This window comes from Lupinus angustifolius, chromosome LG11 (assembly GCF_001865875.1).
Source record: "Lupinus angustifolius cultivar Tanjil chromosome LG11, LupAngTanjil_v1.0, whole genome shotgun sequence".
NCBI lineage: Eukaryota > Viridiplantae > Streptophyta > Magnoliopsida > Fabales > Fabaceae > Lupinus > Lupinus angustifolius.
Genome location: NC_032019.1, coordinates 18,959,371 through 19,103,549, shown reverse-complemented (window position 1 = coordinate 19,103,549; position 144,179 = coordinate 18,959,371). Strand labels below are relative to the sequence as shown.

General features: G+C 33.8%; 10 protein-coding genes, 4 long non-coding RNA genes and 2 pseudogenes across 21 annotated transcripts in view; 6 read left to right on the top strand and 10 right to left on the bottom strand.

Moving 5' to 3' along the window:
* LOC109360540 lies at positions 2,793 to 4,170 on the bottom strand. The gene is made up of 2 exons (XR_002109182.1): positions 4,082 to 4,170; positions 2,793 to 3,957 (listed from the first exon to the last, which is right to left on the bottom strand). It is a non-coding gene; the product is annotated as an uncharacterized LOC109360540 (long non-coding RNA).
* Positions 4,672 to 6,178, top strand: LOC109360539. The gene is made up of 2 exons (XR_002109181.1): positions 4,672 to 5,006; positions 5,985 to 6,178. It is a non-coding gene; the product is annotated as an uncharacterized LOC109360539 (long non-coding RNA).
* LOC109359343 (shugoshin-1-like) lies at positions 7,764 to 10,687 on the bottom strand. 2 transcript variants are annotated; one of them, XM_019603967.1, is made up of 13 exons: positions 10,554 to 10,687; positions 10,208 to 10,395; positions 9,870 to 9,907; positions 9,641 to 9,749; positions 9,492 to 9,515; positions 9,323 to 9,391; positions 9,193 to 9,240; positions 9,007 to 9,097; positions 8,865 to 8,919; positions 8,576 to 8,753; positions 8,446 to 8,504; positions 8,024 to 8,334; positions 7,764 to 7,780 (listed from the first exon to the last, which is right to left on the bottom strand). In XM_019603967.1, the coding sequence occupies exons 1-12, from the start codon at positions 10,558 to 10,560 to the stop codon at positions 8,040 to 8,042; spliced, it is 1,161 nt and encodes a 386-aa protein (XP_019459512.1). In that variant the 5' UTR covers positions 10,561 to 10,687; the 3' UTR covers positions 7,764 to 7,780; positions 8,024 to 8,039. The 2 variants fall into 2 exon arrangements, with proteins under 2 accessions (XP_019459512.1, XP_019459513.1); XM_019603968.1 differs by having other exon boundaries at positions 8,446 to 8,503; positions 8,581 to 8,753.
* On the bottom strand, positions 12,913 to 19,816 carry LOC109361194 (tryptophan--tRNA ligase, cytoplasmic). Of its 2 annotated transcripts, none has more exons than XM_019606565.1 (12): positions 19,693 to 19,816; positions 18,966 to 19,225; positions 18,737 to 18,856; positions 18,189 to 18,374; positions 17,919 to 18,036; positions 16,892 to 16,978; positions 15,654 to 15,746; positions 15,148 to 15,228; positions 14,571 to 14,642; positions 14,152 to 14,220; positions 13,925 to 14,035; positions 12,913 to 13,210 (listed from the first exon to the last, which is right to left on the bottom strand). In XM_019606565.1, the coding sequence occupies exons 2-12, from the start codon at positions 19,205 to 19,207 to the stop codon at positions 13,160 to 13,162; spliced, it is 1,230 nt and encodes a 409-aa protein (XP_019462110.1). In that variant the 5' UTR covers positions 19,208 to 19,225; positions 19,693 to 19,816; the 3' UTR covers positions 12,913 to 13,159. The 2 variants fall into 2 exon arrangements, with proteins under 2 accessions (XP_019462110.1, XP_019462109.1); XM_019606564.1 differs by having other exon boundaries at positions 18,966 to 19,252; positions 19,693 to 19,813.
* On the bottom strand, positions 23,597 to 36,389 carry LOC109361272. Its single transcript, XR_002109283.1, has 3 exons — positions 36,281 to 36,389; positions 23,986 to 23,990; positions 23,597 to 23,606 (listed from the first exon to the last, which is right to left on the bottom strand). It is a non-coding gene; the product is annotated as an uncharacterized LOC109361272 (long non-coding RNA).
* LOC109361271 lies at positions 27,335 to 44,956 on the top strand. The gene is made up of 4 exons (XR_002109282.1): positions 27,335 to 27,346; positions 29,027 to 29,034; positions 29,889 to 29,893; positions 44,858 to 44,956. It is a non-coding gene; the product is annotated as an uncharacterized LOC109361271 (long non-coding RNA).
* On the top strand, positions 32,510 to 35,734 carry LOC109361269 (protein SMAX1-LIKE 3-like). Of its 3 annotated transcripts, XM_019606670.1 has the most exons (4): positions 32,510 to 33,497; positions 33,804 to 33,893; positions 34,038 to 34,263; positions 34,367 to 35,734. In XM_019606670.1, exons 1-4 carry the CDS (start codon positions 32,683 to 32,685, stop codon positions 35,468 to 35,470), a joined length of 2,235 nt encoding a protein of 744 aa, XP_019462215.1. In that variant the 5' UTR covers positions 32,510 to 32,682; the 3' UTR covers positions 35,471 to 35,734. The 3 variants fall into 3 exon arrangements, with proteins under 3 accessions (XP_019462215.1, XP_019462213.1, XP_019462214.1); XM_019606668.1 differs by having other exon boundaries at positions 32,516 to 33,893; XM_019606669.1 differs by having other exon boundaries at positions 32,517 to 33,893; positions 34,370 to 35,734.
* Positions 44,658 to 51,625, bottom strand: LOC109361270. Its single transcript, XM_019606671.1, has 7 exons — positions 51,471 to 51,625; positions 51,273 to 51,366; positions 51,112 to 51,195; positions 50,666 to 50,705; positions 45,526 to 45,594; positions 45,288 to 45,397; positions 44,658 to 44,985 (listed from the first exon to the last, which is right to left on the bottom strand). The coding sequence occupies exons 1-7, from the start codon at positions 51,472 to 51,474 to the stop codon at positions 44,850 to 44,852; spliced, it is 537 nt and encodes a 178-aa protein (XP_019462216.1). The 5' UTR covers positions 51,475 to 51,625; the 3' UTR covers positions 44,658 to 44,849.
* On the bottom strand, positions 53,477 to 62,398 carry LOC109360639 (exocyst complex component EXO70A1-like). Of its 2 annotated transcripts, none has more exons than XM_019605673.1 (13): positions 62,092 to 62,398; positions 61,854 to 61,949; positions 61,105 to 61,310; positions 60,252 to 60,509; positions 59,171 to 59,309; positions 58,875 to 59,087; positions 57,545 to 57,750; positions 56,262 to 56,459; positions 56,066 to 56,165; positions 54,575 to 54,690; positions 54,333 to 54,479; positions 53,726 to 53,857; positions 53,477 to 53,618 (listed from the first exon to the last, which is right to left on the bottom strand). In XM_019605673.1, exons 1-12 carry the CDS (start codon positions 62,254 to 62,256, stop codon positions 53,740 to 53,742), a joined length of 1,962 nt encoding a protein of 653 aa, XP_019461218.1. In that variant the 5' UTR covers positions 62,257 to 62,398; the 3' UTR covers positions 53,477 to 53,618; positions 53,726 to 53,739. The 2 variants fall into 2 exon arrangements, with proteins under 2 accessions (XP_019461218.1, XP_019461217.1); XM_019605672.1 differs by having other exon boundaries at positions 53,477 to 53,615; positions 53,724 to 53,857; positions 62,092 to 62,397.
* On the bottom strand, positions 64,319 to 66,920 carry LOC109360640. 3 transcript variants are annotated; one of them, XR_002109197.1, is made up of 2 exons: positions 65,246 to 66,920; positions 64,319 to 64,658 (listed from the first exon to the last, which is right to left on the bottom strand). XR_002109197.1 is itself a non-coding variant. In XM_019605674.1 (1 exon), the coding sequence occupies exon 1, from the start codon at positions 66,781 to 66,783 to the stop codon at positions 65,317 to 65,319; it is 1,467 nt and encodes a 488-aa protein (XP_019461219.1). In that variant the 5' UTR covers positions 66,784 to 66,920; the 3' UTR covers positions 65,120 to 65,316. The 3 variants fall into 3 exon arrangements, 1 of the variants encoding a protein (XP_019461219.1); XR_002109198.1 differs by lacking the exon at positions 64,319 to 64,658 and adding an exon at positions 64,783 to 65,069; XM_019605674.1 differs by lacking the exon at positions 64,319 to 64,658 and having other exon boundaries at positions 65,120 to 66,920.
* On the top strand, positions 69,254 to 75,143 carry LOC109359261 (annotated as a pseudogene).
* On the bottom strand, positions 93,621 to 95,143 carry LOC109360248 (cucumber peeling cupredoxin-like). The gene is made up of 2 exons (XM_019604976.1): positions 94,888 to 95,143; positions 93,621 to 94,096 (listed from the first exon to the last, which is right to left on the bottom strand). The coding sequence occupies exons 1-2, from the start codon at positions 95,072 to 95,074 to the stop codon at positions 93,621 to 93,623; spliced, it is 663 nt and encodes a 220-aa protein (XP_019460521.1). The 5' UTR covers positions 95,075 to 95,143.
* LOC109360154 lies at positions 96,551 to 97,844 on the bottom strand (annotated as a pseudogene).
* LOC109359801 (RNA-directed DNA polymerase homolog) lies at positions 109,633 to 110,145 on the bottom strand. Its single transcript, XM_019604498.1, has one exon. The coding sequence runs from the start codon at positions 110,143 to 110,145 to the stop codon at positions 109,633 to 109,635; it is 513 nt and encodes a 170-aa protein (XP_019460043.1).
* LOC109361308 (3-oxo-5-alpha-steroid 4-dehydrogenase 2) lies at positions 130,856 to 132,850 on the top strand. Its single transcript, XM_019606748.1, has 2 exons — positions 130,856 to 131,254; positions 132,306 to 132,850. The coding sequence occupies exons 1-2, from the start codon at positions 130,928 to 130,930 to the stop codon at positions 132,774 to 132,776; spliced, it is 798 nt and encodes a 265-aa protein (XP_019462293.1). The 5' UTR covers positions 130,856 to 130,927; the 3' UTR covers positions 132,777 to 132,850.
* LOC109359331 overlaps positions 143,393 to 144,179 on the top strand; it is a 4,851-nt gene continuing 4,064 nt past the window's right edge. The window contains exons 1-2 of the mRNA XM_019603951.1: positions 143,393 to 143,491; positions 144,147 to 144,179. The exon at positions 144,147 to 144,179 is cut by the window's right edge and continues 231 nt beyond it. The gene's annotated coding sequence lies outside the window, so the exon portion shown is untranslated. The remainder of the gene's footprint in view (positions 143,492 to 144,146) is intronic.

The window sequence follows — 144,179 nt, the reverse complement described above, 5'->3', positions numbered from 1 at the left end:
CATGTAGCAAAAAACTTTTTATCTATATTCACCCATAATTACTATATGCTCTTTTTATCTATATTCACCCATCATTCCTATATGTCCGTAAAAATAAAGTAAAGTAATTCTGAAATAACTGATAGTTCTAACTTCTAAGCGGGTACAGATTTAGATAACTTCTTGCAACACCTGATAGTTTAGTGTGTTGGGAAGTGAGTCACACCCCTACTTTATTATCTCAGAAATAATTTAAATATTTATTGGATTATTTTTTTTTATTGTTAATTAGTTTTGAGATGAAATTTTAGACTCAAAATTTAACTTTTTTTTTGTTGTTATGGGTTAAGGTAATCATTCGTCTGATCCAACAAATTTCTACGAATGAGAATGTTGGAAGTAAATCTTACCTTATCTCACTCATTCTCTTGCATATGATTTAAATACTTTGTACATTCTCTTACGTATAATAATGTACAAAGTATACGTACTTGTTAGTTGTTACATCTGTTTTCCAACTCACGTTATTGGTGAAAATAATAGCAAATGGAATTCAAAGACAAAAAAGTGCAGTAATATAGCAAGTAACATTTTGAACACCTTGGGAAGTCTGCACATACATTTTGAACATTTGCAAACAAGTAACAACTCCATAGTTCACAATCCTTACATTATCCATCCCTTAAACAAAAGATCCATGAAATATTTAATAAAAGCAAAATAGGCAGTGGAAAGAAACCAGATTAATGAGATTATGCAGTAATTCCTAGGTCCAAAAAAATTATATTGGACTGAATGATCTCCGTACAAAATGTGATTAAAAATTAAAAAAATATAAAATCATTCAAGGTGCATTAAAAATGTGACTAAAAATTAAAAAATATATTGGACTCTGAAAAATATGAAATTTAGCAATGTAATCTATCTAACTAATATGAAAGTTATAATTTTTAATTTCACTAACTTGTTGACTGAAAGAAAAAACTAAAATATGTCTAATAAGTTATGAACAATACCCTATTGTCTAACATTATCTAACATTAAAGTTAAAAGCAATTTTGTATTGTTCAATATGTTAACGCTTAAGATTAGCCTTTTATTTTTGTTAAATAATATTACCTCTAGCCTTTTTTGTAGGAATTTTTTAAATTTTGATTTTAGACCTTTTTATACGATTTTGTTCTCGTTTTCTAATTGAGATTAATATCTTTGCAATGATAGTTTAATTTTTTTACATGGTTAATATTATCAATCAACTATTTTTATTTAACTTATGAGTCATTAACACAATGATTAATATATTAACAATGTAAAAATTCTTACATTGTTAGTATATAGACTATTTCCCTTTCTAATTATGATTCTATTACTATAATACTCATTAAATAACATAAAATGTAAAAAGAAAATATGTGAAACATAATAATGAAGGTAATTTTAGAAACATTTATCTATTAATTTAAAGTACTTAATTATCATAGAATATTAAAAATTTTGTTATAAGAAAGAATTAATATTTAAAGTGGATACTTAGATTGGGTAAGGATCTCCTTTGAAAAAAGATGCAAACATGCAGGTGACAACTTTTTATCTCTCTTGCGCCATGTCTCTCTCTGAATTACTAAGATGGTAATGGCAACAACATCAACACTAAGTTCATGAAACATAACCCTTTATACTATTTTTGCATTACCTTGTGATATTCCAGCTAATCAACTTTTGCTTTTCCCTTTTTCCAAAAATGGTGGAATCTTCTTTTTCAATGTATCATCCGTTTGGGTAAGAATGCCACTCAGTTAATCAATCTATCAACCATCAATAATGCCCATGTTGATTTTAGAAATTTTTTTTAGAGTTTAAAATCTATGTATCAATAATGTAAAGTTTTTTATATTATTAATACATTATTTACTATTAATTTATTAATTTATGTTATTTTTGTTTGAAAGTCAATAATAATTATCAATGGTGGATAATTTAATGACAGTATAAAAAACACTTACACTGTCAGAATAATATTCTATTAAATCATTTGTTTTATATGATTTGGTTCGAATTGAGATTAATAGCTATATAGTACTACTGTTAGTATATATTTACCATTGGTATATATTATTTTCATTTATATCATATTTACTCATTAATTAACATAAAATGGTAAAAGAAAATATGTGAATCATAATAACGAATGTAGTTTTATAAACACATACATATTTTTTGAAATAAATAATACTAATTAAAGATTTAATATGTATCCTAAAAATGTAACTATTTTTTATATTGTCGATACATCATTTAATATTTATATATTAATCATTATTAACATGTCAAATAAAAGTAATATAAATTAATAGTAAATAATGTGTTATAAATATTAAAAACTTTATACTTACAAACTTATTAATTAAAATATGTAATTTTCATAAGAATATTCAAAATGTTATACTAAAGAATTAATATTTAAAATGGATACTTAGATCGGATGAAGATATGCTATTTCATACGGTGTTTTAAATTATGTTCTAGACTAACAAAAAAATATGATATATGAATTGAAAAAATTAAATGTTGATTTTTTTTACTTTAATATCATAGCTTCAGAATAACATGATTTAGATACAAGATATACTTTGAGAATTAATTTTTTTGGTACATAGACAAGATACAGTTCGAGAATTAGCTATGTTATAGTTGAGTTACATTAGAACTCATTATCTCTCTCTTGTGCCCTGTCTCTGTCTGAATTACTAGGATAGTGAAGACAACAAAAACAACACTAAGTTCATGAACTTCACCTTTATGCTCTTTTTGCATTTCACTATTGTATTCTAGTAACGTGCCCGTCAATTCTACTTTTGCTTTTCCCTTTTTCCATAAATGTTGGAATCTTCTTTTTCAATGTATCATCCATTTGGAGAAGAGAGACACTCGGTTAAGCAATCCATCATCCCTCAATGTTGCCCCTCTTGTTGTATAAATGTACATCTCAGAGGGGTTTCAAGTTCTATACTCCACACATTTAATCTTAGAGGGATTTCAATGTTCTTCTCTGTTCTGCCCCACTTTCTAGTTTCTCCTTTATGTTTAATCTATGTTTGAATAGTATTACTGGGTAGATAGTGTGATAGTTATTAGAACTGTATCACAAATCTTATCTCTATGTTATCTATTTATAAGGTATTAGTCTAGTATACTAAGGTCTTATTAAATTTCTAAGATGATCCAAAGGTTAATGATTCGATTTCTGAAAGCGATACTTGTTGTAAGGGGTAAATATGCACTCCGAAAGGGATTAATTCCTTATCGGTGGGATGAGAGGATATCCTTAATAATACCAAAAAAATCTTATCTTTGTAATAGATTGGTACCCCTCATGGGAGGTAGCATGGCATACTCAAATGTGAACCCCTCCTTTAGTCTCCTCCTGTGTGCTTTTCTCTCCTCGCTAGTGTTCTTCATGCTAGTTTCTGCGGCTCCCACATCTCTAACGCTGAAAAGAGCATTTATCCTATTTTTGCATTCCATAGTGATATTCCAGCAATTCAACTACTTTTGCTTTTCCTTCCAAAAATGGTGGCATTTTATTTTTTCAAAGGATCATCCATTTGGGGAAGGAAACCATCGGGTTAAGCAAATTTGTTGTATAAATAGACATTTCAAGTTCTTCACTCTACACAATTAATCTCAGAACTCAGAAGAATTTGAAGGTTATTTTCTGCTTTCCCTCCCTTTCTTGTTTCTCCTTTATGTTTAATCTATGTTTGTTTCTCCTTTGTATAACAACTCTTGTCTCTGTAACAGATTGATACTCCTCTAAGAAGAAGCATGGCAATGGCATACTCAACTGTTAACCCCTCCTTTGCATCAATGCTGGCTGTTTTTCTATCCTTGTTGGTATTCTTCATGCTAGTTTCTGCTGCTCCCACCTCTCTAACGCTGAAACGTTCATTTCCCAACCATGGAATGGAGCTTAGTAAGCTTAGAGAAATGGACATGAAAAGCCATCGAAGAATGTCACAATCCCATATTGTCAGCCTCCTGGTTCACGGAACCTCAGATCCTATTCAAGCTGGGTAACGAATTCTGTTTATGCTCAGTAAACTTAGGGAGATGGACATGCAAAGGCATCGAAGAATGCTACTGTCTAGTGTTGTCAACCTCCCTATTCAGGGAACCATTGATCCTACTCAAATGGGTAATTAATACTCTTTATACTCTTTTACTTTACTTTTAAGTTATTTTTTCTTAATGACATGTATTTGTTGAACATAATCAATGAAGGATCTTGCACTAAAAATGTTCTGGATAATTCTGCCATTTTTTTGAATAAAGAAAAATCAACAATTCTATGGAGTAAAATAAGAATTTGCCAATAGAAAAAGATTTTGATATCATTATGAATCAATCAAAACTTTTCTAAACTGTATTTAAAGACTTTTGCGTATGATTGAAATTCAACTAAAAATAGTTAAATCTTAAAACTCATTTAAAAGTACTATTCTTATTTATTTTGTTAGTGTTCATGTTATCTCTTCTTTAAGATTATGATACTTACAATAATACATCTTTTCTGGCCGACATTATATTGAAAGACAAAACTGTTGTCTATGATTTTGTTAATCAACAAATTGGATGGACTAACTATAACTATAAGTTTCACCTACACTACTATATGAGCTAAGATTATCAAGTATTATTATATCAAATATTTGGGTTATCTTTAATTTTCTATAACTTAGTTTTGACATGTTGAATTTAAATTTATTGATATAGGTTTATTGCCAATTAATATCTCTCCATCAAATGGAAAAGACAGAAGTGAAAAGGGAGAAACTTTACATGATAGACCTCAAAAGTCGGCAATAACAATGATCTTGACTTTCTTGAAGCACATGATGCTGATATTGATATAGTTATTAGGCATTAAATAATTGTTAATACTATTATAAACTAGTATTTATATTTCTAGGATGTTCTAAGTTGTATGATGTTGCCTCTTGTATGACTATCAATGAAGAAATGAATAAGTTATTTTATCCATCGAAGAATGTCACAATCCCATATTGTCAGCCTCCTGGTTCACGGAACCTCAGATCCTATTCAAGCTGGGTAACGAATTCTGTTTATGCTCAGTAAACTTAGGGAGATGGACATGCAAAGGCATCGAAGAATGCTACTGTCTAGTGTTGTCAACCTCCCTATTCAGGGAACCATTGATCCTACTCAAATGGGTAATTAATACTCTTTATACTCTTTTACTTTACTTTTAAGTTATTTTTTCTTAATGACATGTATTTGTTGAACATAATCAATGAAGGATCTTGCACTAAAAATGTTCTGGATAATTCTGCCATTTTTTTGAATAAAGAAAAATCAACAATTCTATGGAGTAAAATAAGAATTTGCCAATAGAAAAAGATTTTGATATCATTATGAATCAATCAAAACTTTTCTAAACTGTATTTAAAGACTTTTGCGTATGATTGAAATTCAACTAAAAATAGTTAAATCTTAAAACTCATTTAAAAGTACTATTCTTATTTATTTTGTTAGTGTTCATGTTATCTCTTCTTTAAGATTATGATACTTACAATAATACATCTTTTCTGGCCGACATTATATTGAAAGACAAAACTGTTGTCTATGATTTTGTTAATCAACAAATTGGATGGACTAACTATAACTATAAGTTTCACCTACACTACTATATGAGCTAAGATTATCAAGTATTATTATATCAAATATTTGGGTTATCTTTAATTTTCTATAACTTAGTTTTGACATGTTGAATTTAAATTTATTGATATAGGTTTATTGCCAATTAATATCTCTCCATCAAATGGAAAAGACAGAAGTGAAAAGGGAGAAACTTTACATGATAGACCTCAAAAGTCGGCAATAACAATGATCTTGACTTTCTTGAAGCACATGATGCTGATATTGATATAGTTATTAGGCATTAAATAATTGTTAATACTATTATAAACTAGTATTTATATTTCTAGGATGTTCTAAGTTGTATGATGTTGCCTCTTGTATGACTATCAATGAAGAAATGAATAAGTTATTTTATTAGGGTTCTTATTTCTTGGTAGGAGCATTTTTGCTTCCTATTGTTGTAGAGTTGCTTTGTATTTATGCATGAAGTGTAGATTCTTTTGCCATTGAAATGTAAGTAAGAAATTTGTGTTAGGTTCTTCATTGAAGGCTTTAATGTTGAAAACTTGTACCTTGATCACAGTTAAATAAAATATGTAGAGCATACTTTGTACTGGGACATATGATTTTTCTTGTTTGTGTTGTGGATTCTAAATCACTCATATGCAAACTGATGTAGTTATTCTGATTTCAAATAGTTGTGTATGGGAAGATTTCTCTATATTTTGGAAAAGATCTTATTCTAATTCTCAATCTAGAATGTGATTCTTCTTTTAATTCATAATGCGCAAAAATATATAAGTACTGGGGATTAAGCAAAAAATATGTCAAGTGCTATGAAAGTTGAAGAACTGAAAATTGTAGGTGTCAAATGTAAACATGAATTTTACTGACAGTGAAACTAATAAATGTAATTGGCTAGGATTAGGAACAATAAATTGGATGAATCTTAACCTGAGCAATGTTAATAAACAAAAAGTATTATGTGTAGGGAAAAGTGAATTCTAGGAAACGTAAAGAAATGATAAACTTGCATATCTGCTAGAGCCTAAATTTATTAAGAACAGAATATCAAGATGGAGATGGATAGAATTAACTTGAAATACACTAGAAGTCACATAGGGATAGTGAGATACACATCGTATTTAATAGCATTTGCACAAAAAAGAGAGTAACTAGGGTAAAAAATATCTAACTGAACTGAATAAGATGTGAGATTATAAAATTTTCAGTATAGTTAATGTATTTAGTTTAGATCTTAATACAATTTATGGGGTTGTGATAAGTGAGTTTATAAACTGAAAAAATAAATCAACCCATATTTTTTAACATGTTACCTTTTGCTTCTTTTGTCGTATGTTTTTTTATAAACTAAACTTGTCTTCCCATCTGTTTTCACAACGTGCTATCTCAAATTATAAAAGTATTCCAAAATTCATTAAAAAAGGTATTAGTTGAAGTAATTTTTTTCTAGATATGGTCAACCAAATAGAAGAACAAACTAGAGAGGAGTAGATGATTGGTTTACATTCAGCAAAAAAGCTTCAGTACCATCATGATTTAGATATATTTTTGGCATTCTAGCAAATAAAAGACATGTTTTATAATAAAAAATATTTCCAAGTTCAGGTCCATAAAATCTAATTTTGTAAATTAATTGTATTTTCTTTAGACCAATTACCACAATTTGACATAAAGAGCAACACAAAGTGAGGGACACTAGTTGTGTTAGTTAGGTAAATTATATAAACTTCACTTAAAGTACACAGTGCCAACTAATTCACACACAACAAACACAGTGCTGGGTGCATCTTTTGCAGTTTAATTTACAGATAAAAATTTAATTGTGATTTTTAAAATTAGAAAGATTATGTTATACAATTATTAGATATATCAAGCAAGATCAACATAATTCCATTTTTGATACAACATGTAACACCTTTACCTTATTAAATAAAATAATCATTCTCTAGTGAAAGTTTCAAGTTTATATTTGACAACTAAAACATGGAAGAACCAATGTTTTTTGGTTCAAACATAGCTACAACAGCAACCAGACCTTTGCAAATTGCAATCAATATAAGGGTTTGTTCCCAAGTAGGCTGCATTTTTTATATCCGCCTAACAATGAAGTGAAGACCACCCAAAAATATAAGATTATGTTAGTAAGCTAATCAAATGATATCATATAAAGGATTAAAGGTGACAATAGAAATTCCATTAGTTTTCTACTATGCATAGCTCTAAACAAGAAACTATTAAAGAAATCAATAGAACCCTATAGCCATGCAATGCACTATGGAGTATGGCATTAAAAAGTAGGACATGCTTCAAGCTTCCAGCCATTTTTCTCTATAAAATTTATGATAGTTCAGTGAGAAAGAACCTTATATAAAATTGGCTTAAGCAGGTCTGCGCATCTTCACGTTAAGCGGAACTTCCTTGTAAGATTGAATCTTTACAACTGATTGACGCACTGGTCTTCCAACAGATGATCTTCGAATTTCCCAAGGATCAGACTTACAGGCATTGTTTACTTCTCCAGAAGTTAAACTCGATGTTGTTGGACCACTTTTTTCCGACATATCATCACATAAATGGGAGATAGCAAATTTTGCATCATCTATCTTAAAGGAGTCTTCAGTTGGTTCTAGGTTCTCAGGTTTGAACCTGGCAGATTGCCTTCTAAAACTATGTCTGTAAATAGTTCACAAAGACATAACAGGCTTTTAATTCTCTTAACTGCTTACAGTTTTCCAATACAAATATTCAAATCCAGTCAGAAAGTATAGGTATATAAGAGCATACCTTTTCTTTTCTATATTCTTTTTGGCACGGACTTGTTCACTGTTAGTGGGTCCTGAAGCTGCATGCAGACAATATGTTTAAAGGATTGATAACAATGAGAAAATAACAAAAAGAGATTAAGTTGTGTAGCATTACATTCAGTATCTTCTCTGGCTTCTTCATGAACTCTGGATGGAAATGATGTTTGTTCAATTTCATTTGCCAAACATTCTTGCGGATGCATGACATTATATCTGATTTCATCTACTTCAAAGAATTCTTCTGCTGGACTTGGTTTTTCAGCTTTCGATTGCCTTCTCAAAGAATATCTGTTTGCATATTAAGGGAGATATATAAGCCGCCTTGTTCCTAAGTAGCCCAGATCACAACTTCATAGTTCAGACATCAGTCCAGTCTAATCAGTAAATTCAAACTCATACCTCTGGTTATCAACCATTCCTGTGGATTTGACGTGTTTGACAGCAGGTGCAGAAGCTGCATGAGAGAAATTTATTTAAAGATATCTACACTAAGTTTGTGTGCATAAATACAGACATAAAATAGGTTCAGTACACTAATTACATTGAGATTTGGACACTCTCTTCCTTTTTGTGTGGCAAGGATTATCCCCCATGTCATCTTCATCTGGCTGTTTTCTCTGAGATGCTCCTACCTAACAGTAGTTCAGAAGAGGGGAAATTGTCACAGTGTGCTAGGAGTGAAGACCAACTAGCGGAAGAAACTTACAAGGGAAATCTTAAAAAGTACCTCATTTGCATCAATTACATGCTTCAATTTTTCTGTGTGCTCTTTAGCCTAGCAAAAGAAAATTATATATAATTAAGCCTTTCTGACTTTCTCATTGTAATTCATCAGCTTGGAGTTGAGTTAAACTGACCATCAATTCTAATTTCATAGCTTTGAGTATGCCATTTTTTATTACTAGTTCATATTGAAGTTCCCTCAGCTGGATTGGCAAAAATTCAATGTCACTTAATACAACATAAAATAAAAAATGAAAGCAGAAATCTAACATATGCACCAAAGCTTAACAATTCAAGACTTACCCTCTGTCGACTTGAATTAAGTTCCTTCATTGCACAAACAGATTAAAGCAACATACGTCAGCCATTGCAGGATTAACTTTTAAAACACAAAATTATTTACCAAATCAACAAGAGTAAAAAATTTGACCATTAAAACATTTGGACAGTACCGCCAGCATTCGACTATTTGTCAGGGCAAGTTCCGAATTTTGCTTCTGCAGTTTCTGAAATTTGGTTTGAGACTTTTGCAGCTCTGCTTTACATGATTCTATAACCACACTGTCAACAAAAGTTGAAGAAACTCCAGTACATGAAAACTAATTCCAACATAATAACATTGGGCTAGATGAGCACATGAAGAAGACAGAAAAATAGACCAAAAATTACAAAAAGGATTACTTTCTATTAGCTAGAAGCTGCATCAACAGTGCATTTTCCTGCAAAACAATCAACCCATACAGCATTAAACTAATGCGAAAAATAAATAGAAATTGCGAGATGCCAATATATAATGGGAAATTACACTATCCCCGAGGTTTAACTTAACTACACTCATACTCCTCCTATTTCAAAAGCTACACTCAAACACTCCTTTAGAGTAAGATTAGTGTAATTTCAATTATGTCTACACACAAGATGTAGGCTCAATGGTAACTCAATTTCAAGAAAGATGTCGAGTGCAATTAAGTCAATTCGAAAGCAAAATTAACATAGTTTTCCATAAACCGATAATATACCTTGAGAAGCTGATCAGTAGAGATGTCGGCATTCGCAGAAAGAGTTGCAAATTTCTGCTTCGATTGTTGATTTAACGGCGACTTTTGCTGCTGCTCCTTTATGTTGTTGGTTATGTTAGTTAGCATTTTCTTATGAGAAATTCCAACGGAATCTCGATTCATAGTTTTTCCTCTCTTTGATTCATCACCTGCAGCTTCGAACCAATTAAAATCAGATTTGAATATAGAAATGGAGGTTTGTTCAGTTAGTAATTGAATCTAGTGAAGGAACGTAATTATCAAAACCCTAACCCTATGACATAGCTATAGATAGAAAACGAAGAAGAGAGAAGAATTGTAGCATTACCTTCCATGATTTATTTCTCTTTCAATTCTTTCTCTGATCCAAATCCAAGGGAGGGAGAGAGGGAAACTCAAAAAACGGGATTACGATACACAAATAAGAACCAACGGCTTTCCGAACCTAATTCCAAACCTCTTTTAAACCTCCGCATCTCAGCTTCGTTTCGTTTTTATATATCAAGAATATTTTAACAGTTATAGAAAATAATTTTATATATCTATTTAAATAAAAGTAATATACCATAACTAATAAAAAAATTTGTTTATTTTTACTAGTATATCTACAACCATTTCGGCCTACATTATTATTGTATGATACTAAATATTTAATTTTTATATATTTTATTTTAGAATATTAGAATGGTTTTAAATATTTGGTGGTAGTTGAGGGATTGAATGTCCTTATAAAGCGTTGTTGCTATTTGTTGGATACAATTTTGAGCTATGGTGTGTCATATATATCTTTGTTGCAATATGAGATGATACTATGGTGGAGGCAAAGAGGAGAGTGATTTAGGGATTAAGGATTTGAATTGTTTGTACTTATCTCTTTTATCCAAATGAAGATGACGATTATTTATAGAAACATAGACATTATGTGCAAGAGTTCTTCGTGTTAGATATGATAGCTTTGATAATGCTCAATTGACAGTGAGGAGGGATTCATTTTTTGCAAATAGTTCTATGGGGTGGATATGAGCACTAGTTTTTTCCTTCTTATGTGACTAAGAAGGTTGGTTTGTGAAAGTAATGCTTTGTTTGGGAGGAAGTGTGGTGGGGTGTTCAATCATTTAAGGATATTTTTCCCTCTGTTTATGTTATATTTATGGATAAATATAAGTTTATATATGATTGTGGGTCTTGGTTAAAGGAGCTCTTCAATTGGGAAAGAGATTCCATGCATGAGTTTTTTATTCTATCGCATGATATAGTTCTTACTAAAGGAAGAGTGGATGCTTAGAGATGGACGGTTGTGGAATGTTCTCAACAAAGTCTTCATATTCTTGATTGTTGTCAAATCTTTAAATTAGTTCTTTGCAAATTAATAAAGGAGAGACTATCAGACTAATATTCAAGCATTTGTAGAATGTTAAAGCTCCAACAAAATTATTGGTTTTTAATTTATAGCAGTTTTTTTGTTTTTTGAGTATATTAACTACAAAATATAATCTTGTGAAAAACCAATTTTGATGTGTTCCTTTTGTGACATTGAGCCAAAAAGTGTTGGCCATGTGTTTTATAGTTGTAGCCGGTCAATGATTATTTGAAATTTAGTGGCAATGTGGATTGGTGTTCGGTTCATAAATATAGTGTCTCCCATTGAAATTTTCATAAATACCATATGTCTCTTTCAAAATAAAAAACAACGCAGATTTGGGATGATGACTTGATTCTCGGTAATTTGGTCATTATGGTTGGCTCGAAATACTTATAATTTTAGGAATGAATGAGAACTTTGGTATGTTGCATGTGTTGGATTTAATTAAAGTTTTCACTTCTATGGTTCAATAGTGTAGGGAATTTGATATTTCTTTGGCAGATTGATATATGAATTGGCCTCCTTGTGATATGTGTTTGTTGATCCTTTGGGTGACTTAATTGGTATGATTATGTATAACAGAGTAGCTTTTTGTTAGAGCAAAAGTCAAACTGTTTTTTCTTAGGCAGAGTTGTTTCTGGTGACAGTGAAGTAATAATGGATATGAGGTATAGGGTATAGACATTGATATAATTTAGAATTTATCTTAAAATCAAGTGATATTAAGTGGAATATATACATGTGTTAATATGTATGTGGTACTAGGAGAATTGATGCAAGTAGTATAAGACTTCTTCTAACATAGCTAATGGAGATACGTTTCATTTATTGATATTTCATGCAAATATGACTATAATTTCATTGCCAAAAACTTCAGTGTTAAGACACGGTAACAACTTGGCAATTGAATCAAGTCAAAGCCTCTTTTTATCACATAAATAAAACTCCCCTCACAACAGAATTTGTTAAAGTGAATTACATCAACACTCCTTTGCTAAGGTTTAACCTTATCATAAGGGGATTTTAAGCACTAGAATCCTTCAAAAGAATGTAAAATAATATATATATATATATATATATATATATAGAGGTCAGTTTGGAGTTTGGTGCTTTTAGGCAATGAGACCAGCATGTATTGGTCCTACCATGTAAAAAGATGAATCTAGGAAACTATACAAGTAATTCAAGAGAGGCTGAGATCAAAGAAACTTAATCAACATTATGCTTACTTATATAATGTCTCAAATACACCCATTTCTGCAGCACTTAGATTGTTTCACAACAAATGAGAGTAAACTTGAATACAAGTAGGAAATATTCACTCAAAATTTACCACTGCAGTTCTAATTGCCAAACATAAATTCATTGTATAATCCATTATGGCTCCACATTAAGAATCCAATGAGCAATTAATACAAGAAAACCATTCTTCAAATAAGCAGATATTGTCTATAATGACAGAATTGCAGTACAGAAAATGTCAACATAAAACTGATTTTTAAATTAAACGAATCAAATCCTGTTACAGTCATAATTTGAGGGGGGGGGGAATAGTTTATAAGATGACTCCTTCAGGCAAACATGTGGGGAAGTGGTCTAACAGCCATAAATGCATCCACCATCTGAAAGTAATTTAGGAAAAAGCTGTTAACTTTTGCACAATATATATAAATAAATTCAAACTTCAACTAAGCTAATTTTAAAGATGTTCAAACTCCACACCAATAGAACTCTTAAAAAAGACATTATCTAAACTCAACAACACTAGCCGAGCTGAAAAGGAAAGTGTTAAAACACTTTAATTGCCTAATTGGTACATCAAACACTAATTTATTTCAGATTTAAGGGAAATGAACATGAGTATGAGACAACTTTTCTTCACCATTCCAATTCCCACCATTGAAGAGCTAAAAACTACTGAGCTTAGGACCTTGTTAGTCGAAAACAATTGAAAGGAAATCTAACTTATAAGGAAAGAATATATATGCAAAAAGAGCAGTTCAGTGTACTTAGGTCCTATTACTGTAGAGTCCAGGGAGGGACAAATCTAACAAAAGCATAATAAGAACTTAATTATTTTTCAATTCTTCAGAAAAACCAAAAGTCACTCTGTAATAATTACATACTTATTTGTCTCCCGACATGTATTCAATAAACAATAATTGTTAATCAACTAGCAAGAAATCCCTACATTAAGGTTTATCTAAGCTGTACCAGTGCTTCTTAATCATGTAACTAACAATTAGGACCTCAATTCAGTGGGATCATGTTATTTATTTACTTCAGTTTACGACATGAACATCTATGCTAAACAATGCGTAGTGGAGAATGCAAACCTCATCAGTCACAGAAGCCCGAGCCCTACGATGTCTCTCCACTAGTTCTGTCAAGACTTCGACTAGGCGCTGCTTCACCTCACCGGTTAGCATGCGTCCAGCTCCATATTCCTGAGAGAATGACACAACCAGCTTGAGAAGAAACTAGACAAGCCTTCTTGTGCTTCTTATAAAAGCAATTTCGGATATCCAGACTTTCAATTTAAAAAGATAAAAAAAAGACTGACCTTCTTAATGTGTTCAAGTTCAACATCATCGTCCAGGAAAAAAGAAAGGTATTTGATTGGTATATCTACCTGGATAATGATAAAAGATGTGAATATTCTTAAACTACTAGAACTAGAGATAATGGGTGAAGAGCATCAAAGAAAGAAAAATGAATAGATTGGGGAAATAGCGGATAAAATAATGAGTAATTACATATCTATGGTGTATATTGTAATTGACTTAAATAAGAAATAAAAATATGAAGGATTAAACAGCCAAAATTAGGGCTAGGTGACAACTCTAGTAAGCATAATCCTCAGCATACGCTTTCAGATGAAAATGACACATGAAATATAGGTTTGGCCCCACATAGTATGTGTATATGTGAACTTACACATAATACTCATCAAAATAAAAGCAATAAGAAGAAACTCCTTACCTCAAGATTTGCCCCTAATTGCCGATGTTTCTCTACAGAATCTTGCCCACCAGAGAATGCATACCTGTTTACCTGCAGATACCCACGCACATCAGAGTTTGTAATAATTTCATGCCTCTCAACTTCCTCCCTGTATATATAATCCTCTTCTAACCCTACACCCATGACTCTTCTTTCTCTCTCATTGCCACATTAGCATTCTGTTTTGCTCCACATTCTTATTTTATCCCAATTGCATGGGTGAACTGATGACTGATCCACTGCTTCCCTTCCTACACTTCTCCATGTATATCCCACTACCAAGAGGTCTAAAAGTCATCAAAAATACATTCAAATTTCAAGACATAGTGAGGGGCACCCTTTTATATCTTCCATATACACAGAATCGTTGGTGTTAATCAGTACAACACCCATGATTCCATAACAAAAAAGCAATTTTCTTAAAAACAAAAGTGCTTAGTAAAGATATTGTATGACTAAATTTTGTGACGGAGAAAGTATTTCTACAGAATTAAATATAATTAATGCAAACACAATAAAAACACATTTTATAAAATGTGTGATTCCATAGACAAACCTTAGTCTTAATTTCTTTTGCAGAATCAGTCACGTATATTGCAGAATTGGGATCACTGGCAGACATTTTTCCATTCTCTCCCTGCAAGTATTCAAATTTCAATTTAGTTTTGCACAAACATTGTGCAAGGATTAAGACCTACATAAAAATTTCAAATCCTAGATATTACATTCAGTTTGTTATAGAATGCAGAGCTCTGTATTTGTGCACTCCTCTGATGAGATTTAAACAATGATTGGACGTCTCTTACAATCTTGGTACATTCATTATTAACTCAAATATTTACAATATATACTACTGTAAAATGCAGTGGTTTGAACTTCGAATAAGAAAATAATTTTGCCTCTGCGATCAAGTTTATGAATTCTAGTAGACATGCACACACAAAAATGGCAGAAACATATATGCAAACAGACGGATTTCAACATATATACACAAACATGTAGAAATTAGCAGCAGTGATGAATTCAATAAGACGGTGTTGTTTTACTACAACACCAGAATACCTGCAATGCTGGGAAAAATGATGACTCAATCAAGGCAGGCTTGTGATATCCTATCCGAGGAGCAACATCTCGCGTCATTCTAAAATAAGGGTCCTGAACATTAAATAAAACTATTATAGAAGTGGTGAATTTGAAAATGCACATACATCGTGGACTCTATTTAAGACCAACAACAATAGCATGAGGTTCATATAGAAGCTATAAGAACAAAATGAAAGGATATATTAAGATCGAGTAAAGAGTTATTATTTAAACGGCATGAAAGACGTATTTCAGGCAGTTGATAATACAAAGACAAAGTGAAGCACTAGGAAACCTTATCTTCTCCATTAATAGTGTATCGTCTTCTCTAGTCCAATTCAAAAAAGAATAGAAAGAAACAGAGTAGTCACAATACAAAATACAAGAACAAATGAAAAAGAACTAAACTTGTAAATTGTAATATTCAGCATCCTAGAATGGTTTTTATATCTCTAACACCCTAACACGAGCCTTTTGGGTTTGGAGCATGGGTATTACTCATACATGTGTTCGTGACATGGATGAAACTCTTGACACTTTGGTCATAGAGATTTTGATACCATTTGAATGACTCAACTCAAAGACCAACTCTCCTAAAAGCTTAAGCTGTTAAGTATAGGCCCAATAATGGTTTTATATATCTAATATATGACATAATGTCTATCACGTATTTATTAATATATAATTCAGCATAAGATGTTAGGGATGCCTGATAAGTATGAGTTAAGGCAACCACCTGATCAAATATTCACAAATTTGGCCTTAGAATAGTTTTTTCAAGGCCAATTTCGAATACAAACACACCCAAAACTGATATCTATGATTAAGAACATGTCTATCAGATTCAGCACATTGCATCTACAAATGAAACGACGAATCAAGAAACAAAGCGTTTCATGACTTCTTCATGTGAAAGCTTTGGTGATATAACACATCATTTGTTATCCACACAGTATATGACCAAAATGATAATACAGAATCCAGATGGTACGAAGAGCAGAACATTTTATGTGTTTTTATGACTTTCCTTTTCCTTTCCATATGTGTGTGTCAGAAGTAGAAAACTTTAAAAATGATTACTTAAATGATTCATGAAAAGCATAGCAAGAAGTTAAAACACACAGTAATCAGATATTTCCAGTAAGTGTCATACCAGTTAATATTAAAATGAAATCAAATAGAAAACTAACTAGAAAAGGCTAAAAAAACCAACAGACCTGGTCGATTGCACAAGGAATCAAACAACGGAGATTCTCTTTGCCTGAAAATAGATGAGGAAATGAACTGGGAAATGATGGAACTGCCTGCATAAACAAATGAAGTGCATGCAATCATTTCCATATATAAGCTTCCAAGTATACATCAAAATAATCAAATGAATAGGAAAATGTTTTGTCGATCAGAATTCCGAACTTGAACTGCAATCTTGAACAATAGATGAAGTTTATATAAATGAGGATGTGACCATGGATGAGTGGGGCTGGCATACAAAGGTGGATAAGATAGGAATGATATAATTAGGGAGAAGATTTGAGTAGCTCCTAAAGAGTAAAATCTGGTGGAATAGTTTACATACATACCACTCATACACATAAGTATGTATGTTAGGTTCTGATGACAATAACGTAAGAGTTCAGTTATGCCACTAAATAATTTTTTCTAAGAAAAATAATCCACAAGATCCACAGTGGTATTAAAGTTTTCATCGTGTAAATCATAACTATAAACTTTCAGGTTAACGAAAGTTATGTTATTCTTTTATATACTTCAGTAAAATTCAATATAATACAATATTTAAATATATCAAATAACTTAAACAGCATATATATAGTTTAAGTGCACCAAGTTTGATAATGGTGTCAATGAATCCTAATCCATTTATACCGTGAGAATCAACAATTAAGACAAGGTTAGAAACTCCAGATATTCATTGCAAAAATTTTAAACAGTACAAAATTTGAACACCGAGATCTTTTACAGTTAAAAAATATTATTCAGTTTAGCACAGCTGCACAGGCAGCACTGCTAAGTGCTTAACCGGACAAGAATTGTCAACCATGATGCATAGCTGAATGAGATTGATGTCTAATGAGAGATTGCACTTAAATGCAACTTTCTACAACCTTAACAAAACATTCTCAAGATATTATTATCAATTCTTTAAAAGCCCAAACTCCGGCAAACAAAGATCATAACATAGAAATACACAAAGGCACATTCTAAATGGGCAGAAATGGGTCATACCTGTACTGGTGGAAAACTAACTTTTCCGATATGATCTTCACCGGTGAAACCAAAAATGCCAACAGCCTGATTATAGGTCACACGCTTTGCAACATTTACCATATTCCGGTAGAAGGCACTGGAAAGGACAATTCAAGTCAAAGGACAAAAGTTTCGACAAAACATTGAAACTTTGGCTAATCAAGGATTTCATTTTTATTAAACATCTAAAAAACTGAAAAGCATTACTTGATGTAAATTCAGGCAAACCTGCATTTACATTTGACTCACCCGCCAACATAATCAAAATCTGAAAAGATAAATGTTTTAGAAACGTCAAAACCACAAGCAATGATGTCTTTTGCGTTTTCTCTAGCTAGTCTTCGGCTTTCCTCTATGGTGAGATTTTTCCACAAGAACTTCTCATCATCGGTAAGTTGTATAACCAGTGGAACCTTAAATGCATCTTGCAAGTACCTACATGCCATTTTCCATTGTGTCAAGATCTGCGGCAATAAAGCATGTCTGGTTTTGACTATTTATTAGGGAAAATTGCTTTTATTTTTCAAAAACCCGTGTAGTAAGATTTTGTTTATAAGTTGTTTTAAGCACAAAATTAGCTAACGAAACAAATATCACTCATCTTCATTTACACAGGTCACACAATAATTTGAATATCTGAGGAGTAAGATACTGATTCATAAATTTATGTTTCTCTTTAAGCATAGTTTGTTAGACACTAGCAATTGCATACACTACCTTAAATGCATCTTGTTAAACAACATTGATTTTTGGCCTCATTTTGACTTGCTTGAACCTGTAGGATGAGAAATACTTACTTAGTAAACATGAATGGGATCAAATGCCCCAAATGCAAAGCTTCTGAAGATGGTCCTCGCCCAGTATACAAGTAAAACTTATCACCTCGTTCATATGCATCCAAAATGTCATTGAAATCGCTGTCTCCAATTGTGAACAAAAGATTAACACAAAAACAAATAAGCATAGCACATTCATTAAGAAACTACCAGAGTGAAACGAAAAAAAAAATTAAACAGAAAGTGATACCGGTGAGCGAAAAACACGCCACGACGGAGGAAGACATGGGCCGGACGGGAAGTGAGGCGCTCAACCCTTTCAACCAGAGACTGATCAAGCCTTTGGCAGCCAAATCGATCAATGAGCTTGTCATAATCAATTTTGCCTCCATCTTTGGCTGACACTTCCCATGGATTCACTATCTGCTCCTCTTCTTCTCCTCCTGCTTTAGCTCCAACTTCTCTCTCCTCCTTAATTTCCACTGCTGCCATTATTACTCCTTTTCCTCTCTAGCCGCAGCAATCAATGCTAGTTATCTATCATTTATGCAAAAATTTCAAATATTAAGGTTGTTCAGAGTTGAAAAAGAAAGTGATTCTACAAAGAAGATTGAGAGCCAAAAAATATGGCTTCTAAAAAAAGCTGAGTTTGAGGCTTTTTTCAGCACCTCGAACAAATGCACAAATGTCAGAAGCGATTTTTTAATCAAAATAATCACTCTCTTTGTGAAAAAACAAACAAACGGGCCCTTAACTGAAGAGAAATCTGCATATCATTTTCAAGATGAAAAAATATTCTTTTTCAAAAGCAAAGAACATCGTAGTGGAATAAAATCTACTCCTTGCACTATAAAAAATACTGGGTTTTGATCCATTTTAATTTTCCAATCACAAGTATAATTCCCTACATAATTTGTAAACACGCAAAAAGAAGAAAAACCCAATGAAGCAGAAACAGTGAAACTTCAGTAAGGTACCTTGGCGGAGGTTAGGGTTCCGCCGCCACTGGCGCCGATGTGAAAAGGTGTGTGAGGTGTCTATCTCGATTTTGCACTATGCAAAATCAATTTTCTTTTATCTTATTTTACCTGTTACAAGTGTGTGAGAGGAAAATGAGGTAATGTTTACTCTGAACATTTTATATCAATATTATGTTAAATAATTAGGCATAAAAAATATGACTGATAATATAATATAAAGTAAAAATTTATACACAATAATATATTATTAATCTCATTTGTATTATGTTTATATAAAAGTTAAATAGTGTTAAAATATGAAGAGGGAATAATATAATAATAATATAAAATTTATTCTATTATCAACTTATACATTTTTTCTCTAGATAATTATATTATAATGGCCCTCTTAAAGCTTACATTGTCCACGGAACAGACAAAAAAAATATATGGAGTGAATGACTTTTATATAATTATATTATTTATATTTAATTATTATTTATTTTTTGAAAAAATAATTTAAGTAAGAGGTATATAATATATTAATTGTATATAAATCTTTATATTGATAATGCACAATCTTAAATTAATCTCTAATTTATATAATTTTGATATTATTTTTTACATTTAATAAAAAATGTTGTCAATTATTCGAAAAGAAGAAACATGGGATGTGATCTTAATTTCAATTATTATTAAATATTTCGATTTCAATTATCACCTCACAAAAAGAGGGGAAATTATTAAAAATTAAATTCAATTATATTAACAAGATTGTCAGCATTTTTTCTTAAAAGAATCGATTCTAATAATAGGTGAAAACTCAAGCAATTAATTCCAAATATGCTGAGAATCAATTCATTTATATTATATTCAAAAGGTTAAAATTTGAATTACGTAATTAATTACAAAAATATAAAAATTGATTTCCTTGATATAAAGGATAAACTTCTATACTTAATGAACTTCAAACAATAATGTCTCTTGGAAACTCTATAAATAGGACCTTAGGTGAACAAATTTCACCAACACAACTTATTAAATTCATTTCCTCTCTTGTCGAACAGCCAAATCTTCTCTTTTGTCACTATGCTTGTGTACCTTGCCTCTCTCTCTCTCTATTTTCTTTATTTTATTGTTTGGGCTTTCCTTATAATCAAGCCAATTCCTCCTTGTGGAAATTGGAGTCTGATATTTCTGTAGTTTAGTTTGTTTTTCCCTTTTTAGAAACTTTTGTATAAAAGGGAATTCTTCATTCCTCTTGAATCAATCAATGAAATTCAGTGCATTATTTTCTCTAAGAATGTCTTCTCTTTCCATGGCTTCCGCTTTCTCAAGATGGTATCAGAGCTAAGGCTATCATTTATCTCCCACCACTTCTTCTCTTTGTGACTACCTCCTCTCTGCACTATTTCTCCTTCTCTTCTCAACTATGGCAAACCAAACCAATTCCTTTGATCCACATGTGCACCCTTATTTTCTTCATTCCAATGAAAACCCTGCAGTGGTTCTCGTCACTCCGCTACTCAATGAAAAGAACTGTCAATCTTGGTCTAGAAGCATGAAGTTGGTACTAGAGTCCAAGAACAAACTCGATTTCATCACCAAAGGCATACCACAACCACCTCCCAATGATCCCCTTAATGGTTCTTGGAAATGATGCAATACCATGGTGTTGTTCTGGATTCAACATTCCATTGAAGAGCCGATTGTCAAATCTATCTTCTGGATGAATGATACCAGTGATGTTTGGAAGGATCTGCAAGAAAGGTTAGCTCAAACAGATATATTTAGAATTGCTCAATTAATTGAAGAATTCTACCATTTTAATCAAGGTAATTGTGATATCTCAGATTTCTATATTGAATTGAAAACACTATGGGAGGAAATAGAGACTTATAGACCCATTAGAGACTACAAATGCATCACAACCTACTCGTGTGGCCTTATTGAATCTGTCAAAGGATATCGAGAACAAGATTATACAATTCGGTTTTTGAATGGTTTAAATGAACAATATGCTCATGTGAAATCTCAAATAATGCTCATTGAACCCTTACCCAACATTAGTAAAACGTTATCCTTAATAATGCAATAAGAAAGATATTTGACCAACTCAACTAGTCCCTCCATTGAGATGGATACCAAGATTCTTGATGTAAATTCTCAACAATAACAAGTTCAGCAATCTGTTGCCTCTAGGAACACTGCCAATACATCCTATAACCTTAGAGTCAGGGGGGGTCAAGTTTCAGAGGCAGGGGGTCAAGTTTCAGAGGCAGGGGAGACAAGTATACCAATTCAGGAAGAGGACAAGGAACCAAATTTTGTACCTTCTGTGAAAGGACAAATCACACCATAGAGACATATTTCCTTAAGCATCGTTACCCTCAATGATATCAATCCAATATATCTAGGAGAATGGCTAACCACATTGTAGGTTTCTCCCTTGACCATGAGAATAGTAGCACTTCCTCTCTTAATCAATCCAACCAAAATACTCAAACCTTCTCCAGAACCTTCATTGATGAACAATTTCAAGGAATTCTCAACCTTTTGCAGGCATGGTCCAAATCATGTTGTGAACTCTACTACAAATACTGCTCCTCCAGGTATTTGTGATACAAAGTGGCTCCTCGACACAAGAGCTACAGATCACATAACACATGATCTACACAGATTTAGCACGCATAAACTCATTACTCCTATAAATGTCACCTTACCTAATGGTGATAGAGTTTGCACAAATATCTCAGGCACAGTTACACTAACCAACAACCTTATTCTACATAATGTTCTTTATGTTCCAAAATTTCATGTCAATCTCATATTTGTACATAAACTCATTACTAATCTACAATGTCATCTTACCTTTTCTCTAAACCAATATGTTATTGTGCAGAACCTTTCCAGGAAGATGATTGGTTCGGCTAAATTGCTTCAAGGCCTTTATGTGCTTGATCTTGATCACAACAGTTATGTTAGACATAGGAATTTTATTTTTCATAGCACTGTAACAGAACCTGCACATATTTCCTTATGGCATAAGATATTAGGACATGCATCTCCAACTGTTTTGATGCTACTTTGTAAACAATATAGTACTTTACCTCTTTACAATAAAATTTCCTCTCCTTGTGATATCTGCCATATTCCTAAGCAAAGAAAGCTACCATTTTCCCTTAGCACAACACATACTACTAAACCTTTTACTCTTCTTCTTGCAGACATAAGAGGGCATTATTCCACCCCCTTAATGTTTGGACATAAGTACTTCCTCACCTTAGTGGATGACTCTACCAGATATACTTGGGTTATCTTCATGAAAAATAAGGCTGAAACTAGATCACATCTAATTAACTTCCTAGATTACATTGATACTCAATTCAATACCAAACTCAAGTTCTTGAGAACTGATAATGATCTTGAATTTTTTATGCATGGTTTCCTTGCTTCAAATGGAATCATCCATCAAGGAACCTATGTTGAGACCCCAACATAATGACATTGTTGAGAGAAAAACATCAGCACCTCTTAAATGTAGCAAGATCCTTATTTTTTCAATCACATCTACCTCCTAAGTTGTGGAACTTTTCTATTCAGCATGCCACCCACATTATAAATAGACTACCAAGACCTCTCCTAAAAAATAAAAGTCCTTTTGAATGCTTGTTCTCTGATTTACCTTCCATCTCACACCTTAAAGTGTTTGGTTGCCTAGCTTTTGTAAATACTATATTTGCACATAGAATAAAGTTTGATCATAGAGCTCAAAAGTCTGTTTTTCTTAGGTATAAAAATGGCACAAATGGCTATATTTTGTATAACTTAAAAACTCATGATATATTCTTATCTCAAAATATTATTTTTAATGAAGATAATTTTTCCTTCCTCAATTCATACACTAAGACCTCTATAAACACATAAAATGTCTCCTGTTGTGTGCCATTACCTTCTTATACCATTCCAACAACAGAACATGATGACCCTCTTCTCCTTCCTACTATATCAAAAACTTCACAACACATACCCCAAACCTCACCTCAAAACCTTCCTACCATTACTAGACAATCCCTTAGACCTACGAGCCCCCCTCTCACCTTTAAGATTATGACCTTGCCATAACTTCTAATTGTGACAATATTTCTTCTTCAGTTACTACTTACCCTTTATATTTTGTTCTTTCTTACAAGAACTGCTCTCCTACACACATTGCCATTTGTCTTTCCATCACCACACAACAATAACCCAAGTCTTATGCTCAAGCCTCCGAAATTCCATGCTAGCAAGAAGCAATGACCAAAGATCTACAAGCCCTGATCTTCAATGACATTTGGTTCATTGTCACTCTCCCTCGAAATAAGCAACCAATAGGCTACAGATGGATCTACAAAACTAAGTTTCATGCTTGATGGCTCCCTTGAAAGACACAAAGCCAGACTTGTAGCTAAATGATACACACAATTGGAGGGCATTGACTACTTTGATACTTTTTCTCCTATGGTCAAAATCACCACAGTTAGAGTTGTTCTTGCTCTAGCTGCTGTAAAGTCTTGGTTTTTGGAACAATTGGACATCAACAATGTCTTTCTCCATGAGGACTTACATGAGGAAGTCTACATAGTTCCTCCTCCTGGTTTATCTCTGCCTCAACCCAACTTGGTGTGCAAACTACATAAATCCCTATATGGCTTAAAGAAAGCAAGCAAGCAAGGAGTGACACACCATATTATCCAACAAACTTATCTCTCTATGCTTTTCTCATTCAGAGGCAGAGCAAGCCTTGTTCATCAAAGGGGCTTCCACATCCTTCATAGTCATTCATGTCTATGTGGATGACCTCATATTAACAAGCAATGATCACAATCAGATTCAACAAGTCAAAACATCACTCCATTAGGAATTCAAGATCAAAGACTTGGGCCATCTTCGCTTCTTCTTTGGCCTTGAAATATCTAGAACCAAAGAAGGCATACACATGAACTAGAGGAAGTACACTCTCTCATTACTAGAGGACTCAGGTTGTCTTGGTTCCAAACCTGCCAAGATACCATTTGATCCTTCCATCAAGCTACGAGCCAACCAAGGCACTCCTTTCTCTTATCCTTTATGTTACAAACGTCTAGTTGGTCGACTAATCTACTTGACAATCATTAGATTAGATGTGTCTTTTGTAGTACAACAATTAAGTCTTTTCATGGCCAAACCTATGGATTCCCATTATAAGGCAACTATAAGGGTCCTTCATTATCTCAAAAGTTCCCTTGCTCAAGGACTCTTCTTTTCCATTGCATCAACATTGAAACTCACTGGTTTTTCAGACTCTGATTGGGCCTGTTGCTTGGACACATGAAAGTTTATCATAGGGTTTTGTGTCTTCCTTGGAAACTCTTTCATCTCTTGGAAGACAAAAAGCACAATACTGTGAGTCGTTCTCCTCATAGGCCGAATACAGGGTCCTTGACAGCCTTGTTTGTGAGATTTAGTGGCTACAATACCTATTTAATGATCTACACCTCCCTCTTACCACTCCTACTTTTGTCTTTTGTGATAATAGATCTGCAATTTACCTAGCTCACAACCTTGTGTTCCATGAGTGTACAAAACATATAGAGATCGATTGTCACGTTGTTCGTGAAAAGATCAAGATGGGTCTCATCCACTTGCTTTCTATTTCTTCCTCTCAAAAATTGATAGACGTTTTTACAAAGCCTATGCACTCTACCTCCTTTCGTGGCTTCATTTCCAAGTTAAGACTCATGGATATCCATAGTCCAACTTGAGGGGGATGTTAAATTCATTTCCTCTCTTGCCAAACAGCCAAGTCTTCTCTCTTTTTACTATGCTTGTGTACCTTGCCTTGCCACTCTCTCTGACTATTTTCTTTATTTCATTGTTTGGGCTTTCCTTGTAATCAAGCCCAATTCCTCTTTATGGAAATCTGGGTCTATTATTTTTGTTAGGTAGTTTAGTTTGTTTTTTCCCTTTTAGAAACTCTTGTATAAAAGGGAATTCTTCATTCCTCTTGAATCAATCAATGAAATTCAGTGCATTATTTTCTCTAAGAATCTCTTCACTTTCCATGACTTCCTCTTTCTGAAGACAACTCAATCTTCTAGTAAACTCTATTGAATAATATGCTCATCTAATCCTAAAATCTTGATGATTCAATAATTGTCTTGAGCCTTCATCTAAATATTAATTGTTTATTTTAGAACCTAAACTTGCATATTCGTAAGTCTTATTATCTGAGATAGTGCATAATTTGAATGGAGATGTTGAAATATAGGATGATTGGCTTCCCAACATGATAATTGATAAAATGTAATATATATACACTAATAATATCAAGATTTATATACAGTCAATGTATCATTTATCCTTCATTTGGATACTTTATTTGAAAAGTCAACAGTAGCTGAGAATGAATGATGAATGATACAATAAAAGTGTAAAAAACTCTTACATTACCATTATATGTATCTTTTTCTTTAATTGATAACCAAGTTTAAAGATATGTGGTAGTAGGAGCTTCCTGTGACAAGATGTTATCTGGTATTTGGAAGTTCTCTCCTTGTTAGATCCTTGAGACCCTTTATAGTGACCTGCTTATTTAGTTTGGTGTTATTCCTTTGTAATTAAAATAAGTTGCATATTCATACTACTATGAGTGCATTATTAGTGATTAGTCTTTTCAAGGCTTGATAGCTTTCACTGGTCTTGCGGAAATGAAGTTGAGGCATTGTGAAGCTCAAACATCTTGTATGAGACGTGTGTTAAATGCTTGCATCAAACACTATAGTGGAAGAAAGTTTGTTGTCCAAAATTTGGGGACTAGACATAGCTTTCCAATGGAAAGTGATAGGCATGCCCAAGTTCCTATTATTTATATGTTGTATCATTTTTGTTTATATGATCACTACCTATAACTATAACGTATATTATTGAAAGGAATTTGGAAAAAACTAATAAGGAAAAGGCCTTTCATTTTCTCATGTATGTTCAATCAAATATATGAGTAGGGATACTCACCATTACTGCAGAGAGAAAAGTGATCTTTTTACACTTAGTTTTAGGATAAAAGTATCATTGCAAGTGTAAATAAAAGGATATAATTGTCTTTTTATCATACTTTTTATTATGTTTTGTACAGCACTTCCAAACTGGAGAGGAGTCTCACTCCAAATACATAGGTTGTGGAGTTTTAGAATGTTCAATAATGAATACCTGCAAAAATGTCATTTTCTTGATCATAAAGTTATTTTTACTCTTGTTCAATAATCATATTTTTCATTCTATTTAAATGAAACTTTCTCATTCAACATTTTTATATAATGTTGTCCCTCTACAATTTTGTCAGCCTCAAGAAACAAAAGCACATGAATATAATAAAGAAACAATAAGTCAATAACTAATAATGTTTCATATTTTCACTTGTTTATGCTATGTCTTGATGATAGCTCTCTTGTTACAATGTAATAATTTGGAGTGCCCCTATAGAGCATTAGCACGCTTACTAGTTAAAAACTGGTCTAAGTGGTGCAAGTTGGCCGGAACAACCAACTTGATCACCACTTTGTTTCTAGCTATATAAATAACTTACTTATCTTATTTAACTCAGCTAATATCATATTATCTTAATAGAATTTTAAAGTTTGAAGAATCCTAATATGTTTATGCAATTTATAGAAAGTGGGTAAGAGATCATCAAAAACTTTTATGAAAGCTTTGTTCAAACATGTATATTTGATAGATTTCTTTGTTGTGACCATTTGTTTTGAATGGTCAATCTGAAATATTTTTCCATTTGAAATAAAAGGTTCAACTTAGAGTGTCTTCATTGTTTTGAGAGTTTAGGGTTTGGAAAGGATATTTTGGGATTGAGTTGATTAAAGATGAAATTAACAGGTTTGTGAAAGAAAATAAGAAAAAAGAAAACATAAGGAATGAAAGTTTGAGGAAAGAAAAGCAGTGGAAAGTTAAATGATTTTTTAGTTGTTTGGTATAAAGAAAAAATAGAGGAAAGAAAATATATGATAATACAAAATGACATAAATATTCATAATTAAAGAGATACAAACATTAACATACAAATTTTCACTTTTTTAGAATTAAATATTTCTATAAATAATTATATAAAAATATATTCATATTAAAATTAATTAATTAAAATATTATTTATACAAATTTCAAGGTCACTTAATGGGTAAGATTATAATTTTACATTGATGGTTGTTTTCTCATCACTTTCTCTATGCTACAATGGAAAATGGGTCTTCTCCATTACTTGGAGGTAGGGCTGGAAACGAGCCAAACCGAGTCGAACCAGAGTTCAGCTCAATAAGGATTGGTTCAGTTCGAAACTCGACTCGAGTTCGATAGGAGTTATTTTTTTAGCTTGAGTTCGACTCGGTTAAAGTTCGCGAACTGTTCGGTTCAGTTCAAATAGTTCATTTGGACAACTCAAATAATTAATTAAATTTTGAAAAATAATGCAAAATGTTATATATATATATATATATATATAAATATAAATATAAATATAAATATAATCTTGTTTATATATATAATAACCATAAATATAAAAAATATGTTCGGGTCATAATAAATATAAAAATTATTTATATATATATAAATATATCGAACTAGCTCATGAATCTAACGAGTCGAACTATATCCAACTCAATTTCGGCTCGTTTATTTAACGAGCTCAATTTCCAGCTCAAGTTTGGCTCATTTGGTTCATGAACCAAGTTTATCAAGCTAAATAACGAATCGAGTTTCGAACGAATACCGAGTTTGTTCAATTCATTGTCAGCCATACTTGGAGGATCCAGTACCATATAAAATTATGACATGTGGACTTGAGAAAAAATTGATGGTTTAAATTTTAAAAAAAATTTAGTCAAAAAATTATTATAAATGATGAAATAAATTTGGGCATCACATTCTAGTACTAGAGAGGATTTCAGCCCACTACAATGGGGTGGAAAAGTTTTTGTGGGGACCACACAATATTTTTCTTTTCATCCTACTTTTTTTTGTAAACCAAAGAAGGGAAAATACATAAATTCATCCACTTTCTCTCATCTCCTTTTCTTTCCTTCACTTTTCACCTCAACCAAACATATGCTAAATATATCCAACGGTTAAAAGTAGTGCTAGGCAGAATAAGAAAATATTTTTTTACCTTATTAAAAAGACAATGATATTTGTAGTTTTTCAAAACCCATATTGGAAAACAACGGAAAATTTATGTGGATAGTGTAGTTAAACTATATTATCACACGTTTGGTATATGTTTCAAAATATTTACGGAAGTAGTGTGGTTTTTAGAGAACTCGTGGATGAGATCCACGAGTTTGGGGAAGTCATGGACCAGAAATGCGACTTCCCTGACACATTCTCTCTCCTCCATGGAAGTCGTGTTTCCCATCCACGAGTTCCACTTTTTTAGAACTCGTCTATCTAAACATGGGTGTTGAATCATGAACCTCTAGGTTACCATGCAGACTAAAAATCACTAGGCTATAGTGTATTTTTGTTATTAACATACAATGAAAATCGTGTTTAGGGTACACGACTTCTAAAAAAGTGGAACTCGTGGATGGGAAACACAACTTCCATGGAGGAGAGAGAATGTGTCAGAGAAGTCACATTCTTGGTACACGACTTCCCCGAACTCGTGGATCTCATCCACGAATTCCCTAAAAACTATATTAATTCCGTAAATATTTTGAAACATATATCAAATATATGATAGTGTAGTTTGACTACACTATCCATGTAAATTTTCCCAAAAATAACAAAAAAATGGCACATGTGTCTTTAATATGACATGTTAGCATGTTTGGTAACAGAATAACAATAACATATAGACTAACTGATTCAACAAGAAGAAATTTAGGGATTAAGTTGATAATTAAAAGTTTTTAGGGGATACATTCGTGCACGTAGAAAACCTGAGGATTTAAATGAGTGTTTACTCTATATATATTACCTAGTTAGGAGAAATTGATGCAAACTGCAACATCTAAACCTTGACATGTGATCCTCTAGACCCTTGTTAGTGAGTGTATTACCCTTTAAGTTTAAATGATTTTGGTTGTATTTTATTCCCCTAGATGAGCCTATCACGACTCAAACTCATAACCTTAGGGACTTATAATCACAGATTCCATTGAGTCACTATCATTAAGCTAGAAGTCTATAAGGTCATGTGTTTGAGTCACAAGAGAGTACCTTTAGTGCAATAAAATATTGAGGTGAAAATTTAAGCTTAAATGGTGATATACTAATTAAATTTATGAGTGTAGAGAGGTTGAGTGTCAAGACTATGAAGTTACATTCAAAAACACATTTTTAATATAACACCCCAACCTTGATATGCGATGCATTTAGGCTCATAAATTTTCTCAACATGTCACTCTTTAAGCTTAAATATATGTGCAATATTTTATTCCCAAAAAGGAGTAGTGACTCAAATTCATGACCTAAAAAACTTATAATCATATATTCTATTGTCATACACATATATAAATAATACTTGGTGGAAATAAACATTACAATATATGATTGGAAATTTGTTTTTAATCACCTAAGTATCAAATCTTATCGAAGAGCTCTAACTCAACTAGTTATCTATACAAGTATATAAACTCACAAGTTATGATTATAAATTAGTCTTACTCAACATAAGACTATTTTTCTTTAGTAAACATTTTATTTTCCACAAAATAATTCACATTTTTTCCTATCTTATTTTATATTATTGACTCATTAACATAAAAATAAATGAGTTTTGTTGACCATTACCTTTAGAGTAATGAATAAGAAATGTTGAAATCAACAAAATTTGGAACATAAAAGATCAAGGCATCATTTATATCTTATTTTGCTAAATATCAAGGCATCAAATTTGATTATCTAATTAATATAATTATATAATATACACATGATATTATAAAAATAAATTATAATCATAGGTGGGATGAGGAGCCATGAGGCCAACATCACACTCCTCACTCAAAGCCCAAATTACCTTCCAAAAGATACTTTTCCATCTCCATCCTCACAAGCAAAATTTCTCATCCATGATACCCTTAAGGATGTTTTTTTGGAGTTAAAGAGCGAAAAGGAAAAAGACAAATCAATGAGCAAGAAAATAAAGGAAGAGAAATATAAAGAATACAAATTAAGTTAAACATTTCCCGTATTTCGGAGTGTGAAATCTAGATTGAAAGAAAATGAAAGGTTAACTAAAGTAATAATAATATAAAAATAATGTTTTACCCCATTAAAAATCTAAAATTTAATCGACAATGAAAAATGAATAAGAATGTAATTATAAATTTTGCTAAAAACATTTTAAGTATTAGAGGGCTACAAAAAATCTTCAATTTTTCTCTCTCTTTAGCCAATTTGTAAAACACTTTCTAAAGCTATCATTCATTTTCTCCTCTCCGAAATAAGATTTTACGTGAACTAATATCACATGTCCCAAACCAATCATATCACACCAAATAATATAAAAATGTTATTATTTATTTTTTATTCATCTTTTTAAGTAGATATCAACTTTCAGTTGGTTCGGAACACGATGAGAGTAAAAATGCGGACAACTAATCCCCATTCACTTAATAATATAGAATAAACCTTATGGTAGATGGAAAACTACCTCTTACTATTGCACGTATAACCAAAGTTCCCATCCGATTTCACTAGTCACTACCAGAGTTAGGAATCTTTGTTAAATTGCAAAACTTCCAAATTATTGAGATATGTTTTTGGTTTGGTTGTTTACTTAAGAAAGCCAACTTTTTGGAATGAATTATAAGAGAGGCAAAGTGACATATTTTAACAACATTGGTTTTCATGCAATCTGTTTTATTTGGAGTATGTGATTCATTCATTATTCCATCAATCATTCAATGCATTATTATTACTATTATTATTCCCTCCTCTTCTTGATAAAAGCAAAAGTTCACTATCATAGTACTTTCCTGTCCATTCAAACAGACAGAGAGTCCTCTCTCTCTTTTTCATCAGGTCCTAGTTGTTGGCCCAATACCCTCATTTTATCCACTTTCTCTTTTTCTTACTTTCTTTTTCTTTCTCTTTTTTCTAACATCAAGTTTTCAGCTTATTCTTAACAAAAGTGATTATTCCATTCTAAGCGTTTAAAGCTTGTTGCTTTCCTATAAGTATTATGTTAAAAAATTAATATTATAGCCCCATCACTGTGATGCATATATTTCAGCTTCAAAAATATTTATTCTATAACGGCTTTGCACATAATTTTATTAAAATTCTTATAAATAAGACTAATCTATTTGATAAAAAGTACGTAGTTCAAAGTTTTAAATATAATCTCAAATTTGTTATCTTAATATATGAAAGTCCATATATATGAAAAAAGTTTTGTTGGTACAAAAATAAAATCACTGAGAGGACACATTTGGAGAAAAAAATATTCTTCAACCTTTTCTTTTTTGAAAAAAGGAAAAGAAAAATAATGAGAAAAAAATGATTATGAAACCCTCTTTACCCAAAAAGTATACTATCCTATTATACAAATAATGGTGTTGTTTGAGAGACTAAGTTATAGAGCTAGAACTTAGAAGTTACATAATTATAAGATAATATATGTGTAAATGAGAGTATGAAACATTACTCAATATTGAACATAGCTTTTGATAATCCACAAACCTTTACATCTTTAAGAGAGAAAGAGTGAGAGAGAAAAAGTTGAACATCACAGGCAATCAACTTTATTATAAAAAGCCAAAATTTCCCTCACTAACAAGAAAGGCACAAAATCTGTCATGCAGTCATTGCTCTTAGTGTCCCAAACAAAGTATAAAACAACATAGCTCCTAAGTTATTAGTAGCTTTTGTTTTGCACTACCCAAAACTCTTTTAAGTGTAGTATAACCCTTCTTAGTTCTTACTATACACTATATATCTCTCTTTGTAGTAGAGAATAAGCACTTAAGTAGAGAAGTCATAATGAGAGGAGGTGTTTGTAGTATACAGCTTCAGGCTCTAACACCAGAAGCTGTAACTGTTGTTAAACAAGCTGTTAATCTTGCAACAAGAAGGGGTCATTCACAAGTGACTCCTCTTCATGTTGCTAGTGCCATGCTTGCAAATTCAACAGGACTTTTGAAAAAAGCTTGTCTTCAATGCCATTCTCACCCTCTTCAATGCAAGGCTCTTGAGCTTTGCTTCAATGTTGCACTCAACCGTTTACCAGCTTCAACTTCAAGTCCTCTTTTAGGAACTCAATATTCAACTACCCCTTCTCTTTCCAATGCCTTGGTTGCAGCCTTCAAAAGAGCTCAGGCTCACCAAAGGCGCGGAACGATCGAAAACCAGCACCAGCACCAGCAGCATATTTTGGCCTTGAAAATTGAGTTGGAACAGCTTATAATCTCAATCCTTGATGATCCTAGTGTTAGTAGGGTCATGAGAGAAGCTAGTTTCTCTAGTACCCTTGTTAAAACCAGGGTTGAACATTCTGTTTCAATTGAAGAATGCTCACAAAAACTCCACTCCAAAGATATTAGCTCCACCACTAAGCCTCAACTAGCTCTGTGTGGTAGTATAAGTAATGTGTCACAATCTAGACCCTATGGTCAAGTTGGGGCCTCATTCATGAACCCTATAGATCATGTTAACAATGAGGATGTGACTAGTGTGTTGAGTGAATTGGTGAATAGAAGAAATATTGTTATTGTAGGTGAGAGTTTGTCAAATGCTGAGGGAGTAGCTATGAGAGTGATGGAAAAGTTTGAGGTAGGAAATGTTCCTGAAGAGTTGAGGTATGTGAAATTTGTGAGTCTTCCTCTTATGTACTTTAGAAACATTAGCAAAGTAGAAGTTGAACAGAAACTTGAGGAAGTTAGGACCTTAGTGAAAAGCTATGTAGGAAGAGGGGTTATTCTTTATTTGGGTGATCTAAAATGGTTGCTAGAGTTTTGGTCTAGTCATTGTGAGCAAAGAACAAAGTACTATTGTTCTGTGGAGCATATGGTCATGGAACTTAAAAAATTGGTGAGTGGAAGTGGTGAGAGTAATAGATTGTGGCTTATTGGGATTTCATCTTTTAAAACATACATGAAGTACAAAATATGTCACCCTTCTCTAGAAAGTCTTTGGGAGCTTCATCATTTCACAGTTCCTGTTACAAGCCTGAGCTTAAGTTTGAATCTTGATAGGTAATTCTTTATTCTTCTATATTTACATATTCATCATTTTCTTGTTTCAAATGTTGTGTTTTTTAGTCCCTTTTAAGATTTTTCTCTTTTCTTTTCTTATTGAGTACTTTGTTGTAAACTTTTTCTTGTTTCACATTGTTTTAGTGATTTCCAAGCTAAGGAGAGAAGCAAGGAAATTTTCAAGGATGTGTTATTTGAAGATAGAGCAAGAATCAGAAAGAATCTAACTTGCTGCAAGGATTGCTCACAAAACTTTGAAAAAGAAGCTCAGAGCATAGCTAATAGTATAAGCAAGAAAGTGAGTACTACAAAGTTGCCAACATGGCTCCAAAATTGTAAGCAAGAGAGAAGTCACATAATGGAAGATCAGGTTTGTATGATTGTGTTATAATAGTCACATTTAGTTCATAAAAAAAGGATATATGTGCAAAAAATTTGAACAACTTCTGAATTTTTTATTACTATTTCTGAAGCAGGAAAATGCAAGGCTTGAGGAAATTTGCAAGAAATGGAACTCATTTTGCAATTTAGTACACAGAAACCATTCTATTATTGAGAAACCAGTTTTGTTTGCTTTATCATGTCCTTCATCTCCAACTTCTATTTCCTCACATGAAAGAAAGTTTAACTTGCATCATAGCCACCTAAATTGGCCTATCATTTCTGAACCAAAAAAGTCACCAAAAGAATGTCACTTATTCACTGAAACTTGTGATGATGATAGCAACTTGATAATGTTCATGCCAGAAACCAATGTACCTAAACCAGATCTTTTGTCAAATCCAAACTCTAGCCCCAACTCAGCATCTTCAAGTGAAATAGCAGAAGGTTTAGAAAGCACTGAAATGTTCAAGGAACTAAGTGCTAAGAATCTTAATATTCTATGTGATGCCTTGGAGCAAAAGGTACCACAACATAAAGAAATCATTCCAGATATTGCAAGCACTATTCTTTGTTGTAGATCAGGAATGAAAAAAGTTGATAAGCACTTAATGAGGAGAGAAGATAGACAAGAAACTTGGTTGTTCTTTTTAGGTACAAATTCTCAAGCCAAGGAGAATATCTCAAAGGAGTTAGCTAAAGTTGTTTTTGGCTCTTATAGTAACTTTATCACAATTGGTATGAGCAATTTGTCTTCACTAGGAGCTGATTATTCCACTGAAGAAGAATCATGCAAAAGAAAGAGGCCAAGATATGAGTTAGGAAGCACTTATCTTCAAAGGTTTGGTGAGGCAGTGAATGAGAATCCTCATAGGGTGTTCTTCATGGAAGATTTAGACCAAGTTGATTACTTTTCTCAAAAGGGTGTTGAGAAAGCAATTGAATGTGGAAGTTTATCACTTTCTAGTAGTGAATCTTTTCCTCTCAAGGATGCTATTGTTGTTTTTAGCTGTGAAAGCTTTACTTCAGTTTCAAGAAAATCATTAGCTGCTGAAAATGAAGGGAAAGAAAATTTGGAAGAGAAAATTCCAAGTCTCTCTTTGGATTTGAATATAGCCATTGAAGATGATGTTGCTTTAAGTGGAGAAAATGGTATACTAGAGTTAGTTGATAAGAAATTTAATTTTAACATATAGAAATGTGATAGGAAGGGAGAAAAAAATCTTGTTAAATTTAAGTGTTACTCTATGTTTTTTTTGTTTCCATTTTTTTTTTGTTTTTTAGCTACATTTGGTGGGGGAGAAAAAATATGAGTGCAAAATTACTAGGTATATATATAGCTTGAAATGAAATTTTCAAGCTTTGATGGAGATGGTATAGTTTAGGGATGAATCTATGTTATCTTAATGTACTACAATCTTTTAGCATGTAATTGGAAGTGATGTTCTGACTAAGTAATATATATCATGTGTTTAATTTCTGGCTTTCAATTCAAGAAAGTTTCTTCATCTTGTATATTGTCTTCACTCTTCAAGATTAAACTTGATCTAATTAATAGAACAATAATGCTTCATCACTTGTGTCATTATCATAATTTTGCTAAAAATGGTATCTTATGTAAGCAAAGTCCTCAAAATATAAATATTGATGGTTGGCTGAGTAGTGTGTATGGTGCAAAGAACCCTCATTAGCTAACTCAGTCATAATGTGTATGTTCTTGTTTCAAATAGATAAGAAATATGTGAATATGACAATGTGTAATTATAAGCAAGTTGTATAATCATTAAACTTTTTATTTTGCTAATCTTTGTTACTAGTTTCTTATGTATAATCAAAAGGTCATGTTTTGTGGTTCTTAGCTACTTGTGGAATAAAAGAAGAAGAAAAGATATATACATTAACGGTGTAAGAATTTTTTTACACTATCGTTGTATCATCTACTATTTATTCTTAATTATTATTGACTATAAAATAAAAGTAATTCAAATAAATGATTGATGATAAACCCTCTTTTTTATAATTTTTTTATTGATCAGTAACAATAATGCTACTAATTTTCAATTTGATATAGACAATATAATACTCTTGAATTCCTTAAGAAATAGTTATTTTTTTCTTCATTTTTTTCCAAAAAAATCAATTATTATTAATTAATCAAATTAAAATAGGTATAAAAAAGACTTAGGTATACAACAATACTCAGATTTATATAGTTACAAAAAATTGTAAAAGACTAAAAAATATGCTATTTTGTTAATTCATTTTTTTATTTAATGGATACGTACATAAATCTTTATATTAACTAAAAACAATTTTTGAAAATTATGTACATTCCATGATTTTGTTGGGAGTAACGCAAATCTTAATGTACCTATTGTGGAAGATTATTCATAAATGAAAGGGAAAATTTACAAAAACACGTTAAACTTGATTGTTTTGCAAGTAAATATCATAAATTATTTTTTCTTTTTAATTACCCCTTAAACTTTAACTATTAGTAAAATTGGTCCTTACATACATGCTATTCAAATTACTAACACTGAAATTGGAATTAACACATTAGATGATGTAAGAGTAATGAAACCATAATGATATCAAAGTACCTCAATGATAAAAATATAACGAAATATTTAATAAAAGCTATCTATTTGAAAATACTTGTAGGTTCATTCAATTATTATGCAAATATCATATCATCTAATAATCTTCCATGACCATAAGATTAAAATATACAAACCGAATAGAAAATGGTAGTTTATTATTCTTCAGCTTTTTCAACACAAACATTATATATGGTGCAGTAGACACTTTAGCATTGAGTCCCGGGTGAATTGTAGCTTTCCAACGTGGGTCTGCCAAAGCAAACAAAGCAAAGGCAACAATGCCTAAACGCACAATAGTCACATAGATACGGGCCATAATGAAAAGAAACACGTTTTTTTTAGAGTGGACATTATCCTGGGATACATATCACATAATATTTCCTTGTATTATATACAATATAAGTAATTATATTCTATCTTATATGTAATATGGAAGTTAATAATAAATATATTAAATGTAATTTAAAATTTTATATACATAGAGACCAATTTCCCTAATAATTAAAGTTTAATGAATAATTAAGAAGAAAAATAGTTTACAATGTCTACTTACAAAACACATAAAGTTTAAGGAGTTTTTAGAACTTTTCCTTAAATGAAATTGAAAGATATTGAGCATAGTTTAAAGTTGTAACAATAGTACGATATCCTCCTGATATAGAATGGTATGAATGTCATGCTTCTCTGTGTAACCTGTTCTGTTTCAGAAACACAAGCCCAACTATATTAAATTTGCTTTTATGATAAAAATAGAAAATAATATTTTTCAATCAAATCTAGATGATTATAAAAGTTAAAATGATATATATCATTTATAAATTAATTATTAATAAATAAAATTTAAATGTTATATTTTTTTCATGATAATTCATATGATGATATTATTTTGCAATCAAAAAATAATTGCATCACATATTGAAACTTGAAAGTGATCTACACATGTTTACCTTCTTTTGGCTTTATTTTCCATCATTTTCTTTAATCCTTTAATTTATTATTAGTTTTTGTACCTCTAGTTTTGAGGGTTGAGCTTATTAGTAAGATTGTATATATTTATTATTCTTAGATTTTATTATATGAGAGTTATTTTTTTAATATAATAAATATGCATTAAAATGTGGTAAATTTTTTTTTTATTAAACATTATTCATCATCTATGTATTATTTTTTAACATATAAATATATAAGACATGGAAAACTCTATTCGTCTCCTACATTTTTAGCTATATCTAAATTTGCCACGGTTTTTTTATCTCAGGTATGGGTAATATATTAATAAAAGAAATATTATATTGTAAAAAATATATAAGAGTAAGAAAACTTGGACCTAAACACTTATGTGATTTTTTACTTCATTGCTTTGAAGTGCGTTATTCCTAACAGTTGGCGTTGGCCATAGTTTAAATTTAGCTAACCAAGGAACTCTTTATTATAAATAATATATTTTTAGCTCCCTATCACTTAACTACTATCAAGGGTATATACACAAGTAGTTGCAAATTTAGATAAAATTTAAAAAAAAATGTATGTGATAAGACTATATGAGTTTTATACATATCATTATATTTTTATCATTTATATTTAACTACTATGATTATTCAATAAAAATAATCCAAATGATATAATATATGTATAAATCTTTATACACCAGTATATATAAATATTAGAGTAAATTATACTTATACCTCCTAAGTTTTAATGAAATTATATTAAACATTCTTCTCTTTTCTACATCTACACAAAACTCTTAGATTTTATACATTCATTACACTGCTTACTTCTGCATAAGAAATAAAAGTAATCTTTTAAACAAAAAATATGATGAATACAATTAAGTTAAACAAAACATGATATATTGTGGAGACAAATACAAATAATATATTAGTTAATACTTCTTCATTATTTTTTGTTACAAAATACATCAACAATTCTAAAGAGATATTGTTTAAATCGCTCTTGTATTGTATCGTAACGAACCAAAAATAATAAAGATGTATAACTCATATATTATTTGGATTTGTCTCCACAATATACCATGTTTTGTTTAACTTAATTGCATTTATCAAATTTTTTGTTTAAAAGATTACACTTATTTTTCGTGCAGTGGTGATTAGTGTAACGAATGTATAAAAAAGAGGGGTCCGTTAGGTGTAAAAAATGAGGGGTAGTTTATTTAATTTCACTAAAACTTAGGAGTATCAATGTAATTTACTCTAAATATTATAGTTTAAAATTTATTGGTGACAGAGTAGTTTACAAAAGATAAAAATAAAATAAAAAACTAAAAAAAAGATAAAAGTGTATACAAGGGAACATTAAACTTCTTGCAAATTAGTTTTATCAAAATATGAAATAAGACTTTAAAGGTCTTGTAAAGGTTAATGATGGAATTTATTCATAACTTAAACATTCTACAAAGAAGAATCAAGTTGTCAAAAGCTTTTCATTTCAAAATTGTTCTATCATGAACAGAATAAGTTCAATAGCAACGTCAGGAATCAAAGTTATTAATAGAGTTTTTTTTACACTGTCAGCACATTATTCACTATTGATTTGTATTATTTTTGTCTATAAGAGTCGATGATAGTTAACAAATCAATGATGAACGATTTGTTAATATCAGAACTAAAAAGTTTCTTGAAATCACTTTAAAGTGACCAAAGTAAAATTATATGTATCATTTAATGGATCAAAATTTGAAAATCATAATACACTTTTGCAAATGTTACGGATAAATTACAAATTACCCAAATATCAAGAGAGTAAACTAGCTTTTATTAAAATTACGTTTTGTTGTTTATTTTTTAAACTTTTGTAATATAAGATGGGGTGTATAAACCCAAAAGTTAATAGTTTCTTTCATGTAAATTGTCTATATTTAAAATATAATTAAAAGCTTTGTGAGACATAAAACATGAATTTTGAGTACAATATAATATTTCCACCCTTCTATAAAAAACCTCCCCCTATAAAAATTGATTAAAAAAGTAAGAACTCAAAATTTGTGGTACATTGTTAGATGTAAGTAAGGTGTTGATACTGGCCTATCAGAATAAAACATGTCTTTTCTTGAGCTTTCTTTAAAACATTATTAGCTCAAAAAATGGATTATTCTTATTCCTTTTTCCTTTGTTTTTTTCTTTTCCTTAAAAGAGATTAAAAGAGAAAGTTATTGTAACCAAACTTAACTTGCTAAAATCTGCTAGCTAGGAAAGTAACAAAGGCTTTTTAAAGATAGGAATAAGTTGATCTTTCATGCTTTAATAGAGACAAAGAAGGGGACTAAAAATCAATTGACCTTTCTTTAGCGATAAATTTTCAGTGAATTAATCCAAATTCATGTGCCTTCCCTAGCATACAAGAAACCTAATGTCCTTTAATTCCAAAAAAAGATTGAGTTACTTCTCTTTTCAATGTTGTAGGGTCTCAAATCTTAGATGACTCTCAAAGATAATAGCACTAATAGAAATCATTTTCTTCACTCTTTTTTATGCTTATGAAATAAAACATTTTCTTCACTGTTAATGGGACACATAACTTTTTATTTAACTAAATCACGACCAATGCTAGAACTACTTGAAACTAATCGATTTCTTTGTTGGTGAAACGAAATAAATCATTTTACTCAATCATGATGATATTTTTAATTTTTTATTCAAATACATTCAAATAATTAACCCCTTCTACACACATTCAATGCAAAATATAAAATTTGAGGATCTCATAAATATATTTTATGGTTTTAAAACCTTTTATTTTCTTTAATCTTTTTAACATTTTACTCGCAAATATACCTTTAATATAACTACAACCATGTTTTAAATTGTAAAAAATGTGAACTTAATTATAGTGACAATAAAATAACAAAGAGTTTTAAATCATAATATTGTGATTATAATTATAATTATGGGTGTAATGTTTTTGGTTTCCCATAGGTATTATCGTACTGGAAACAATCCTGTCCGAGCCGAGAACATCCACAGGTATGTGGGACTAACTCTCCCAGCGGGTATTTTTTATATCCACGAGACTCAAACCCGAGACATTGCTTAAGGAGAATCAAACATGTATCACTTGAATTTTTGATTTAATCTAAAACACTATTCCAACCTTCTCATTCTTGATAGATAGGTTTCAAGGGAAATAGATTTAAAAGTAGATGATAAAGAATTGGTGTGAGGAGATAACTTCTCTCTTTATACCAATTAGGCAATGACACATGATTATTTTTATCTATTTTTAAAACAAATAAGAAAGCAAAAAGTAAAACAACACAAGTATCTATTAATGAGTGGATATAATGAGATAATTTCTCTCCTCACAGCAGGACATACTTTATTCACTTAAATGGATATTCTTATTTTATTCCACCTATAAGAAAGAAGGCAGTAAGCTAAGTTATTATGGATCAGAAATCAATTCTCATGCAATCCACTATGTTATTGTCATCAATAATTATAATTATAAATATATTTTTATAAAACGTGCACCATTGCAGGCTATTGTCAATTGTCACAATATAAGGGAAAAGTCCTCGAGTACTGTACCCATTAGAGCAATATGATTATGATATCACACAAATCCCTTTCTCAATTTGCAAATCTTACCTTTATAGTTTCTTAACATATGTTAAATCATTTCCATACACCTTTAATTTGTCCTCATCTTCATTAATTTATACTAAACTAGAGAGGTATGAAATGAAACAAATATATTAACATCTTATGAAATTCTAGGTGATAATGATCTTTTTCTCTATGGTGCTATGCCTATTTTATATATATTAATATTCTGTCATTATTATAATGATTCACATTATAAGGTTGCATTCTTGAAGAGGGACAAAAGTACTGAATTAATCCCACCAATCACATACAAAAGCTTTTAGACTAAAGCTTAATTTTTGTTGTGGACTATCATAATATTTCTCACGCTCACCCTCTAAAGGAACTAATATCTTTTGGATACACAATTATATCTTCTAATAAATATCGTTCATAATTAAATATTTGATTTTTTGTCATCTGAAAATTTAGTGAGGCTTTATACTATTAGATCAACACCTTCTTGGTGACTAAAACTTAATTTATAGGATCAATTGAGCAAGTTGATCAAAGTTGGAAAATAATGTGTATCAAATGTTGTCATATGAAGCAACAATTAAATTAGGCTATCGCTGCTGTTTCATAAAATATTATAAATATATAATAAGGTTCTTGAATCAAGGAATTATAATGCAAATTAAATACGCTATCTGTAATGGGCTAATATAGTTAAGTGGAGTTGCTTTAAAAAAATTTAGGTTATGGTTAATATAGAAATAAGTTGAGAGGGGAGAAAATAAAATTCGCACTGTTTCAATCGTGTATCCCATGGGTCATCTTTAAGGATAAAATCAACTCATATTTTAACAGTAACAACTAATTTCACGTATGAAATTAAATCATGGAATTATTTGTACCGTTTATCTCTAGAAAAGTTTACACGGGTTCAATATAAACATTTTATTCAACGAAAAATCTTTCATGGTTTTAACATGTGAAATAACTCAAAAATGATAGTATATGATAATTACTGAATTGTATTTTTTTTGGAAACAGAAAATTCAATGAGATCAATAAAGGTTGTATTATTATTATTTAGGTAGGAAAAGTTTTTTTGACAGGGTCATGGTGAAGAAGAGAAATTACATTTTATAACTCGTAACTCTAGCAATCAAAATTAGTTCAGCTCAAAATTTTTAAAACAAATTTGATTTTGAAAATACCAACCACCCAAACAGGACCTATGTTAAATACAATATTAATTTACTAATTTTTGCGTTGTTAATTTGCAACTTATCAATAGGACAGATCCCTAAGCCCAAAAGGTTCTTTAGATGTTGAACCAGTCGTTTCCACCACTTTAAAATCTAACAAACATGATCTATGAATCATTACATAAGAAAAAAAAGTTAAAGTTAAAGAGAATTTGATGAAAAGCATGACCCCACTAATTGTATTTTTTTTAAGGGGTCATTAAGCCTCTAAAGCATTCAAAATTTTCATACTTTCCAAAGGCAATGCAACTTTTCTACTTTACTTTGAATATTGCATTTCTTTGTCACCCTAGACAACCCATATTACTCCACACTATTGATGCAATAGTGGCATATGAGATTGGCATGAAGACAAAGTTTCCACACCATAGCTTTTGCAGTCTTTAGGAAAGAAAAAAAAACAATAAAGTTTTGATGCATGTATACCCTTTATACTTAGAAGACTACCCTTTATAAGGTTCTCTCTTCTTTCTATTGCAAGTGATTTTTTTTGCATGAAAGTAAGGGACTTGTTGGATCTAAAACTCCCAATAATCAGTTTATAATTGTGGGATCTTTTATATGGCAGAGTGACCTTGGATCCTTCAACTAGCTAAGGACAAATATTAATGGATCCATTAAATTTGTTAGTGGGGGGAATGTTGTGCAGGAACAATAGTATCTCTTTTAAAGGCATTGGAGATGACTAGTCAAAAAGGGTGTGGATGCCATGAAAGTTAACTAGGTTGTGAGGAAAAAGTTAAGCATGATATGATAGGATATGCTACTTACAAAGATTTTTTTGGACCTTTAATATTGAACTTGTATTCATCATCCATTCAATTATAGTACACAAGGTAGTTGTTTCAATCTAAGTGATTGATTGAATTGAAAGATGTAGTAGTATCTTATTAATGAGGGTTTTGCTAACCATTGTTGTGGTAAACTTCATGCCCACATTTAACTAACCCCATGGTACAACTCAACGGTTCAAATGGACCAATTTCATATGTATGACAAGATCGAGTTTATCTGTTTTCATCCGGTTTAAAATTTCAACACCTCTTATAAAAAGTGAATAAGATATCTCCTTATATCATGAGATTATTTATCTCCTTCAGCTAGTAAAAATATAACATGTGTACTATTTGTTTTATTTTAGAAATGTTTTTATAGAAAGTGTTTTAATAAGACATGTTATAATTTTAATGGCAGCAAGGAGTAACTTATTTCCTTATACCTAGAAATACTTTATTCCTTTATAAATATAACATAATAATGATTAAAAATCATTTTCTTAAAACTCAATCCATTTTAAAAATTTTAATCCCTGCTCAAACAACCATATATGTAATTTTCAATGAGCACATTTTCTGTCTCACAATTTGTGTAACTCTATATGCTATGAGTTGTGATTGACCATAAAAAGTACTTAATAATTAAAATTTTAACTTAAATATTTTTTTTAACCAAACATAAATCATGATACACAATGTGGAGTCAGTCACTAACTGAATAACTCACTAGTGGAGGCTGATCATAACCAAATAATGAACACTACTGTCTAGGCCCAGTTAACCCAATAAGATAAGCCCAAAAGCTTATCTTTTAGCTATATAAGATCATTCATTCTCCAAAGCTAATATTCCATCATATCTTGATCTCTGGGAGAACTGAACAAACACAAACAATGTACACAACTAACTGGTGACCAATCCATAACACAACTAACATAACCACCATTGTGGTTATGTTATTTACCAAATTAGTGAAAATTGCGGAAAAATATGACCATAATTGCAGTTGGAGACTGCAATTACACATTCAGAGTGCAATTTAAAACAATGTTCCTGAAATCAGTTTTTGTTGCCATACATAGTTATTCTTGGAAATACTGATTTCAACAGATGAGTAACTCACACGTAGAAACAGAAGAATAAAGATAGTAATATTATGCATATTTGAATTATGAATACACTAAGAAGTAAACACACTTTATCTAGATATGCAACTACAAGTTCTGCAAATTGCTACATACAAAAAATTAAGCATTCTAGTATTCACTAAAGGCACAATAAACGTGGTAACTATAGACTTGATAAGAATGTCAAGTAAAAATATCTATCATATACAGAACCATGTATAAATCTCAATATTTTGACTGAATTTTTGTAGTCACATAGTTGGGTCCTTACCAAACCTCATAAATACATGTGTTGCCAGCATTGAACCACGACGAGTCATTTCTGCAACTCGACCAAGTAGTGGCACCTTTACTGTTTCTCTATTCGAAATTGGCTTTCTGTCCCACCTATTTGTTTAAAGAGTTATTGAAGAAACATTTACTTTTTCGTACATAGAAGAAATATTTACTTGAGGCATAAGGAGTTTATAAAAAATATGCTGTCACAGATCATGTCTGATATGCTGTCACGTATCAATGAAAATATGTTATACCAATTAAAATTTGTAAAGATTCATCATTATTGTTGTTTTTGCTTTATTATTATTAGTCCGATGCAACTTATAAGACAAGATCTTAGGCATAAGATCTCTATTCCAAGAAATTAGTGTTACTATTGAAAGAAACAATGTATTTTAATTTGTACATACCAGTCCTCATGGCGAATAATTTTGCCTTCCTCAACATACAACTTGATTAGTGACACCATATCTATGTCCTTTCCTAAGAATTTATAGTGTTGCTTACTGTCAATTAATATCTGCATGCATGCAAAATTATCCATGAATTTGAATATTCTAGTAGGAGGTGAAGAAAGCACTTGTAGTATGAGAAGAACAAAAGATAGAAATGGTATATACAGCATTAAGTGATAGTAGATTTACCAACCTCTCCTTGTCCTGGTGAAACCATATTTTCTTGGATACTGTATTCCACAATCTTTGATTCACTAAATACCTGAGGCAAATGGAGAAAATAAGGAAGTTATAATTTGCTTAACCTTCAGGGAAAAAAAGAGTGGAACAAGATAAAGCATAAATTTTATCTAATATTAGACAAGTCATCATAGAAATAAGTAATTTGCAAACATTAAACCCTTTATCAACTTATAAAATTATTTGGAAAAGGTTGATACAAGAGTAGAAAACTAAAATATAATTCAAATCATTTGGAAATTTGTTGCACCATTGAAAACTATGATGACATTTTCCTGAAGGATTAAGTTGGATATGCAAACTCCTTGTAAGTTAAATTTTAGTCCAAAGGGGTGCAACTGTTAATGAAATTAAAATGATTTAATGAGTGTTTGGTGTAATGCTCAAAAAGAAACCGTGCATCATATGTGTATTTGTGCCACTTCTCATATTTAGTATGGCAGCAGAAGGCACTAGAGATATCTCATTGAGAATGCAAGATGGCAAGTAAACCTTAATAACTGATGTGATGCTGGTACCTAATATGAAAACAAACCTTATCAGTATAGGCCAACTATATGAAAAGGGATTAAGTATGGAACTGTATAATGGATGTATGGAGATCTATTTTTTTTTATCAGCAATATATTATATTAAAAAAGAAAGCATTAGGAAAATAAGTGGTGCTCCTATCCACAACAACATTACATATGCCAATTCAAACAATTTGAAGGGCTCCACACCCAATCCATGAACGAGAAAGGGAATGGAGAAAATCGAGTAGAGAGAATGTTCCAAGAGTGAAGTTGAATAGCAAAAGTTACCTCGTGGAGATGACAAGGGGAATGATAAAAAATAGCCTTATTTCTTGCCAACCAAAGAGACCAAAAAGTGACAAACCAGATAGACATCTACTGATTATGATATGGTTTTCCTAACCGCAAATAATATCAATGAGATAGGAAGTTATTCCAAAGAAAGTCCGAACCAAGAGAAAATAGTTTGCCACACAACATAAGCGAAGGAGCAGGAGAAGAACAAATGATCAATAGATTCTTCCACCATTCCACAAAAAACGCATCCTTTTTAAGCTTCATCTCTCAGAACACCTCTCCTAACTAGATTTAGCCGGGTTGGAACACCATCTACGGATAACCTCCAAACAAAACATCTCAATTTTAGAGGAACATTGGAGCCCCATACTTTTTTATAAAACCAAGTATCGAAGCTATTATCCTTATTCAGCGGGACATTGTAAGCACTTCTAACCGAATAAGTACCACCTTTTTCATGCACCCAAAGCCACCCATCAGCACTATCCTGCAAGATCCTGACATCATTTAGAGAATTAAGAAGGGTATCGACTTCTTTTTCCCAAGAGAATAAAAGTCTACGTCATTCCAGCTTCCAGCACCAATGGAGTTGTTGAAAGAAGGAACATGACAATTATGAATATGGTTAGGTGTATGTGCAAGTGCAAGGGGCTACCTCACTACCTATGGGGTGAATCAGTCTCTACAGCTACCTATGTGCTAAATAGATGTCCAACTTAGATCCTCAATGACCAAGTTCCTGAAGAAGTTTGGACAAGAAGGCCATTAGTGAAGCATCTGAGGGTATTTGGCTCAATGTATTATAAGCACATACCATATTAGATTAGAAGAAAATTGGATGATAAAAGTGAACTAATGATCTTTGTTGGATATCATCCAATATGATCATACAAGCTTTTGAATCCTACGACAAATCAAGTTGTGTTTAGCAGAGACGTTCACTTTGAGGAAATGAGTTCTTAGACTGACCTTCTCAAAAGAATTGAGCAGAAGAAGACAATTCCTCTAATCCCAACACTAGATGAACATGAAGTCCTAGATGAAGTTAATTCAACTCCAAGAGCAATTGCTACTGATGCTGCAACTAGACCTACAAGAATAAGACAACCACCAATGAGGCTCAGTGAGTATGAACTATTTCCTGATGATGCAATCACCAATGAAGGTGGTCTAATCCATCTGGCACTCATGAGAGAAACTGAACCAATCACATTCCAAGAAGCTATGGAGGAAGATGTTTGGTTCAGTGCAATGCAGGAGGAACTTATGGCTATTGAAAAAAAATGATACTTGGGAAGTAGCCAATCTGCAAGAAGGAAAGCTACCCATACTAGTAAAATGGGTATATAAGGTTAAGCTAAGACTAGATGGAAACATCTCAAAGTATAAGGCAAGACTAGCTGCTAAGGGTTTCATGCAAAATTAAGGATTTGACTACACATATGTTTTTGTACCTATAGCAAGATTTGTGACAATAAGGCTAATTGTGGCCTTAGCAAACTGGTTTGGGTGGAAACTATGGTAACTTGATGTCAAGAGTGCCTTCCTTAATGAACCCCTTGAGGAAGAAGTTTACATAACACAACCCCCTGGTTTTGATATAACTGAAGATGGAACCAAGTGTTGGGTATTCCAAGTATGAATGAAGAAATCCCACATTGGGCAAAAATGGATGAGTTAAAGAGCATATAAGTGGATGGATCCATAGACCTAATGCCTTAAGGTTTTGGGTCAAGATGTGGTGTCAAGTCCACTTATATGCTTCTTTCACTTAACCCATGGAGGAATGTTGTATCCCATGGTTGAAGATTTCCCAACAAGTTGTATCAGAGCTGATGGTTCGACGGCTCAACAGAGTATTGAAACGACAAGTGGTCGGTAGATCCATGTGGGATCCTTGTGTCAAAAGTCTTCCTGGCGATAGGTCAAGGCGGCGTGTTCCATTGATGAAAGGATAAGCCAATGGTGGTGCAAGTGGGTAAAGAGCTGAGATCTAGTGTATCCAATACTCGAATGGGAATTCACACTTGAGGAGGAGATGTTGGGTATTCCAAGTGTGAATGAAGAAATCCCACATTGGGCAAAAATGGATGAGTTAAAGAGCATATAAGTGGATGGACCCATAGACCTAATGCCTTAAGGTTTTGGGTCAAGATGTGGTGTCAAGTCCACTTATATGCTTTTTTCACTTAACCCATAGAGGAATGTTGTATCTCATGGATGAAGATTTCCCAACAAGTGGTATCAGAGCCGATGGTTCGACGGCTCAACAGAGTATTGAAGCGACAAGTGGTCGGTAGATCCATGTGGGATCCTTGTGTCAAAAGTCTTCATGACGAGAGGTCAAGGCGGCGTGTTCTGTTGATGAAAGGATAAGTCAACAGTGGTGCAAGTGGGTAAAGAGCTGAGCTCTAGTGTATCCAATACTCGAATGGGAATTCACACTTGAGGAGGAGATGTTGGGTATCCCAAGTGTGAATGAAGAAATTTCACATTGGGCAAAAATGGATGAGTTAAAGAGCATATAAGTGGATGAACCCATAGACCTAATGCCTTAAGGTTTTGGGTCAAGATGTGGTGTCATGTCCACTTATATGCTTCTTTCACTTAACCCATAGAGGAATGTTGTATCCCATGCATGAAGATTTCACAACACCAAGATGCTGAGATTAAATAAGGCTCTCTATGGTCTGAAACAAGCTCCAAGAGCTTGGAACAAAAAGATTGACTTCTTTATGAAATTCATTGGCTTCATGCAAAGTGGAGCATGGAGTTTATCTGAACTTAACAACTTCAGGAGAAACAATTATACTTTGTTTATATATGGATGACTTGGTCATCACAGGACGTTGTGAAGGTGAGATCTTGAAGTTAAAAGGATAGCTTAAATCTAGGTTTGAGATGACATACTTAGATGAATTTGCTTACTTTATGGGATTAGAGTTTTTGAAAACTAAGAGAGGAATAGTAATGTATCAAGGAAAGTATATTGTAGATGTGTTGAAAAGATTTCATATGACTGATTATAAACCAGCAGCAGTGCCAGTTGAAGGAAAGCTGGGATCAAATGATGCAGAAACAAAAAATCCAACCGACTCAACTCTCTATAGACAAATTGTAGGTTGTCTTAGGTTTATTTGCCATAGTAGACTTGAGATAAGCTATAGTGTAGAAGTGATTAGCAGACATATGGCCAATCCAAAGCAATCACATATGATTGCAACCAAGAGGATAATGAGATACTTAAAACGAACTCTGCATTATGGCATTCTGTTTCCCAATCAGAAAGTGAAAATTGAATCGTGTTTTGTTGGCTACTCAGACTCAGATTGGTGTGGTGATAAAGGATAGAAAGAGCACTTCTGAGTATGTGTTCTCCATTTTTGGTGCCCCTATATCTTGGAGTTCTAAGAAACAAGATGTGGTGGCTCTCTATACTTGTGAGGTTGAATACATTGCAGCCTACAATGCAGCATGCAAGGCTTGTGGCTAACATCCTTGATATCGGAATTGAAGTGTGGTGAAATTGGAAAGTTTGAGCTAAGAGTTTACAACAAATCAGCTATAAACTTGATCAAGAATTTGGTTAGTCTGGGAAGATGCAAACACATTGAGACAAAGTTTCCTTTTCTAAGAGATCAGGTTGAAAAGGAGAAGGTGAAGCTGGTTCATTGTGCTACAGAAAACCAAATTGCAGATGTCTTGACAAAAGGCTTGAAGTTTGAGAGATTCAAAAAGTTAAGAAATATGTTGAATGTTTTTAGTTTTAAATAGAATAGAAGATTCTTAGTTGTGTTGTGTATTTGTTGCATTGTAACTCTTTGATTAAAGAAGGGTATTGAAAGGTTAATCAAATAGTTAGGATGATAGTTAAGAGTTTCTATTATTGTTAGATGATTAATGTTAGTTAACCAAAAATAAAAACTTGCATAAATGGGCTTATATGGTGGCTAAATGAATGTAATTCTGAATAAAAAGTTCACATGCATTCTCCAATCAATCTTCAGTGATTTATCTTCTAGCTTCTCTCTAATTCTTTACTCTCATTCATTTCCTTTTTCACTAATTGTTCTAACATATCATCCATTTATATTTTATAAAGGTCTAAGAATCATTAACTCACATTAATAGTTAACAATTAATATATTTTTATAAAGGTTGAAGAGTCTTAAACTTTCATTTTATGAATTTTTATATGTATGGCCTCATAATTTAATCTTTTGGTCCATCACTTAGACCAAGCAAGAATCAAAATAATGATGAAGATGAAGTAAGGAATACCTTGGAAATAGAATAGAAAGCTGATTTTATCTGCTTCATCCTGCAGTATCAATACGTTAAATTTGATAAGAAAAAATGCCCATATATTAAGTATATAATTCTTAATAGTGACTTTGCTTAAAAGAATAGTACAGAAGATCCAAGTGCTATTGCATATTAATAGGGTATTAACCCACTCCATTAATTAATAATCATAAAACCCTGGGTTTAGTGTTAGGAAGTAAAAATGAGAATAATAATAATAGGAATATGATGAATGAATACAAGATCACATCTATTGTCTTACTTTTTGTACCACTTCATATACTATTATTTCTAATTAGTTTGAAAAAAATTATTTAAATTAAAAATACTATAATTAAATATTTTTCTGACCAATTATTTCTCCTGACACATAGAATGATATAAAGGAGTGAGCCAACAAATTTATACCCATGAACACATACCCATGTGCGGACATAAGTGGATCTTCAAAGGAAGCACGTGGGGCATAGATTTCAAAGTCGTTAGATGTTGCACATGATCCATACCTGAAACAAATACAACAATTATCATTAGTCATTAATATATCATGTCATTACAAAATAACATAAGATATGGTTCCTACAAACGTAGAAGTTGAGGAAGTATGTGATCAACAAAACGCTTGTTTGAACCCGAAATGTCGCTTGCTTCTTTATAACATGACTCATTTGTGCTCCCTTTTCAAATAAAGAAAGTAGTTATAGTTATTTAGAACAAATTAAATCACCAAAGTAATGGAAAAATATTTGAAGTTTAAAGGAAAGAAGGATGATTTACGTACCCATTACAATTTTGAGAGAATTGAAAAAGAAAGTGAGAAATTGAATTGAGGTGAAAGAAGAACAAGGGAAGAGAATCACAGGTAGTAGTAGTAATAGGCCAGTCAAATAGCATAATGTATATAGTCTTGGCACGCCTCTTGTTTCAATACTTTTCTCCCACAAGGTTGTTGAGACAAATCTACTAGAGTTTGGTCAAACTTCATAAATCATTCCACAATGGGATATGACTTTCTTAAAATAAGTTTGACAATTATTATAGGCCCTTTAATAAATATCTCAACTCATTAAAGTTTGACAATTATTTGGTGCTCAACAAATAAGTATTCTGTGTTCAACAAATAACTATGATGAGAAATTTGCATTATCTTATCATGATAATTTCTAACTCAACTTTACTCATATAATACAAAATACACTAAATGAATATAATAGAATAATACTAACATTTATATTTATATGTGTGTGGTTAATTAAAAGTTGATATGACATATGAATCTATTATTATGTCTCTCCTATTATGTCCATCAAACGAATTTTGGTAAAGTCAAAATCGCTATGATTGAATAGAAATTAAACTTAAAATAGAATTTCAAAAATCTAACCTCATTTTTAAGAATAGTATAGAAGAGCAAAGTGCTATTGCACATGAATAGCGTATTGTAACAAACTATAAGTACGTGGGAGTGGAAATAAAAGTAATGAAGAAGCATAACAATCAAGCATGCCATGTTAGACCAACAATAAAAGAGAAAGTTTTTATGTAACAATCAAATAAAATACGATGCATAAGTATAGCCAATATTATTAAGAAAAAGAAAATATTGTGAACTAGATAATTTTCTTTCTACTCTATTATTTTGTTCCATGCATAGGGCCATCCTATATTTGATTATTAGAGGTTGGGTTTTGATTGCAAGAAGAAAATGTAGAAAACATGTACAATAAATTCCAATAATATTCCAAGCCCGAACAAATGCAAATGCAAATGCAAGCCAGTGTATGAATAAATTTAATAGAAATAAGTATACAAGAGGTGGCCGAAGAGATATCCACTTAGTAGTTTAGGGAGGATAAATATATAGTCTTACCCACAAGTAGAGATATTGTTTTCAGAATTTGAACATGTGACATTATGATTACTAAACAACAATATTCCGAATTCTTTACACTACCACAAGTTGAAATAAGTATTTATTAATTGAAGTATACAAGGAAGTAGTTATTAATTGATGTGTTCCATTATAACTAGTTTATCGTACAAGAAACTTATCACAATATTTAAATGGTTCTTTACACTAGATTTTTCATACAGAGGCTATGATATACAGATTCATGGAAAGTTCTTATTCATCATTTTCATATTTTGATTCAGAGGCTGAAAGAGAAACTCAAAATGACAAGGTGGAATGAAGGCACTACCTTATCATTTTTCTTTGCATGTGCACACACTAACCATTAAGAGTTCAATATTTGTACATAGTCTTTCAATTACTTTTAGTCTAAAGTTAATTATTAACACAAGAATGGTAAATAACACTCCAACAATGTAATTATGACTACATATACTATTTTCTCTATCCATAATCATATCATATAAAGAAAATAACAACACCTTAAAAACAATAACAAAGAAGAAGCCCAAAATCACATTGCATTTTTTATTAACATGTAATAGTGGTAAAGTAACTGGTAAATAAGTTAGCATAGTTAAAATTGTAATTAAAACATAAATAATGTTACAAAAAGATAAATTTTGTTTAAATAGAGATTTATAAAACAACCACTCATTCCATTATTGAAATATTTTGATAAACAAATAACACACTCCTGCTTGAAATTTGATGGGAGGGTATTACACCAATCCCTTTGTTATACATGGATTGGACCCAAAGACTAGTAAAGTCTCACATAATTACAATCTAAAAATCAATGCTCTAATAAAACTTAGATCCTATCATCACACATACATATATATATATATATATATATATATATATATATACGCTTTGAGGGACTATAATCTCACAAAATCAAATGAACTATACATGCAATCTAAAGAAACATACACATTCATCCTCTCATTAAATTTGTGGCAATATCCAATAATATTGGAATGGGAACTCCTTTTCATTTTCCTTGAGTCTCTACAAAAAGGTAGGAAGGTAGCTTCAGCCACAAAATACAACCTGATGAATTATTATCACTGAAGTTATAAAAGAAACAACCATTATGCAAAATATAAACAAGCCTACCTTAGAAGCGATTCGTTTAACGCTTGGTTTCGTTCGTGTTTTTTCCTTCGAAAAATTCACCCAACATTCGATCTAGATCTTCCCCTGTGTATTTAATGTACTTCTGAGCACTTTTTCCACTCTCCACTAGAGACCTGTTACATAGCATCTTTCAGTTATACATCCTAGTGAAATATTAAGCAGATGAAAACCACAAGGCATCAAATGCAAAATACTAACCACTGAGTTGTTTAGAGTGAATCAGTAATCATATAATTCAATGCACATAAATTAAAGCCTTACATTTTCAACCATTCATGTTTTACAAAACAAACTTTAACTCACTTGAACCGTTTGAAGAATTAAAAACAGTCGCATTGTTAAAGTTAGTGGATCGAAGTTCAGTGACACGACTTCAAGGGGGTAGAGTATAATTTACCCGAAATTTTAAGAGGGATAGAAAATATACATTACACTTTTTAAAATTTAAATTATTTATAATGTTTTTCGGCTTGATTTGATATTATTTGTCTCAGGCGAGAAAGATATTATTTCACATACATGATACTTACTACAATATAGATAGCAATGATGTAATTATGTTTGCAGTTAATTAAAGTGAGAGCACACCCGAAGCGTTTTACGAATGATCTATAGGCAGGCAGCAAGACTTCAGCAACCGCAAGCCTGAGAGACTCTCGCAATTCGCTGTCAGGAACTGTCCATTGAGATTGTTTCTGATGGAGTTCCTCAAACATAATATTGAATGTCTTAAACCTGAGAGCACAATACAAATTAACATGTAAAAATATAGACAAAAGAAAACACATTCCCTCAAAGAAAGTCCATAAAGAAGCATGCCGAAAGAATACCGGTCTTTAACAACTGCTCTTGAAGCACCACTGCTACTGCCAGATCCACCATCACCAGCAGTACCGCTCCCACCACCTGATGAGGTAAGGCCCTGGATAGATAAACACTGAAGAATCTGCCGAGGGAAAGAATCAAAATTCAACAATGGTGCAGTAGCTTCTTCAATATTTAAAATCAATTAAGGAGATGAATTGATAAGCACTGGTATCTATAAATAGGGAAAATTAAGAAGAAAATAGAATGAATATTGCCCCTAACACAGAATCAACGAGATTCTGTTAGGGTTCTATGAATTTTATTGAGAATAGAGAGAATTACAATGAAGAAGATGAATAGAACACTTCTAGGATTCCACAACCCTAATCCTTCTCTGATTTCCTAAATCAGAATGGTTATTTCTTAACTGCCTGACTATCCAGCCCACACTTTCCATTTATAGACTTCCTAACTGAATTAACTACCTAGGGGTAAAGAAGGGATTTTGCTATTTACTTAGCCAAACTTTCCTCTTCCCTCTCCTATACACATTTTTAATCATAGGCCTATTCTTTCTATTCCTATCATGAATTATGAGGTTACTTCAAGAAAAGTGAAATATGAGATGACAATCTCAATTCATTATAACAAAAATGGCTCTGAAAATTAGGAAATTCAATCTAAATTCAAATAAATTGAAAATAAACGAGCTTAAGTCCAGTTTTATACAGCATTTAGTTCCATGAAGGAAGACATTACTTCTAGACAGTGAAAGTTTCTGGAGAAGAGAAATACAGTGGCTCTTACTGTATTGTCATACACATACAACAAAAACAAGAAAATATCAACAATGTGGGAAGGCTTCCAATCACTTTTCCTGAAAATACTAGTCCCTAGACATAAAAGAGAAGCTCGCTTGCTCGAAGAACATTTCAAGACACGGAATCACCCACATAAAAACCCCTCTCTTTCTCATGCCTGCAACAAATCTCTAGGCTAACCAAATTATTTCTAATCCAGCCAACACAAGTAACTTTCTTAGTCCTCTAAGCCATAGATATAGGTTGAGGATTCAGAAAAGGGTCAACACACTTGGCATAGACTAGTTTTAAATGTGATGATCTGTTTAAAAAACAATAAACAGAAAATAGGATATCATAAAATAAAAAGCATTAATAAATTTTAATGTGAGTACAAATAGAACATTAACATCAAACAACATCAGGAAATTTAAAATCAATCTACTCAACTGCCAGCCTATACTACAACTAAAAAAGGAAGGCCCAATGTACAAGGCTCCCACTTCGTGGGATCTGGGGAGGGTAGATGTACGCAGCCTTACCTTCGCAACCGAAGAAGCTGTTTCCAGAATTTGAACTCATGACCACTATGCAACAACCTTACTGTTGTGTCAATCTCACCCTCTACTACTACTACTATTAACACAAAAATATTCAAGTAACAGCTAAAAAAGAAGCAAGATATAGCTATCACTTGGGTCAAAAGAACAACACCTTTGCCCAAGCATTTCTTTTGTATTGATTTGCATGCTGCTGAACAATCCTCCTATGTCTCTGTACCCAATCATCTCCCAGCAAATCCTTGGCTTCAGACCTAAATAGAAGAGGATTAGGAGAAAAAACATTGAATCGGCAGAGAATACAACTTTGATTCAAAGAAGTCAGTAACCAATGAACGTATATGACATACCTCCGAACTGATCTAACAATGTAATGAATATTGTTCATGAGAAAAAGATGTGTCAACGCGAGGTCTTTATACTGCTTTGATTTCCCATCTAAATTTGTTTGCAAAGCTTGCATTATGCGCATTGTTAGAGACGCTAGCTGTGGAGAATCCTCTGTACCTTCAAATTCTTGGAAAAGTTGCTTCAAGGTGGACCGGTAGCTGCAATGATTTAAAGAATTCTGATCAGGTCAAATATTTAAAGATCGATGATGAAGATCCCGGAAAAATTCACACAAATAAAGGAAAGTACATAAGCCTAAAGATTACCATTAAGTAGGAGAGAAAACGTAAAGTTTAATGATATTTGAAGGTACATAAGCTTTTGTACCTTCAAATATAAAATATAAAATAGAAGTACACAAATACACATACTCACAATTAATAACTGACTATTTATAACTACTTTCTCATTAATATAAAAGTACGAAACAGTATTGGATTGCACAATTCCCTCAAAAATTAATTTGATATGGCAAATAAAATTCAGTTCAAAATACTTTGAATTCAATTTTTTCAAGACAAACATCAACAAGATGGTTCACTAAAGATCTGGCAAGTTCAAAAACAACATATTTGTAAAGATCCAGGCATGCTGCATAACCGTCACAATTACAATCAATCTCATTTACAATCTGATGCAGTAGTCTGGTGCTATGAAGATATAAAATAATAGTATACATTACCGGAAACCAGGTATCCTGCATATGCAAGGTCAAAACTTCTCCAAAACTATACTAAGACACATTTTTTATATCATCAATTTACTATTTCAGCAGGCTAGTTAAATATTACTTTTACAGAAAATCATCTCCAAGACAATTGTTTTACTACTAGCGCAGCATGTCCCACAATAAAAGGGAATGTGGAATGCCTAGCTCTATTATTTTGGTGCTGGGCGGATTAAGTCCATAACTATGTTTTTCAGCATAATTATCCTTGAAATAAAGTATAAAATAATACCAGCAGTTTAGTATTCACATCAGTATAATTATGTATACTAGTGTAGTACTGCTAGTAAAAGCGAATCCCACTAATACAGCACGATCAACTGAAGAATTTAGCAAAATAAGTGAAAGAAATAAATTTGAACTGTAAAGCAAATATTAAACAGTTCTAGTGATGTAAGAAAATGAATAAATAATGACTGACATCTTAGTCATCGGTGAACACAACAAAGAAAGCTGGAAATAATTTGATGACACGCATGGAAAATTGAGATCAGAAGACAATACTGGCAAACTTACTCAAATAAAAACTTCACATAGTTAATGACATAGCTTGTCAAAGGATGGACAGTTCCATCGGTTACTGCAGTCTTCGTAGCATCTTTCTCAACTGCTTCTTCAAAATCTCCAAAGGTCTCTTGGGCTGTTTGTGCAAGTTGTTTTGTCAAACCGATTGCAGCTTCTCTTATTTCTGTGCAAGCTTTGCCTTTAAAGAGTGTTTCGATCTGCAAATTATTAGGCGAAATAGTTTAATAACATGATTATAACACCATTGCAATGTGCCTTGTATTTTGGTTTAGTACAATACAGCCACCAAAACCTACTCTTTGTCATGAATGTCAAATATATCACATCTTGTCGAAATAGCATCATCAGTAAAATGGCTAATGTACAATTCTATCAGTCAGAGTTTGAATGTAAAAACTATTGGAGACAAAACTAACAGACCATTCTAATAAGAGAACTATTGTGCTTTAATTGATATGTTAGAGATATAATAACTATTTCATGTGCTCTCACTCTTCGCCTTACAACTTAAGCTTTTGGGAGAGTTTGTTCATGACATCAGAGCCACTATGACCAAGTGGTCTAATGCTCAATCCTTTGTTGCCCCCATTTTTCTGAATAAAAAGTTGAATTCCAAACATGGTAAAGATAGACTTACACATTGCCCATGCTTCAAGCCTAAGGGTTCTTGTGTGAGGAAATGTATTAGAGATAATAATAATAATAGTCATTCATATGGCTTCACTTAACAGCTTAAGTTTATGATTATAAAATAGCCTTCAATCTCCATAGATCCGAAGCACCAACCAAAGGCTTCATATAGTCACCAAATACCTTTTCCTCACATGTTTAGAAATTTTCTCTATCCAAATCATTTGTATCTCCTTAAAAATAAAAGTGACAATTTTATAATTTCAAATTTTTACTTTGATAATTTCAAGATATAAAAGAACGAAAATATGTGGGTGGCCCAACATTGTGTTATACTTTGATACCATATTAAATTATTTGGGTCTAACTCCACCTCAAAAGCTAGGTCATCAGGGGAGGATTGCCGAAGTTATTGTAAATGACTCTAGGTACATTCTCAACCGATGTGGGACTTCGGCACTTAAAAAAACCTAATTAAATTGCAGGCCAGTCAAACAATTTAAAAGAAAATCATTTACAAGTGAGCAATTCAAGGAAAAGTCAATGACATGATATAGGCAATAAAATGGCTGATATATAAGGAAAATCATGATTAGTTGAAGGAAAAAAAGAATCACAAACTGACCCACCAAGATTTATGAAAGCAATGAACAAGACAGTTAGTAGCAAGATTTATGGTCAAAAGCCATACCTCTGAATGAAGCTCTTGCATTATTTCATACATGTCCAATAGCACAAATAACTTTTCCGGGGATCTCTTGCTTTTGGCAATTGCTTCTCCAAAACTAAGTAGCATAGAAACACTGTTTGTTGTAACCTCAGCAAAACACTGTTCACTGAGAGAACCAAATCCTTCAAATATTTCATCACAAACTTTCTTTTCACCAGCAAACAACAATTTCACCTGATCATGTATAATTACATGTTTGAATGAAAATTTTAGAATAAAAAATGGAGAAACCATCATCAATTCTACAATCTTCTTACAGCTATACGCATGAAATGAATCCAGTTTCCAATTTTAGCTTCCAAAACCTCCCACTGAAGCTTTTGAACATCGTCTTTGTTGAGTTTTTCCACCCCAAGCTTTTGGAGGCTTTCTTCTAATACGTTAGAACGAGTGTCTCTACAAAATAATAATGATGATAAACACGTATAAAGCACTTTCTTAAGAGATAAGCAAGGCAGCATATTCTAAAAAAATGTTGGATATATATGCATAGGTCTTTACTTAGATAAGAAATGTGGTTTCTTGTCTAGCTGACTGCCATTTCCATTCCTCCTAAAAAGCAATCAAATAAATTACAACTACCAACACGGGACAGGTAAGACATGCCATAGGAAAGAACAAAGCTTTGCACATCACATTTATCTCTAGACCCCAAACAGTCAATGATGATGTGTGACACAAGCAAACCAGCTAGGTTGCGATCTAAAAGCAAAGAGCCATATATTTGTATTTGCTAGCAATGCTTGCCCCAAAAATCTCGAGAACAGTGAGAATGCTACTCTGAAACAAATTTTCGAACTCCAACCTAATTTGAGTTAGACACATAAGAAGAGGATGGACTAAATATGGTTGGCCTCCTTCAGTGTGGCTGAATGTTTTTCTGGTTTTGAATTTTCTTTCCATCTTTTTCTTTGCATCTAGTCCACACCTATATTTATACTAGAGATAACAGTATCAAATTGTATAGCTCAAATCAATCAGTTCTAAATTTAGCTTGCCAAAGACCAACTCTCTCAAATGAAAACAATATTTGAAATCTCCATTAATTTTTAGCTGTTAGGCCCATGATCAATTGTATATTTCTAATAGAGCTTATATCAAGGCTTGATAAACAAGCAATCACTTGGAACAAATACCCAATTAATGACCCTTGATTTTGGGGATGACACTTCTGTATTTCACAAGACTTTTTTGAACAGTTTCATATACTCTTGAACGTGATAGGATTTTTAATGGTAAAATTTTGATTTTCATGCTCAGTAATTTTACAATACTAAAATATAGAGTTCTACAGCAAGGCATTTTCGCCTTTTCACTATAATAGTCAACTAGCATTACCTGTATATTTTGAGTAACTGTTGTCGATGACCAGCATCAATCATTTGCTGAGCTAAATTATGTAGCAGTGGCAAAACCCTTGGTGGTATAAGAGCAGGTGGTGTATATACAACATCATCAACAATATTGTTATGTGCCTCAGAATGGTGATTAGAATGATTCTTGTCACTAGGATCATGCTCATGGGCAGGCGACCCCGATGCAGGTCGCATTGAGTTTGGAAGGCAATCAAAGAGGCGCTCAGGTTCCACTGCTTTGCTGAAATCGCACAGAATAAAAGATGGTTTCATGGTAACAAGAATAGAAACAATCACAAGTTCGCTAAATAGCCATATTGACAACAGCATAGGCAGAATGTCAAAGATGCTTCACGGAAACCATTATTCTTTAACACAGAAAAGCATATCACCAAATAATTAAGATATTTTGATGATAAATGTTAACGAGGAAACCATCATGGCTCTACAAACCTAAGAACCACGGACAAATCATAAAACTTACGATAGTCATAAAGTACAAAAGTTACTAGAAGAACAAATGACCCAAAGAAGAATATAAAAAAAGTTGGGGATACAGGAAGATGCCAGCATCACACTTCAAAATGTGTGGGACTCGGAAGGTCTTTTGAAGAAAAAAATGACGTGAAACATATCCAATTGTGTCAAATGTTCATAGCAAGAAGTTGGAGGTACCAAATATTACAAAGGCTGCTGCTTTTGTTTAGCATCAAAGATTGATTTATCAGATGAAATGTCATTTTCTTAACTATCTACCCATCAACGGTAAGAGTTCCAACAAGAAAACGAACTTTTGCTCAAACATGTCAAAAAAACATTAGTGAAAAATTACAAACCTGTAAGATGATAATAGCTGCTTAAATTCATCTTCTAACTTAGAAATAGCTTTAGCTAACAAATTATTGGCATGGTTGATGACACCATCACTACTCTTAAAACCCTTGATACTGCCAAAAAACTGAATGTTGCTTCTCAGCTTAGCAATTGCTTGAAGATAGTTTTCCAAGTCTTCATGTGGCCCTTTAAGTATTTTTGCCTCTGCCTGTGCATTGGATCAATAAGAACATACAACAACAACCACAACCAAGCTTTTACCCCCAATAAGAACATAAATCAGTTTAATTAAAAAAAGATTATAAGAAATATATGATAAAAGTAGGATACATCTGTACCACACATCTTACAACAATACAAAGAGAAAAAAGAAAAGTCCTGAAATAGTCTTCCATTAAATCAATTTCAAAATTACAAAGTTTAGCAGAACAAAATCACTGGGTGCACATGACAAAGATGTCTGGATTTTATCAACGTCTCGTAGATTTCTGAGTGTTGAACTTTTCCCCAGAATTTTTACATACCTTTGATGGATGCAAAAGGGTCTCTGTATCTCTAAGGTTGTGGTTCCTTACTTAAGGTGGTGAGCTTTTCACTAATCAAAACATTTTTATTATTATTTTTGTTGCTTCAAGACACCTAACAGCTTTGCTTTAGGTAAACAATAAATCCATTACCTGAATAAGCAATACAAAAAGAGCATAGCTAGTTCATAGTTCATAGTTCAAACCATGGTGAGAACAAAACCAACCTGGCGAAATTGATCAAAGTGAGCCAATATAACCTCTGCAGCCTTCAGAGTCTTATCAATATTCTCATGAGCTTTCCTAATAGAATGAGTCCTAATCTGAAAACCCAAATAACAAAATAACCATTATTTCAACTAAACAGCCACAAATCCACAAAAACACCTTCAGATCCCAAAAATTTGATTTCAACCCAAGTCAAAGACAAGTCAATCCCATAAAACCTGAAAGACTAGATGATACCTGAGTAGGGCGCATGGCGGTTTCAAGAGTGGAGAGACGGTGGTCAAAGGAACCAAGAATGGAAACAACGTTGTCTGTGATGGTTTGGCTCTTTTGAAGAGACTCTCTCATCTTTGCAGCTTTATCACTCAACAAATCATCACCACCAGACACTGCAATTCTCATGTTGTTGTGAAATGTTTTGAAGCACAAGAGAGAGAGAGAGAGAGATTATTGTTGTTGGAGTTTCTTAATTGGATTGGTGAGTACTTTAGTAGCTGTGTGTGATGTTAGAATGGTCCCACTGTGATACTTTGGATTTGGAACAACACTGGTTTCCTTTTAGAGAATGTCTCTGTCTTCCACTATTACAATATAATTTTATGTTTTTTTATAAGAGTTTGATTTTAGTGGAAGAGATAGACATGTTTGGAAGAACCTCTTTTAAATTATTCTCTTATAAACACGTAATAGATGTTTAAACTTTAAAGATGTACAAGTTGATAGTCATTACAAGTTTTTTTTACTTATTTCTATAAAATTATTTTTTTGTACTAGAGTATGTATGGTTAAAGAACTACAGTTGTTCTTCCTAAGAAATGTTGTTTATAGGAATCGAACTATTGACATTTTGATTATTATTCTGATAATATAGTAAGACCTTACACCACTACCAACACATTGTTAGTATTTCTATAAAATTATTATAGTGACCTTGAAATAAGTTGAAATATAAGAAGATCATAAGCTATCATGTGATAATTTCATGTATATATCTCTTGTTTTTTTAAGTTAATAATAATGTATTAATATTAGTGTATATATTTATTTTTCCTCATGTATCATTAGTATGTTGAAAATTGAAGATAATTTCATGGTTAAAATCTGATCATCTGAAAACCAAAGTAAAAGTCTTTGAACATGATTTTTCATAAGAATGATTTTTCCAATGAAGAACGAAGAAAAATGGCGACCACCTCCGAAGCATTTAATTTACATTTTTATTTTCTATTATTATACAAGAATTGAGAAGAAAATTCTTGCGGGCTTGCGCGCGTCAATCACACACACTACTAAACCTTTATTCTCTCTAATTTTTATTGTCTTCTGTTAATCTGTTATGCACATTACTTGTTCAAATTTTCATTGTTTATCCATGTTTTTCCTACGTCATTTTTATAATAATAATATTAAGCAATTATCATACTTCAAAAAATAGTAACAAGTGTTTATAGTGTAACCCGGAATAATTTCCAATTTCAGAAGGACCCACACATATAACTTAACCCCATAATAATTCCAATTTCAGAAGGACCCACACATATAACTTAACCCCATAATAATTCCAATTTCAGAAGGACCCGCACATATAACTTAACCCCATAATAATTTCCTATCTAGTAATAAGAAACCAACTACAATAATTATTCTTTAAGTTTATGCACATATAACTTAACCCCATAATAATTTCCTATCTAGTAATAAGAAACCAACTACAATAATTATTCTTTAAGTTTATTCTTAATAGAATAAGAATATATTTATTCTGTTATTCATTATATCATTCTTATTTCTTGATTTTTGTTCTTAAATAAGAATAATTTATTGTTGTTTTTAGCCAAGGAAAAGTGATAAGTAATATAAATGTTGTGTGAAAAAATTAGATGTTGTGAAACTCAAATAAAAATAATATTTGTCATCCTGGATAAAAAATATATGTTGTTCTTATTCCATAAAAAATTGTATTAAATTATAAAATAATATATGAAACCAAATGTGGATGTATTGTTTAAGAGAATGATTACACTATTTATGAGAAGTGTGAAACTGAGCTATGAGAAGGTCAACAACAACTACTAAGACAAGAAGGTTATGATCCCGAACAAGAGAGACGGTGAACAACACAACACAAAATGTAAGGGAGGGATGACTAGGGATGAGTAAGTGGCATGAAGTGAGAGAAATGGAGGGTAAAACGACATTCAAATTGTTAAGAGGAGGAGAGTGAGACAACATAATGACTAGGGATTTTGCTCAGAAAGATATATTATTTTTTTAGTACTGCCAAGAGTATCCTCTCATCTTTAGGTTAAAAATTAATTCTTTTGAAATGTATGATTATGTCTTCTAACAAGTATCACTCCCAATAATCAAACATTTGATAAAGAGAGGTTGAAACGATAATACTAGAACAAAAATGAAAGTTTCTTATTCGTGAATGTATTAAGTATTCATGATAAAATAGAAGAGATAGAACGATTCAGTTTAAGTTGATTCGAAAATTAAAATCTGTGAACTGAACCAAACTAGCTCGTTTTCACACAATTTCAAACAAACCCACTAAAGCCAATTTGAACCGTTAATTCCGATTTGGTTGGTTTCGATTTCATCAAATTAACCGTATCCGCTTACACCGCTACAAAATCAATTCCTATGAAGTCTACAATTTGAGTCTTAATCACTACCATCTTTGGGCGATGCCTTTGGAAGTAGCTAAGTTAATGAACCCTCGGTCACACCTCTAAGACTTTAACTTGGTCTAGCCACTTGACCAACACTTGCATCAACCCTGTCACCAACACTTAAACCTGACAAAAAGATTACATAGTAATGATCAAGTAAACTCATAAACCCCTTTTACAATCATATTGAACCAAATTTCCTACAACCAATGCAATCACGAGATCATGAACTGGAGTCTCTCACGCAAGATAAGAGTACACAAAGAAGCAACATAAATGGCCAAAGATGGTAAGAGAACTATGCACAATTTCAAGAATTTAGGGAGAGCTTATTGCATTTTGAAATTTTAAAGGATGAAAGTGAACATATAACAAAGTTTAAAGATGAAATTTGAAATTTTCTCTATTGAAAATAAACATTCTTGTCTAAAAACTAATGTCTACCATGGGTTTTGACTACTTTGTATACTTCTGATAATTTAGGGGTCTTGTTATTCCCTTATATCCCGGTCAAAATGGCCATTGAACAGCAAAGTACTGCTTCAAAAAGATAAATTTTTTGCATGAGAAACATTTTTTGTGTTCTACCATGAATGGATATGCGTTTTAACAAAATTTCTCCGAAATAAAATGAATTAATAATTGAACAAATTACTTCCCAATGGTTATGTTGTGCCTAAATCAATTGCAGGTGTACAATATATTCCACTTACAAGCTCAATCTCCTTATGAGTCAAGCACAACATATGTTTGGAGGAGAAAGAGAGCCAGAGACTTTTACTCCTCAATGCACTAGTATGTTTTGTATGTGATCCATGACGATGTCGGCCACAATCTCAGGTGAGAACCTTGTTACCATATCCTTCCTTGCTTTTCTACCTTTGGCCTTAGCCACATCCAAATTTTTAACCACCTGCCTCATAAGAACCTGAAGTTTATACTCACAAGGTTCAGCCCAAAGATGTCCCTTGAATGGCCCTTCCATCACTTCACTCATTCTATCCACGGGTAGCAAATAGCTATTATCCTCTGTCAAATATTCAGTTGGTCCCGACCAATTGGTAGCAATTACTGGCAATGACATTGACATGGCTTCCACTATAGGTCTCCCCCATCCTTCGCCTCTAGTAGGGAGAACAAAAGCATCGGCGGCTTTGTAAACTCTTGGAAACTCACTTTGTGCTATGTGAGTGTCAATAACATAAACTGCAGCCCAACCATTAACTGGTTCTCTTAAATCGGAATTCTCCACAAAATCCAATATTTTGTTCCCAAAATTCCTGTCAGTGTGATATGGATTTGTTAACAAGTACAAAGCAACCTTATCATCCTTTGAAAATTCCTTCAAATAAGATCTTAACAACACATCCCAGCCTTTCCTATACTCCCACTTGAAGATACTCAAAAACACAAAACTCTCGTTCACAGCACTCAAACCTAGAACCAGTTTCGCTCTAGAAGCAAGATCCAACGGCTTGTACTTATCGGGATCAAAGAACTTAACATCAATAGGCTGAACAATCTTCACCACCTTGGAAGGATCAACACCACTTTCCACAAATGTAGACACATGAAACTCTGTAGGAACCCAAACATAATCCATTCGATTGCATCGCTCGACATGTTCAGCATTCACTCGATCAGTCTCAAACATAGTCCTACCAATCACAAACTTGAAATTATGGTAAACAGATGGTGGGCATGGAAAGGTTTCGAAAAGTGGAGGGTACCAAGCACCAGGTTCACTATGACACACAACAATGGTCTCATTCATCCTACACTTTGTTTGGTACAAATCTCTGGCCAAGTTCTTCATATCTTGTGGCAAACCAACCCAAAAATCCAAAGACTCTTGATCACCATGGTGTTCAATTGCTAACCTAAAAGGATGCATTTTTCTATTGTGTCTATTATGAAGGGCTAAAATATAAGACCAACCTTCTGAACTATACCCACCACCTGAAAGAAAAGGGGCCATCCATAACACACAATGGGGGGACACAGAAAGTTCTGATTTTGGGGGTGAAATCAAAGACCCAATTGCTTGAAAAAGGGTTTGTGATAATGTGAGAGAGTATTTCAAGTAGTGGACTTTGAAATAGTTAGTTCCTGTGAAAAACCCTAATGAGATTGCAACAAATAGAACCAATAAGGAGAGTGAGTAAAATTTGAATTTTGATTTGGTGGGTTGGGTTGTTGGTGGTGGTATTGGATTTGGAACATGTTGCATGTTTGATTCAGACAAATTCATAGTATGATTCTAGAGAGAGAGAGAAATGAGACAAGTGAGGACAAATCTAGAGGGAGAATGTAAATGACAAACCTGCTAGGGTAACCAAAGAAGCATATTCTGGAAACCCAGATAAAAAATGAGACATGATTAATTAGTAATTAGTGTTGCACTGTGACTGTTAAACCAGATTTGTTAGAAAAATGATAAATCATCTTGCGATTCTTCCAATAAATTCATATAAATCGTTTTAGGCATAAGAAGAGAAAAAGTGAAAAGTAAGATGTGTTATAAAATAATATTTTATTTAATGGGTGGCTTGTGTTATTAATTTTCTCATGATTAAAGTGATTATGGGATGTCCATTAAAATTACACACAATAATGCAAAAAATTAAATAATTTAAGATCCAATAAATTAATCTACCCACAACATCAGTTTTAGCAAAATTATACAAACTACTCTTCATTTTTATAATGATCACCCTGCACGAAAATTAAGTATAATCTTTTAAATAAAAATGTGATAAATGCAATTTAGTTAAACAAAACATGATATATTGTAGTGATAAGTCCAAATAATATATAAGTCAATACATCATTATTATTTTTGGTTCGTTATGATATATTATAAAAGCGATTTAAATAATATTTCTTTAGAATTGTTGATGCATTTTGTAACCAAAATAATAAAGAATCATTATTTGTATATTATTTGGATTTGTCTCCATAATATACCACATTTTGTTTAACTTAATTATATTTATCACATTTTTTGTTTAAAAGAATACACTTATTTTGTCATGCAGGGGTGATCAGTGTAACGAAAGTATAAAAATGATGGAGATTTGTGTGAATGTAGAAAAGTGAGGGATGATTTATATAATTTCACTGTAGGGGTGATCAGTATAACGAAAGTATAAAAATAATGTCAGTATAATTTACTCTTTAACCTTTTATGTCTCAAGTTCAATGGGAAAATCAAAATTTAATATTTAATAATTAAAATTAGGAAAATTTTTACAAAACCTCTTAAACTTTATGTCTTTTGTAAATAGACATTGTAAACTATTTTTTCTTTATAATTACTCTTTAAACTTATGGGTGAATTTGGTTCATACATACATACAATTTTAAATTATTAACGATAAAAATAAAATTAACACATTATATGATATAAGGTTCAATTTAAGTCATATTAATGCAAGGCCTTACAGAGTGCAGTTGCGTAAGTTTTTCCTAAATCTCTACATTTGTTAGGTGCAAGGCCTTGCAAAGTCTCATTTGATTCATTGATTGGTAGGAGAGTTCGACCAAGTGCCTGATGACAATAACTTTCATGAAGCTATTATCACTTACTATAATCTAGCTGATGTATACATCCCCATACTATATAGGATTTTGTTTCTCATTACTTAGGTGCTGGCATGTTTACTTTTTTGGTTCCAAAATTTCAGGGTTGGCATAATCTAGTTTATGACATGGGGAGCATAGAAGAAACAGGGGAATGAGTTAATCTATTAGAGGTATATCTAGTGCTCCATCCTGATTTCTGTAGTGAAATTCTTGCATTCTACTCTGCAAGAAGAAAAACTAACCTCATGTAAACTAGTAACAATCAATCTTGTACCATCTAATGTGTTAATTTAATTTTTATTGATAGTAATTTAAAATTGTATATATGTAGAGAACAATTTTACCTATAGTTAAAGTTTAATGAGTAATTAAGGAAAAAATAGTTTACAATATCTACTTACAAAAAATATAAAGTTTAATAAGGTTTGTCAACTTTTCCCTTAAAATTGTAATGTAAGCCAACAACTCACCCTTTCGTACAAGAAAGTCAACAAGCAAAGCAAATATTTTAGGTTAGTGAACAGATTTCTTATGCCTTATTCGCACAATAACTATAAGTAGATGGACCTGGTAAACTTAACCCAAATTATAAATGATACTTGGTAAGTTATTTTTATTTTCATATGAGATCTTGAGGATAGTAGAATACATTTGAGAGATCCTTAGCTTATAATGATATGACATAAAATATGATTAATATAGTTAATCAAATAGTAAGTGCAACCATTTAAGTAACACTACTTACTTACTAATAGATCTATTACTTATTATAGAAGCCAATATTTATTCAATCACATTATGATTTACTTCATATACAAATATACAATCTATTTCACATTGTCAAAAATGTATTGAGTTTATATAAATTAAAATTTTCATTTTAACCAACGAAAAAAATGGTAAATGGAGTGAAACAATTGTCAAATAGCATTATATGATCCCCTCATAAGTGAAATCACTTGCCTTTTGTCTTGAAATTCTTTCAATGTAAGTCAACTATTGCCACAATTTTCAAACCACTTTTATATGAAGCATTTATGTTTATCGAACTTCTTTTTGCGAGGATATATATATTTTTTTAATATAACAATAATCAAATCTCTCGTTGATTGAGATTGATTTTAACCCTCAAAAAATAGGGTAAACATAAATTAGTCCTCGCTACCTTTTTCTTCTTCTCCTTTCTATTCAAAGGTTGCATAATAAAAAGCTGAAGCTTCCCCTGAGCATCGAATAAGGAAGAAAAGATGAAGAGTGTATTCGGTGGTAAGAAGAACAATGATCTTCCTCCTTCCATTCAAGATGCCTCCAACAATGTAACTTCTTACAATTTTCACTTCTCTTCACTCATACACACCCTTTTAACTTTATCATCTAAACCCTATTTTTTTGTACATTATGTCTTTCATTGTGTTGCTCTTCCATAATTCACTGAGAAATGAAAAATCTCATCTTGCTATTCTAACAATCTTAATTAAAAATTGGGTGGTCAACTACACATGGCTCTCAAATACCGGGGTTTGTACTAACAAAGTGTTGGTGTAGAGGTGTAAGGCCTCACTAGATCCTCAGGATGACCAAAAGGTCAAGATTTGATTCCTTTGTGATACTTGTTGGAAGGTGCAACCACGCACCTTGAAAGGAATACCCTAAATTCTAAGAATTTAAATGTGGGTCAAAATAGTATTTCTTGTGACAGGTTTTTGGGACACATTAGTTCCTAGTGTGGAAGCATTTGAGATTCTTAGGGAATGCGTGATTTGTGAAAGTTTCCTAGTTTCATTAATAATTACAACTATGTTTATTTTATTTTATTGTGAGTGAGCCTCCACGCTCAACCTCCTTCACCCTATTATCAAACCACCTTATAACTCCCATTTTTTTGTTGTGACTGGAAGGCACAACCTTCTGCTCTTCCTTCTTTACGACCTTCTTCTTCACCATCAGATCACCTTATAACTCCTAATTACAACTATGTTACTTTGTTTTCATCTATTCAAGCAACATTCTAAACTAGGGACACACTTTCTTAGGAACAAATTTATATAAGGGTGTTGTTTAATGACCATGAGATCATAGATTTAAATTCTGGAAATATCCTCTCCGCTTGCGAGGTAAGGGTAGATACATCTATCCTCCATAGACCCCAGACCTCACTGGGTGGGAGCTTCATGTGCGTCGTCTTTTTACTTTTTTTATACTCATTTCATCTTCATGTATTTAGTCAATTAATCCTGAGTGTTTAAGCACTTTGATTTTTGGTCATATGAACTAGCTATTTGGTGAAGTATAACTGTTATATATTTTTTCCAGATTACTAAACGAGGTGATACTGTGGAAGAGAAGATTAAGAAGCTTCATGCTGAACTTAATAGATATAAAGAACAGATCAAGAAAACAAGACCTGGTCCTGCTCAGGAAGCTGTTAAGGCTAGAGCCATGAGGGTTCTAAGGCAAAAGCGGATGTGAGTTCCTCAATCTTTGTTTGCCCAGTTTATTTGTCACAATTTAGTTAAATCATCAAATCGATCATTGGCATCAAAGTTGGAGGAAATCGTTGAAAGGTTTTGATTTGTTCTCGTATATAAGAATGAGATAGGTTTGTGTTAAAGAAGTGGGCACTGACATAATTTCAGTAAAGCTTAGTTGCTGTTCCAACTGAATCCTTATATCTATAGGGTTTTTTGTCATTGGTTTGCTATTCTTCGTTTATGTTTCATTTTTAATTTCTGTTCCCTTTAGACTTTTTTACTTCATAATTTTGCTTGGCTCATACATACGGTCTTTACTGCACATAACTGGTCTCAAGTTTCCAGCATGAACTTCTTGTCGGTTATTTTAATTGTTTCTATCCCTGCATTTGAAGAGTCATTTTCTATTTTCCCGCTTGTCATTTTTATTTTAGGTACGTTTTTTTAAAGAGGTTATGAAAAGCAGTGTCTGATTATGTTTACTAGTATTTTCTTAAGTTGCCAGAGGTTTTTATTTGTACATTATGTGTTAACTTTTCCTCTCCCTAATCTTGAATGCTGCCTGTTTCATGAATGGGCTTGGCTGTCAAAAGTTTAAACTGATTTCAGTTGGCTTTAATTCATGTGTGCTTTTGGCTTATGTTTCTATATTTTTATTTATGGTTATGAAAAACACATGAGTATGATAGGTTGTATGGTTTTACTTTGATGTTTTACATTAGAATTGTACAATCAGTCCTCATTTGTTTATCTTAAGTTTACTTAATGTTGCAAAGTTTACTATTTCTACAATGCGAAGTTATCGTATATATATGCAATCAATTTTATTATATTTGAGAACCTCATTGCAGTTTCTATTGTTATGCTTCTGGTGAGTTATGTGTCAATTTTAAAGCTATTTCATATGTTTAGGATATTTTGTATTTCTTTATCAATTCGATGAAGTCTTGTTTTATTTTCTTGTGTACGTGTAATTGCTGTATAGTTATGAGGTTAATCAAATTTTGTAACTCAAGGAGTCAAGGGTTTGGGCTGTATTCTGTAGATGCTCGTGCTATTCATAACTAACGCTGAGAGTCCTAAGAATTTTTACTTTCAATACACGTGATTTCTATATCTTCATGGGGTTAATAGTTTTTATTAGCTCAAAAGACTATTGGTAACTAAGTGGCATTTTTAATTTCAGTGTTTAGCAAGTTGACTTAACTAAAATGAACTATTCAAGCTTTATTCATAGTTATATGCTTCACCTTTGTTCAGTTATGAAGGGCAACGGGACATGCTGTATAATCAGACATTCAATCTTGATCAAGTTCATTCTGCTGCTGAGGACATTAAAGATGCTCAACAAACTGTATGTATCTAAGAGCTCAGAGCATTATTTGTAAATTATTGTATTGAGCTCTTCTTTTTTTTTCCTTTATCTATCTGTATATTATGCCTCTTTGATCTTCACCAGAATATGTGGATGTTTAATTAATAATATGCATATATCATCAAAACATTCTGCAGATTAAATTAAATAAGTTATAGCATAGCTTCATCCTCTCCCTCTGAGAGCATGTGCTAAGACTGGTTGCATTACTGCAGCCATGCTAGGTTATTCAAAGTGAAGCTTATCCGCTTCACTTTGAATAACTAGCCTGGCTGCAGTAATGCAACCAGTCTTAGCTCATGCTCTCAGAGGGAGAGGATGAAGCTATGCTATAAGTTATTCGATTTAATCTGCGGAACGTTGCGATGATATTGTGTATTGAAAGAAGAAACTTATTAATTTGTCCTTTTTTGTTGATGAGAAAAGAAGTATAATTAGGTCAGAAGGGAATAATACAAAAGAGTATTAGCAATCGTCACTAATAACAAAAAGAGCCTGCTAAAACTAGAAGATAGAGCCATGCAACAAAGCATGCCAATCCCTCTGCATGGCTACCATAGAAATCACACTAAGAAGCCCGTGGGCATAGCGGATTTTATTTTATGATATATCTTGAGGCTGAACCTTGGCACAATGGTAAGGTGCTGCCTTGTGACCTAGTTGTCACAGGTTTTAGTCAGGAAAACAACCTCTCAACTACCACCATAAGGCTGTGTTCGATTGACCTTTTCTATACTTGCAATTGTGGGAGCCTTGAGCACAATTGGGCTGCCCTTTTGTTTTATGATTTATCCTGTGGACTTAATCTTGATTTTTAAACACAAATTATTTCAATGTGTATAGCTATTTTTAAGTTTCTACTGGATATGCCTATTGTATGATATATATTAGGTGTAGTTGACTGGGGTATCCGTATTCACGATAAAAAATTTGTTTGTCTTCGTAGCGCTCTAAGGGGCATTCAAGGCGGAGCTTTGTCTGTAACCTGTTTGCGACCTGCTGCCTACCTCATGAGAAGTAGTGGATGAATGGTTTGTAATTTAGGATGAGTCTCTTCCTGTAGATGTTATTATGTCTTATTCTTCTATTATAACATAAAACATTGTAGTATGTGTTAGGTTTTCAGAAATCAGATGAAACATTGAAGAATATATTTGTCAAGCAGTATATAATTTGAGTTTGTGTTCACAACTTTGTATTTCGTTTCTCCCTTTCCCCTTTTCAGATGTCAGCTTTGAAGTCTGCCAACAAGGAATTGAAGGGAATGATATAAACTGTGAACATCCAAGACATTGATGTATAACGTTGATAACTTCAAATCTTAACTGCTGAACCATGCAACGTCCAGAATTTGCAAGATAAGATGGTTGACCTGATGGATGTAAGCAACGAAATACAAGAGACTCTTGGTAGAAGCTATAAGTGCCTGATGACATTGACGAGGATGAACTCCTTGGTGGTAAGTAATAAATTGTTCAGGCTTTTGAGATATGTCGGAAAATTTGTTAAACACTCCTACCTGATGTGGCTACACGATTCGGGTGGGCACCTGGATTTTGCAGCTGTTTGATTAAGAATCTTGTACAAGTTTGGCTCCTTGCTTTAATGAAATAGGTTTAATCAATTGTATGTGCAATGTTCTTAGCAAAATATTTTCAGCTCACAATAAGTGTCATCAGCAACATCTTATGGGTTTGATTCTTCATAATATACAGTACGGTTTTAGGAAACAGGCACTCCCATCATGTTTAAGGGAGATAATTTACATTATTTTCATGAAGTGTCTTAAATTATCTTTTTCTTTTTCTTTTTGGTAAAACAGAACTTGATGTACTGAAAGCAGACATGGGAGATGAGACTGAAGCTGACGGCATCCCCTCCTACCTTCAACCTGATAAAGAACCTGATTTGGATGCAGAACTTAAGTTGCCTTCAGCTCCAGCAGGACATACAGCACCTGGCAGATCCAATGCCCAGGTATCATTTCCTTCCTTTATTTTTTATTCAATAGAAAAGCGCTTGTCTTTTCGTAGTTTAGTTTTTAAACTGTACCTAAACGGGGTTCTAAAGATGAAAAAAGTAAGTCAAATCTCATTGCAAAAGGTTTGGTGTTAAAAATGTCAGTTGTGTCTTTTTGAGATATTATTGTTTACCAGAAACTGAAGCCGGGATAGTTAAGCACTGAAAACTGTTGTGGTTGAATGGAATAACTATGAAAGTGGAAAGTAGTGTGCACTAGTTAAATGCATCATCTACTGTTTTCCTTCATTATACAACCATCAATCGAGAAGGGAAAGCCTATACTTACGACCTTTTTATGTGACAACTGTATTGCGTGATAAACCTATGCATGTTTGAGGTTGCATTCTAGTGTTTAGTGGTGCAACTCACACGGATGTTCCTTATCACTTCTTGGTTCCCGAGCCTCGGTTTTTCTCTGACAAGACCATGTTCCATTACCATACACTTGAATTATGTTTTATTTGTTTATCGAAGTGCTTCATCATCATTATGGTGTCAACCTTTGTATATTTTAGTCAGAACCTTTGTTCTCTGCTCAACTGCTAGAAACTAACACTAAGAAGTGATTCTTGAAAAAGTTAAATACAAGAATCTGAAGCAAAATAGATTACTCTATACTCTATACTCTATACTCTATTTTGTGCATTTTATTGTAGTCTTATGCAGTTTTCATCCCTGATTGATTGCTTACATACAGGCTGAAGATGATCCGGGTTTACCCGCTGCCCCCTAGACATCCTTGCACGGTTAGAGAATGTCTTTCATGTCATTGGTGAGCAAGGCCTTGTAAAGATGTGATAAACTTGAGAATGTTGATTGATATAGTCATTTAATTGGTCTGGTGTTAGCATTATTTAATTGGTGTAATAAACCTTGTGGAAACATAATTTAGTGATCTATATGGAAAATATTGTGACATGGGAAAAAGAAAGAAAGAAAATATAGATGTAGTTTTGTAAAAGCTTGGAACTTGCTAGTTATGTTTTAGGTCTGTGTCTTTAGAGGAGATTGTGGATATACACTCATCAACTCAGTTTCATTGTCTCCATTAAAAAGCTTTTAGTAGATTTATTGATTTATTTAACACTAATGACACCTTAAATGTGAGAAATCATTATGAATTGTGGCAATTATAGGAGGCCTGATTTTGCTAGACTATTTTGGTAACATGCATGCTGAATTTATTTACAAGTTATTTGATCTAAAATATTATCAGTCTTCGTTTCCACATGTTTATTTGGAATCCTAATTAAAATGACCATTTAATATTTGGAATTATTTTTAAATCCAAAGCCAAATGAGATGTTTATATAAGGATCACTAACACCAATTTAGTTAAGTAAACAAACTTTTGTGGGATAAATTGATGATTTATTAATGTCATAGACTACATCTAATGATAATTGCAAAAGTGGGACTTAATTTTTTCCACACTCATAGAGACACAGTTAATAAATAATATCAATAATAAGAACCAAATTAATGAGTTAGAGTAATAAAAATTATGAAATGAATGAAGTAAATTGTGTTGCAACACTTTGATGAAAGTGGATTTTCAATTTGGAGGGAATGGAATGAAACAAAACCTAATGGAATTGAAAACTAAGGAATCAAGTAGATGTTTTCATTCAATTAGTTCTACCCCACTTTGGGTTTGGGGAATGGAAAGGGAAATAATAGAACCTTAATTTAACCCCTGTCATATCATTATTACACTCTCCTATATTGCATCTCTCCATCCAAACATGCCATAAAACTTTCTATCTTCATAACAACACTATGGGTACATTTGATGTACATTGAGGAATAAGACAAAGTAGAACAACATAACTAGTTGAGGGTTGATGCACAATACAAATACAACAATACACAATATAATATAATGTTCTTTAGATATAATGATAGTGGTGGTGGTGATGCTGGTGTCAAAACTTACAATAACATTGGACAAAGATAACAATATTAGTGTTACTGACTAAGAAAATAATGGTACCTTTTAAAAAATCAAATGCACACTATGTACAATAAACTCGGGTGGACATCTGCTGTTCTAAAATAGTATACCACTTGATGTATCACTGTTTGTGATGAGTTCAGAAAAATAATTAATTATTAAAATTTTAATTTAAATATATTTTTTCAACCAATGTGGGACATGGAGTGACATTTTTTGTGGGACAATAAATGTGCTCCCAATAATCTCACATAATTTGTTATTGGTGATTAAGAAATTTTTATACCATCAATATATCATCCACTATTTATATTAAACATCATTAGTTTTTAAATATAAATAATACAAATAAATAATAGATAATAAATTGACGAAATATATATATTTACATTGATAAATACACTTCAAATATTTATTGAAAATTAAACTTTATTATTATTTTAATGTCGTTAAATCTTACCAATTTATACTCTAAACATATATTATATTCTCTAAAAAAAAGATCTCTTCACTACATTATCCTCCATAGACTAATAATATATAGTAGTCTAGTCCATTAGATTACATTTTTTTACACTTCTGGATTGGAATAAACAAACTTTTTTTATTAAAAAGTATGAGCATTGCAATGTAAATTTTGACTAATCAGATATATGCAGAAGTGTTACCATCACAAGATCATAGACGATCAACTACATAACATATACAACGGTACGCACCAATTGATTATATTATAATTACAATTGAATTTTCCACACGAGGACAAAGCTCAAACATACTTAACTTAAGTTCAACATCACTAAAAAAACAAATTATCAACCATGCAAAACATAAACCAAATCATACTATTTATACACCTACATAGATTTACAATTTTGAGTCCCAGATAAAAGGCCTTTTTGCTATGAAGAGTTTAGAAGAATTGGCAATATTATTGGTCCTTATAGCTATTATAACTTTTATTCTTACATTTAGCTATTATTTTTCCACTTTGCCCTTTGCAACAAATCTATCTAATCATGTTTCTCACACAAATGTCAACAATGCCAACCATAGTGTAACAATTAATGTGGAACCTGAGCCAATGTTAGATTATAATACAACAATGTTCCATAGCTATCCAACTATTCTATTCTCCAAAGCCAAATTGTGTCACAATAGTTGTAGTTCAAGTTGTTCAAGTTGCTCTATATGTTTGGTGGATTATAAAGAATCTGATTTCTTGAGAGTGTTACCAGGATGTGGTCATTTCTTTCATGTCAAGTGTGTTGATCCTTGGTTGAGAATTAATTTGACTTGTCCAATTTGTAGGGAGAGATTACAAAATGAGGTATAGGGTGTTTGTTTGAGTAGTGAAGAATTTAGTAATTAGTTAAGAATTTGATATAGAAATTTGTATATTTAGTTGATACAAAAAGTATAAGGGATGTGGATAGATTATGAAAAAACAATTTGTTTCTTATTTGATTTCTAAACAAACATTGTTTTCTTCTCATATTAAATCAGCATATAGAGTTGAATGCTTATCAATAAATCTATTAACAATATAATAAAAAAAATTCTCTCATGCCGCATGTCACTTTCTCCTTCTTTCATGCCATATGTCACTTTCTTCTTTCCTCATGCCACATGTCACTTTCTCCTTCCCTCATGCCACATGTCACTTTCTCCTTCCCTCATGCCACATGTCACTTTCTCCTTCCCTCATGCCACATGTCACTTTCTCCTTCCCTCATGCCACATGTCACTTTCTCCTTCCCTCATGCCACATGTCACTTTCTCCTTCCCTCATGCCACATGTCACTTTCTCCTTCCCTCATGCCACATGTCACTTTCTCTTTTCATGCAACATGTCACTTTCTCCTTCCTTCATGCCACATGTCACTTTCTCCTTCCTTCATGCCACATGTCACTTTCTCTTTCCCTCATGCCACATGTCACTTTCTCCTTCCCTCATGTCACATGTCACTTTCTCTTCACATTTTTTCCTTCATGTCACATGTCACCTCCTCCTCACATATTTTTCTTCCTACTTTTTATATATTATACTAGCAGTGTACCCGTGCACTTGCACGGGTCGCTTCTTTGTTTATGAATAATGCAAATATAATATACATATATTTTATAATATCAATAAATCATGTATTGAAACATTATATTTCTCATTCATATAGGTGCAATATTAACATTGATTTTTGAGTGTATATGTAGAATATTAATAATTATAAATGCGTTTGTATAAATATTTATTTGTTGAAAGTGTGATTATAGAAAATATTTGATTCTTAAATAACTCAATAAATAAAATTCAAATTGTATTTGATAATATCTCACCTCTATATTCTCTATATAAAATTATAAATATAAGGAGTTATTTTTGCATCATATTTTTTGTGATTACATTTATAAGTATCATATAAAGTCATAAGGATTTTTTAGCATATCTCTTAAATGCTTATGTTTTAATATTTGAATATATTTTTAGCATTCAAATATTGTATAATTAAATGTTATTTATTTGATATTATAAAATATATGTATATTATATTTGCATTATTCATAAACAAAGAAGCGACCCGTGCAAGTGCACGGGTACACTCTTAGTATAATTTATGATAGAACATCTTGACTTTGTGATTCATGTAGTTAAACTTATCTAGTGAGATAAAAACTTAATTGTTGTTAATTTAGAATATGTAAATTGACATGGGTATGTTAAATTGTCTAAATTCAACTCTTTATTTTAGCATAAGGCCTGAGCAAAGGGTCTATCGGTAATTGTTGTTACTGTAGCTTGCAACAATTTTAAATGATATGAAATAATACCTACTGACTGAGTCATAACCAGATCGCTCTCTTTAAGATGTTTTGTGGCACTGCCAAAAATGTGCAAGCAGACTATCAACCACGCCGTCCAGATCTCTGTTATCGAATTCTTACTGCACTATAAGAACCAATCTCGAATGCACCCACCAAAATATGGCTACTAGTGTTAAGTCTTGAAATTCCCACAATATGGCTATCCGTGTCAACTCTTTTCCCACAATACTGCATACCAGTGTCAGTTCTCAAAATGCCCAGAATATGGCTACCAGTGTCAGTTCTCGAAATGCACACAATATGGTTGCCTGTGCCAATTCTTAGTACCACGGAAAGAAATGGGGAGAAGTTTGCCGAAATGCATCGGCGAAAAATATGAGGGGGGAAGAAAAAATTGAATGAAAGCGCATTCAACTTATGACAAGAAAATATGAAGATAAACTATAACATGAGATTTTTTCCATGTTCCTCATCTATCCAATGTGAGACTTGAGAGTTGTTTTCTTTTAAAACTCTTCTATGTGGGACTTTGTAAGAATGAATAAGAATAATTCAATGATTTTTGAATCACCCGTTTTAATTAAATCTATTAATTTAACACATTCTTCTTCATTGACAGAAAATAAAATTGAAAATCTGAACGCTAAAACAAAGACAATCAGAACGCAAATTAAAAAAGAAAAGAAAAAGGAGATTTTCACTTCAAAGATAACTATTAGTTCGAATAAAACAACTTCTAATGCTAAAAGGTTAAAATTAAAAAAAAATAGTTGGCAGATATTACAAAGAAGAAACTTTTTTAAATTTCACACCCATAACCAATTTCCAAGCGTAGTCACTTGAAATAGTATTTCAAGAGTTTTTTTGTTTCCACGGGTATCTTCGCACTGGGGGCAATCTTGTCTGAGTCGGGAACATCCACAGGTATGTGAGATTAACTCTCCCAACATGTATTTTTCCATTTACAAGACTCGAACCCAAGACCTTGATTAAAGGGAATCAAACATATACTTCTTGAACCAACACTCGTTATTAATATTTCAAGAGTTTGATATAATAATTTAAAGATTTAAATCCAAATAATCTCCATTTACACAAATCAATTTTGGCCCCTTTTTCTTCCTTTTGACAGGTATAAGTGTATAAATGAAATAGTAACACTAAAATCCTGAACATAGCTAATTATTCAAATAATTTAGATGCACCTGACAATAAAATGTATAAATTAATATTCATATTACTTTAGAACCATAATTCAACAATAAGACATAACATAAATCAATTAAATTGTAAATTGTAAGAGGTCTTGCTGCACCAATGAAATCTGAATCCTCCATCCAAATGACATTATATGCTCATTTGCATTCTAATTGCTCTCCCATTTAAAAGATATCATTTCAAGTTGAATGTAGTTGCAAGTTGAGCTTTGAAGATGAAATAAAGGAAAAAGAAATCTTTAGAGTCATCAAATACAATTACGAGACAACTCTAAAGGTTTTCAATTTCCTTCCATTCCAAAATTCAACTCACAAATAAAATTATTCGAGTGTTGTTGTAGTATTGTTGTAAAACTAAAGTTTCTGAATTCAGTAACGATTGCTTGACATGTCAATTAAGGATGTCATGTAATTACTCAATAGATTAATCATTAACTATTGTAATTTGGTCCATATTGTTTATATTAATTTTATGTTATTGAAATTAAAAAATGGATCCTACAATTCTTCACAACTTATGCCGCATTTCATGATAATAGACAAGATATCAACTTCTCTCTACCATTCTATGTCAAATACCAATCAATGATTATTGGTTTATCCATCAAAGAGAGAAATGACTTTTGGAATGATTCAATCAAGCTAGCTTCCTTGCACCATCCTAATGTTTATCCTTTTTTATGGTTTTTTTGTTTGATGATCCAACAAAATGTTTGAATATGGTTAAAAGTAAATTATATTAACTTCCTCTTAGACTTAGTTAAATAATACATTTTTTTGCATATATACAAATTATATTTATTTATATACATACTTTACATTGATTATATTAGCAGAGGAGATGACTATGATATTTTAAAGGTATAAAATTAATTGTGAATGTAATTAAGTTAAATTTCAAGGAGTGTCTATATAATTTATTATAATGAAAAAAATTTGATTCTTATATTATTAAATTTAATTTCATATTAGACCATATTTTATGGAAATTCTATGTAAGATTAAACAAAGTTATATTATTTCTTCTCTATCATCATTGTCATTATCAAAAATATCTATTATATATATATATATATATATATAACCGCTTTTGTCTGTTAGATTTAAGAAAATGAATGGTTGAAATTGAGTGTAACAAGTGTAACGTAACTTGGTGTAAACGGATCTCTCCTCATATATATGATGAACAATCTAAAAATTTGACATCTATCACTTATGAGATCCTTTTGATAAATTGTGTAATGGAACCACTTGTTTCTCTTACTAACTAAGTAGTACTACCGTTTCTTTTCTTCAAATTTCTCTTGACCTCGATATTCCATGTTTCCTGTACTAGTTGTAAAATTATTGTCCCCATGCAACTTTTCACATGTTTTTTTCATGACCTACTTACCCCTTCCATGCAAATTGGCTTCATTTATACATTAGGTCTAATTGTATATGTTGATTCTCGTACCTTTCTATTTTGTAGGTAATATATTTTCCTATGTATCTTTATTATTTGATGATTTAAGATATAATAATTGCTGTGTTCATGTTTAAGATATAATTAAGAAGATTCAAAAATTAGTTTTGAAGATCGGTAATAATTATTAATTTTATTTAAATTAAATTATAATTAATAGGTTGATATTATAAGAAATTTTATATTGTTAATTATATTTAATGTAAAAATATTTTATATAAAAATAAGGATAGAAATGAAGCATGAAAATAAATAATGAGAGAACCAACGAGCGTTGGTTCAAGTGGTACATGTTTGATTCCCCTTAAGCAATAACCTGAGTTCGAGTCTTGTGGATAGAAAAAATACTTGTTGGGAAACCAAAAAATAATAATGAGAGAGCATTCCAATGTCTATTTTTTTTTACGAAGATGATATATTTAGATCCATTTTATTAATATACCAGAAAAGTGAGGCGCTTATTTTTTTGTTCCTTTTGACTCAATTTTGTTTTTTTAGCTTGCATGGGAAAAATGTGTCTTAAAAGCTTAATAGTTTTATTTTAATTATTTTTTTACTATTTTAAATGTAATAAAAGCAATTGACATAATTTATTTATTCTATTGGAACTTGATTTGTTTATTACATTTTCTCTGGGTGGAAGTTAAAAAACTTTTCGTCTATCTTTTTCTCTTTCATTCGCTTATTTTTTCTTCTTTCTTTTCATCTTATATGTTACATTGTCATTTTTCTTTCTCTAATTTCATCAAATCTCCAACTCAAATACTCTTCAATTTTTTCATGGGTAAGATTTTTCTAACATTTTCAATTTTCTCACTCACATATTTTAGGAGTGAGAAAGACCAGACTCTACCCGCTCATTTGGTATGGCTCGATCATGACTGGGTCCAAATAGGGTTGAATCTCATTGGGTCAATGATCAAGTTAAAAAATTAGACACAATCAATATCTAGGGTTGGGTAGGGACCAAACAGGACATGAAAGACCTGTCTCATGGTCACTCACTCATCATAATTGTATGTGTCTCTATTCAAATGTGTATACAGTAATAATATTTTTTTGTCGAAAGTATCATTGATTCAATATTTTTTCCATTATATATACATATTCATTTTATAAGTCAAATCACATATTCATAATAATACATAATATAGAGAAGACTTTATCTAAAATGAGTATGCATAATATTTAATCGAGTCTATGTCGGAGTTGGATTTAAAGAAAAATTCGATCCATATTTAGGGTCCGATTAGCTTCGAGTCTAGGGCTGAGTCCGAGTTCAAAAAACTGACTCGACCAACCTTTAGGGTCGGGTAAGGACAAGCCTTAACCCGAGCCATGCTCACCCGCACTCATTTACTCTTTGTCACAAGTTAATATATTGCATACCCTCTTCACAACTTCTCTATGTTTAATTTTTCACGGCTAATTTTTCACAAATTGAAGAACTCAAGAGTAAAAATTTGCTAACATTTTTTTCTCTCTCCAGTCACTCATTTTACATTTTGTTATAAGTTAATATTTTGTCTACTTTTCTTACAATTTTATCATATTTAATTTTTCATTCTTCCATTATCATTCAATGTTATCACATCAAATTGTTCGACCTGAGTTATTTTTTATTTGATGCCTTTATAATATACTAATTTGACTTCAATTGAAGCAATACATAGTGGCTCATGCAAACACATAAGTATATTGCTAGTTTATTTGTAAAATAAATGACTATTCATAAGTACCTAGACACTCAAAGTTAATCTCAATTTACTTATTTTATATGCAACACTCAAGTTAATTGTTAATAGTGATATAAAAGTTAATTGGCTAAGTAGTTTTTATGTAATTTAGTGTTATAAATCTGTAAGCAAGCCCTTCAAAGAAATATTCCCTCTCATTCACACATAATTTTTAGATTCTTAATCAATATTGAGTATCTCTAGGGAATGGAAGGAAATTAAGTTTTTTTATACTTTTAATAAATGTAATACTAATTTAGAGAATATGGACCAAAATATAATAGGTTTTCAGGAAGTCAATTTTTACTTTTAATGAGTATAGTATTAATTTAAACAATATCTATCAAGATTACATTGAGTATGATATCCTTAATTGAGATGTTAAACAATCAATTATTTTTTTCTTCCTAAACCAATATTATTAATGTCGTATGGAATATCAAACTAGTTAAGGTACTGATATGATGATATAACAAAAAACCGGTGGTATAAATTAAAATACATATCAATGAAATTAGATATACGTACATATTATACTAACATTAATGTTTGAAAAATCAATAAATTACAGAATACAACAAATGTTTTTATTTATATCATTTATTAAAACAAATTATGTTATTTGATGGTAGATCATATTTTAGAAGTATAAATTAATATAGAAGTTATATGTCTCATCTCCATACCAACATTTTGATAAAAGAATTTAGCCATTTTCATTAAAAAGTTAATTATAAATAAAAATTGGTCAACATGACGGTATAGCTTAATTGAAAATCGGTCAATATGACTATTTTTTACTTATATAACTGTATGATCGATACAATTGTTATATCATACTGATATTGAGACCAATTTATCGATTTTCCAGTTGAACCAACCGAGGCAAACCGGTTTTTACAACAATGCCCTAAATCCTATTTTCTATACAATAAGGGAGCAATTTCATTTCACTTATAAGAGGAACCAACTAATACAATATTGCTAATTAATAGGTAACAATGGATAGATTAAATGCTTGCAATTAGTCCTAAGGAGAAGGTTATTATAAAAAACGTAATTATAATTATGTTTTTCCCATATACTGATACAATACTAACAAAATGAATTTGGGTCTACCACTCTTCTATTGTATGTACTATGTAGGAGTTGAAGCAATTTAAATCAAACTTTGCATTAAACAAAATGTGCTTATATATAATATAACATTTTGGGTTCGGCTTGTTTAGGAAAATTTAAACCCTTGGCTTGATAAGTCTAGTTTAACTTGAAAGATTATTTAAAAACCTATCACACTTTAAGGAATAAGCCAATAAATCTATCTTTGAATACAAGTCTTCTTTTAAATGGGTTCATTTAATACTAATAATTATATTATATTTTTAAAATTAAATTTTGTATGTAGTTATATTAATTAATTAAAATAATATAATATAAATATTAATATATAATATAATTAAGTATCTCAACTTTTTAAGTTTTATATGACTTTTAGATAATTTAAAGTCTAGTTCATTAAACTAAATAATTTTCTTTAACCTTGGACTAATATTTTATGGAAAGTCTAATCTAACTTATTAAGGTAAGGAAATATATCCTTAATTGGTAGTCGAACTTGTTACCACCGTCAATTACATCGAATAACGATTAGTATTGTTATTGCAGGAGAAAGCCAAAAGTCAAGACAGGAAGATAATGTTAAACACGTAGCAAAATAGATTTCCCATTACGGAAAGCAATTTTTTTTATTACTCTTTAACATAGCCTCATAATAGATTTCCCATTACGGAAAACATCAATTAAGCAAATACTTTTTTCTGATGGAATTAACAAAATCATTGATTTTTATTTAACACACATATATACATATATATATATATATATGAATGACCCACAATAACCATTTTGCTATGCTATATGAAAGTGATGGACTACAATTATGTAGAGGTGACATTGTTCCTTCTTACCCTAACTGTTTTCAGTGTTTTTGTTACATATGTCTCTTATGCATGCAGTATTATTCGTGGAAGTGACAGAGACTCTAATCAGAGTGTAAGAAACAGAGTGAGATCTGAGCCATGCATAGATCAGAATGCAAGAATACTAGAGAGGTATCCAAGTCTTCAATATTCTAAAGCTGAATTTTGCAATAAAAGCACTAGTTCAAGTTGTTCTTGCTGCTCCATATGCTTATTGGATTACAAAGAATCTGATTTGGTGAGAGTTCTATCAGAATGTAATCATTTCTTCCATGCTAGTTGTATTGATCCTTGGTTGGTAATGAATTTGACATGTCCAATTTGTAGGATGAAATTGGTAACAGAAGAATTTGAGTGAGAGGTTGTGATATGTGAGCAAAGTCTTCCCCCAAAAATTTAGGTTATATGATGTTACATAATTAATATAATTCAATTTATTTATAACTAATAATTTGTAGTAATGATCATAGTTAGGTGGTATCAGAACACATAATAACATGTAACCTAAGTTTGAAGTAGAGCAACATTCTAAAGCTATAAAGGTTTATGGTGAGATCATTTTTAGTGTATCCAACTGCTGTATTGTTAAGATACATTATTATGGAGATAATGATCGACGATTAATAAGTTTTTATTGATCGATGATTTAACAATTTAAAATTAAATCAGTTTATTTTAAACAAATGATAATGATGTGATTAGAACTGTTAAATTGTATCTTTGATAACTTTTCGATGTAACATTGATAGTTTTGATAATTATGAATGACAATACATTTTTTCTTTAGTTCCTCTTTTGTACTAGTTCTATTAATATTCTTCCCCTACTTGATTTTGACTCTATTAATATTCTTCCTCTACTTGAGTTTGACTTTATTAATAGCCTTCTCTTACTTGTGTTTGATGGTCATTGATTCATTTGTAACTTTCCCCTATTAGAGTTTAACTCAATTAATAGTCTCTCCTACTTGAGTGAGATGAAAATTGATTGATTTGTAACTTCTTTTATTGTATTATCGGTTCCCTATTCAAATAAGATAATTGAGATCATTTTTGGTGATAAGGATCCCTATTGTTAGAACTTAATGTTTGGGGTGTTAGAGAATGAGTAGAATGTGGAGAAAAGAAGAAGTTGAGTATGAACTAATTTTAGAAAGTGTAGATTGGTTAACAACTACCAATCCAACAACCAACTTCTATTAATAGAATGATCAATGTTTACCAGCCCAAACTATCAAGGCCCAATATAAACATATACAACAAGCTATAAATTACATTTTTACTCTAACATTCCACCTTAATTCAAGCTTGATAGACTCATTACTCCTAGCTTCCTTCTTTGAACTTCAAAACTTTCTATCTTAAGTGCCTTAGTAAAAATGTCAGCCTGCTGCTCCAAAGATGTGCAAAATTCCAACTTCAAGTTACCCTTCTCAACTTGATCTCTCAAGAAGTGATATTTGGTCTATATATGTTTGTTGCGTCCATGAGAAACTGGATTGTTAGACAGATTAATGGCTGACTTGTTGTCCACAAAAATCAGCAATGTCGAATCAATATGCCCACACATTTCCTTGAGCAATGATTTCAGCCATAAACCTTGACAACTACCTAGACAAGCAGAAATGTACTCAGACTCACAAGATGAGAGTGTCACCACCTCTTGCTTCTTTATGCTCCAACTAATAGATGCATTCTTGTATTTGAAATGGTTAACCATTTGTGATTTTCCTATCATCCTTGTTACAACACCAATCTGCATCTGTATAGCCATAGAGAGTTCTTTGTTCCTTTTGCTCACAAGTTGTATCAGCAGGAAGAATCACACCAAAATCTATGCTTCCTTTTAGGTACTTGAGTAGCCTATTTACAGTCTGCATATGTGAGTGCTTAGGATCTTACATGTGTCTACTAACCAAGCCTACTCCATAAGCTATATCTGGCCTTGAATTGCAAATGTACCTTAATGATCCTACCATCTGGCTGTACAAAGTTGAATAAGTAGCTTCGTCATCAAGGCTGCATTTGCTAAGAGTATTTCCTACCTCTACTGGTGTTACAACAGGGTTACATTCAAGCATGCCAAACCTGATGAGCACTTCAGTGATGTACCTCTTTTGATGCATCAAAATGTCAATGTTTATCATAGAAAACTCAATTCCTAAGAAATAGGAAAGAGTTCCTAAGTCTGTCATCTCGAATTCCATTTTCAATTTGGCCTTGATCTTCTCAATTTCTTCATTATTGCAGCCAATGATCAAGAGGTCACCCACATACAAGCATATGATAACTGATGCCACATTGGATGCTTCTCTGATGTAAATGGCATGCTCATTCTTGCACCTGATGAGCCCTTGTTGAAGAAAGAACCCATCTATTCTTTTATTCCATGTTATAGGTGCCTGTCTTAGACCATAAAGAGCCTTATGAAGCTTGTAGACTTTGTCTTCATGTCTAGATACAACAAATACTTGAGGTTGAGTTACAAATACTTCTTTGTCAAGAGGGCCATTCAAGAAAGCTGATTTTACTTCTAGCTGACTTAATGATCAACGCATTGAGCTTGCCATTGCAATAACCAATCTAACAGTCTCAATTCTTGCAAATGGTGCAAATACCTCATCAAAATCCAGACCATGTCTTTGTAAGAAACCTCTAGCAACTAGTCTTGCCTTGTACTTAGACACTCCTCCATCTAGTTTAACTTTAACTTTGAATACCCATTTGACTGATATTGCCTTATTTCCTTTAGGTAAAGTTGTGAGTTCTCAAGTTTGGTTCCTCTCTATTGATCTGATTTCCTCAGTCATTTCTTTTCTCCAATGATCTCCTGTGTTGGCTTGTTCAAAGCTAATTGGTTCCATTTTAGCTAACAAGGCCATATGAACCAGATCTCCTTCTGTTGTGATTGAAGTATCAAAGAAAACTTCATAATCCCTCAAACTATTAGGAAGTTGCCTTTGCCTTTGAGGTATATTACTTGTATCAATGCCATTGTTATTTAGAGTTGAGATTGTTTGAGGGAATTCATTAGTCTCCTATATATTCATTTGACCAGTTTTTGTTGATGATGCATTTGTTTGATTCCAATCCCAAGCCTGAGTCTCATCAAACTTGATATATCTGCTGTATGATATGGAATTTGTCTTAGGATCATAGACTTTGTAGGACCCTTCTGTGTGATATCCTAGAAAGACCAGTTTCTCACCTCTATCATCTAACTTCTTCTTTTTGACATCAGGCACATGTTTGAAGCAGATTGAGCTAAAAATTCTGAGATGTCTCACATCAGGTTTGATTCTTGACCAGGCTTCCTGAGGAGTTCTATCTCTTAGTGTCTTGGTAGGACTTCTGTTTATCACATAAGTTGCTGTAATCAGTGCTTCGCCCCAAAATTTCTTTAGAAAGCCTTTTGATTTCAACATACTTCTCACCATATTCAGGAGTGTTCTATTAACCCTTTCAGTTGTGCCATTATGTTGAGGGGTATATGGTGCAATCACCTCATGTATGACACATTCTTTGTTATAGAATTCTTGAAATTATTTTTAGATATACTCCCCTCCTCCATCGCTCCTAATTAGCTTTAGCTTCCTACCACACCGAGTCTCAGCAAGTGCTTTGAAGATTTTGAATTTCTCAAACACTTCACTTTTCTTATTAAGCAGATAGCTCGACAAATTCCTTGTAAAATCATCTTCGAAAGTTACAAAGTAACTATTTCCACCATCTGATTTAGTTTGTAGAGGACCACAGACATCTGTATACACCACTTCTAAGGGGTTGCTGGATTTAGTTGGAACTTGTGAGACAAACTTGTTTCTTGCTTGATGGCTTGTTATGCATTCTTCACAGATGTTGATTCCCTTATGGATTTCAGGTAGACCTGTTACCATTCCATCCTTACTCAACAATTCCAAACCCCTTTGGTTCAAGTGGCAGAATCTCTAATGTCAAACTCTTGTGTCATCTGTTGTGGACTTCAAGCACTTCTGATTATCAAGATGAATACCTATCTTGAAGGTTCTATTATTTGAAAGTGGAGCCTTTAAGATTGGTCTTCTTTTCTTGTTGATGATCTTAAGGACTCTATCTTCCATGCTTATCTTATAATCCTTTTCAAGTAACTGTCCAAGACTAATGAGATTATTTCTCATTCTTGGCACATACAAAACATTAGAGATACTTGAGCTTGCACCATCATTTCTTTTTATCATATTCTTTTCAATTTCTTCTGCATTGATTGAACTGTCATAAGCAAACTTGACTTTGGTTTTGACTAAATTGTGAAGTGAGGTGAACCACTCCTTGTGCCCATTCATATGATTAGAGCACCCTGTATCAAGATATCAATTATTTGATGATAATCGATTATCATCCTTGTTTATGATCATCATCAATGCATCTTTATCAGATATAATTTCTTCAATTTGTGATTCTGAATTTTGATCCTCAGAGTCCTCAATTATAATTGAGGCTACTTCTTCTGCCATTAGCAATACCTCTTCCTCATAATCTTCATCTTTTGCTAATCTAGCCTCAACTTCTTTGCCTTTTCTTTTGAATTTACATTCATATGCAAAATGCCCCCAATTATTACACTTGAAGCACTGAATCTTGCTTTTGTCTTTCTTCTTCTTTGCACTAAAGTTGCCTCTCCTCTTGGCATTTCTTGAATCAATGTCATGAGTTAAGATTGATGATTCATTCCTGTGACCTCCATGTTCAATCTGGTTTACCTTAGCAACATCATACATCCTTTCTCCATATCCTTTCCCACTGCCTTTGTTCTGTTTATCAAAGTGACATGAACTTGCTTTCTTCTTGAATTGAACACTGAGAGCTTGTTGAGTTTGTCTTTCAGATAGCCTATCAAGAAACCTCTGTTCATGAGCTTCTAGTGAACCTTGTAACTCATCAATTATTAGAAATTTCAGGTCTTTTGATTCCTCAATAGCTACCACCACATGATCAAATTTAGTAGCTAGAGTTCTAAGTATTTTTTCAAGAATACTTTGCTCAATTAGCTGCTCTCCACAACTTCTCATAAGGTTGGTTAAGGCTCAAATTCTTGTGAAATACATTGAGATGGATTCTTGTTCTTCCATCTGCAGAAGTTCATATTGTCTGCACATCATTTGCAACCTCACATTCTTCACCTTCAACCCACATGAGTAGCATTTGTCAAGTGTTTCCCAAGCTTCCTTGGCATAACTTGCAATAATTTTTTTTTCAAAGTTTGCCCTGTCCACCCATTGGTGTATGAGGAAGATTGCTTTGCAATCTCTTTTTATAGCTTCCCTATACTCAATATCTATGCCTCTGTGAGATTCTCATTGAGATGATGAACCAAACTTGTACCACATCCAAACATTCATTTCTTTTTATCATATTCTTTTCAATTTCTTCTGCATTGATTGAACTGTCATAAGCAAACTTGACTTTGGTTTTGACTAAATTGTGAAGTGAGGTGAACCACTCCTTGTGCCCATTCATATGATTAGAGCACCCTGTATCAAGATATCAATTATTTGATGATAATCGATTATCATCCTTGTTTATGATCATCATCAATGCATCTTTATCAGATATAATTTCTTCAATTTGTGATTCTGAATTTTGATCCTCAGAGTCCTCAATTATAATTGAGGCTACTTCTTCTGCCATTAGCAATACCTCTTCCTCATAATCTTCATCTTTTGCTAATCTAGCCTCAACTTCTTTGCCTTTTCTTTTGAATTTACATTCATATGCAAAATGCCCCCAATTATTACACTTGAAGCACTGAATCTTGCTTTTGTCTTTCTTCTTCTTTGCACTAAAGTTGCCTCTCCTCTTGGCATTTCTTGAATCAATGTCATGAGTTAAGATTGATGATTCATTCCTGTGACCTCCATGTTCAATCTGGTTTACCTTAGCAACATCATACATCCTTTCTCCATATCCTTTCCCACTGCCTTTGTTCTGTTTATCAAAGTGACATGAACTTGCTTTCTTCTTGAATTGAACACTGAGAGCTTGTTGAGTTTGTCTTTCAGATAGCCTATCAAGAAACCTCTGTTCATGAGCTTCTAGTGAACCTTGTAACTCATCAATTATTAGAAATTTCAGGTCTTTTGATTCCTCAATAGCTACCACCACATGATCAAATTTAGTAGCTAGAGTTCTAAGTATTTTTTCAAGAATACTTTGCTCAATTAGCTGCTCTCCACAACTTCTCATAAGGTTGGTTAAGGCTCAAATTCTTGTGAAATACATTGAGATGGATTCTTGTTCTTCCATCTGCAGAAGTTCATATTGTCTGCACATCATTTGCAACCTCACATTCTTCACCTTCAACCCACATGAGTAGCATTTGTCAAGTGTTTCCCAAGCTTCCTTGGCATAACTTGCAATAATTTTTTTTTCAAAGTTTGCCCTGTCCACCCATTGGTGTATGAGGAAGATTGCTTTGCAATCTCTTTTTATAGCTTCCCTATACTCAATATCTATGCCTCTGTGAGATTCTCATTGAGATGATGAACCAAACTTGTACCACATCCAAACATTCTTGAAACCCGAAGATGACCTTCATCTGAATACTCTAATGATCAAAGTTCTTGTTGTCAAGAATAGGTAGATTCATTAAGAAACCACTCGATGTTGTCATCTTCTTCCTTCTGTTTTAGTTCTTCTGTTGATCAACCTTTGTGAACCTCACTAATCGAAGTTTCTTGCATCAACGGTCTTGATGGCACCTTCACAGGTTTCTTGGATCGTGTAGCTCTGATACCACTTGGGGTTTTGGAAATAAGAATTAAAAAGCCATTCATTACTAAGAAAAAAAGAAAGAAGCCAATCCTTTCTTGCAAAAATATTGGTCTTCTTGATCCCTATTTCCAAAACCCCAAGACCTATTTCTTTTTTTCTTTTTTCCATTTCTTTCTAATCTATTGTAATTCCTATAATTCTATCTCTTTTAGATTAAAACCATGACATGCTAAAAATGAAGCCATAAACATTTTCTAGTTCAATTGTCTTGTGACAAGTGATAAGTGGTAAATTATAAGTGTTATTATTCAAATAAAAATAGAGACCGTGTTCGAAATAATATTTTTAAGATATTAAACACCATTTCTGAATATTGACTTTCTATTTTTCAATCAATAAATAATATCATTAAGACTCTTATTATTAACATTCTCATTATTCAATTATGCTTAGTTTTTTATAAATAAAAATACTTTACCAAGTACTTATATTTCTCTCTCTCCTCCCATTGGAAATTAAAAGTCAGCAGTACTTCTAACTCAACCTTTTGTTATCCATATGATTTTACCTTTTGTACATCATTTTTAACTTTTCCTATTATAAACTTCAATGATAAAATGTTATATCAATGTCATTTTTTCCTCTCTATATGTTATACCCAAATTAATATATCTTAGATAATAAAATTTTAGCAAGGCATGTTATGGATTGAAATGAAATCTGACCTATAACCTCAAATTGGACGAAATCAATTACTATCAAATTTCATTAATTGTATACACTCAATATTTCATTCCTTAATTAACTACTTCTTAAATGATTGTATAAATTAATGTTGTGAAATCCGACCAGGACATTAAATTGAAAGAGGTCTCGAATTAGGTTTAACCGATTTAAACGGTTAAACCGTCCAGTCGAACCGGGTGATTTCATATATAATTTATATATAAATATATATAGTGATATATAAATACAAAATTTATATAATTAATAATTATATATACTTATATTGAAATAACATTTTTTAGTCTTTTTTTGGACCGGAGTAAAATAAAATATTGTAGTAGTATTCTATTTTTTAAAATTTTTAAGTGAACTGTCCAGTCCATTTCCCGGTTATTATGGTTCAACCATGTTTAACATGATTGGACCGGAATTTTTCCGATTCAAAGCGGTTCACCCCTCACTCAGTTAAGACTACAAACCAGAACCGTTTTCAAGTTCAATCAGTGGTCAAACCGGTCAGATGGTCCGGTGTAATTATCACAATATTGGTATAAACTATAAACAAGTGCTTGAGTAAGTTGATACTTTCATTATAAATGTGATTTGTAACATTTCATTCCTTTATATATAAAAAAGATGAGAAAAATAATCCCCTTGTTTGTGAGGGGAAAAAGATAAGCAATCCCTCTATTGAAGGATTCCAAATACATAACCCATTAAATATTACTATTTATTTATTATAGAAATTGGATAAAATTTTACGTAACCTACATACTGTTAAATTAAAATTAGAGCCGCAATGCTAAAACTAAAACATAACAAGAGTGACTATAGAATAATTTCAAATCTAATCCTAGCTAAAATTAGAAAGTAATACACGATTCTGGATGAACGGTTTAGACACAACTTCATCATTTGTTTTGACATTAATGATGAATGATAGAAATGTGTTAGACCATTCATCCTAGACCATGCAATAATTTCTCATACTAAATCATCCAAAGTCCAAAGAAACTACCAAACATAGATAAGATTCTCCAAAAAGAAACATTGAAAGTACTATTCCTATAAACCAATGCCACTGCATTAGACTTCTCCCCTTGTGTAGGAGAATTCCCACCATTATTATTACCTCCTGGAGCAGTAGAATTAGCTGGCACAGGGCTTATGCTAGATGCTGGAGCAGAACTTGGTGGTAATGGTACTCGGGATGGTGATGGTGCCGAAGACGGCGACAATGGTGGTAGCCATGGAGGAATGTTTTCATGGACAGTAATGGCAATCTTTTGGCCTAGACAACAATAGTTTGAGATGGTGCATATGAAGAACAAAGTGCCTTTCTCCTTCAGTGGAATAATTGCTGGGCTAGTGCTGAATACTAGTTGAGGCTTAAGTGTTGTGCAATGCTCATAGTCAGATTTTTGTACCTGAACTAAGTTGTAGAATTTGGGGTCGAAGTGGAATTCTGTGTTGTTCACATTTCAAAACTCATCAGAATTAGTATATACTAAATTTAACAATAATCAAAAGTGAGTGCATTTTTTATTCTTTTGGTAAATACAACTCATTGGAAAGATAAGAGGATAAACAAAACTAAATACAAGCTTGATCACTAATATCCTATTTCAACAAAATTTTATGTTGAATGTGATTTAACTAATATAATTTTCACTTTTATACAGGCTTGGGACATCTTATATATAGCATGAAGTACATAGATACAAGATTCTCAACAATAATATTTAATTCATAAAATTTCAGTCCCTTATTATTTTGTAAGGCAAAGTTTTAAATTTTGGTATTAGGCTAAAATTGAGGTCCCAATGAGTCTTCACAACCACAATTGTGGATATATTTTCTTGCAACATTATGGTTTTAACAATCTCCACAAATGTGACTACAATCACAATTTTAAAGCTCGTTTTTAGTATTTCTTACTATCATGTTTCGAGGTGAGGCTCTAATAGTGATACTATAAGAGGTTTTGGAATATTGGATAGACTCGTCTTCTATTCATAACAACAACAATAAGTAAGCAATCTGAAGCTAAGGTTGTTAGACTAGAAACATCTAAAGCTAAGGTTATTAAAGTGAAATAGAAGATAACATAAACATGAAAACAAAATGAGAGATAATAAGATGCATTTAATTTCAGAAGATTAAGCAATCTGTTATTGGTTGATATCAATATAAGTATAGAAGCAGAAAGTATAAATCAAAATTCTCCAAAATTAAGAAAATTGCTTTGGATTTTACCTAGAGAGTCACCCACTCTCATGAAGTGAGAATATGACCATTTAGTGTAGTACAATGGATATGGTGGAATAACCCAACCGGATGAATCTCCCACCTTGAACTGAGTAGCAGAACACTGACATGAAAATACTATAACCAATGCTGAAAAGGAGAGAACAAAAGGTTTTTTATGGAGCAACATGTTCATAACTTTTCTGAGGTAAAAACTGAGAAACTAGAAAAAGAGATAAGTTAAGCATGCCAAATTAAACATCCAAAGATATAAACATATATATAAGAAAAAATAGGGTATTGTTAACATTTAATGTATGGTTTTGACGTTATTATAGAGAGAAAATGAGACTGAACAGTGAGAAGTATTTAAGAGTAATTGCTATGTTTAATATATCTGTGTTTATAAAATGAAACATGATAAAATGCATACAACTTGTGAAAAAAATCAGTAATTTTTTTAAAAGAAAACATTAGAATAGAGATTTGTTCAGAATAATGCATGCTTTGAAGGATTATTACAATAAATTTCAGCACAATCTAACTTTTGGTTACAATTCCAGCATGTTCTTTAATGCTGACGTTTAATATGAAACTGTTACTGTGTTTTTAATGAATTCATGTCTAGTATGTTCAAAGTGGATATATTTATTATGGTGATGAAACTACAAAAGATTAAACCATGGAAGTGGAACGCACATTAGTAAACTGAACTGTAAAAAAATAATGAATCAGGGATGCAATGTTGAATATTATAGTTACAATTTTGAATGCCTATTCAATTCAATTTGCTACTGTTTCCTTGAATAATTAAGGTCCTCTAACATTGTACTTTAGTAAAAGATATTAGGCTTCTCAAGTCCCTTGTCCAAATCTCTTCAGCTTTTGCAAAATGCTGATGCTGATAATCTTATTTCAAGGATCTGGTAGGGGATTATGCTATAGTAATACATTATTATTTCTCATATATAAAAAATGGGATAGGTAAATAAAAGTAAGGTTGGACTAATGGCAAAGGAAAATAAAGGAACTTGTGGGGGATAATGCTATAGTAAGGTCTGATTTAAGGAATTGCGCTAAGAATATCATCCCTTAAAAGTGGTAGAATCATTTTATTAAGTATAATGCATTGAAATAAGTATTCAAATACAATTCTCTTATTTTGGTACAGAATTGGTTTTGGATACCAATTCATAGTTCTTTTGCGAATTAGTTCCCCTATAAGGAACGAATAACATTTTCATCCACAATTTTAAATAAAAAAAGAACAAACAAGAAATAAATTTATTGTGGAGTATTTCTCTTATGGTGAAATCAAAATTAATTCAAACCTACAAAAAAACAGCACTAGAAACGAATGTGCAAAGGGGCTATAAAAACCCACTAATTATCCTAACTTATCTGTATTTGACAGACAGGGTAATGTACATCATACTGGTACAAAAGATAAAGCTCTCAAAAGCACACATAATAAGAAATTTGAACAATTCATATTCATTTCTTCTTAATCAAAGAATGATCATTAAAAGAAAAAAACAGTTCTCACATATATTGGATTACATACAAACTCTATTACTTATAGTCTAGACAGAGCACATGGGTATGAGTTGATCTTGTTCATATTGCAAAAAAAGTGGTTATGGTAGTCTCCACAACCACATTGTAGCGGCAATTTCAGGCACATTACAGTCATGGATAACCACAACCGCAACTTAAAACCGTGCTAGCAGCAATAGAGACATATAACCAAGCCATTCTCATTGCACTGTGTGCACTGATTGATCTCTCTAGTTTCTGCATGGATCTTATGGCTGCCATTACAATTATAACATACTATAAACCTTATCCCACCACATGCATCACATGAAGCATTAGACTTATCTAATGGAATCCCTTCAAAGATTTTCTTCAACTTTCCTTGCTCATGCAAAGTAATAATCTCCCCTTAACAAAAAGCCTTGGAGGTACTATTTTCCCATCCAAAGTACGCCATAGCTCATCCTTGAACTACTTGTGCTTGATATGTCCCTCTCAGAATACACAACCTTGAAACTTTGCAGAAGGAAACGTATTTTATTGCAGTCTTCGAATGTCTTTCGGATTCCCGTAAGCGTCGTTGTGTAGAAAATCACAGTACCATTACCACCTGGTGGACACTTTTCTTCAAATAACACCATAGGATTATCATCGTCATCAATGTTTTCCTCAATGCTGCAAGATTTCTGTGATGCCTCTGCTTCGACTCTGGCTCTTCTAAGTTCCTCTGTCATTCTAACATGTTCCTTCCCGGCTCGAAAGCCGCGAGTAGATTCGGGTCAAATAGGCTTCCTGAATTCAAGTCAGGCTGCCGAAATGATAAAGCATCGATTTCAGACCAATGGATTTGCCCATTGCTATCATCATCAGCTATTATCCCTAATGATTTTTTTGATTCCTCAGAAAATTTACTCTTTTTCTTCTCTGTTCCCATTCTGCAAAGTAATACCTTTCTGGTTATGGCTAGGTTTGTTTTTGCATTTCAATAAACATGGCTCAATGTTCTCTTTGTTATAACTATCATCCAAATTCATTTCTTCTTAATCATCTATAAGATCTTTCATCATCTCTGATACATCAATTACATTAGGCTCAGGCTCCTCCTGCACATTCAAGCTGTTCTGAACAACTTTGTTGGGCTCATTTTCTCGGGAAACAAAGGGGTTCTGAATATTCAAAGTTGGAATCTTTTGGAGAAAATTAACATAGCCATCTGAAGTTTCACCTGAAGAATTCGATCTTGATTCAAAGACCCAATTGGTTTGATTGATTTTAGCTTCTTCAGCAACTTCCCCTTCACGCCTATCATTTCTTTTCTTTTTTTTCTGTGAGATTTTTCAACAGAATTATGTGCCAAATAATGAAATCTGAAATGGGTTTTCTTTTCTGAAAATGGGTTGAAGAATGTGAAATCAAAGAGTAAATTTTTCTTCTTGTTCTTATAGGGTTCCTCTCGTACAGTGTTTCCAACGGCTATAAAATTTTGAAGTGTATTTTAGAATTTGAAGCGTTCAATTGACAAAGAGAAAGTCACTCAAGTCTACAACATAAAGAATTTGAAAAAAATGTCTGCAAATGAGTGTTTACCACGTGTACAATTGGGCACATGTATATTTGAGGGTTGATCATTGTTGTGTTTTTCATTTTCCATTTGGATAATATGGTTTATATTAGAATTATAAGTTTATGTGTTTTTTTTATAGTGAAATTTGTGAACAATGTTGATGAAATCATGGTTCAGCCTATCTTTTTTCACTTTCTAGAATTTATGTATAAATTTCTTTATTCATTTAGAAGTTTTTTCAGGTTGTTCTCTTTCTCTATTTTTAATGCTTACCTTTTATGTATATCAAACACAATTGTGATATTATGATGCTAATAATGGCACTACAAATATTAGTATATTGAAGAATTACTTAGACGTACTAATTTAACATTCATTCTCTTAAGTTCTCTCTAGTTTTGATTTTATTATCATTTTACTTTGTTATTAACATAAACTTTAACTACTAACAAGCTATTATTATTTTAGTGGTGTAAATCTTACTAGATCCTCAAGATTATTGGAAGGTCAAAGGTTTGATTCCTAAAAACGATATTTGTTGGGATAAACAAACACACATCTTGAAAGAGATTAGTTCCTTATCCAAAAAAGGTGATGATATATCATTGATATTATAAAAAAACATAAATTCTTACATGATACTCCATTTGTTCCTATATAACTGTCACTTTAAGGTTTTGACACATATATTATGAAAGTCAATTAATGTAATAAAATTATTCATTAATTTCCTATAATAGCATATATCTCTCATGCTCAAAATTCCAATCATTTTGTATCATTATTCCTACTTGAGACTATACCTACCTCATTTACGCAAGTGTCTTTGTCGTTTTTTACTCCATTTACTCCACTTAATATTGGAAAGAATATTCCACTTAATATTTCAAATTGGGAAATACACAATTAATCAAAGAGAAATTGTAATATTACGGGAATCAACAATATCCATTAAGTTATAGTTTTGGATAACTGTGTAGAGTCATATTGAGAAGACTTTTAACTTAAGGGTATAATTGGGAAAAAAATTAATATTCTCTTGAACATTGAAAAGTGACAAATAAAAAGGAACAAAATACTTCTCAAAATAATGACAATTATATAGGAACAGAGGGAGTAGTCACTTAATATAGAATGTTTTTTACACTAACAAATTCAACTTCATAAAGATTTTGCAATATTTTACGTACTAAACTCACAAATATGAGATAGATTATCACAAGCTCCAAAACTTCCAAGAAGAGTATTGGTCTTTTATGTTGATCGGGTATGATCGGTATCAAGTGCCTGGTTGAGTAGGAGTGATCAGGAATCTTGGTTGGAATGCTATCTGGACCCGTTGGGGGAGGTACATGAACAGGTTCTCTGACAATCAAGTCAATATGTGGTTTTCTAGAGAGAGAATGAGAGTAAATAAGAGAGAAGTTAGAACAAGAGCAACGAATGCAAGTAATAAATGATGGAATGATAATTAATTACACTTCTTGTGTGGGGTCTTTTATTTATAGAGTTTGAAGCGGCTGATATGACATCTATCCATTGGTTAGTACATGGTGGGTACAATGGGGGTATGTCAGGTCGTCCTTAATCACCCAACAAGTCTGCAATTGTCAATCTATTGGGGGGCAGGTGGAATTTGCAGGCGACGTGATAAGTGGAATGTTAGCTCGCATTAAAGGCGAGCCATCAACACATTAATGGTGGGGTCAGAAGTGCATTAATGACGAGTCAGAGACATTTATGACACTTGTAGTGGGTTTGACCCACCCTTGGAAGGTGAACGAGGGATGCTCAGTTTGGGTTATGTGCCCGTGATGAGCTCAGAACAACCTGGATTTATCTATGATAGAACAGTTGCCCCTAGTCTATCAGGGCGGCCAAAAGTGGGGTAGGCTGGTAGACTCAGGATGTTCTGATCTGGTGGGCTCAGGTAGCATCTAGGTGTTAGGGTAGGTTATGATGGTTATTTGTCCTTTCCTGACACGTGGAGGGTTAACAACGTTTCACCTAAAGGCCTCGGGTGTTCAACCGACGCGTCTGTTCGTTTCAGATTTCCTGCTTTGGTTTTTCGAGTCATCGTTGGATCGTTCTCAAGTGATTTTTTACGGGTGGATGTGCCCCTAAGGCTGGGCTTCGGGAAGGTTTGGGTCTAGGCCCTCTCTTATAAATAAGGGATCTTCCTCATTACCTTTCATTATCCTTTCTTTCTGAAATCTTATTGTCGAGCTTGCATCATCTCTTGAACCCGAACAAGTGAATTTTATTTTCATCTAGAACTCTCATCTTAATACTCTGTCATTTCTCTTTTTTTTTGTTTATTTACTTTCGTGCTATGTCCGGTGAAGGGTCCAGCTCCAATGAGGTGGTGGTTTTGTCTGGACCTCCACCCATTTTACTATGTCTGTCGTCTGCCACCGAAGGCGAGCCCGTTTCACCTCTCCCTGAGTAATAGTCGGTCTGCTTGGAGGTGACCATGCCAACTTTAATTTCCTACCGTATTGTGTGAGTTAAGGAAGAGAAGGGGCGAGAATGAGGGTGCGTTGGTAGACCGGGCAGCTTTTTGCAAGAAGTGGGGTCTGATCTTGGATGACACGTCCAACTCGAAATCTAACACTTCTTCTGGTGCGAGTCGGTCCAAAGTCTCCTTAATGGTAGGTAGACCGAGAAGTCTTGGCCACTATCTCCTTATATTATCTAGATAAGTGCCCAACCCTAGACGTCCTCACTCGTCCAACAAATGATATCTTATGGTATGACCTCTCTGACCAGGAATGGTTTTGCCAAGATATCCTCTTGGAGAACAAGAACCAATGGAGTTTCTACTTGTACGAGTACATTTGTCGGCAGATCGGGGTGAAGATACTCTTTGACGGATGGTACATCGAGGTGTTGCAACACCTTCAAGTGGCCCCTTCGCAACTCCACCCCAACTCATGAGGCTTCATCTGGGCCTTCAAAATCTTTTGTGAGGTTATGGAACGGTCATGCACCCACCAACTCTTCTTTTGGATGTTCTAGGTCGGACATAGTTCTAAATTAGACGAAAATGATGCTGGTCGTCGGGGCTGGACTTTGCTCCAGTCCAAAAATGATTGTGCCCTCTTCCGACCATTCGAAGGATCTATGAAGAAGTGGAATAACGGATTCTTCCAGGTGGAGGCGCGGGGTAGCCGGTATACTTGGGCGTATAGTCGTGATGGTTTGCCTCGTTTTCCGTTCTCTTGGAATGGGGAGATTCACCAGATATCTTCCAAGTCTTTCAGCTTCTCCTACAATCAGCTGGTCGCCTAGGAACGTGAGGTGGCGGATGAGATCTTGTCTTGGATAAGGGTTGGTCGGGTCATACCGTGTTATAAGTTGGTCCAATGTGATCAAGTTTTCGAGGTGGGGGTTGGTGAGTATCCAACTTTTAGGCGTCTTATCCTTTTTGTGATGTAGTTACACGATCTGATTTATCTCTGTTTCCTTTTTTCAGTAGTTGTTATGAGTGATCAAGCGAACCGATCAAGCTTCTTGAGGAGGGCTACCTTGAAGAGGAAGAATGATGAGGTCACAAAGACGGCAAGGTTTGACTCACCTGCCCGGCTTGAGCCTACCTAGGAGGATGGTCCATCTATCGAGGCATTAGACATTCTACCTATCCGTTTAGAGCCTTCGATCAACATCGTCCCTGCTTTGGTCGATGTTCATGTAGTTGATCAAACCGACAACGATGTCACGCTTGTGAGGACTCCTATTCCCCATGGTGAGGATCCTACTAGGGGAAGGACCCCCAACACTAGTAAAGGGAAGGCTCCCCCCAAGCATTCATTTCTATATAGACTTTTGAAGGCGGTCGGGACTGGGTTGCTCAACCTAGAAGTGGTGGAGACCATGGAATCTATTCCCGTGGAGGAATTGCTGAGGAAGTCCCGGAAGCCGAGTTGCTAACTACCTCTATGGCCAAGTACTTCGAAGGTAAGGGGGTACTGGCCACTCGAGTCGGGGAGGAGGCCCTTGACAACCTTCAAGAACAACATTGAACCGAGCTGCACAAGTTGGAGAATAAGCATGTTGAAGCCTTAAGGGTCCAGGAGGAGCAGAATCTGACCACAAATGAGCAGCTATTAGCGTTGTCACTTCATCTCAAGGATGCTAGGGAGGCGACCTTACAGGCCATTGTGGATATGGGGGCTTCCCAAAGTGAGTTGGGTGCTTTGGGTGATCGTCTAGGTCTGGTTGAGGAAGAGAAGCATCAACTTTGGGCCAAGTTGAGGCTGTCAGGGGAATGGGAGGAGACAACTAGGGTCGATTTCACTCGGTTGACCGATGAGCTGGCCAGCTGAAGGCATCTTACCTAAACCTGGAGGATGATGTCATCATGGTGGCGAACGTTGGGTGGGACAATGCTTTCGCCCAGGTCCATTTAGTCCTCCCTGAAGTTGAATGGTCTTGGACAAGGATTGATACCAAGGTCACTCTTGAGGTAGAGCTGGTCGCCGATGAGGAAGAAGGTCTGGTGAAACTCCCCGTTCCGGGCAGAGATGGCGGGGGGAGTAAATAAGAGAGAAGTTAGAACAAGAGCAACGAATGCAAGTAATAAATGATGGAATGATAATTAATTACACTTCTTGTGTGGGGTCTTTTATTTATAGAGTTTGAAGCGGCTGATATGACATCTATCCATTGGTTAGTACATGGTGGGTACAATGGGGGTATGTCAGGTCGTCCTTAATCACCCAACAAGTCTGCAATTGTCAATCTATTGGGGGGCAGGTGGAATTTGCAGGCGACGTGATAAGTGGAATGTTAGCTCGCATTAAAGGCGAGCCATCAACACATTAATGGTGGGGTCAGAAGTGCATTAATGACGAGTCAGAGACATTTATGACACTTGTAGTGGGTTTGACCCACCCTTGGAAGGTGAACGAGGGATGCTCAGTTTGGGTTATGTGCCCGTGATGAGCTCAGAACAACCTGGATTTATCTATGATAGAACAGTTGCCCCTAGTCTATCAGGGCGGCCAAAAGTGGGGTAGGCTGGTAGACTCAGGATGTTCTGATCTGGTGGGCTCAGGTAGCATCTAGGTGTTAGGGTAGGTTATGATGGTTATTTGTCCTTTCCTGACACGTGGAGGGTTAACAACGTTTCACCTAAAGGCCTCGGGTGTTCAACCGACGCGTCTGTTCGTTTCAGATTTCCTGCTTTGGTTTTTCGAGTCATCGTTGGATCGTTCTCAAGTGATTTTTTACGGGTGGATGTGCCCCTAAGGCTGGGCTTCGGGAAGGTTTGGGTCTAGGCCCTCTCTTATAAATAAGGGATCTTCCTCATTACCTTTCATTATCCTTTCTTTCTGAAATCTTATTGTCGAGCTTGCATCATCTCTTGAACCCGAACAAGTGAATTTTATTTTCATCTAGAACTCTCATCTTAATACTCTGTCATTTCTCTTTTTTTTTGTTTATTTACTTTCGTGCTATGTCCGGTGAAGGGTCCAGCTCCAATGAGGTGGTGGTTTTGTCTGGACCTCCACCCATTTTACTATGTCTGTCGTCTGCCACCGAAGGCGAGCCCGTTTCACCTCTCCCTGAGTAATAGTCGGTCTGCTTGGAGGTGACCATGCCAACTTTAATTTCCTACCGTATTGTGTGAGTTAAGGAAGAGAAGGGGCGAGAATGAGGGTGCGTTGGTAGACCGGGCAGCTTTTTGCAAGAAGTGGGGTCTGATCTTGGATGACACGTCCAACTCGAAATCTAACACTTCTTCTGGTGCGAGTCGGTCCAAAGTCTCCTTAATGGTAGGTAGACCGAGAAGTCTTGGCCACTATCTCCTTATATTATCTAGATAAGTGCCCAACCCTAGACGTCCTCACTCGTCCAACAAATGATATCTTATGGTATGACCTCTCTGACCAGGAATGGTTTTGCCAAGATATCCTCTTGGAGAACAAGAACCAATGGAGTTTCTACTTGTACGAGTACATTTGTCGGCAGATCGGGGTGAAGATACTCTTTGACGGATGGTACATCGAGGTGTTGCAACACCTTCAAGTGGCCCCTTCGCAACTCCACCCCAACTCATGAGGCTTCATCTGGGCCTTCAAAATCTTTTGTGAGGTTATGGAACGGTCATGCACCCACCAACTCTTCTTTTGGATGTTCTAGGTCGGACATAGTTCTAAATTAGACGAAAATGATGCTGGTCGTCGGGGCTGGACTTTGCTCCAGTCCAAAAATGATTGTGCCCTCTTCCGACCATTCGAAGGATCTATGAAGAAGTGGAATAACGGATTCTTCCAGGTGGAGGCGCGGGGTAGCCGGTATACTTGGGCGTATAGTCGTGATGGTTTGCCTCGTTTTCCGTTCTCTTGGAATGGGGAGATTCACCAGATATCTTCCAAGTCTTTCAGCTTCTCCTACAATCAGCTGGTCGCCTAGGAACGTGAGGTGGCGGATGAGATCTTGTCTTGGATAAGGGTTGGTCGGGTCATACCGTGTTATAAGTTGGTCCAATGTGATCAAGTTTTCGAGGTGGGGGTTGGTGAGTATCCAACTTTTAGGCGTCTTATCCTTTTTGTGATGTAGTTACACGATCTGATTTATCTCTGTTTCCTTTTTTCAGTAGTTGTTATGAGTGATCAAGCGAACCGATCAAGCTTCTTGAGGAGGGCTACCTTGAAGAGGAAGAATGATGAGGTCACAAAGACGGCAAGGTTTGACTCACCTGCCCGGCTTGAGCCTACCTAGGAGGATGGTCCATCTATCGAGGCATTAGACATTCTACCTATCCGTTTAGAGCCTTCGATCAACATCGTCCCTGCTTTGGTCGATGTTCATGTAGTTGATCAAACCGACAACGATGTCACGCTTGTGAGGACTCCTATTCCCCATGGTGAGGATCCTACTAGGGGAAGGACCCCCAACACTAGTAAAGGGAAGGCTCCCCCCAAGCATTCATTTCTATATAGACTTTTGAAGGCGGTCGGGACTGGGTTGCTCAACCTAGAAGTGGTGGAGACCATGGAATCTATTCCCGTGGAGGAATTGCTGAGGAAGTCCCGGAAGCCGAGTTGCTAACTACCTCTATGGCCAAGTACTTCGAAGGTAAGGGGGTACTGGCCACTCGAGTCGGGGAGGAGGCCCTTGACAACCTTCAAGAACAACATTGAACCGAGCTGCACAAGTTGGAGAATAAGCATGTTGAAGCCTTAAGGGTCCAGGAGGAGCAGAATCTGACCACAAATGAGCAGCTATTAGCGTTGTCACTTCATCTCAAGGATGCTAGGGAGGCGACCTTACAGGCCATTGTGGATATGGGGGCTTCCCAAAGTGAGTTGGGTGCTTTGGGTGATCGTCTAGGTCTGGTTGAGGAAGAGAAGCATCAACTTTGGGCCAAGTTGAGGCTGTCAGGGGAATGGGAGGAGACAACTAGGGTCGATTTCACTCGGTTGACCGATGAGCTGGCCAGCTGAAGGCATCTTACCTAAACCTGGAGGATGATGTCATCATGGTGGCGAACGTTGGGTGGGACAATGCTTTCGCCCAGGTCCATTTAGTCCTCCCTGAAGTTGAATGGTCTTGGACAAGGATTGATACCAAGGTCACTCTTGAGGTAGAGCTGGTCGCCGATGAGGAAGAAGGTCTGGTGAAACTCCCCGTTCCGGGCAGAGATGGCGGGGGATCTTAGTTGTCTGCATTTTCTGTTTTTTTGTACCTTTGCTGCTTATGATGTAACTGGTTGAATTTAATCCGACCTTTTTATGAATGAAGAGTGCCTTCTCTATTTTGCTTTGTCGAAGTTTATTTTTCATCTTTATTGAATGATACATAATAACATTAATCCACCATGAATTAATCAAAATAAAGTTTGGATAATCCTTAAGTGATGACTGCCCAGATATCCACGAATGGACTTAAATAATGAAGTTGGATAATCCTTAAGTGACGACTGGCCGAATATCTATAAATGAGCTTGAATAATAATATCGAATAACCCTTAAGTGATGACTATCCAGATATCCATAAATGAACTTGAATAATAATATTGGATAATCCTTACGTGATAACTTCCCGAATATCCATAACTGAACTTGAATAATAATGTTAGATAATCCTTAAGTGAGAATTAGTCGGATCTCCATAACTAAACTTTCGTTAATTAATCAAATCTGAATAATATTCAAGTGGTGAATGTTCGGATTTCTATTAATTAATTAAGACGAGTAATCTTTATGTGATCTTTGCCCGAGTTTCTATTAATTAACAAATCTGAATACTCTTCAAATGATGATTCCCCGAATTTGTTGGGTTATTTTAAATGAGATTAACCAACTAGAGGAGACTAAGGGGGTTTGGTCATCATTGGAGTTTTAGGATTAGACTGCTGACAAAGGGGAATGGGCCCACGCCTTTGAGGGGTAAATTGTTGGAGACCATTGGGACTTGGTGATATGAATCCACCAAGGCCCATCAATGAAGAAGAGATAAGTAGGCTAGGAGGGCCCATGACCCGGTCTAGAACCAAGAAGGCAAACCAAGCTCTCAACCAATTAGTGGAATAAGTGGCTAAATCAACAAAGGCCAACAGGAAGTCAAGCACATACATTGCATCATTTTCTTAGAAGTTACCCAAGTTGGCCACAACCAAGGAGGGGCTATATGAGGCGTGTTTGAGTGCTATTTAATGGGGCGAAATTTCTTAGGCTTATCAAGCATCCAAGCTTGTGGCACCTTCACCCTTCAATCTATTCCACATTCTTTTATCAATCCTATCACCACCCCATTCTCGGCCATAATACCTCACAACAACCACATCCTAAAATCATAATCATCCCACAAAAGCCCACGACCAAACAACATCCAAAAACACCCAAAACACTTCAAACCTTTACTTAGACCCCCACGGCCAAAATACCTACATCAAACAATAATCACAATTCCCAGACCCTCACCAACATGCCACGACCAAAACCTCCTCAAAGGATTAGACGGTCGTCAAAGGGAGACTAGCCCACGCCTTTGATGGTTAAATGGTTGGAGACCAAGGGGACTTGGTCCTCGCTTAGGTTTAGGATTAGACCGCAATCCAAGGGGGACCGACCCACACCTTTGAGGGGTAAATGGTTGGAGACCAAGGGGACTTGATCCTCGCTTGGGTTTTAGGATTAGACCACCGTCAAATGGGGATGGGCCCATACCTTTAAGGGGTAAATGGTTGGAGACCAATTAGACTTGGTCCTCACTTGGGTGTTAGGAGTAGACCGACTTCAAAAGCCTGTATAAAAATATCTGAATAATACCTCATTAACATATAAGTTGTATATGGTTACATGAGTTGTCCGGTCGCTAAAAAGACCGACATATACAATTTACATTTTTTAAGCAAAGAACTGTCGTAGGTTCATTGCGTTCCAAGTGCGGTGGATCTCCCTTCCTGCCAAATCTTCAAGTTAATATGCCCATTTGCCGATCTTGCCTTTTACTCGGTAGGGTTGTTCCCAATTGGGTGCTAGCTTCCATGTGGTCCTGCCGATATCTACCCTTTTGAGGACCAAATTACCAGTTTCAAAATCTCTAGGAACCACAGTAGTGTGGTATTTATTTGCAGTTCGTTTCTTGACAGTAGTTTCTCTATTCGTACCTGATCCCTTTTCTCTTCAATCCAGTCCAGATTGTGCCTTAGGATGGTAGAGTTGGTGGCTTCATAAAATTGCAACGTTCTCTAGGTGGGCTCGCGAATTTCTACCAGGATCATAGCTTCGACCCCATATATGAGGTTGAAAGGTGATTCCTCGGTGGAAGAGTGAGGAGTTGTGCAATAGACCCAAAGGATGTGGTGTAGTTGCTCGGGCCATGCTCCATTTGCTTCTTCTAACCTTCTTTTTATCCCTATTAGGATGACCTTATTAGATGCCTCTGCCTGGCCGTTGGTCTGAGGATGTTTGAATAAAGTAAAATTTTGTTTGATGTGAAGGTCTGACAACAACTCTCCAAAATTCCGGTCTGAAAATTGAGTTCCATTATCTATGACAATCATAGCCGGTATCCCGAACCGTGTGATAATGTTTCTCCATGAGAACCTCCGGATGTTGGCTGAAGTGACAATGGATAAAGCTTCAGCTTCAATACATTTAGTGAAATAGTCCACTGCCACTATTAGAAACATGAGTTATCTAGCTGCCAGTGGGAATGACCCCAAGATGTCGATACCCCATCTGTAGAACGACCATGGAGTCATAGTAGTTTTCAACTCTTCAGGCGGGGCTTTGTGGAGGTCAGTAAATAACTAGCAGGGTATGCACTTCCTCGTCAGATTGGAGGCATCCTTCTCCATGGTTGGTAAGTAATATTCTACTCGATACACTTTCTTGGCTAGAGATGCTGCTCCGAGATGGTGGTCACAACATATTTCATGGATTTCTTGGAGGACATTTCGTGCCCAATCGGGACCAAGGCAATTTAGCATGGGAGCGGAAAAGCCCTGACGATACAAACAGCCTTGCACTATTGTAGACCTTGAACTGTGTCGCAGGAATCTCTACTACTATTTATGGTTAGTGGGAAGGTTGTCATTCAACATGTATCTGATGATGGGATCGGTCCAATCATCCGAGATGTGTATCTGATGGACTGCCATGACACTAGGTCACAAAATTGCTCCTTGGACCACCTACATGTTATTACCCGGACTCTTTGTACTAGCCAACTTGGATAGGATATATGCCCAGACATTATGCTATCTCGGAATGTGCTGGATGGAGGCTGCTTCAAACTTAGTCATCAGATCTTTAACCTTTGCCAAATTCTTTCGCAGCAGTGTGTTTTTTGTTTGGTAGGTGCCCGTTAGTTGTCAGACGGCGAGTCGAGAATCACTACAGATAGCTACCTTTTCTACATAGATCTCTCTGGCTAACTACAAACTAGTTATGTTGGCTTCGTACTTGGCTTGGTTGTTTGATGTGGAAAAGGTGAAGGTTAGTGAGTGTTCAATGGTTATGTCTTGGCCATTATTCAACAGAATACGAACTCCACTGTCCCAAGTATTGGACGACTCGTCCACATAAATTGTCCAGATCTGCTCAGAATATTCGGTTGAGCAGTTAGTTTGGCGATGAAATGTGATAAGACTTGAATCTTGATAGTTGTCTTAGGATCATACCATATATCAAACTGTGAGAGTTCAATAGACTAAGAGATAATTCGCCCGACGAGTTCTGGTTTATGCAAGATTAGTCAATTTGGTTGGTTTGTTCTGAACACCATAGGATGGGACTAATAATATTATCGTAGCCGCCTTGTTGCTACCAAGAGGGCATAGGCGACCTTTTCCAAATTCTAGTACCGGAGCTTGGGACCCTACAAAGCTTTGCTTGTGAAGTAAACTGAATCTTGGCCTTCTTCACTTTCTCTGACTAGGGCGGTTGCCACGGCTTCATCAGTTACTCTTAGGTAGACATATAGTGTTTCGACATGCTCTAGCTTGGAGATGACTGGGGTGGCCAAATATTATTTGAAGATTTGGAAGGCCTTCTCACAATCATCCGACTAGTCAAATGTTTTGATTTTCATGAGGAGTTGAAAGAGTGTGATGTAATGCTTGGCAGATGTAGGGAGGAATCTGGATAATGCCGCCAACTGCCCATTCAACTATGAACTTCTTTGACCAAGATAGGGCTTCACATATCAACAACAGCTAGACACTTCGTCGGGTTTGCCTCTATACCTCTACATGTTAGCAAGAAACCAAGGAACTTTCCAGCCTCAACCCCAAATGTACATTTTTCTGGGTTAAGGCACATATTAAACGTATGTAAACGCCTAAATATGGCTTCTAGAATAGAGACATGGTCTTTTGTAGACAGACTCTTTGCAATCATATCGTCCACGTAGACCTTCATATACTTCGCTATCCGATCCCCGAAAGCATTATTCATCATCCTATGATATGTGGCCCTTGCGTTTTTTAACCCAAAAGGCATGATCGTGTAGCAATATGCAGCCTTAGGTGTGATGAAAATAGTCTTATCTTGATCTGGCAGATAGATGTGTATTTGATTATAGCCGGAATAAGCGTCCATGAATGACAGATATTGATACTCGGAAGAATTTTCCACTAAATGATCAATGTTTGGGTGGGCATAAGGATATTTGGGGCATACTTTGTTCAGATTCGTGTAGTCTACGCACATTCGCCATTTCCGTGATGGTTTCTAGACCAATACCATATTGGACATCCAAGAGGTGTAAGCAATTTCTCTAATAAAACTGGCTTCTAGGAGTTCATAGATTTTTAAAGTAACATCGCCTATTCTTTTGATGCTCATATTCTTCTTCTTCTTCTTCTTCTTCTTCTTCTTCTTCTTCCTCCTCCTCCTCCTCCTCTTCTTCTTCTTTGGCTTTGCCCTCGGGTTGGTGGTTAATCAGTGGAAAATGATTGAGGGTCAATCTTCGGCATGTCTACGGCTGACCAAACAAAAAGATCTTTGTTGGTCTCCAAGCATTTGACTAATCTCGACCTTTGAGTCTCGGACAATGATCGAGATTGTACCTGATGCAAATAATATAACAATTAAAAACTTCAGTACTAGGAAGTGACTCCTAGGTCGTTTTCCAATGATTATCTTTCAAGCAAAGCTTCAAACACCTTATACTCACACACACACAAAGGGGTTTTTGTTGTTGGATAGTATGAACATAAATCTAATTCAGAAATAGTAGTTACACAATGTAATAAAACAGATATATCCATTTGGTTCGTTTGTTCACAACTTAATCTTCGGTTTCAAAAGATTTATTTCAGATTCCAACCATTATCTTCCTAATTTGCATAGTTTCACAACCTAAGCCTTTGACTAAGCGAAATCAGCATAAGCATGGAATATTAACAAATTCACACAAACTAAGTGTTAATGCACTAGAGAGTAAATAAACTAAACGAAGATAAACTCATAAACAAGTATCTAAACAATGGGATTAAGCAAACCACATTCAGAAATAGGATAGAAAAATCGATAGTAAAGAAAACGAAAATACATTAATAATAAAACTTCAAAAGTTGTGATATATTACTAAAGGAATTTAGTCTAGAAATTTAGCCTTCCATATCAATGGAAGAACAAACCGAAAATGAAAATGAAGAAGAGGTGAAACCCTAGAAGAGCCAAAAGAGGGAAAACAAATTTTTTTTATATTTCAATATGATAGAATGTAAAGTGTACGTGTTTGGAGTGGGGAATCAGAATTTAACCCCTCCAAAACACAATAAACGAAAATGGGCTTAAATCAAGGGCCCAAAACTAAAACCGAATTTACAAATAAAAACTCCTAAAATAAAAATACAATCTTCACTTCAACACATATCCTCAACTTCCATGATATCCAAAATGTCATTGGTATCAAATATGATCTAAAAACGATAATAGATTTAATCAGGCCGAACAATACCAAATTAACTCATTTTAGGAATATTAGTCCAATAAAGTCTAAAACACTAAACCATGTGAAACAAAGTAAATTAGGCATCAAGAATCATCAATCATGCTAGATTAAGGTTATGAATAGTGTGTAATATATATCTCATCAAATACCTCCACACTTAACATTTTGCACTCCTCGGTAAAATCAAGAAATAAGGCTATGGTAACCGGTATGCACCAAAGTGAGTCATGCAAGAAGATCATAAAAACTAGAAAATGAAACGCTTAAGAAAATCATATATTTCACAATGAAATCTAGGAAATGCAATGAAATGCGCAAAATAAAACACACAAGAATGAAAGAATCAAATCAAGATATCCATGAACATCATCCAATAAATTCAAGTATGCCAAAAACTAATCAAACCAAGAGGTGAGTCACGACAATGATAGAACCTCACAAGATATGCTCTCTAAAGTGTTTACACTCATGTTTCTTAGGTTGTAAGTGTTTACAATCAAAGAACTTCATGAAAACAAACACAACCATAGGCTTGACAAGCCTCTAACATCAACATCATAAGCACATGCACATAATGATCAAAATAAATTTTCAAGGTTGAAATGTGGCTAAGGACAAGGTAGGATAAATATGGGATATGTAGCTAAAACCAAATGGAATAGAGGAGCAATGGAGAATAAGTAAAAATCAACCACAAAATACGACCAGATCTCTAATTTCAATTCTTTTTGCCTTACTCAACTTTTTATTCACTTTCGTTTATCTTTTTCTTGTTTTTCTTTTTTACTTTCGTCTTTTGTGATATGTACACAATTGTATCAACCATTAAGACACAACTAGGAACCCACAATCATGGCTTTTCACTTATAAGCTTGTAATGAGCTAAATAGTAAGGAAATATGTAAAAAGGCTCAAAGGAGCTCTCAAATGATAAATTCATTTAAGGTAGTCTTATATGACTAAGTGACTTATTCAAAAGAAATGCCTAAATCGCTTCAATATGTGCATGTGAATATCAAGTATCAACAAGAAACAAGTCAAGTTTTAGAGTGCAAGTAATCAAGAGTGCAATCACACATGAAATAATATTAGATGATATACATCAATCCATCCACAATTAAGGCTCAAATTTTCACAAGGTACAAGTCTATCATAATTGTTTTAACCTCTTATTTCTCAAAAGCAACTTGACACATAGAAATGCATGGATTCATACCATAATATATCATGACTTAAATGAAAGAAAGTATGAGAGAAAATGTCCAAACCTAAGCAAAACCTAAAAATCAATGAAAAGCATGCATCAACGTAAACCTACGAGCTACAAAAGTCCTCCCCGCACTTAAACTACACATTGTCTCAATGTAGCACAATCAGAATATCTAAACATACATATCAATCAATGGAATTGGACAAGTGCAATAAAAAGTAGAGAATGAGAGAAAGAAAAAACTTCATGATTCATGGAGGGAGGGAGGTGGGTTCAACCAATGAGTCATCCTCCACAATTTCATCCACTAAGGAAGGATTTGTGAGGAAAGGCTTGAGGTGATGCCTGTTAACCTTGAAGATCTTATCTGTGGATTCACTTTTGATTTCTATAGTACCATAAGGAAACACATTAGTAACAACAAAGGGACCAATCCACTTAGAACGAAGCTTACCACTCATTAGTCCAAGCCTGGAGTTATACAACAATAATTTTTGGCCCACCAAAAATTCCTTTCTAGAAATCAAGTTATCATGGGATCTTTTGGTCTTCTCTTTGTCGAACATAGAGTTCTCATAGGCTTCTAAGCATATCTCATTAATCTCATTCAATTGGACCTTTCTTTCTTCACCAAAGACAACCCGATAAGGTTCATCCCTATGGGTGCCTTGTAAGCATTCCTATGTGCCCAAAGAGCATCCTCAAGTCTGTTGCTCAAATCCTTTTTGTTTGGCTGCACCATCTTCTCCAAAATCCTCTTAATCTCTCTATTTGAAATCTCAGCTTGCCCATTACATTGGGGGTGATAAGGTGTGGAAACTCTATGAACAACCTCATATTTCTTGAGCATAGCTTACATGGATCTATTATAGAAGTGGGTGTCTTGGTCACTAACAATGGCTCTAGGTATGAGAAACCTGCAAAAAATGTGACACCTAACAAAATCCATAACAACTCGAGCATCATTAGTTCTGGTGGCCTTAGCTTCCATCCATTTAGAAACATAATCAACATCAAGCAGAATATAGTAAAAGCCAAAAGAAACGGAAAGGGACCCATGAAATCAATACCCTAGACATCAAACACCTCACAAAACAATATTGGTTGTTGAGGCATCTCTTGTCTCCAAGAAAAAGTACCACCTACTCTATGATACTACTCACAAGTGCGACAAATCCTCCATGCATGTCTGAAGATGGTGGGCCAATAAAATCCAGAGTCAATCACCTTTCGTGCTGTCCTTTTGGGTACCAAGATGGCCACCCACTGCAGAATAATGAAAAATTACACCACAACTGAAAAAGAATTTTTAGTTAGTGTATTTGCTCTGGATAAGTTTAGGTCTTATTTGCTTGGTTCTAGAATTTTTGTTTTCACTGACCATGCAGCTTTGAAGTTCTTGTTGAAGAAAGTTGATTCCAAACCAAGGTTGATTAGATGGATGCTCTTGCTCCAAGAGTTTGATTTGGAGATCCATGATATGAATGAACTACAAAATTTGCTAGTGGGCCACTTGAGCAGGATTGAGGAAGTTTTTGCTATGATGCCTATCAGATATGTTTTCCCTGATGAACAACTTTTGAATATTTATGTTTCTTTCCTCACCCCTTGATATGCTAACATTGTTAATTATTTAGTTGCATATGTTTTTCCTCCACTTACATCTAGAGCTCAAAATGAAAAAATTAAGAGTGATGCTAAATATTATGTTTGGGATGATCCCTATTTGTGGAGATTGTGTACTAACCAGGTTTTTAGAATATGCATTCCAGATCATGAGATTGGGTCGGTCCTTTAGTTTTGCCATTCTTCTGAAGTGGGTTCCCATCTTGGTACCCAAAGGACAACACGAAAGCTACTTGACTCTGGATTTTATTGGCCCACCATCTTCAAACATTCATGGAGGATTTGTAGCACTTGTGAGCAGTGTTAGAGAGCAGGTGGTACTCTTTCTTGGAGACAAGAAATACCTTAACAACCTATGTTGTTTTGTGAGGTGTTTGATGTCTGGGGTATTGGAATCAACTTTCTTCAACAAGAACTTCAAAGCTACATGGTAAGTGAAAACAACAATTCTAGAACCAAGCAAATAAGACCTAAATTTATCCAGAGCAAATACAATAGCTCAAAGCTTTTTTTTTCAATTGTAGTGTAATTTTCTTGTGCAGTATCTAAAGTCCTGGAAGCATAATAAATTACCCTAGGTAGTTTGTCCACTTCTTGAGCAAGTATAGCCCTCATTGCATAATTAGAAGAATCATACATCAACTCAAAAGGGACTGACCAATCAAGTTCCTGGAAAATGGGAGCGGTGATCAAGGCTCTCTTGAGGCAGTCAAATTCCTCCATTCATATCTCATCAAAATCAAACATCACATCCTTTTGCAATAGGTTAGATAGTGGAATAGCCTTCTTGGTAAAATCTTTAATGAACCTGCGATAGAAACATGTAAGACCAAGAAAAGAACGAACCTCTCGCACACAAGAGGGGTAAGACAATTGTGAAATAACATCTATCTTGGTAGGGTCTATCACGATTCCCCTATTTGAGATCACATGTCCCAAAACTATGCCTTAATCTACCATGAAATGACATTTTTCGTAATTCAGAACAAGGTTAGTTTCCATGCATTTATGCAGAACTCTATCCAGACTATCCAAACATGCATCAAATGAAGATCCATAAACAGTGAAATCATTCATAAACACCTCTATGGAACTCTCTAAAAAATCATTGAAAATGCTCACCATACACCGCTAGAATATTCTAGGGGCGCTGCATAGGCCAAAAGGCATCCTCCTATAGACAAAAGTGACAAAGGGGTAGGTGAATGTGGTCTTCTCCTAATCCTCAAGAGCAATATGAATCTGGAAGTACCCAGAAAAACAATCAAGAAAAAAGTAATGAGATTTAACTTCTAAGCGCTCAAGCATCTGACCAATAAATGACAAAGGAAAGTGATCATTTCTTGTTGCTTGGTTGAGCCTCCTATAATCAATGCAGACTCTCCAATTGTTCTGCACTCTTGTAGGAATCAGCTCATCTCTCTCATTTCTCACCACTGTCATTCTTGTCTTCTTTGGAATCACCTAAACTGGGCTCACCTAATGACTATCAGAAATGGGATATCTAATCCCAGCTTGTAGAAGCTTTGTGACCTCTTTCTTTACAACCTCAAGGATGACTAGGTTGAGTCTCCTTTGTGGTTGCCTCACTAGGTTAGCTTCATCTTCCAAGAGTATCATATGCATGCACATGGATGGGCTAATACCAGGAATATCAGCTAAGATGTAACCAATTGCCTTCTTGTGGTTCTTCGGCACTTGCAACAACTTCTCCTCATAATCAGCATCAAGAGAAGTGAAAACAATAACATGAAGCTTATCATCATCCTCTAAGTAAGAATACTTGAGGTTTTCAGACAAAGATTTAAGCTCCAATACAGGTGCCTGCAAAACATATGGAACCAAAGTAGCTGACATAGATTCTGCAGCTTGCACCTGAACAAGTAAATTAGATTGATGTATGATGTCTACAACAATTGGGTTAGTGCAATCTGATTCTACATTATTTGGATCAACAAAAATATGCATAAACTCATCAATACAATAATTACACATTTCAGAATCAGTGCATGTATAACAAGTGTATGAGTCTATCAAGGACATAGAATCAAAATCATTAAGAAAATCAGAGATATGCTCATTAGTTAACTCATCAAGTAAATTAATATGAAACACGGAATGGTCCTTATAAGGATGCTTCATATCATCAAAAATATTAAATCTGACCACAATATCACCAAACTCCACAGATAATGTTCCAACATGGACATCTATCTTGGTTCGTGTTGTTCTAAAAAAAGGCCTCCCTAAAATAATAGGAACTGTGTTATGAGAGGATCTCTCTTCTATATCGAGAATATAAAAATCTACAGGAAAAATAAGTTCACCAACCCGAACCAAGACATCCTCTATCAAACCTGCAGGGTAGGCAGCATTCCTGTTTGCTAACTTAATCAATATCGCGGTGGGTTACATAGGTCCAAGTGAAAGAGACATGAAAATAGACATAGGCATAACATTAATCGAAGCTTCTAGATCTAGCATGATATTCTCAAATTTGCTATTGCCTATTGCGCAAGGTACAACAAATGTACCTGCGTCCTTACACTTTTTAGGAATGTGAGGAACATATTTACCTATTTGTGCATAAAAATTTCTGCCCAAGTTGATCCTCTCATTACCTTTGAGCCTCCTCTTGTGAGTGCACAACTCCTTTAGAAATTTTGCATACCTTGGAAATTGCTTGATTGCACCAAGTGAATGTATGTTCACATCTACCTTTCTAAATATGTCCAAGATCTCCTTGTCTACCTCTTCCATCTTCTTACTTGGAATGACTCTTGGATGAAATGGAAGAGGAATAGAAGATGGTTGTGCAACACTTATGGACGGTACACTTGCACGAATTTCTTCGCTAGTGCTCTCAGACTCTTGTAAAATAGGTTGTTTCATTTTTAACGCAGCTAGATCAATTTCAATTTGTTTGCCTAGCCTTAGAGTAATGACACTCACATTCTCCGAGTTGACCACAATCTGGGAAGGCATCTTATCAAAATTCTGAGAATGCAATGTATTCAATGAAGTAGTCATATGTCCCATCTGGGTGGTCAAATTCTGAATGGAGGACTCTTGTCTCTGAATTGAAGCTTTGGTCTCTTGTGGAATTGCATATTTTGCAATGCCATTTGCCTCACTAATTCTTTTGATGGAGGTTCATTAGGTGTAGGAGCAGGATTACTATTCGCTTGTTGTTGCCTCTACTTTTGGATTGGAAGAGGCACATATGGTCTATTTTGTGTAGGATTATTGTACTGAAATGGCGATCCTGGATGAGGTTGTGAAGGATTAGACCATCTAAGATTCAGCTGATTCCTCCAACCAGGCTTGTATCTGCTTGATGAAGGATCATAATTTTGTTGTTGTTGTTGTTGAGGTATGTTGTTGTAAATGTTTGCAACATATGCCTCAGGATGGTCACCAGCTTTGGGCTACAAAAGAGAAGGGAAAACATCAGCATAATAGTCAATTGCAGTGCAAGTGCCACAAACTCATGCTGCAAGTGGAGGTTTATGTTGATTCATGGCAAGTTGGGTGACCAAGGTGGCAAGGAAGTCAAATTTTTTCTCAAGTTTATGTTGCCTCACTGAATCTGTCCCAACATCATGGACACCTCTGACCACTATAGCATCATTAATCCTTGCACTGAACTATTGAAAGTTGGAAGACATCTTCTCAATCAAACATGTAGCCTCTAATGGGGTCATATCTCTAAGTGCACCACTACTAGCAGCATCAATGATATTCCTCTCCATGTTGTTCAGACCCTCATAGAAATATTGGAGGAGGAGTTGTTCAGAGATCAGATGATGAGGCAACTTGCACATAACCTGTTGAATCTCTCCCAATATTCATATAAATCTTCTACATGTAGTTGTATGATTCCAGAAATATCTTTTCTGATTGCAGTGGTTCTGAGAAATAGGAAATAATTTTTCTAGAAAGATTCTCTTCAGGTCATCCCAGCGAGTAATGGAATCAGGGGCTAAGTAATACATCAAATCTTTTGCAGGGCCCTCATGTGAACGTTGGAAGGCCTTCAGACAAATGTGATCCTCTTGGACATCACGAGGTTTCATGGTGGAACATACAATGTGGAACTCCTTAAGATGCTTATAAGGATATTCACTTGCAAGTCCATGAAACTTTGGCAACAAATGTATTAGTCCAGTTTTGAGCACATACGACACATCCTCATTAGGATAATCGATACATAAGCTTTCATATATGAAATCAGGTGTAGCCAGCTCCCTTCATTTCCTCTCACGTGGGATTTGAGATGGTTCAACCATATTTCCAGAATGCTCAAAATCAGAGTACGCAATAGAATGCATAGAAACAACAGAATCAGTATCACTATCAGCAAAATTACCACTATGATGAAAAGACTCACTATCTAAAGTTAAATTTCTAACTTGTCTAACTAACCTATGAAATGTTCTATCAATTTCAGGATTTATTGGATGCAAAGAGTGAAGATTTCCCCTAGTCATGCACTAAATGCAACAATAACATCCATGTAAGGCAGTAAGGGAAATACATGTTAAATTTCAATAATCAACCAAAACTTTGCATCAATAAAATCCTAATATCATAGGAAACATCCACAAAAATTTTCAAGACAAAATCAGAGGCTAACTAATTTAACTAAATATAACAAAATTAAAACAATTGGAAAATAAAAATTGTAAAATAAGAAAGAAATAGTAAAAAAAAAACACTTTTGGATTTTAAAGGTGGATTCTACAGACATTATGCCCAAAATGCATATATAATATGTCCAATTCTAATTAACGGTTCAAAAGTTATGCCCAAAATAGAAAATCAACAGCAAAACTAGTCACTGCTTGTTTGTATCTCACAACCAGCGGCAAGGTGACTGACTATAATGCATCTAATATTCGATATGTGATGAAAGAATTATGGAAACAAAATTTCATTCAAAAATTCTAACCACAACTATATTAATCAAAATATACTAGAATCAACCAATATGCATATAGCTAAATAACAAAACACACAGTGAACAGATAGACAGCTTTTGAAACTCAAACAAAATGTTTATTCTAAGACACATACTAAACTATACTAAGAACCTTTGACAAGAATCGATAATCCCCGGCAGCGGCGCCAAATTTGATCGAGGTCGTACCCGATGCAAATAATATAACAATTAAAAACTGTAGTACTAGGAAGTGACTCCTACGTCGTTTCCCAAGGATTATCTTTCAAACAAAGCTTCAAACACCTTATACTCACACACACAAGGGGGTTCTTGTTGTTGGATGATATGAACATAAATCAAATTCAGAAATAATAGTTAAGCAATGTATTAAAATGACTAAACCCATTTGGTTCGTTTGTTGCCAACTCAGTCCTCAGTTTCAAAAGATTTATTTCATATTCCAACCATTATCTTCCTTATTTGCATAGTTTCACAAGCTAAGCCTTTGATAAAGCGAAATCAACATAAGCATGGAACATTAACAAATTCACATAAACTAAGTGTTCATGCACTGGAGAGTAAATCAACTAAATGAAGATAAACTCACAAACCAGTTTCTAAACAATGGGATTCAGCAAACCACAAGAGTTGTGATACATTACCAAAGGAATACTGTCTAGTAATTTAGCCTTCCATAGCAATGGAAGAACAAACCGAAAATGAAAATGAAGAAGAAGTGAAACCCTAGCAGATCCAAAAGAGGGAAAACAAAAATGTCTTATGTTTCAAAATGATAGAATGTAAAGTGTGTGTGTTTGAGGTGGGGAATCCGAATTTAACCCCTCCAAAACACAGAATCAAAAAAGGGCTTAAAACATGGGCCCAAAACTAAAACCAAATTTACAAATAAAAACTCCTAAAATAAAAATACATTATTCGCTTCAACATGTATCCTCCACTTCCATAATGCCCAAAATGCCATTAGTGCCAAATATGATCTGAAAATGATAATAGATTTAATCAGGTTAAATAATCCTAAATTAACTCATTTTAGGAGTATTAGTCCAATAAAGTCTAAAACACTAAACCATGTGAAACAAAGTCAATTAGGCACCAAGAATCATCAATCATGCTAGATTAAGGTTATGAATAGTGTGTAATATATTGCTCATCAGTGAGGGTGCTACCAATATATACCAAATTTTCTTTTGTTGGCCCAAGTTGTAGAAAAGTCTTTTCGCCCTCGGGCTAAGGTTGGAACTCCCCTTCGTCTATCATGGTGTCTAACTCAACCAGATGCACACCTCGTTGCCTTTTCATTAGGGGTGGTGTTTGTTTTGGCATGTGACTTGGGTGGAGGATCATTTGGTAACAACTTCTAGCGATGTGTTGGTCTACTTTGACAGTACACACTCGGAGATCAGACGAGAGAAATTCCATGCACAAATGTGGAGTGGAGACCACTACTTCAAGATGATTCAATGTTAGTCGGTCGAGGATAGCATTGTAGGTAGAATTATAATCAATGACAAACAAAATTTGCTTGGATTGTTCGGGTTAGGGGTTGTTCCCCGATGGTAAGCTAGATGTCCACATACCTAAGAGGGGTGATGCCTTGCCCGATGAAACTGACTAGCTTACCATCATAATATAGTAGGTCTCTGTCTTTCAACTCCATTTTGACGAACAAGTCTTGGAACATAATATCCACCGAACTGCTTTGATCGACAAATAGTCTCCCTACCTTTTTGTTATTCATCTTTGCGGTGATTGTAACGCCCCAACAATTACTCCATAAATATTATGCTAAAAAATAGGTAACTTTTTTTTAATAATGTAATATAAAATCATTTTCCTTATATTTGTTCCCTTTTCGGGACATCACTTTAAGTAACATAAATTGCGGAAAATCAATAACCGTTACCTAATGGTAACAAAAAACAACCCAACATGTCTTTGAATAGCTCTTCATTAAAAGAGAGTGAAATGTTAGCACAAAATACAAGGTGAAATTCTGATCGTCGCCCAAATGAAACTACTCAAAATACCCTACACAAGTGCCACCTACTCAAAAGCAAAAGAAACAACCAATGGTGCCTAAAGCCCAGCTCCAGTACTAGCAGGGATGCTAGATCCCTTACTCGGATCTTCCTCTATCTCACAATCCGAGGAGAAGTCTATCACCTCTATAGAATCCTATATGTCCACTAGCTCCACACACTCGTCGTCTTTGGACTCATGTTCCCATACTGTGTTCGTCCCTAGATCGAGCATGGTCCTCCGAGCAGCCCTCCTGGTTGGTGGGGAGTTTATCACCTCATTCCAAGTCCTTCGTCTCGTTGACAGCCCTGCCTTGGCCGATCTCTGATAATTCGAAGCCTGAGAGCCTGACTCCGTAGGTGTGGGCCTCCTGCCCGGTAAGGTGGAAGAAGCTTCCAATACTACATGTTGTGAAGGTAGGCACATAGTGGTGCCAGCACATGCCATCTCTAGCTCCATGACACATGGGCTTGTGTAGGTATATCTATCTCCTTTCGCTCTTCATGCCCCCTCCTAGGACATGGAGAATTGGTAGTTCCGAATCCTAGTCGTGTTGTCCATTTGACGAGAACATATCCGGAAAGCAAGTAACAGAAACAGGAAGGGAGTAAGACATCTAATGAATATTATTCATTGATGGCGTGGAATTACACAAAATATCACATCCATAAAGACACGCATAGTATATACAATATATATCACATACATAAATGCAAATAATGAATGATCTTTGTAACTCAGACCATGAGGATCAATATCCACGAGTTCAATTATGAATGTTAGGTTTACTTCATCCATCCCTACACCAATATCCTCCCAAAAAACTATTCGGAAATAACCGAGAGTACATGTTCCATAATAACCCGACTTGAACGCACCAAATTATTCCTCACAAGGATATATGATCAATTTGTTCAAAAGAATTGTCCATTTTAGGATGGTGTCATATCAAACACTTTCTGGGTATCTCTCTCATCGATCCTGATTGTAAAGAGGGGTAGTCAGAGATCACCTAGTTTGCACTGTGAGAGCTGTCTGATCCAATAGAATACCTCATCCATGAATATAGGGGACTCGTCTCACCTAGACTTTCTCTCAAGGCTTTGCTGAAAAATTACTGCCATCATCGTCCCTATCAACATTGCAGGGCTCGTTCGTCTCCCGTAAATTTCCTCTTCACTACTTCATTATCCATAATGAGTATGTACACTAACCAGGGTTATCCGATTAAATATTTTAATCATTATTTTACATGATCGGCCTAACCTAAGGCATCTTCCAAATGAATGCTTCTTGTGGGACCCGATCTTACGTCATCATATAATAGAGGAATAACATCCTTACCACTACAAACTATTGCTAGATTACTCTAGATGGCCATATGGCCAAGCCTCTTATGGTCAGACGACCTCGCTGTGTGGTATCATGTAATCATTTTGGGCATCGCCCTAATCACGACATCCCCGTTAGAAACCTTGCCCTAATAAGGCGCAAAAACAAAGGTAATTGTATAAGTTTGTCGATTTGGGCACTAGACTATTCACCTAAGCCACAGTCTCTCTCAAGTATTAAATACACTTCTCACCCAAGATAGGGCTATTGCCTAAGCAATCAATCAATCAAAAACAATCAAAATTATTCTCTACCTAAGCGAGAGACTGTCGTTCAAGCGACAAATTCATCAAAACAGACTCAATTTACTACATGGCTCTTGCCCAAGCGAGAGTGGCTCGCCCAGGCGAGGGTGGTCCAGTGGCTCGCCCAGGTGAGGGTGGTCTAGTGGCCAGGACCACTCTCTCGACCTTTTGGGCCACTGGATCGAATACCTCCGTTGTTTTCGATCCCTGCGTGTTTTAGTTTTTCGAGTGGTGTTCCTTTGTGGTTAACTATCATATTACTCGATATTTTAATCAATCCTAAGACATACAACTTAAGAAATTATCCGTACTTAATCTAAGCATGCATACATTTGATTAAGTACGGGTTTCTTAATACACAAATATAACTCCAAACTTTTGAGGTAGTTTAGGAGATTCGGGTGTCATATTCAGACACCATTATGTCACGATGTATTCTCCCTCACCTTAGAGTGTCGTGTGGGTGATTTCTTCGACGAAAAGTGAGAAACTATCTCGCGGTCCAACATCAAAAGCTTCGAAAAGAAACACAAGAGGAAATCGTTAGGTTTTGGAGTTTCAAAACTTGCATGATACCCCTTAAGTACAAAAATTCTTTTTAACCTATTATGGGCTTGATTATTTTCATCCATCCGGTCCAAGTTTATTTATCCTTGAACCATCCCTTATCATCGAAATTTTTGTTCACAATTTCCATCGATTTCAAGGTAAGATTTTAATAAAGTTTATACTTTTATCTCAACATAAATTTATACTTTCATGGAGACTTTTTAAGCCATACTCACCATTTTAAGATAAGTTTCTTAATCAAAGTACCCACTTTTAAATCAATATCTCCTAAGTTGATCTTACCTTTTTAAAGCAAATCATCTTAAGTAGATTTCGTATTTTGTATAATAGTTTTCCATGGTCATTTCAACACATTCTTTTCTAATATAACTACAAGTGTTGATAGTGTTGATTCCATAATTAAAACAACATTTTAAATCAAGATACCCTTTGTTAATCTTACCACTTTAAAGTAAGTTAACTAAATTAGATTCAACAAGTTCCATGATCATTTCAACACCTCCAAATTTTAGGATAACCCCAAGGGTTAATAGGTGTTGGTTTCATAGTCATGAACAACATAAAAAAGTTAAAACCAAAATATCTTTTGTTAAACTTACCACTTTAAAGTAAGTTAACTAAGGTAGATTCTTCAAGTTTCATGATCATTTAAATACCTCCAAATTTTAGGATAACCATAAGGGTTAATAGGTGTTTTTAATAGTCATGAACAACCATGAACCATCTTTTTAACAAAACTCATCCAACTTATAAACATCTAACTTAGAATCATGACAAAATAAATACTTTCCATCTTGTCCTAGACTATGGTTTCTCAAGCCAAAAACAACTGAAAAGATTCAAACTTTACATGGTTCAAAACTCCTTAAAGGTTCCTTTGATTTCATAATCATCCCCTTTCACTAAAATTAACAAAATGCATACTGTTAAACACTAAAAATAGCCCCATGAACAACAAGGAGTTCATGGTTTCAAAAACAACTCTTTAAGTTCAAGAAATCACATATTTAGAGTTTTGAGCATAAAAAGAGTTAGGAAGATTATTTGAAAATTTTAGTGGTTGAAAATTTTCTTAACATACATATAAACATCATACTAAAATTTCATAAATATCTAATGGGTAGATCTTAATGGATGAAGAATCAAAAATGGAAAACTGCCTTGAGAATTCTTAGAAATTTCAAAAGTAAAGAGAGAGTGAAAATGCCAGGTGTTTTCTCCAAGCTAGGTGTTGGCTCTTAAAGAAAAAGAAATCAGATTTGGGGAGGGGAAATACGAAAGCATTTTCAAAGAGTGGATTGTGTAAGAGGTAGATGAGTGATTTAAGGGATTTTGTGTAAGACATTTTGTACTTTTGCTTGTTAAACAAGCAAGCTTCACTCATGAAAGTTATGTGACCTCTTCGGTGAAACGTTCGCGATTAAACCATGTCCGAGTATTGGGGGCTAATACACGGCCGGATATTAAAAATCTCCTGATTTCGGTTTACGGTTAGAACTTTGAAACACAGAATTCGGAATGAAAAATATTTAGAAATATGTTATGGATAAACTTGATGTCTATTTTGACTCGAAATAATATTTCGAAGCCAATGGCGCAATCGGAATTCGATTCCAAGTTTCAAAACACATAAATGCATTTTTTGGCCGAATTCAAGCAAATTTGGGCCCAATAGTAGCTCAAAAACTTTCTGTCACAGAAAATTACGAAAATTTACCACAAAATAAGAATTCACAAAACAAGACTAACACTCAACTCGTTAATAAAATAAATAATTAATAAAACATACATAAAAAATTTATGGTGTTACAGTGATGACAAAGGGATTATCATGACCGCGGACGAACCCTCCTAATATAGTATTAATGTCCATTAGAGTCCTCTACAGTCCCTGTTCGGACGATGCTCCTATTGAGTTTTGGGGGGAGGGGGCGTCTCCTAGAAGGATTGATCTGACGTAATGGTGGAGATCGTCCCTGTCGGGCTGCCCAAGTAATAAAGTGTTGTAAATAGCCAGTCTTAATTAAGTCTTCGATAGAGTCCCGCAACTGGGTACACTCTTCTGTAACATGCCCGAAAAAGGTGCGAAAATCACAGTATTTGGACCGGTCTTAGGTCCCTAACTTTCTCCCTAGGTTGGGCTTAGGGGGCTGGACTAGATGAGTAGCCATGACTTCTTGTAGTATCCTAGTGCGACTGGCATTGAGGGGAGTGTAAGTGGAGTATTTTTGTTTTTTGGATGGTTGAGGTGGATCATCTCGGGGATGTTCATGGATTTTTGTCCGTTTGGATTCCTATGAGGGGAGTTGGTACTCTTTGTGCTCAAAAGGTTAGTAGGTTGGTTGAGTTTCTTCCAAGTTGATAAGTTGTTGGGCCTTTAACCGAGGTCTTCCATAGTGAGGTACGAATACTTGGCCCGATCTTGCCTAAAGAGGCCATCTTGCAATCCCGTCACCAGAATATGTACCGCCACCTCTAGACTTAAGGTGCGGACTTTCATGGTCTCCATGTTGAACTTGTCTAAGTATGCCCAGAGAGGTTCGTGTTGTTCCTGCCGTATGCCAAATATGGTATAGGAAGATTCGGGTCGTTCCTTTTGTTGTAAACCGGATGTTGAACATGTCTGCAAGAGTTGTCCATTGATCGATCTTATTTGGTGTTAGCTGTGTAATCCACTACAAGGCAGCATGTTTCAGAGTAAGAGGGAAGGCTCGACACATGATGCGGTCAATCGCCCAATGAAAAAGCATAAAGGCATCAAAGACGTCTAGGTGGTCTTGTAGATCAGTGGTACCATCATATTGGTCAATATTGTTTGGGCAAGTTAGATGCTTAGGGAGTGGCGAAGACATGATTGCTTCGGTGAAGGGGTGTTTTACTCGTGAGGAGCTATAGTCATAGGGATGAGTTATTTGGTGGTTTTTGTGGTCAGGAGGGCTAGAAGTTGGGAAGCTTCGGTGGACTCTACGGAGTACTCATCGGTAACTAGCCGAGAGGGTCTGTTACTAAGCTTGGGTCTGTGTTGGCGAAGTACCGCTAACAACTGGGCATGTTGTTGGATAATTTGGCCTTGAGTTTGGATCATTTGGAGGAGTTGTTGAGTGGTAGGTGCTTCTGGGGTGGGGTTTGGGGGATGACTTTGGCTTGCTTGTTTGGATGGTTGTACCAGTGCTAGAAGTTCGATGGAAGGAGTATGTATCGTGGTTCTGAGGAATATTTGTGGTGAGTGGTTCTGCTTAGCTCAGGGGTTGAGCTTGGTTACGGGTGGTCACCATGTTGTAGGTAACCCACAAACAACGCCAATGTTCTTTTGTGTTGATCGAGTATGGTCGATATCAAGTGCCCGGTTGAGTAGGAGTAGTCAGGAATCTTGGTCGGAATGCTGTCTGAACCCGCCAGGGGAGATACTTGAAAAGGTTCTCCGACGATCAAGGCAGTATGTGGTTTCTAGGAAGAGAATGAAGTAAATAAGAGAGAGGTTAGAGCAAGAGCAATAAATACAAGTAATAAATAAGAGAATGAAAATTAATTACACTTCGTATGTGGGGGTCTTCTATTTATAGAGTTTGGAGTGGCTGATGTGGCGCCTGACCATTGGTTAGTACATGGTGGGTACAATGGGGGTATGTTGGTCCATCCTTAACCACCATGCAGGTTTGCAATTATCAATCTGTCGGGGGACATGTAGAATTTGCAAGTAGCGTGGCAGGTGGAATGTTATCTCGCATTAAAGGCGAGTCAGCAGCGCATTAACGGTGGGGTCAGATGTGCATTAATGGTGAGTCAGGGTATTAATGGTGAGTCAGATGCATTTATGACATTGTAGTGGCTTTGGTCCGCCCTTGGCGAGTGAATGAGGGATGCTAAGTTTGGGTTATGTGTCCAGGACGAGCTCGAAACAACCCGAATTTATCGGGGATGGTACAAGTATGTTTACTCTCAAAGAAATTTTAAAGCATCGGCAAAAGTGATTCTCCAATGTGAGTAATCAAATCCTTAACAATTATTCCCATCTTCTATGTTCTTCTATTATTTTATGCATTTGCAACAAAATGCTTTACATAGAGAAATGTGATGTTTTGAACATTGCAGCATATGGGTAATTTAAAAGGATATACTCCACTATATTTATTGTGATCTCTTATTCTTTTCGGGTTTATTTAGGAGTTGGATTTTGGAGGGAAAATAAGAGAATGGGAAGGGGTGATAGCCATGAAATATACTTGTGAGATGATTCATAAGCTTTCATTTTCCCTCCAAAATCCAACTCCCAAACAAACCCTTAATCATTTTCTGAATGTTGCTAAGGGACATGAGATATTAACAAAGTTTCAAAAAATTGTGGAACTTGTTATATCATTTTTGTTAGAAGTTTGATTGTCTCTAATATAAGATAAGATAATCGTGTTTTAATGATTTGGATAGGCATAGTTTTATTCATTGACCAATCTTCTTTTAATATATTCATTATAAAGAGGCTTTGATTTCAAGTAGTCCTATAATTCTCCATAGGAGTGGCATTTATCCTTCTTGAGTTTATTTTAAATGACAGTAGCTCTTCTTAATATAACTCATGTTTAGCTTAAATTGTTCTAAAATGTTCAACATCTTAACCAATGATATAAGGATGGGATGGTATGGTTAATGATTTTAATTCGTAATCTTAATTAAATGAAAAGTTAGACAGATGTAGACTGTAAATTTTTTGTCTAATCATATTCAATATGATTATATATGAGTAACACAGAGAAAGAATTAAATTGGTCACTTAAATTAAAAAAAACGGAACATACTTCAATATAATTATACATGATTAGTAATTGTAGGGTGAACAAGAATCGTGTTAGGATGAGTTAAGGTTTGTCCTTACCTGACCATAAATGTTGTTTGGGTCATTTTTTGAACCAAGTCTCGGTCTTAGACCCGAAGCAAACATGTTGGATATTGTTATAAAATGATGAGTTTTAATGTGGTTTAAATGCATATTAGTATGACCATTAATAGGGATCTTGGGGGTGTGAAATGAAAAAACTCTTCATGTCCCACATTACTTAGAGGATGGAAGTTGAAAGGTTTTATAAGCATTAAATTGCAATCTTAGGGTGTGCCTCAAGGGGTACAATAAGTTTTGTGAGTGAATGAGAACTCACATAAACAAAACTCTTCCACATACGCGCGCACCACCACCTCTCCCACCGATGTCTGACTCGCGTCGGGTTGGGCTTGGGCCCAACATTCTTTTTAAATAATTTTTTTTATGTTTTTGGGTTTGGACCGTGTGTTGATCAAGTCAACACATGTGTGCCACACGTGTGAGACTAAGTCCATACAATTGGAGAGTGGATATAAATAGAGGTCTCATCCTCTCATTATAACTCGCACCAAAGTTGAGTACGACTTTCTCTTTCTTCCCCATAAAGTTCTGTCGACGCATTTCCGACAACCTTCTCTCTCTCTTTCTGTGGCACTATAGAATTGGCACAAGCAGGTAAGATGTGGGAATATCGAGAACTGACACTGATTGTCAGTATTGTGGGAAAAGAATTGTCACAGGTAGTCACATTGTGGCAATTCGAGAATTGGCACTAGTAGCCATTTTATGGGTGTATTCGAGAGCGATTCTTATAGTGCAGTAAGAAATCGTATAACAGATAATTGAACTGTTTTATCATGGAGACAATGTGGTTGATAGTCTACACAATTTTAGCAATACCACAAAACGTCACAAAGAGAGCGATCTGGCCGTGACTTAGTCAGTAAATATTATTTTGTGTCATTCAGAATTGTTGCGAGCTACGCAAACAACATAACCCGGCCCTTAATATCAATCAGGTCAACCTTTAAACTCGATCGTACCTTAGACCCGATTAAATATAATGCATATACTCATTTTAGATAAAGTCTTCTCAATATTATTTATTATTATTAATATGTAATTTGAGATATAAAATGATATATGTATATATATTATTAATCATGTATATATATGATGAAAAATAAAAAAAACCAATGATATTTTCGACTAAAAATGTGATATTACTTTATACATATTTGAATAGAGACACATACAAACATAATGAGTAAGTGATCATGGAACGGATCAGGATGGGTCATGCTTGGTCCATACTCACCCTAAATATCGATTGGGTTTAATCTTTGAACCCTAACCCAGCTCTAGACTCGGTGAGCCTCAACCCTATTCGAGCTCATTCATGATTGGGTCGTACCGAGTGAGTGGGTATAGCGTCGGGTCCTACTCCCTAAGTAATTGTATATAATTATGTATAATTACTAATTATATATTTATATATAATTATATGAGAAAAATATATTCACTGATAGTGTATAAGTTTTATATATCATTATTGCATCTTCCACCATTCATAATTAATTATGATTGATTATTCAAAAATTAATATAAAAAATAATATATAATATATCAACTGTATTAAATATAAATATATATCACGCCTTAATTATATTTATATAATTATACATTTCCTCTCATAAACTTAATAGCTATTCCCACTTCTCTTACTGTTTTAATTGCCTTTATGATCTATACCCTTCCCAGGCCTTAGGATGACTATTTATAAAATGGCACTGGAAGTTGATTGGCTTACCCTTTGACTAAATAGGACAAAAGTCAAATACAGGTCAAAGAAAAGGGAGCATATGCAATTATTAAAAGAGACTTTAATCACTTGCATTATCCTTATTACTTAAAACATCCGATTATTTACCAAATGTATTATATTTAATTGATATAATTATTTACTTTTAAGTTAAAGTATTATATATAGAGGAGGATCTCCATAAGTTTTTTAAATTTATTCTTCATCATAGCTATCAATTCTGGGAAAATCCAATGATTTGAATTAGTAAGTAAATCTAAACTATTAGATGTCCATAAAATTGATTACTATGATAGGGAATAAGTTTAAAAATTTACTCTTGAAGTAAGTGAACCTCATTCTTATATATATGGTCATGATATAAAAAGCTTTTTGGAAGAAAAGAATGTATATATTGACATTATATGAGTTTTATAATGTGGTAATGTATCATTTATATTTCATATGAAATCATTGTATATTCTTCAAAAAATAATAATTAGAGTTTAAAATGTATGCATTATCGCTCTAAAGTTTTTTACACCATTAACACTTCATCTAACATTAACTTGTATTATTTTTATTTAAAAGTCAATAATAATTAACATTTGAATGATAAATAATTTAGTGATGTATATACATTAAATCCTTCGGATTGAGGTAGCAGTATATAAACTTTTATATCCACATTGAACTAAAAAAAATATCTTGTGATCGATATTGAGCCACGCGTAGTTGCTACTTGTTACCACATTTCCGATCAATTATATGACACCCTCTTTAATGTCTTGCGAAACCTTGCAGTTTATGTAATACAAACAAAGGGAGAAGATCACAGAGAGAGAAAGAACTGAACCAAAAGGAGAAGATCACAGAGAGAGAAATAACTGAACCATGGTGTTGTCTGTGTTGTTAAACATCATATTCCCACCACCACCTTCTCTATTTGTTTCAGCCATGTCACTCATAAGCTTTGTGTCTCTTGCAAATGCTGGTTTCTCAGAGATCAAAGGTAAGCATTTGAATTATTCCAAGTTCTGGAATTCTAATACCACCCCACAAAAACAGATCAAATTGTCTAGTAAAAGTGGGATGCTTTTGCTTTATACTCCTGCTTTTCTTGCTGCTGCTGCTTCTTTTTGGGTTTTTCCTCATGAAGGTATTAGATCTACGTTACTTCAAGGTGCTGTCACAATTCATTTCTTCAAGAGAGTCTTTGAGGTAATGTTTTCTTTCTTGTTCTCCTAGAATAACCAATATAGGGTTGTGGAAGGAAAATATTTGAGAATTTTGAATGAATGGGTCATATGTAGGATATTGACTGTTTGAGTTATGATGCAATGTGTATTCACTTTTCTACTTTAACTTTCCATTTACTTTTAGGATTACAACGATGTGTGAGTTGAGTTTTGGAGAGAATGGAAAATGAGACTTTTGAGATGACTCTAAAGTTATTCTTTATCTTTTCTTCCACTCCAAAACCCAAATCGCAAAGAGACCCTTAGTGGAAATTATATTTAAGTGGCTTTTGGCTTAATTACATTCGGCATCATCGGTATAATTTTAATCACCTCCCGGAAGGTGAACTAAATTATCTAATAATGAATGAATGTAGGAGGTTAGTGTAATTTTTGAAATCAGTCTTTTTAAGTTTTTGTCTCTTTATTAAAGTGATGAGTTTTAGGAATTAATTAATACCCTAGATGCAAGTTTTTATCAAAGGGGAAAGATATTTGCTCACAAGTTTACAGTGGTGACCATCATGTGCAAATTCCTGGTGATTGAAGATTTTTCTTTTATATAACTAAGGGTATCCCCTTACCCTATGAGTAAGGAATTAATCCCTTTCCGGGTACATGGTTGTCCCTCTTAACAAATATTGCTCCCAGGAATCGAATATTTAGCCTTTTGGTCTATCTAGGGATCTAGATAAGCCTTACACTATTAGATCAATGCTTAGTTGATTCCTAGTGATTGAAGATGGTAATTGATCACCACAATGTAGTAATCTGTGTATTGTATAGTGATCATCATATATTATGCAGTGATCAGCATGTATTCTGGTGTAAAAGTGGTTTTTGATTTAGATGTCTGAAAAGCAAAACTGTTTAAATATTATTAGTACAATTAAGAATAATCGATTGTTTATAAAACAATGCTGGCCATGGAGTTCTTTTTTTGTTGTTGATATTCTGAGCAGAGTTTTATTTCTGCTCTACAATGATGAGATTTTCAGCCCATGTAAGAATGTTCTTTTTACTCTATTGTGTAGGTTCTGTTTGTCCACAAATATAGTGGTGCTATGCTTCTTGATTCAGCACTTCCCATCAGTTTGAGTTATTTCCTATCAAGTGCAACCATGGTCTATGCTCAACACCTAACACAAGGACTTCCAGAACCACGAATTGATCTGTTGTATCCCGGGGTCGCATTGTTTCTGGTTGGCATTGTTGGCAACTTCTACCACCATTACCTTCTATCCAATTTGAGAGGAAAGGGTGAAAAGGAATACAAGATTCCTAAGGGTGGCTTGTTTGAGTTTGTGATATGCCCTCACTATCTTTTTGAGATCATTGGGTTTGTAGGGGTATCCTTCATTTCTCAGACTTTATATCCTATCTCTTTCACTGTAGGCACTACTTTCTACTTGATGGGTAGGAGTTATGCAACTAGGAGATGGTATCTTTCTAAGTTTGAAGATTTCCCTAAGGATGTTAAGGCCATCTTCCCATTTGTCTTCTGAAAGCATCTTTTCATGTTATTTGAGATTTATATCAATTGTCAATTTGTAAAACAAAATTCATAGAAAGCTCAAATCTTCTAATTAGACTTAATATTTATATATGATGATTTGCTAATAATCATGATTAAGTGAGATAAAGACTTGATTGTTGTTGTAATGTGAACAATGAGGAAATGTATGCATTGAAAAATATAGCTTCCCCAAACTTGCTTGGTGCTTAGTGATATTATGCCATTTAATCTTATTTTAGTGATTGATAGATGAAGACAATTACTACACCATTGTGATTAAGTAATGAGGTAAATTTTTGTTCTACACTTTTATCATATGTCTTGAAACAAATAAAAATGAAAATTGAGAGGGATACAAGTTGCACTTGAAAAATGGAATGTGATCTATTAGTCAATTAGTGTAAAGTTCCAAAGTCCTTTAAATATGAACATATTAATTAGAAGACCAAGGCAGGAAAATTCATAAAGAGTTTAAAATATATGTATTGATAGTGTAAAAAAAATTATACCGTCAGTACATCATTTATTATTGATTTATATTACTTTTATTTAAGAGTCAATGATGATTAATAAATTAATGGTAGATAGTTTGCTGACGGTATAAAATTTTACACCGTAGTACATACATATTAAATTTATTCAGAGAACTGAATCTTCAGCTCAGCTTGAAGAATACAAATAGTTTCTCCCAGTAATTTGCGTAAAACAAACTGGAAAGGAGTGAGACAGAGGGAAATGCTATATAAAAGTAAAGAAAAAATAACACAGAATGATATTTATATCCTTTTTATTTAAAATGATATTATAATTTTACCCTTAAAATATAAAGGAAAAAATTACTTATCTCTCTCTTACTTGAGAAGAGTCTCACTCACTGAGAAGGGGTTACCATTAGTTTGTCACTGTGCCATTGTTAATAAAACATACACCATTGGTTATGTGAGATGGGCATTGTTGATGTATGTGAAAATACACCATACTTAATCATTATTATACATGCAAATTTATAACTAATTGTGATTATAATAATATTTATTGCATTATCACTTAATTCAGATTAAGTGTGAGCCATATGTTATTTTGTGCAGATTTTGAAAACCAATATAATGAATGAAAAGATTTGATGATGGTGATTCACTTCCTAAAGGATGAAATAAAGTGAACATAATGCAAGATTTAAATTGAATTTAATTACATTGGATTTGATAAATCATATTGGCAAAGATAAACCCAATATGTAATAAAATTAAGTTTATGATGATGATTTATTTGATTTTTCATATCATTTTGTATAAACTAGTCACCAAAATTATTCATACAAATAAATATGTCAAAATGTGCCAACTGGATTGGGTCGACCCGAAAAACTATAGGACTCGGGTAATAAAGTAGACACATTTGATCCAAGACAAACTTTTTAGCTCGACCCATTTGTAATCTTGAAAAAATGGGTTAGGTTCGGTAAGTCTGGTTGGGGTTGGCCTTCTCTATAGGAAAATATTTTAGTCATTTAGTACATTCTTAAACAATCAAGTTAGCAAATTCCATTTCAATCTCAAGATGCACATGACCAAAGAGGATGTGTTCATTGAAAATGGGATAATAATTGATTTTTCATTATCACTAGAAAGAAGAGTATGCATATATTTAGTATTTGTTTCATATCCATGTTCCTCAAAACAAAATGTAGATTGATATTCATCTCCTACTTGTTCAAGGATTGCGTTATTATTTTGTCGTACTGAATTCTTCTTTGGGTTTTTTTTATCTTCTTTTGGATTGACTTATTCTTTTTTGGCATTCTTTCTTTGTCTTGGTCAGCATGTTCATCATCTTTATGTGCATCTCATTTTCATCAATGTCCTTGATACATTTCTTGATATTCTTTGACACCAACAATGTCTTAACCATATCATTATCAACTTTATCATTTTCAATACGCACTAAACATGGTTCTAGATAACAATATTTGAGATCAAGGCAATGCATAGTTTGATAGTTATGATACAGGCTCTACTTGAATAAGGTCTTCATGTCTTTGATTTCCACTATGTTCATATCCATATATGAGAACCTATATTAATCCTTTTCATACTTATATTGGACATTACTATCATTATCTTTCATAAACTGCCCAAAATGGTGATAAACGGATGTTATATATTCAAACACCTGCAAGAATATAAATATGATTAAAACACACAATTATACTCATGCATTATACATTATACATGTCAATAATCACATACTACATGCACTGTATGCATGTAATAGTGAAACACACATAATGAAGCTAAAATTTTCACAAACTCATTACCCGCACACAAAATAGAAGACAAACTAATACTACACCTAAAAATTAAAATATTAACAACAAAAGATATAATGGACCACGTCGACAAACAAAGTATTAAAAAGATAGTGGACCACATCAACAGACAATGCATAATCACATATCAATAAAAACAATTTAAATAATTGATAACCATACTTCAGACCACATACCTCTAAAAGATTAATAGGACCTTATGATATATGTTTTTTGTTGTGAAAGATGCAGTTCCATGACTTGAGCAGTGAAAGGAGATGCAATGGATCAATCCTTTTGGCAATAGATTTGTTGAAACGTATCAAACAAAATTGGAACTGAAAAATAAAACTTCTTATATAACCTCTTGAATCTTCAAGTGAGTACAAAAGAGCCAAAGATGACTCTTATAAAGATACAAAGCAAGATGATTGAAGAGAATAACTAACTAAAAACTAAAACTTACCAAAAATAGAAAACTAACCTATAACGGCCATAACAAAATTTTGAAATAATGCTAAAAAAAGAAAGTTTCTAAACTGATAGAAAATAGAAGGAAGAGGATCAATATGATTTTATCTTGGGCTTTGATTCTTCAATAGCCCCCGCAAACTTGGCATATGAATGTCGATGATGCCAAGTTTGGTGATGATGTTTCTGAAAGGTTGGGGAGAAAGAGATTTCGTAAATATATCAATCAATTGATGTGTTGTAGAGATAGGCAGAAGATGAATGGTGTTGTTTAGGATTCTTTCACGAACTACATGACAGTCTATGTCAATGCATTTTGTTCGTTCGTGAAAAATCGGGTTGGCAGCGATGTGTAATGCCGAATTATTATCACAGAACAAGCTAACAGGTTTGGGATGAGGTATTCTAAGGTCCGTGAAACTGTGTTTTGCTTCTTGTTTTTCCATGAGATGAGAGTAGATCCTAAGAAGAAGCACCAACCTGTTACAAATTTACGAGTGTCAGGACAAGTTGCTCAATCTGCATCTGAATAGCCTTGTATGATGGGTTGTTTTCTGTAGGGGAAAAGATGCCTTGCTCAGGTGCAGTTTTGCAATATCTTAAGATTCTTGTGGCTGCCTTGAAATGAAGATTGGTTGGATTGGCTAGGAATTGGCTCAAGGCACTAACAACAAAGGTGATGTATGGTCGAGTATGACTAAGGTATAGTAATCTCCCCATTAGTCTTCTATAAGAGGTGATGTCTTGTAGAGGCTCCCTTGATTGAGAATGAATTTGAGAGTTGTAGGCCATGGGTGTAGAGGCGGGTTGGGATCCAAGGCACCCTGTATCTTGAAGAAGGTCTACTGTGTACTTTCTCTAGTATAGGCATATGCCATCTTTTGATCTGGAAACTTCCATACCTATGAAGAATTAAATTTCCCCAAGGTCCTTGATGCTAGATTTGTTGTTCAAGATGGATTTGGTGTATTGAACTTGATCCAAGTCATTACTTGTCCATTGTTAGTGTTCTTAATAAACAAAGAGTAATCAGATAGGGATGTAGAATAACCAATTTGGATTAAGGTGTTGGTGAGTTTGTCATGCCACTGGGCTTGCTTTTGCCCATATATTGATTTCTGCAACTTGCATACCAGATTGGGGTTGGGACAGTTGAGGCCTGGTGGTTGTTTCATGTACACAACTTCATTGAGGTCGCCATAAAGGAATGTTGTGTTAATGTCCAGTTGGTGTAGATGCCAGTTATTTTGAGCAGCTAGGCAGAGAAGGACCCTTATTGTGGTCATCTTGACAACTGGACTGAAATTATCCATGTAGTCAACTCCTTCGGTTTATCTCTCTATGGAGCCATCATCATGGTGTTTAATTTTGAAAATCAACTTGCAGCCTATTGCCTTTTTATTATTTGGTAGAGTAGTTAAGATCCAAGTGTTGTTTCTAGCCAAGGCATCTAATTTTGTGTGTTAGCATCCTTCCAACTATTTGATTTGATTGTTTCACTATAGGTTGATGATGCATGATCAATAGTGATGGATAAAGAGAAGTGTTTGTGTTTGGCTGATAAATGGTTATAGCTAAGGTTCTGACTTATGGGATATTTGATGTGAGATTCAGGCGAGTCAGTATTGTGATTGAGTGTGCAATGATAATTTGCCAGATAGGTAGGTGGTTTTCTTATTCTTTGGGATATACGTAGGGTGAGTAAGGTTAGGTGAGTCTTGTTGGTTGGTGACTTGGGAAGCGTTCTCTTGATCATGATTTGATGATAAATTGATATTGGTTGGTGCACAGGATTCTAATATAGAGTAGGAGAATATATCTTTTTGTGTGACAGGAAGGATAGGCATATAGTCTTGGTTATACTCACTACCATAGGTGGTTTGGTTGAGGAATGGAAAAATATATGTTTAAAGAATGTCATATTCCTTGATATAAAATCTTCATTGGTCCTTAAGTCTAACAAGATAAAGCCTTTATTTCCCTGTTTGAATCCTAAGAACATGCACTTTCTCTTTAAAGCCATTACCGTGTGAAAAATGCAGTTCCATGACTTGAAGAATGGAGAAAAAATGGCAGTGAAAGGAGATGCAATGGATCAATCCTTTTTGGCAATGAATTTATTGAAATGTATCAAACAAAATTGGAACCGAATGATAAAACTTCTTGTATAACCTCTTGATGTTATTGAATCTTCAAGTGAGTACAAAAGAGCCAAAAATGACTATTATATAGATACAAAGGAAGATGATTGAAGAACGGAAAAAATAAGTAAAAACTGAAACTTAACAAAAATAGAAAACTAACCTATAACGACCATACGAGAATTTTGAAATAATGCTAAAAATAGAAAGTTTCTAAACTGATAGAAAATAGAAGGAAGAGGATCAATTGAATTTTTATCTTGGGCTTTGATTATTCAATATCTTCAACATTTATAGCAAACTCAACTTCTGAAATTTGGGGTTAGGGCTTGTAATCGACCAAAATGAAACATGAGACTTATGGGCTTGATTTTAACTTGGAGCATACTAAAATTGAACACAACATGGCTTAGTGTTGGTGATGTACAATAGAAAGGGTGAAATGAGGTTGAGACAACTGCGGTTGAAACGTTTCTTTCCCCTATTTCATGTATTGGATGGAAATTTAGTCTAGACTCCTCATTAGGTGTCTTTTCTTAGTGGGTGTTTGGTGGGCTTAGAGGTGACGAAATCATACTATATTTAGAAATGTGACTTGAGATATTTCTTACGTCTCTCGGAACATCCATCATGACTATTGAGATTGGTGTACTATGGATTCTATGTTGATTGAAGAATCTTTGTCGAGAGTTCATTGGTGTTCTCCGGAAACTGGCAGGGTTAAACTTAATGTAGATAGTAGTTGTAGTTTGCATGATCATCAAGTCAGAGGAGGTGGAGTTATTCAATGGTAATTTTGGAACTGGTTCCTCTATCCAAGCTGAACTCCTGGCCATTGAACATGAGTTTCAGTTATCCTGGAACTTGTCATCGTCAAGTTATTTTGGAGAGTGAATGTCTTGATTCTATTCATATGATAACCGACAAAGTGTAGATTCGCGTGGATTCTGTTGCTAGTATGCTCCAAAACATCTGTGGGTTGCTTAGGTAAATTTGAAATGTTGAGCTTCAAGATATCTATAAAGAAAGAAATATGTTGACAAATTACATGTCTAAATTGAGTTTGGGAGTTCAGAAAGATTTGAGAAATTGGGACTCTCCACCCTATGAGCTCTCACCATTCTGCAGATGGATCTTTCTCATCTACTTTAGTTTTTCTTTTCTTGTTTCTTTAATTTCCAATATAAAAAAAAGTGTTAAATGATATGATTTTGTCCTCTTTAAAAAAATATTAATAAAAAAAGATGTAGTTTTATTTTTTGGTATTATCAATTATATCTCCTCACCTTTTTTGGTAATGAATTAATTTTTTTCGGGGTTCATGGTTACTCATTCCAACAAATGTCGCTCTTAGGAATTGAATTCTCAACCTTGAAGATTTAGTGAGGCCTTACATATAGACCAACGTCTTGTTAGTAAACGATGTAGTTTTAGTTAGTAAACTTCCATTTCTTATGGTGGAAATTAATAAAATATTCACATATGCATAAATTCACGCCAACAAGGCGTTGATAAGATTTGCTAGATTCGTACCGAAATAAAAAGTTTGATTCTTATGAGTGACAATAATATACGCATAAGTTCACATATTAGTAACCGACAAGGATTTGATGTCCTCAAGCATATCTGAAAGCTTATAACAAACCAATTAAAATATGTGAAACTAGTTAAAAAAAAATAAACATTATTCTGTCAATAGCTTCAGTTAACCTAACACACGAGTGACGGATTAGAAAATAATGAGTAAAGGGACAGATTCAGTGCTCAAATGATAAAAGGACACAACGGAACTAAAACGTAAGATTTGTGTGAAAACAGCATAGGACACTTCTAAAGAAAAACGAAGGTACAAAACCTACAACTTAGAACCCTACCCCTGGTCTTGTTACACACTTGTACTGTTTCTTCCTCACACACTTTTTTTCCCACAAAACACGCATCATTTCGTGCTATGCTTCTTCGTTCTTCTCTTAATTTGATGATTTGAAACACACCACCACCCAGGCAAGCTTCTTTTTCTTCTTTACATCATCATTCTGATCTAAATTTTTGTTTTTTCTGTCATTTAAAGGTTATTATTTCCATCAAAATATATATTTTTTATTTTAAGGTTATTGTTTGTAAAATTTCTACTATTTTTTTAAATATTATTGAAATTTGACATACCCATATGCTATTTTCCTTTGTATTAGTTTACTTTTGATTGATTATTGCTGATTGAACCGTTTCTCCTTTACCTCTGATGATTAAGAAGCTTGAGGATAAGAAAACATAAATATATATATATATATATATATATATATATATATAATTTTATTAATTAATAGTTACGTTTCTGGCTCATGTGGAGAGTTTGTGTCTTTGTAAGGAAAACTTCGTTCCTAATTACTATGTGAATTGGTGCTTTCGAGTTCAGTTTTGGTGGAGAATGAAGGGAAAGAGAAGACAATGCAAGTGTATATCATGGCCCTATAGTCTTCCCTTTCCCCTCCAAAACCTAACTCACAAATGAATCTTTAGGGTACTACCATGGTTCAATTGTTAAGTGCTTACATTGCTTAGACATCTATTGACTATCATTATGAATTTAGATGTCATTGACCACTTATGGGATATTTGATGTGAGATTCAGGCGAGTCAGTATTGTGATTGAGTGTGCAATGATAATTTGCCAGATAGGTAGGTGGTTTTCTTATTCTTTGGGATATACGTAGGGTGAGTAAGGTTAGGTGAGTCTTGTTGGTTGGTGACTTGGGAAGCGTTCTCTTGATCATGATTTGATGATAAATTGATATTGGTTGGTGCACAGGATTCTAATATAGAGTAGGAGAATATATCTTTTTGTGTGACAGGAAGGATAGGCATATAGTCTTGGTTATACTCACTACCATAGGTGGTTTGGTTGAGGAATGGAAAAATATATGTTTAAAGAATGTCATATTCCTTGATATAAAATCTTCATTGGTCCTTAAGTCTAACAAGATAAAGCCTTTATTTCCCTGTTTGAATCCTAAGAACATGCACTTTCTCTTTAAAGCCATTACCGTGTGAAAAATGCAGTTCCATGACTTGAAGAATGGAGAAAAAATGGCAGTGAAAGGAGATGCAATGGATCAATCCTTTTTGGCAATGAATTTATTGAAATGTATCAAACAAAATTGGAACCGAATGATAAAACTTCTTGTATAACCTCTTGATGTTATTGAATCTTCAAGTGAGTACAAAAGAGCCAAAAATGACTATTATATAGATACAAAGGAAGATGATTGAAGAACGGAAAAAATAAGTAAAAACTGAAACTTAACAAAAATAGAAAACTAACCTATAACGACCATACGAGAATTTTGAAATAATGCTAAAAATAGAAAGTTTCTAAACTGATAGAAAATAGAAGGAAGAGGATCAATTGAATTTTTATCTTGGGCTTTGATTATTCAATATCTTCAACATTTATAGCAAACTCAACTTCTGAAATTTGGGGTTAGGGCTTGTAATCGACCAAAATGAAACATGAGACTTATGGGCTTGATTTTAACTTGGAGCATACTAAAATTGAACACAACATGGCTTAGTGTTGGTGATGTACAATAGAAAGGGTGAAATGAGGTTGAGACAACTGCGGTTGAAACGTTTCTTTCCCCTATTTCATGTATTGGATGGAAATTTAGTCTAGACTCCTCATTAGGTGTCTTTTCTTAGTGGGTGTTTGGTGGGCTTAGAGGTGACGAAATCATACTATATTTAGAAATGTGACTTGAGATATTTCTTACGTCTCTCGGAACATCCATCATGACTATTGAGATTGGTGTACTATGGATTCTATGTTGATTGAAGAATCTTTGTCGAGAGTTCATTGGTGTTCTCCGGAAACTGGCAGGGTTAAACTTAATGTAGATAGTAGTTGTAGTTTGCATGATCATCAAGTCAGAGGAGGTGGAGTTATTCAATGGTAATTTTGGAACTGGTTCCTCTATCCAAGCTGAACTCCTGGCCATTGAACATGAGTTTCAGTTATCCTGGAACTTGTCATCGTCAAGTTATTTTGGAGAGTGAATGTCTTGATTCTATTCATATGATAACCGACAAAGTGTAGATTCGCGTGGATTCTGTTGCTAGTATGCTCCAAAACATCTGTGGGTTGCTTAGGTAAATTTGAAATGTTGAGCTTCAAGATATCTATAAAGAAAGAAATATGTTGACAAATTACATGTCTAAATTGAGTTTGGGAGTTCAGAAAGATTTGAGAAATTGGGACTCTCCACCCTATGAGCTCTCACCATTCTGCAGATGGATCTTTCTCATCTACTTTAGTTTTTCTTTTCTTGTTTCTTTAATTTCCAATATAAAAAAAAGTGTTAAATGATATGATTTTGTCCTCTTTAAAAAAATATTAATAAAAAAAGATGTAGTTTTATTTTTTGGTATTATCAATTATATCTCCTCACCTTTTTTGGTAATGAATTAATTTTTTTCGGGGTTCATGGTTACTCATTCCAACAAATGTCGCTCTTAGGAATTGAATTCTCAACCTTGAAGATTTAGTGAGGCCTTACATATAGACCAACGTCTTGTTAGTAAACGATGTAGTTTTAGTTAGTAAACTTCCATTTCTTATGGTGGAAATTAATAAAATATTCACATATGCATAAATTCACGCCAACAAGGCGTTGATAAGATTTGCTAGATTCGTACCGAAATAAAAAGTTTGATTCTTATGAGTGACAATAATATACGCATAAGTTCACATATTAGTAACCGACAAGGATTTGATGTCCTCAAGCATATCTGAAAGCTTATAACAAACCAATTAAAATATGTGAAACTAGTTAAAAAAAAATAAACATTATTCTGTCAATAGCTTCAGTTAACCTAACACACGAGTGACGGATTAGAAAATAATGAGTAAAGGGACAGATTCAGTGCTCAAATGATAAAAGGACACAACGGAACTAAAACGTAAGATTTGTGTGAAAACAGCATAGGACACTTCTAAAGAAAAACGAAGGTACAAAACCTACAACTTAGAACCCTACCCCTGGTCTTGTTACACACTTGTACTGTTTCTTCCTCACACACTTTTTTTCCCACAAAACACGCATCATTTCGTGCTATGCTTCTTCGTTCTTCTCTTAATTTGATGATTTGAAACACACCACCACCCAGGCAAGCTTCTTTTTCTTCTTTACATCATCATTCTGATCTAAATTTTTGTTTTTTCTGTCATTTAAAGGTTATTATTTCCATCAAAATATATATTTTTTATTTTAAGGTTATTGTTTGTAAAATTTCTACTATTTTTTTAAATATTATTGAAATTTGACATACCCATATGCTATTTTCCTTTGTATTAGTTTACTTTTGATTGATTATTGCTGATTGAACCGTTTCTCCTTTACCTCTGATGATTAAGAAGCTTGAGGATAAGAAAACATAAATATATATATATATATATATATATATATATATATAATTTTATTAATTAATAGTTACGTTTCTGGCTCATGTGGAGAGTTTGTGTCTTTGTAAGGAAAACTTCGTTCCTAATTACTATGTGAATTGGTGCTTTCGAGTTCAGTTTTGGTGGAGAATGAAGGGAAAGAGAAGACAATGCAAGTGTATATCATGGCCCTATAGTCTTCCCTTTCCCCTCCAAAACCTAACTCACAAATGAATCTTTAGGGTACTACCATGGTTCAATTGTTAAGTGCTTACATTGCTTAGACATCTATTGACTATCATTATGAATTTAGATGTCATTGACCATCAGGAAAATCTACAGTTTTGGTATACACTAACCCTTCCTCGAACCACGTTCATAGCGGGAGCTTTATAGCACCGTAGCATAATGATAAGGTTGATGCATTGTAATTGGAAGTCACAGGTTCAAATATTGGAAACAACGTCTTTGTTAGCTAGGTAAGGATGCATACATGTATTCTCCTCAGACCCCACTAGGTGGAAACCTTGTGCGTTGGACCTCACCTTTATTATGGTCTCTACTCTCTAGTACATCGTTCACTTTCTTGCAATTAGATTATGTTTTGTCCTGATTATCTTGTAAATTCACGATTTCATCGTTTATGTCATCCCACCATTGCATTAATACCTTTGGCATTAGGATTTTCTTTTCCCACTTTTAATCAGTGTTGTGCCTCTAGGGATGGAAACGATTTCGGTGATATGTTGTAGATGCTGTTTTGACTGTCATTACTCAAAATTCAGAACATGCTAAACCCAAGTTTGCATTATTTTTCTTGCGGCTTCATTTTATCTTCCATCGATGTAAGAGAATATTTGGTGCCGAAACATCATATTGATCAAATAAACTATCAGGAGTTAAAATTCCTAGCAAAATCACACTTCTTTCCTTCTAGCATACAGCTTTCAAAACTTCAGCATCGCTTCTGAAATTTCTCACACTTGACTGCAGTATTTTCAGGCTTTTATGTTTCTGTATGTAAATAAGCATGCT

What these genes read in the sequence shown, in the direction of transcription:
- LOC109359343 (XM_019603967.1), bottom strand. An exon ending in CTACTGATCAGCTTCTCAAG is followed by an intron (nt 9,908 to 10,207) that starts GTATATTATCGG and finishes ATTGTTTTGCAG; the next exon opens with GAAAATGCACTGTTGATGCA. An exon ending in AAGAATATAGAAAAGAAAAG is followed by an intron (nt 8,335 to 8,445) that starts GTATGCTCTTAT and finishes AACTATTTACAG; the next exon opens with ACATAGTTTTAGAAGGCAAT.
- LOC109361194 (XM_019606565.1), bottom strand. Translation starts at nt 19,207, where the DNA reads ATGGCAGCAGTGGAAATTAAGGAGGAGAGAGAAGTTGGAGCTAAAGCA. An exon ending in ATCCCATTCATGTTTACTAA is followed by an intron (nt 18,375 to 18,736) that starts GTAAGTATTTCT and finishes AATGGCATGTAG; the next exon opens with GTACTTGCAAGATGCATTTA. An exon ending in GGGCTTCTGTGACTGATGAG is followed by an intron (nt 13,211 to 13,924) that starts GTTTGCATTCTC and finishes AATTACTTTCAG; the next exon opens with ATGGTGGATGCATTTATGGC.
- LOC109361269 (XM_019606668.1), top strand. Translation starts at nt 32,683, where the DNA reads ATGAGAGGAGGTGTTTGTAGTATACAGCTTCAGGCTCTAACACCAGAA. An exon ending in TTAAGTTTGAATCTTGATAG is followed by an intron (nt 33,894 to 34,037) that starts GTAATTCTTTAT and finishes ACATTGTTTTAG; the next exon opens with TGATTTCCAAGCTAAGGAGA. An exon ending in GTCACATAATGGAAGATCAG is followed by an intron (nt 34,264 to 34,366) that starts GTTTGTATGATT and finishes CTATTTCTGAAG; the next exon opens with CAGGAAAATGCAAGGCTTGA.
- LOC109361270 (XM_019606671.1), bottom strand. An exon ending in CTTCCTCAACTTCTACGTTT is followed by an intron (nt 51,196 to 51,272) that starts GTAGGAACCATA and finishes TATTTGTTTCAG; the next exon opens with GTATGGATCATGTGCAACAT. An exon ending in TTTCACCAGGACAAGGAGAG is followed by an intron (nt 45,398 to 45,525) that starts GTTGGTAAATCT and finishes GCATGCATGCAG; the next exon opens with ATATTAATTGACAGTAAGCA.
- LOC109360639 (XM_019605673.1), bottom strand. Translation starts at nt 62,256, where the DNA reads ATGAGAATTGCAGTGTCTGGTGGTGATGATTTGTTGAGTGATAAAGCT. An exon ending in TGCAAGAGCTTCATTCAGAG is followed by an intron (nt 57,751 to 58,874) that starts GTATGGCTTTTG and finishes AATAATTTGCAG; the next exon opens with ATCGAAACACTCTTTAAAGG. An exon ending in ATTGTTAGATCAGTTCGGAG is followed by an intron (nt 56,166 to 56,261) that starts GTATGTCATATA and finishes TCTTCTATTTAG; the next exon opens with GTCTGAAGCCAAGGATTTGC.
- LOC109360640 (XM_019605674.1), bottom strand. Translation starts at nt 66,783, where the DNA reads ATGAATTTGTCTGAATCAAACATGCAACATGTTCCAAATCCAATACCA.
- LOC109360248 (XM_019604976.1), bottom strand. Translation starts at nt 95,074, where the DNA reads ATGAACATGTTGCTCCATAAAAAACCTTTTGTTCTCTCCTTTTCAGCA. An exon ending in GAGAGTGGGTGACTCTCTAG is followed by an intron (nt 94,097 to 94,887) that starts GTAAAATCCAAA and finishes TGAACAACACAG; the next exon opens with AATTCCACTTCGACCCCAAA.
- LOC109359801 (XM_019604498.1), bottom strand. Translation starts at nt 110,145, where the DNA reads ATGTGCGTAGACTACACGAATCTGAACAAAGTATGCCCCAAATATCCT.
- LOC109361308 (XM_019606748.1), top strand. Translation starts at nt 130,928, where the DNA reads ATGGTGTTGTCTGTGTTGTTAAACATCATATTCCCACCACCACCTTCT. An exon ending in TCTTCAAGAGAGTCTTTGAG is followed by an intron (nt 131,255 to 132,305) that starts GTAATGTTTTCT and finishes TCTATTGTGTAG; the next exon opens with GTTCTGTTTGTCCACAAATA.